Below are 132,656 nucleotides of genomic sequence, written 5' to 3' on the forward strand. Positions count from 1 at the left end.
GTATGAACCCACCCACTGTATTCACCAGACCTTGCTCCTTCAGTTGACCACTTGTTCTGATCAATGGCACACGCACTTTCTGAGCAGCATTTCAAAACACACAAAGAAGTGGAAAATTGAGTCTCTGAATGGTTTGCCTCAAAACAAGAAATTGGGACAGTATCCACAAATTCTATTGGGACAGTATCCACAAATTACCTGAAAGATGGGGGAAATGTGTAGCTAGTGATGGACATTACTTTGAATAAAGCGCTTCTAATGTTTCTCTTGAAATTATCCTGTTTTTATTACAAAATCCGATATTACTAACTGGTACACCTAGTAAGCATATTCCTGACAGCTATTTATAACATGCATGTTTAAAGGGCCAAAGTCTAAGTGGAATAAATGTCTCTTTTTTTCTTCATAAATCTGACCTACAAGTAAAAAGAATGTACAAGAAAACTACTTCTGATTATATTATTCTCTCTACTTGTCAATTACTAATACTAAACAGTTCCTTTCTCATTTTTAATTCTAGAGGATATTATTTTCTTATGCATTTTCTTTACTTTAAAAAAAACACACACACACAAAAGAACTTTGTCCTTCAAGTCTCTTACTTGTCCTATGGCTCACCTCTGTATTTCCATGGCGTGCATTCTGGTAACTTCCTCTCATCTGTCTTCCAGTTCATGCACTCTGTCTGCAGCTGTATCAATCTGCTAGTGTACCAGATGGTAACTTCTACATTTCAATTATTATATTTTGTCACTTATAGATGCTCTACTTAGTGTTATTTTTAACCTATTATGTTATGCTCATAATTTTATATTTCCTATAGACACATGAAAGTTGTATTTTACTTATTCAAAAGTATTAACTACTTGTTTTATCATCTATTTATTAAGTTTATTAATGCTGCTTTTTATCTCTACTTGCTCATGATACCCTCTCCCCATGTGACTGATTGCTTATTTTTATTACCTTGTCCTACAGACAGACTCTCAAAACCATATCTACACTTCCCAACATCCTCAGTGTCACTGGTATAGTCAAGCCCCTTTGATCTCTTCCTTGATTTACACAGCAGCTCTAGCCTAACCTTCTCCATCCCAATTTATCTACCCACCCAGGAAAATTACTATTTTTTAAATATAAGACTGAACTATATACAGTAGAACAAAGATGCTTTATGACCTGAGCCCCACTTACTATTCCAGCTTTGTGTTTGCCTCTCTCCTTGACTAACTCATAGCCGAGCTCCACTCAGCTCCTGATGCTCCCGAACACACGGAGACATGGCCTATTGTCTCTTGACTTTACATGAGCTTTTCCCTCTCCTCGGTCATTTTTTGCCTTATATCCCTGGCAGGCCATTCCATATGCTTCGCAATTCATTTTGCAGCATTTCTGTTTATTTGTTTCTGATTCAAATCACAGGGCAAGTTGATTAATACTCTGTTCTATACCTCCTCTGTCCCTCCGAGGGACAGAGGAGGTATATATATACACACACACACACATGCAGGGATATCACTCTATTTTGCCACATTCTCCACTCTTTGAGCATCTTTCCTGACACACTGTGGGTGCAAAGACCATGCCCTTCATCTCTATGTCTCCAGCCCAGCCTGGGATCCTGAAGCATAACAGCTACTGGAAAAATGTTCAAAGAACATATTTCAAATAGGAATCATAAGAAAGATAATCTATGAGCTTATTATGCTAGCCTTGCAATGAATAAAGGACTTATTTGGAAAAGAGAAAAGAGGCTCTATTGTTGTTTCAGAATGAGGACTAGTGATAAAAGTTTCAAAATGATTTGATTCTAATGTAAGTGGGAGCATTTCACATAGTAAGTGCTGTCAAGGGACAGAACGGGCCGGCTCCCAGGCCTGTGCTGGGCCCAGGGTAAACACGGAGCTGCAGCTGCGGCATGACTGCTGATGACGAAGCTTCCTCCCCAGGAAGCTGCTCTAAGTGCCTTTGGGGGCCCCTCTACCTCTTAGGCGCATGCAATTTTGTGGTTGTAAAAAGCAATAAAAATGTTTTAAGGTGAAAACAAATGTTTTCATAAGCATGATGACTTTTATCACCTTCCCCACGAAGGCTTTGATTTTTTTTTTTTTTAAGGATAAAGAAAACCTCGAATATTACCCTGATATATCAAAAGACATTCTGTTCAAACCATCTTCTCTGAGCAGAGAAAATTCGCCTTTGCCCTAATTTTCTTTGGCTTTAAAATGCAATATCTACTAAAGGGCAAGACTTTTGTTACTAATATGCAGACACAGTAAATCTAAAATATCAAACAAAAGTTTAGGAGAGCAACTTCTTTTAAAAAACTCAGCGGTAGAAAAAGTATGATTTTCAGTGAGAAGCCACTAGAACGTGAACAGGCAGGTGCTAGGCAGAACGGAGCTTGGCAGTGACTGGGGAGGAGCCAGCAGAAAGGGGTCCGGTTTAGGGAGAGCGCCCTGAAGGGCAAGAATCACAGTTACAGAAGAAAGGAAAAAACTCATCCTTACAGCTCACTAACTCTGACTGGTGTATTTTGTATAGAAAACGCCGGTCTTTGAAATGTCATTCCATTAGCACAGAGACATACATCTTGACAGCTGTCATTTAATTTATGTATAAATGGGAAATGCATCCACTTCGGGACTTGGCTTCATGTTACCCTACACAGGGCCTCCTGCATTTCCTGGTAAGACGGCCTGGTCCTGTGGAGATGCCGTCGGTGGCCTCTGCCCGCCTCCCGCCCTCCTCCTGCCGGAAGGGGGTATCCTGGGGGAAGTGCCCTCTCTCCTCTGGCTGTCTCCGGTCACAGCGCCCTCACGTTTGCAGCCGGACGTGCAGAGTGGTGTTCTCACACCTCTGCCTGAGCTGCTGTCTCTCAGGGTCTCCTGGGACTCTCGCAGGCTCAGGCTCCTGCTGCTGGAAGCGGGGAAGAGAGGCGCTCAGAAAGAGGAGGAAACCCAGCACTCACAGGCTCTGTGCCCGGGTCCCCATGATGAGCTCGTGACCCAGATGCGCACACAGAATCAGGTGCAGGCAGAGAGGAGAGAAGGTGCTGCCTGGAGAAAGCTAGCACTGTGTGAGTTTCCTCCTCCACAGAGGGGGCAGCTAGTACACGCTCCGGGAGGCTGCACCTTTGCTTATCGTTCAGCTGCCCTGTGGCAGGCGCCCCGAGGAGCAGGAGGGGCAGCAGAAGCCAAGGTGGAGGCAGCCTGAAGGCCACGGGAACAGTGCCGGCTGGAATGAGATGGAGGCAGCAAGCCCGGGCACTGCACCCTGTGACGTGCTCACTGCGTCCTCGCGTGGAGGAAGGCTGAGGGCTCTGCGGGACCTTTTCTATAAAGACACTAATCCCATTTCTGAGGGCTCCATCCTCATGACCTAATACCTCCTCAAGGTCTCCGTTCTGTCAGACCCGGTGCTGGGGCCGCTGTCCTCCCCTGTGCCCTGTCACAGCGGTGGCATCAGCTCATGGCAATTATGAAAAATGTTGTTCAAGGCTTGACCTTATCGACCAAACATTAGTCAGACCGGACACTTAACTGTTTCAGAAACAGCGTATGTAACTTTGCTTCCCCGTTTCTATTAGTGAATGCATCCCCTGGACAACCATCTCATGTCCCCCCAGGAGAAATAAGCTCCCCCTGCCCCCATCAGTGTAACGAAGCCCGTGCTTTAGGTCCCTGGTTTAACACATTTACAGCAATATCCCAGGGTTCATAGGACTCAGAATGCAATGCTTTGGCAACGAACAATTGTTCATGAATAAAAATGCTTACCCACTAAATAGGATTTAAATCAAGGATAAAAGCAATAAGGCTGCTCTTGTTTCTGGAAATTGCAGCAGCTTTGTGGAGCGATCTTTAGCACAGTTCCCCGCAGCCGCCCCAATCAGTGGCATTACGTGTATCTGAAATTTTGAAAGTGTCCCATCATTATGCCAGATGCATTTCAATGGATGCCTTTGGACTTGCTAATCATACCTGCGGGGCTTGGCCACAATTGGAATCCTCAGGAGGCATCCATCGGCGTCCCATGCTCACGCTCACGCTCACACTCACAGCCCCCCACTAGCTCCGTCTGCCTTCTAACCTCCAACCTCACAGAGACGCCTGACAATGTCCTCTCAGGCGTTAAACCAGCTCCCTCTCACAGGACACAGGGCTCTGATTTCAAACCAAAGCTGCTGAATAAGATGCCAGCTCAACCAGGTCTCCAGGCCCTTCCGCAAATGGCACCTCAGCCCATGCTGGAATGCGGAGGTGCCTGTTCAGGCAGCCAGAGTGATGAGAACTTTTACTCAGTGAATGCAAAAACAAAACAAAACAAAGAAAAACAACAACCCACAATCCCCCACCTGGAAGCTAAATCATAGGTGAGATTTGACGAGTTTGCCTCCGCTCTCTAAATTAGACCTGTTTTCAGCAAGCCATGTGGGAAGCACTGCATATATACTCTGGGTAAGTTCCCAACACCCACCGCAGCTTGTTCTCCTATCAGCTACTTCTTTTCAGACATGATTTTCATTGGCTTTGTGTGATTTAGTCAATGGTTGGTATATGCAATAAATGATAACTCAGTGATGGCCCTTCTGTGAGGAAATCTGGGTTAGCATTTTTATTGTTCCTTTAGGAGAGAACCCCTATTAAGGGGATTACAGAGTAAAATGATGTGAAATATTTTTTTCTGAAATACACTGCAAAATTCCCACCTTCAAAGCCTTTACTGAATTCTTACCCCACATATCACAAATGAGCATATCCATTTCACTTATAAAAGCAACTGCCCTCTTACAAACCAGAATGAGAAAGTGACGCTTTCATGTGGTGAGTGATCCAGAGTATTTCACCTTGGAGGGCCTGCCCACAGGTCGGAGGGGTGCCCAGCCTGGCCTCCTCAGCAGCAGTGACGGGAAAGGGCATGGGCTTGGGATGCTGAAGAGTGTCAGGCCAGCTGCACAGTCTGAAGGCACAGGCTGAGCGTGGCCAAGGCACCAGCTGTAAGATTAGGGTCCCGAGGGTCACTCTCCCTTCAGACCAGCTGGCTAACTACTTGGGGAAATGTCCCACGATCACGTTCAACACTGACCTTTGCTAGAATACCAGTAACTCACAGATTTATTCAGGAAAGTGCTGCCCCTACAATTATAGCCAAAGGCGGTGAACTGGCTCACCAGAGGAAGGGGTGCCTGCGGGGAGGCCCGGGAGGGGTCAAACCCCAGCTCCCCGTCGCCCCTCCCAGGGTGGTGTCACCTCTGAGTGTGTACTGGGCACTGCCCTGCCCCAAAGCCAGTGTCCAGAGACTTCGCTGCGGGCCCTTCAGTGCCCAGCCCCTCCGGAGGGTCCCTCCAATGGCTTAGGCTCAGGTTCCCAGAAGCCTGAGCTGACGTGTCCCACAGCCACATCCCCACCACTGAGCCTGGCCAAAGCCCCTGGGGAACGAAGACCCTGGGACAGGAGGGACACCGGGGCCTGGACTTCAGATTCCTCTTTGGAAAGAGGCAGTTTTTGCTGCACAGGCTCAGCTTAATTACATCCTGTTTAGTGGATGTTTTTGTTGCTATATTTGTATGGCATGTTTTCTAAATGTTCATTTCTTCATCTTCTGAATAAGGATGATTTCGAGAGATAATCTACATGGCCCATCTGTCACAGAATTTGGCAAATGCTGGCTCTACATCCTCGAGTTTTCCTTCCTATCTGCTACAGAGAAGACAGGCAAACCTCAACTAAGGCCTAGGCCAGAGTTCACCTATTCATGGTAGTACACGCACAAATACAGAACGAGCAGTCTCCATGGCCAGGTATCCTATGGCCAGGCTCACTTACATGCCACTTACAGCATCACCCAATGCCTGACTGTGACAGAATCGCTATTACACATTTCATTAACCCTCTATTCATTCCCCTCCTCGGCCATTTACCCCCGACTAAGCTCTCCACAAGCTGACGCTGTCTCCCCAGAAGCAGTCAGAACCAGACTGCAGCTCCTGGTCTTAACCAAATCAATCAAACTACAGATTAAAAACCCCTGTTAACTCTCAGGCTACCTCCAGCCTCCTAACAATGGCTTCCTCTAGACCTCATGAAGGAAGGAAGTGGTCAGTTGGTCCCTGGCATTTGCCCTTGACCAGAATCAAACTCCGGACCCTCAGGCTGACACTGAGTCAAACCAGCCAGGGCAACACAAATTATTTTGACAGAAGAGTAATAAAGTAAAAACTGTCAAAGCAGCTTCATACAATGATGCTCTAATGCCCCTGAGATCCTAGAATTTAACTCCACATGACAACCTTCTACATGGCTCAGGCGCTGGAACATAAGCTGGTGTCCATTTCCAACTTAATGGCATCTGACTTTATAGAGGCTTTTGTTGTATTTGTTGATAAGAAGTGGCATTAAGAAAACAAAGTGAATTCCTAAGATTATTTCAATTAGTTAAGAGTTGCCTAAACTGGTTTGGCTCAGTGGACAGAGCGTCAGTCTGCGGACTGAAAGGGCATATACTTTTGTTGCGGGCACATCCCCAGTAGGGGGCGTGCAAGAGGCAACAGATCGATGATTCTCTTTCATCGATGTTTCTAACTCTATCCCTCTCTCTTCCTCTCTGTAAAAAAATCTATAAAATATATTTAAAAATAAACAAATGATTGTTCCTCTTCCTACTATTCTAATCCCATAATTCACTGTGACTAGAAAACCCATTACCCATGTGCCACAGAACTCGAATATCATACACAACATAGTCTGGAACACGTGTCGATGGCTGGCAGAGCCTTTACAAGCAGTGAGAATGTGGACTGATTTTCAGGGGCACACCACTGAGCTCCACCCAGAGGTCAGCCCGTGGGGCTGCCATTGTTGGCCACAGAGCCATGCCCACTGCCTACGCTTCTGACTCACATGAACGCAGCACTTCGAATGGACCTCGGTTCTTCCTGGATCGTTATTCACATGGGAACACGGGGTGGCCCCGGACCATCACTGACAGGAAGTCTGTGTGGATGAGGAGCAGGACTCCCATCGGGCAGGGGATGAACGGCTGTGACCGGCCTGTCCTCCTCATGGAGCCCGAGGGTGGCCATCCTCTCCTGTGGCGGCCAGCCCGCTTCCAGGAGGACAGGGCTCTGTGGCTACCTGTGCGGGTACAGACATGGACCCCAGCAACTCTGTCTGCTCTTCGCCTTTCCCCAGACCTGATGCTCAGGATTTTACATCAAGCATTGATGAAGATGGATTTCTAATTCCTTGCTCTCCTTCTTGTTTCTGAATGATGCTCCAAAGGCCAAGGTGGAGCAACCATTTTACTCAGCATTTCCCTGAGAGGGGCTGCATGGTGTTCAAAAAGCACTTCCGTGTGAATCATCACCTGTCCTATGTCATGTCTGTGTGGCCGGGACATTGTCTCCAAGAGCATAAATCACCAGCATCAATGAAGCCGCAATGGCAGCACCTTATTAGAACCAGGTTCTTCTGTTTCCCAAGGTTTCTCTGTGACATTTGAACACACTGTGACATTTGGAGAGAATGACTAAGCTACCCAAGCCCCGCTCTTTAGATGTCAAAAGAGGACTATCATGTCATTGTGAGGATCTGATGAAGCAATGTGTCAGGTATTGAGCCCATGACACATCGAGACAAATGCCCAATTAGGTCGCATGACAATGAACTGAACAAATGGAAGTCAGGAGACGGAACTTTACTGGCAAACGTGTGATTTCCAAATCGCTGTGCCAGCGGTAATCTCCAGTCAGACCACTAGGGTAGCACATCCCAGCGTGTGGGCGTGATGAGAACAGAGGGGAACTGCAGGGAGTGTGCCCAGCAGCGACAGGATCTCTACAGTCTGTGAGGGTGCTGAAGGCAGGGGTCACCTTTAGCCCACTACACCCGGTCCCAGCCACGCCCACCACTCCCAGCAAGGACACTGCTGGCTGAGAAAAGCCCGCTCTCTCTCTGAAAATGAAGGAGAGGGACAAACTCTAACTTACAGTCATTGTGAGTTGTAAGTAAGATCTGACATGAGCCGAAACCGGTTTGGCTCAATGGATAGAGCGTCGGCTTGGGGACTGAAAGGTCCCAGGTTCGATTCCGGTCAAGGGCATGTACCTTAGTTGCAAGCATATCCCCAGCAGGGGCTGTGCAAGAGGCAGCTGATCGATGACTCTCTCTCTCATCGATGTTTCTAGCTCTCTATCTCTCTCCCTTCCTCTCTGTACAAAAATCAATAAAATATATTAAAAATAAATAAATAAAAAACCTTTGACCCATCTTTAAAAAAAAAAAAAAGATCTGACATGAACTGTGTCACACCAGCCAAGGTCTCTCCTGGGAAGGTCCTCTATTACACTCCTGTGAGTCCACATGCACACCAGAGCCATTCAGCTTTCCAGACAGGAGAGGCGGCTCTGCCTGCTTAGCCCACTGAGCACCCCTGTCCCGACCAGGGGCACTCCCGCCCTCCTCTCAGAGACTGGCATCTGGGTTGTGGGCAGGCCCTGGGTTCTTGAAAGACCCTGAGCTTTGCCTGCATCTGGTCCGCTCAGGCCCTGAAGTCTGTAAACTGCTGAGACTGTGAGGCTGAGAACCGCATGCAGACAGGGGGAAGCTATAAACGGCTGGGCCCAGAGACAGCTGGCCTCCTCCGATGACACTTCCGCTCACAAAACCCAAAGGCTCACAAAGGATGTCACTCACTCTGGCTGCATGCTGTTTCTCCTCTGAGCTGCTGGGAGGACCCAGGTTCCTCCTCCACCTCAGCTCCTCCTACTGACCTCCACCTGCCCCTACTGACCCCCAGTTCCCTTAGTGACCCCAGCTCCTCCGACTTACTGAGCTGGACCACCCCTGATTACTCAGAGGAAGTGCTTTATAATTGCAAATCATTCCAAGAAGCCAAAGGAATTGGCATTTCTAAGCTATTTTTTTTCTGTTAAGGATGCTTATCAACTTAAATACTGAAGCAGATCCAAACTGTTACTCAGCTCCTGTCACAGAAACAGTGTAACATGAATTCCCCTTTCAGAAAAAGAGTTAAATCCGTTATCCCTTATGGCTTGTGTAAAACTAACAAAAATAGCCTTACAGACTCAGATGCCGAAGTCTGCGGGCTGACGACGCGTGCTGGAGGCTCACTGTACAACGCAGGCGCCTCCACAGGCGGAAGATGCTTGCCCTACGGCCCGGCTGCCACCACTGTCCCCGGGGCGGAGGATACGAGGCCCGTGCGTCCTTCTGAAGATGTCTCCATGGAAGCGAACAGCGGGTCAGAGGGCCCAGGCGGAAAGGGAGCCAAGAACAACAGCAAACAAAGGAGGGGAGTGTGCCACTGCTTCAAGGCGCGCGCCTCAGAGCCTCCGCCGCCCACGGCCTCCCTCAGCAGAGCTGAGCCTGAAACGTGAGAAAACCCCTCAAACACTGGACATGAAAGCACATTGTTGTTAGGATCTGAGTGTCATTTCCAAGTCACCATGACCACACGGACCTTTGTCACTCCCCAGCTTCCCGCTGGCCTACACAGGCACCCGGCACATTTCACACGCAGGGATGCTTGTCATTACGAGAGCATCGTCCCTTGTCCTCGATGGGAAAACTTCTGATCTCGCCTTTGAACAAAGCCTTCCTGCTGTCTCTCCACCCTGACCTCCAACTCAGGTCTGAAGGTTCTGGATGATCACGTTTCTGGATCCACATCCCGTCACCCACTGGAAACCAGCACCAGTCCTGGCCGGTTCCCTGTGAGATGCCCAAATTACCTGTTTGCCCAAGAGCTCTGAGGAATCTCACCCCCACAAAGAGCAGCAGGATGGATGAAGGACTAGAGTTGGGAGGGTGTGGGGAGGGTGTGAGGACATGAACTGCGGTCTCCCGCGGCCCCTTCACACCTATTCTCAAGGCCGGCAATTTTCACCAAGGAGCCCTTACCAGTGCCCTGGAAACCCTGTCTGCTCAGACTGAAGACTGCTCCCCAGGGAGTCCTCTGGTAGCAGCAGAGGAAGGATGGACTTTAGAGATCCCTCTTCCTCCACATATAAACCATCCCTCAGACTCCTGTGGCAGTCCCTCTGCAGAGGGACTGGAACGGCCATCCTCCTGCCTGTTTCAGTCAGTAACAACTTAACCGAGGGTCATTCATTTCCGTACCCCTTAAGCCTCCATCCCACACACTGGCGGAGGGAGTGTTGCAACAGGGACCATGAGGCCCCCAAACCTAAAGTGTGTGCTCTCTGACCCTTTTATAAAGCACCTGCTGGTTAACACTGAAGACCAGGAACTGGCCGGTTCTTGAGAATGTTGGCATTCATTTTATCCTGTGTGCTGTTCTCTGTTATCACCGCCCTCTGTTATCAGTGGTTCGGTATTAGAGGACTTTTCTCTGAAACTGACTAGACAGGCAATGGTGAACCTTCCCAGTTAGTTTCTCCAGAATGGGAGAAGGCCATTTTTCATAACACATTTTACTGTTCAATTACAAAGTTACCCATAAACCGTCACAACCCGTTTGCCCACATCACATCATGCGTTCAAATCAATTTCACCCAGTTCTTCTGGAGTGTCAGAGGAAATTAGCAACAGAAAGGCTGCCATTGCCTGCTCCCTGCCCATGAAGCCACAGTTATGCGTAGGGGAGCCACCACATGAGTTGAGCAAATGTCAAACATGTGTCCTTACTTCATATTGGCACACAAGTCATATGTCTTCTCTTTCAACATTACAATTTAGCAAAGCATACTTGAAGGTTCGCAGCGGGATTCAAAGATAACGCTGTCCTATCCGCCACATGGAACGTCAGACTGAGACGAACATTTTATTGCCTCAGCCTGCCACGCAGTGGAGTATGAGCAGAAAGGGAAGGCTCTGGATGGATCACAGAGGCCTCCTCACCACCTCCCAGACGCCCTTCTCCCAGAGGGGTGGCACCCATCTGCACTGGGGTCACCCACTACAGGCCCAGGAGACGCACTGGGTTCTAAGCCTCTGAGGTCAACCACGTCTTATCCCTACATGCTTTTCCCCAGATTCACGTAACTTCTTCCTCAGAATACCAAGATCCAACAGACCATACTAAAGAATAGATTCAGGATCAAAGAGGCCCCAATAGTCTCCTGATTGGTGACTTTTGAGATCAAACCGGTTCTCCATGCCATTCAGGACAAAGCACTGGAATCTGGGGCAAACCACATGCCATCCACGTTAAAGACTCGGTCCTCTAGTCACGTGTTCTCAGGCACCACACAGGTGGCTGGTGAAGACAGTCACGTGCTTGAGGTTTCGGGGACTGGACAGGTGCCGTTTCCCCAATAATAGTCGTCTGAGATGATGGCTTTTCATGAGAACTCTGTCCCCATATCCTTTTCAACAGCTTTGCTTAGCATTTTCCCTAACATTCTACCTCTAGGAGTCTCCTGATTTATCCTTTGAGGTTTCCGATCTATCCCATTGGCTCCAAGCTCCATAAAGGACACACTTTCCATTGGGCTTACCCTAAGTGACATATTTTTTCACACAAGCAAGCTTGCTGTGGAACCCCTATGGATATGAGCTACAGGATATTGGATTCACTCTATTAAAGGGAATTAAAGTTGATGAATGGGCCATAAAAACTGCTGTATTTGTTACCAGGAATGACAACATGAAGACAATCTTTCTCACACTCTGAGTAGAGATATTCAGCCCAGAGGTTGTGGGAAGCTGGCTGTTTCTCCCACACTGCTAACACTATGGTTATAAATCTATGCACTGCTGACACTCAGGTTATAAAGATGGGGAAATAAGCATATGCATGAACAAAACATGCTAATGAGTCCTTAACACTAGTACAGTGGTTCTCAACCTTTCTAATGCCTCGACCCTTTAATACAGTTCCTCATGTTGTGGTGACCCCCAACCATAAAACTATTTTTGTTGCTACTTCATAACTGTAATTTTGCTACTGTTATGAATCATAATGTAAATATCTGTGTTTTCTGGTGGTCTTAGGAGACCCTGCTATCGATTCTCAACCTGTGGGCCGAGACCCACAGGTTGTGAACCACTGATGTAGAGCCTAAGACCATAGGAAAACACACATATTTACATTATGATTCATAACAGTAGAAAAATTACAGTTATGAAGTAGCAACAAAAATAGTTTTATGGTTGGGGGTCACCACAACATGAGGAACTGTATTAAAGGGTCGAGGCATTAGAAAGGTTAAGAACCACGCACTAGTGTGTGGAAGCTTTTCTTCCGTTAACAGGGCAGTTCTCTACTTAGCTACACAATAGAACTCCCCAAGGAGTTGTGAAGTCCTGAGACTGGGGCTGCACCCTATCATTAAGCAGGCTTTCCATAGTGGATTTACACACCAATATTTTCTAAACCTCTCCCAGACTCTCCAGTGGTTCTGACTGAACACATCTTCCCTATGTCTGCAAGTCAAAATTAACCGAAATTAAATAATGCACGTGTCATGGCACAATGAATAGCAAAGCTTATGTTTTATAGAACAGGAAATGTGATTTTAAGTGGGATATCTCCATTCTATGTTATCTGATTTAAAATTAAATATACTATTCAATATTAACCACCTTATAAGAGTTATTCAATTAAGGCAAGATTATCTTTTCACAGCTTCAACCCTAGTGTCTGAAAAAAATATAATGATGTTTATACCTTCAGAAACTCAACCCATTCTGAACTTTAAAGTGTATCGGGTCTAGTAATAATTAATGTCGTTTTAAAACAGTTTAAAATCTTGCTTGGCGTTGACTTGTATTGACGTAACCTTCAAACACGTCGTATCTACAGAACGTGTGAAGTGCAATTAACAAGTTTTGCTTGAAAAGGTTTGTGTTTGGTTTGGTTTTTGTTGCAAAACTAGGGCTAAGAAGATGGCAGATGAAGAGCATATTCAGCACTGCATGCTTTATGAGTTCCAATTAGGAAGAAAAACAAGTGAGGCTGCAAAAAACATCTGTAGTGCTCTTGGTCAAGATGCAGTTAGCGCCAGAAAATGCCAGCGTTGGTTTGAGAAATTTCGCGAGGGAAATTTTTCGTTAGATGACAAGAGTGGTCGAGGCTGTGTGTCCAATTTTGATCAAGAAGCTCTTCAAGCTCTTTTGGTGCAAAATCCTCAAATTACCCAACAAGAGCCTGCGACAACTTTAAATTGTTCACAAAAAACAATTTCCAATCAATTGCATGCACTTGGCAAAGTCCAAAAGTTTGGAAAATGGGTTCCTCATGAGTTGACCGACAACAACCGTAATCAAAGAGTCACAATTTGCAGTTCGCTCCTCTCTTGTCAAAACCGTTTGCCGTTTTTAGAGCAAATTGTGACCGGAGATGAAGAATGGGTGCTGTATGTTAATTTGAAAAGGTGGCCTCAATGGTTGGACAAAAATGAGGCTCCGCAGCCCACGCCAAAACCTGACTTGCATGCGAAAAAAAGTGATGTTGTGTGTTTGGTGGAATTTTAAAGGAATTCTTCATTATGAACTTTTACCATCTACCCAAACCATTACAAGTGCAGTGTATAGTGCCCAATTGGAAAGGTTAGCCCAAGCTTTAAGAGAAAAAGAACCCACGCTGATTAATCGGAAGGGCGTAATTCTTCACCACAATAACGCACGACCGCATACTGCAAGAATCACTGCTGAAAAACTGTGCCAGTTGGAATGGGAAGTTCTCCCTCAACCTGCATATTCTCCTGATATTGCCCCTTCCGATTACCATTTGTTTCGTTCTTTGCAAAACTTTCTTCTTGGAAAAAAATTTAATAATGAAGAATGCCTCAAAAATGCATTGACCGAATTTTTTGCATCAAAATCACAAGAATTTTACAACAGAGGGATTAAAATGCTTCCTGAGTGTTGGGCACAAGTAGTAGAAAACAACAGCAACTATTGATATATTGTTGATTAAATTTTGTTGTATTGTTTAAATAAATTCGATTTTGAAAAGTATTAGAAAACGACATTAATTATTACTAGACCTAATATATACATGCATATATACATGCATATATGTAATTTCCTTATCTACTTTTCACTTTCACACCAGCCCAAGTGCAAATCACATATCACAAACCACCCTTGTACCTTTAATATGTAGGCAGAGAAATGATATTTTCCCTATGTTTAAGGATATTAAATACATTTACACATTATATTCATTTACGAAGAGTCTACTCTGCTGAGCCATTGTGGCTCAGTGGAATGAGCACCGTCCTATGCACCAAGAGGTCCTTGGTTTGATTCCAGGTCAGGGCACATATCTAGGTTGCAGGCTCGATCCCCAGTAGGGGGTATGCAGGAGGCAGCCGAACCATGTCTCTATCTCTCTCTCCCTCCCTCTCTCTCTAAAGAACCAATGAAAACATATTTAAAAAAAAAATAATGTGCTCCAACTAATATTCCACTTAAGAGGACATTATTAATTTCTTAAGCTTTCACTATAATTGTTCCTGCATCCCTCCACTTGCACAGCTGAGGTAGGCATCACGTTTCTGATAATGACTGTGTCCTGGATGAGTTAGATGACTTAGCTTCCCTTCCTGCCGGCTCTGGGACATGATTGCTCTTAAATACCTTAGAGATATTATGACTCATTCTGTATACGGTTGGTGTTTATGGTAACATCTTCCCAAAATCAGAGCCTATATTCATTTAAACTACAGTGGTTGAATTAGCTGATTTTCAGTGGAATCATTCGGAGTAGATTACAACATAAAAATAACCTATGCTTCTCAAATGTTAAGCGTTTTGGACGGGTTAATTAGGGAAAAGGATACATAATTATATTGTTCAATAGTGTGAGTACTGAGGGCTAAATCAGTTGACTTTGCTCATTTCCAAAAGTGGTTTTCAAGCACCCCGTGAGACGAAGTGGCTTATTATTGACATCCCAGTGTTAAGTATGCAGTACGGTTCCTTTCTTGGGTACATAGTTGTACTGCCTGCGGTTAGGAAATAATTTAATATACCCATAGGCTCAAGGCTTCTTCTGAGCTCCTGTAATGGGTTATAAGTTGTGCTCGGTGAGCAGACAACATTTAGTACACATTTCCGCCCACACCTGAGAGGAAATTACAGTCCCACCCGGAAGTGAGAAGGAAGTGAGGGGTGAAAATGCGCGGGGCTGTGTTAGAGAACTCTCAGGGGCGGTGAGCTTTAAAAAGGAGCCCAGCGGACTCACTCAGGACCCATCGCAGATTTCCGGGAAGAGATCTCGTAGTGAGACGTCAGGCTCAGGCACACACTCACCCGCTGGAAGGGTTTGCTTGGCGGGGAGGGAAATGCGGACGCAGGTCTCAGACCCAGAGCTACACCGGCGCCATCAGCCCAGGCCCCAGCGAGAACCGAACCGGGCGCGTGCTTGTGCCGCGGTGAGACACTCCGATGAGCAGCGCAACACGCAACGTTAAAAGGAACCAGCGGACTTTCTCCCAAAATGAAGCAAGAGGCAGGATTTAGCTCACTCCTGAGGCAAGACCAACCTGGGCAAACACACGCAGCGATGGCTTCAGGGCCCCTCACTGAGGCCACCAGGGCAGCGACCCGACCCCTGAGAGGTGTTCAGCCATTGAGGTCCCTCCTGGGGGCAGCGGGGCGGCTCCCCGCCATGGCACCCAGCACTCCGGAGGTGGGCCTGGCCGCCCCTGGAAGACAACCTCACCGCCACACCGCTTCCCGCTGGCCGCGGCCTCCCGCCTCTGCCCCGCGGGCTGGCCCGGGCGCAGCCGCTCCCGGTGGGTGCCCCCAACGAAGTCCACCGTGTGACAGCCTGGCCCTTCATTCCACTTCACATCGGGCCGCTCCCCGAACGTGCGCGCCATCGCTAGGCCTCCACCTCCTGTGTTCCCGCCAGGAGCGCCCACCTTCCTCTTAGGGAGTGTAACTGAGGGGCACTGTCTGGGGGGCACTGTCTGAGGGGCAGTGTCTGAGGGACTCTGAGGGGCACTGTCTGAGGGACACTGTCTGAGGGGCACTGTCTGAGGGACTCTGAGGGACACTGTCAGAGGGGCACTGTCTGAGGGGCACTGTCAGAGGGGCACTGTCTGAGGGGCACTGTCTGAGGGGCACTGTCTGAGGGACACTGTCTGAGGGACACTGTCTGAGGGGCACTGTCAGAGGGACACTGTCAGAGGGGCACTGTCTGAGGGGCACTGTCAGAGGGACACTGTCAGAGGGGCACTGTCTGAGGGGCACTGTCTGAGGGACACTGTCTGAGGGACACTGTCTGAGGGACTCTGAGGGACACTGTCAGAGGGGCACTGTCTGAGGGGCACTGTCTGAGGGGCACTGTCTGAGGGGCACTGTCTGAGGGGCACTGTCTGAGGGACTCTGAGGGGCACTGTCTGAGGGACACTGTCTGAGGGGCACTGTCTGAGGGACTCTGAGGGCCACTGTCAGAGGGGCACTGTCTGAGGGGCACTGTCTGAGGGGCACTGTCTGAGGGGCACTGTCTGAGGGACTCTGAGGGACACTGTCTGAGGGGCACTGTCTGAGGGACACTGTCAGAGGGGCACTGTCTGAGGGGCACTGTCTGAGGGACACTGTCTGAGGGACTCTGAGGGACACTGTCAGAGGGGCACTGTCTGAGGGGCACTGTCAGAGGGACACTGTCAGAGGGGCACTGTCTGAGGGGCACTGTCTGAGGGGCACTGTCTGAGGGACTCTGAGGGGCACTGTCTGAGGGACACTGTCTGAGGGGCACTGTCTGAGGGGCACTGTCTGAGGGACTCTGAGGGGCACTGTCTGAGGGACACTGTCTGAGGGGCACTGTCTGAGGGACTCTGAGGGACACTGTCAGAGGGGCACTGTCTGAGGGGCACTGTCAGAGGGGCACTGTCTGAGGGGCACTGTCAGAGGGGCACTGTCTGAGGGGCACTGTCTGAGAGGCACTGTCTGAGGGGCACTGTCAGAGGGGCACTGTCAGAGGGGCACTGTCTGAGGGGCACTGTCAGAGGGGCACTGTCTGAGGGACGCTGTCTGAGGGACACTGTCTGAGGGACTCTGAGGGACACTGTCAGAGGGGCACTGTCTGAGGGGCACTGTCAGAGGGGCACTGTCTGAGGGGCACTGTCTGAGGGGCACTGTCTGAGGGACTCTGAGGGGCACTGTCTGAGGGACACTGTCTGAGGGACTCTGAGGGACACTGTCAGAGGGGCACTGTCAGAGGGACACTGTCTGAGGGGCACTGTCTGAGGGACTCTGAGGGACACTGTCAGAGGGGCACTGTCAGAGGGACACTGTCTGAGGGGCACTGTCTGAGGGACACTGTCTGAGGGACACTGTCTGAGGGACTCTGAGGGACACTGTCAGAGGGGCACTGTCTGAGGGGCACTGTCAGAGGGGCACTGTCTGAGGGGCACTGTCTGAGGGACTCTGAGGGGCACTGTCTGAGGGACACTGTCTGAGGGGCACTGTCTGAGGGACACTGTCTGAGGGACTCTGAGGGACACTGTCAGAGGGGCACTGTCTGAGGGGCACTGTCAGAGGGACACTGTCAGAGGGGCACTGTCTGAGGGGCACTGTCTGAGGGGCACTGTCTGAGGGACTCTGAGGGGCACTGTCTGAGGGACACTGTCTGAGGGGCACTGTCTGAGGGGCACTGTCTGAGGGACTCTGAGGGGCACTGTCTGAGGGACACTGTCTGAGGGACTCTGAGGGGCACTGTCTGAGGGGCACTGTCAGAGGGACACTGTCTGAGGGGCACTGTCAGAGGGACACTGTCTGAGGGGCACTGTCAGAGGGACACTGTCTGAGGGGCACTGTCTGAGGGGCACTGTCTGAGGGGCACTGTCTGAGGGGCACTGTCAGAGGGACACTGTCTGAGGGACACTGTCAGAGGGACACTGTCTGAGGGACACTGTCAGAGGGACACTGTGAGGGGCACTGTCTGAGGGGCACTGTCTGAGGGGCACTGTCTGAGGGGCAGTGTCAGAGGGGCACTGTCTGAGGGGCACTGTCTGAGGGGCAGTGTCTGAGGGGCACTGTCTGAGGGACACTGTCTGAGGGGCACTGTCTGAGGGGCACTGTCTGAGGGGCAGTGTCAGAGGGGCAGTGTCTGAGGGGCACTGTCTGAGGGACACTGTCTGAGGGGCACTGTCTGAGGGGCACTGTCTGAGGGGCAGTGTCAGAGGGACACTGTCTGAGGGGCACTGTCTGAGGGGCACTGTCTGAGGGGCAGTGTCAGAGGGACACTGTCAGAGGGGCACTGTCTGAGGGGCACTGTCTGAGGGGCAGTGTCAGAGGGACACTGTCAGAGGGGCACTGTCAGAGGGACTCTGAGGGGCACTGTCTGAGGGGCACTGTCTGAGGGACTCTGAGGGGCACTGTCTGAGAGGCAGTGTCAGAGGGACACTGTCAGAGGGGCACTGTCTGAGAGGCAGTGTCAGAGGGACACTGTCAGAGGGGCACTGTCAGAGGGACACTGTCTGAGGGGCAGTGTCTGAGGGGCACTGTCTGAGGGGCACTGTCTGAGGGGCAGTGTCTGAGGGACACTGTCTGAGGGGCAGTGTCTGAGGGGCAGTGTCTGAGGGGCACTGTCAGAGGGGCACTGTCTGAGGGGCACTGTCAGAGGGGCACTGTCTGAGGGGCACTGTCTGAGGGGCACTGTCTGAGGGACACTGTCTGAGGGACACTGTCTGAGGGGCACTGTCAGAGGGACACTGTCAGAGGGGCACTGTCTGAGGGGCACTGTCAGAGGGACACTGTCAGAGGGGCACTGTCTGAGGGGCACTGTCTGAGGGACACTGTCTGAGGGACACTGTCTGAGGGACTCTGAGGGACACTGTCAGAGGGGCACTGTCTGAGGGGCACTGTCAGAGGGGCACTGTCTGAGGGGCACTGTCTGAGGGGCACTGTCTGAGGGACTCTGAGGGGCACTGTCTGAGGGACACTGTCTGAGGGGCACTGTCTGAGGGACTCTGAGGGACACTGTCAGAGGGGCACTGTCTGAGGGGCACTGTCAGAGGGGCACTGTCTGAGGGGCACTGTCTGAGGGACTCTGAGGGGCACTGTCTGAGGGACACTGTCTGAGGGGCACTGTCTGAGGGACACTGTCAGAGGGGCACTGTCTGAGGGGCACTGTCTGAGGGACACTGTCTGAGGGACTCTGAGGGACACTGTCAGAGGGGCACTGTCTGAGGGGCACTGTCAGAGGGACACTGTCAGAGGGGCACTGTCTGAGGGGCACTGTCTGAGGGGCACTGTCTGAGGGGCAGTGTCTGAGGGGCACTGTCTGAGGGGCACTGTCTGAGGGGCACTGTCTGAGGGGCACTGTCTGAGGGACTCTGAGGGGCACTGTCTGAGGGACACTGTCTGAGGGGCACTGTCTGAGGGACTCTGAGGGACACTGTCAGAGGGGCACTGTCTGAGGGGCACTGTCAGAGGGGCACTGTCTGAGGGGCACTGTCAGAGGGGCACTGTCTGAGGGGCACTGTCTGAGAGGCACTGTCTGAGGGGCACTGTCAGAGGGGCACTGTCAGAGGGGCACTGTCTGAGGGGCACTGTCAGAGGGGCACTGTCTGAGGGACACTGTCAGAGGGACACTGTCTGAGGGACTCTGAGGGACACTGTCAGAGGGGCACTGTCTGAGGGGCACTGTCAGAGGGGCACTGTCTGAGGGGCACTGTCTGAGGGGCACTGTCTGAGGGACTCTGAGGGGCACTGTCTGAGGGACACTGTCTGAGGGACTCTGAGGGACACTGTCAGAGGGGCACTGTCAGAGGGACACTGTCTGAGGGGCACTGTCTGAGGGACTCTGAGGGACACTGTCAGAGGGGCACTGTCAGAGGGACACTGTCTGAGGGGCACTGTCTGAGGGACACTGTCTGAGGGACACTGTCTGAGGGACTCTGAGGGACACTGTCAGAGGGGCACTGTCTGAGGGGCACTGTCAGAGGGGCACTGTCTGAGGGGCACTGTCTGAGGGACTCTGAGGGGCACTGTCTGAGGGACACTGTCTGAGGGGCACTGTCTGAGGGACACTGTCTGAGGGACTCTGAGGGACACTGTCAGAGGGGCACTGTCTGAGGGGCACTGTCAGAGGGACACTGTCAGAGGGGCACTGTCTGAGGGGCACTGTCTGAGGGGCACTGTCTGAGGGACTCTGAGGGGCACTGTCTGAGGGACACTGTCTGAGGGGCACTGTCTGAGGGGCACTGTCTGAGGGACTCTGAGGGGCACTGTCTGAGGGACACTGTCTGAGGGACTCTGAGGGGCACTGTCTGAGGGGCACTGTCAGAGGGACACTGTCTGAGGGGCACTGTCAGAGGGACACTGTCTGAGGGGCACTGTCAGAGGGACACTGTCTGAGGGGCACTGTCTGAGGGACACTGTCTGAGGGACACTGTCTGAGGGGCACTGTCAGAGGGACACTGTCTGAGGGACACTGTCAGAGGGACACTGTCTGAGGGACACTGTCAGAGGGACACTGTGAGGGGCACTGTCTGAGGGGCACTGTCTGAGGGGCACTGTCTGAGGGGCAGTGTCAGAGGGGCACTGTCTGAGGGGCACTGTCTGAGGGGCAGTGTCTGAGGGGCACTGTCTGAGGGACACTGTCTGAGGGGCACTGTCTGAGGGGCACTGTCTGAGGGGCAGTGTCAGAGGGACACTGTCTGAGGGACACTGTCTGAGGGGCACTGTCTGAGGGGCACTGTCTGAGGGGCAGTGTCAGAGGGACACTGTCTGAGGGGCACTGTCTGAGGGGCACTGTCTGAGGGGCAGTGTCAGAGGGACACTGTCAGAGGGACACTGTCTGAGGGGCACTGTCTGAGGGGCAGTGTCAGAGGGACACTGTCAGAGGGGCACTGTCAGAGGGACTCTGAGGGGCACTGTCTGAGGGGCACTGTCTGAGGGACTCTGAGGGGCACTGTCTGAGAGGCAGTGTCAGAGGGACACTGTCAGAGGGGCACTGTCTGAGAGGCAGTGTCAGAGGGACACTGTCAGAGGGGCACTGTCAGAGGGACACTGTCTGAGGGGCAGTGTCTGAGGGGCACTGTCTGAGGGGCACTGTCTGAGGGGCAGTGTCTGAGGGACACTGTCTGAGGGGCAGTGTCAGAGGGACACTGTCTGAGGGACACTGTCTGAGGGGCACTGTCTGAGGGCAGAGGGTGGCGGCGGAGCTGCCGAAGTCCCCCCTCTGCCCGCAAAGCGGAGGCCACACCGAGGCCAGGACGGCCCCAGGGAGACCACGGGCGCCTGCAGCTCCAACGGCGCCTGCCAGAACCAGACCGAGACGCTGGTCTCCAGCCGGAGGAGCCGGAGCGCGTGTCGCCCTCCACTCCGCCTCGAAGGGTGCGGAGCCCGCGGAACCGCAAGTACCTGGGCAGCCGCCTCCTCCGGCCCGGAAGTGCCGTCCCGCCCAGGCGTCGAAGGTCAGCGTCGCCTCAGTTCAGGAGCCCGCAGTCCCTGCTCGGACAAGGCACCGGAAGTTCCTGCCTGGCACGGGCACAGGCACCGGAAGTTCCTGCCTGGCATGGGCACAGGCACCGGAAGTTCCTGCCTGGCACGGGCACAGGCACCGGAAGTTCCTGCCTGGCACGGGCACAGGCACCGGAAGTTCCTGCCTGGCACGGGCACAGGCACCGGAAGTTCCTGCCTGGCACGGGCACAGGCACCGGAAGTTCCTGCCTGGCACGGGCACAGGCACCGGAAGTTCCTGCCTGGCAAGGGCACAGGCACCGGAAGTTCCTGCCTGGCACAGGCGCGAAAAGTCCAATGTGGCTCACGCACCCGAAGTGCATGCGAAGGCCCAGGCGCTGGAAGTTTCCCTCAGTCCAGGAGCCGGAAACACCTGCTTGGCCTAGGCACCGGAAGTGTAGGCTGTGGCCGGAGCCCGGAAGTTGAAGCTCGGGCCCAGGTGCCGGTCATGCCTGCGGGCCCGGTGGTGTAAGTTCCTCGTGGCCCAGAGGGAAGAACCGCCTGCATGGCTCCTCCAACTGCCAGGCCGTGAAGCCCGGACGGAAGTAGCTTCCACTCGGGATACCCTCCAGTGCCAGCAAGAGGGAGGTCATGTGGGGAAAGATGCGGGACTTCCGGGCCGGAGGGGTAAGGAGCACAGGCCACGTCCCTCCCTCCTCTGTGGGCTGGGTGGGGCTGCCCACGTGCGGGGCCTCCTGCAGGGTCCACGGTGTGTGCACAGCTCTCGCTGGAGCCTTTTTCAGCCTGAACAGGAGGTTACTGTGCACCTCGCTTTCCCACCTGGAGCTGCTCCTGGGCCAGGGCCCCGATGCCTTAGCCTCACGCTTGGTTCCTATCAGCCTGCCCCAAACACCACACACAATTAATACCTCCCTTCCTTAAACTATTTCAAAACAGTGAAGTGGAAGAAAAACCGTTTGATAAAACCATTCTTACCCTGATAGCAAAACCAGACAAAAATTATGACAGGACAATATCCTTGATGAGCAGAGATGCAAAACTTCTCAATAAAACATTAGCAGGTGTGTTTCAATGATACATAAAAAGGATACATATGTCTCTGATATCAGACTGTACTACAAAGCTTCAATAATCAAAATAGTATTGTAATGATACAAAACCAGACATAGGTCAATTAAATATAATACGATCCAGAAATAAGCCCTCATTTATAGGGTCAATTAATTTATGACAGATGAAGCAAGGATATACAGTAGGGAAAAAGACAATCTCTTCAATAAATGGTGTTGGAAAAACTGGTCAGATACTTGGATTAAAAAAAAAAAAAGATGAACCACTTTCTTATACCATATATAAAAGTAAACTAAAAATGGATTAAACACCTAAACGTTGGACATGAAACTAGAAAACTCCTGGAAGAAAATGTAAGCAGTAAATTGTGACTGCTGTTAGCAATATATTTTTAGGTATATCTGATAAAGCAAGGGAAACAAAGGGGAAAAAATAGCAAATGAGACTATATCAAATTAAAAAACCCTTTCATAGCAAAGGAAACCATCAACAAAACAAAAGGACAGCTTACTGAATGGAAAAATATATTTGCAAATGATACATGTAGTAAGGAGTCATATCCAAAATACATAAAGAACTTATATCATTTAGCACTGGAAGAACTAAATGGATAGAGGACCTGGATAGACAGTTCTGCCTAAAGGACAGACAGATGGCCAACAGGCATTTATGTGAAAAGATGCTCAACATCGCCAATCATGAAAATGCAAATTAAAACTATCGCGAGATATCACCTCACACCTGTCAGAACGGCTATCATCAATACATCAATGTTACAAGTTGCTGGTGAGAATGTGGAAAGGAGGGAACCCTCGTGTACTGTGGATGGGAATGTAAATTGGTGCAGCCACTATAGAAAACAGAATGGAGAATCCTTAAAAAAAAAAAAAAAAAAAAAAAAGCGTAATAGAACTGCCATATGATCAAGAAATTTGGACTGAAGAAAAGGGAAGATGTCTAAAATCAAAACATAGTTTGAGTATTGTACTGGGTGTCCTAGCCTGTGTGATGATAAGGTAAGAAACAGTAGTAAAAGAATAAAGGTTCAAAATAAAGTAATGCTGTAAGTATTCACAGATGGCGCATCTTGTACATAGAAAATCCAAAGTAATTCACCACAAATTGTTAGATTAATAACTGAACTTAGTAAAATCATTAAGTTCAGTAACTGACCCCTACTTTATAATCTGTAGCTGATTAAAATGTGTTAATTGATAGCACTAGAAAACAACATATGCTGAGGAATACATTCGGTGAAAAGAGAAACAAGAACCCCATACAAAATTCAATTCTCTAAATAAACAAAAAAAAATGTACAATAATTTCCTTACTTTGTTTATGATGTAATTTCTCAAGAAATATATTTTAAGCACACAATACGAGTAACAAAAAACAAACAAACAAAAAAACACCTTTTTTAATTTTCTGAATCTTTGGATTTTCCTCTCTCCCAATATTTGGAGAGTGGGAGTTTGCCCTGTGACTTTAGTTCTTGTATGGATCCAAGAAAAATACTTAATGTTCAGTTTGTTTAGCTTTTTTCATTATAAGAACAAGAATGACTATTTTCAAGGTTATTGCAAATTGGATCTAAAACTAAAAACCTTCTGAACTATTCCCCAAGTGAATCCATCTGCTTTCCCTCCTGTCCATCTCTGCAGTCCCAGGGGTGCTGCTGTGGTCCCTTAACTGATCTCCACACTTCCATGCTTGCACTCCAGCTCCAATCAATTCTCTCCACCAGCCAGGGGAATATTTTAAAATGCAAATTGAATCGGTTTTCTCCTCTGCTTAAAGCTCGACAGAGGTGGTCATGGGAATTGAAGGAGGGCTCTTCTTTGTAAACCTGTAAGAGTTTAAACATACAAAACACAAAGAAATAATAACTGAGGAATAGAAGAACCAAGAGATTTGGAGATGAAACTAGACAACAAATGGGTCCGGGCTGCCTGTCACTTCTTGAGCCAATTGCGCAGAGACGGGTGAATCCTATATGAGTGTTTATCCCAATACTGCCAGCAGTAGGGAGAACAGCAGGCCACCACGAAAATCTGCACTGCAACCCCCATAAGCCATTTGCCTATATGGGGTAGAAGGACAAAGAGTACGTGGGGAAGTAGGCAAAAGGAATAAGAATGGATTTGCAGGATAAAATACATATAATGGTTACAGTTTACAGGCAATTTGGGCTGGCAGTTTGCAAAGGTCTGGGGCTCTGGTTTCCTCATCAAGGTTGTTAATCTTCCCGGGATAACAGGCAGCTCTCAGCTGAGGAGGATGGGCTGCACTTCCAGGGCAGCTGCTAGGTCCCTTGTACAAGTCCCAGCAGGTTAGAATGTGCTTTCTTCCATCAGCACAAAAAATCATGGTTCACAGGGCACGATTACTATTTCTTATAATGAATAGCTTATCCCCCATATTCTATTTCTGCCTCTATCAGGGGACCAAGATAGAGCTGTCTCAATAGAAAACAGGTGGGTGCATGTCAACAGAGGAACTTACATTGTTGAGCCTAATGGGCTGGGGAGCATGAGCCTGTTTGCTTCACCGGGAAGCGATGGCATTGTCCTTCCAAGGGTACTGACACCCTTCCCTCCCTCCACGTAGGGACCAGCTGGCCCTCCCACACTGAATTGTCTGGGGAACAGGGGGAGATACACACGTGCACAATACAAGTCAAAATGGCACAGGGGCGGTGCTTGACCATAGAGGCCTGTCCGTTTTACCTTGGGAAGGGATCATTGACCAGCGAGTGGGCCCATCAGAAGCCTGCCAAAGCTTGGGGAGTTGATTGGCTATTTTGAAAGCGCTCCTGGTTATGATCCCAAGTGAACCAAGATCTCTCTCAGTGGCTCACACTTACCACATTTATTCCCACTTTCTCTCACCCAGGACCATGAAACCACGAGGGTCTTGCAGGCATGGGGCCCACAGCAAACGTGCAGTCTCCAAAGGACTAGTCTTCCATGGGAAGCAGAGGCTCTGGGCACCAAAGACACGGCTGAATTCGTTCATGGCAGGACAGAGGAACATGGGAAACCTAGGGACAGCCTCCCCAAATAAAGCTTGTCACACATCGGTCTCTCCTGCATGGGTCCGTGAAATGTTTTTCTTACAGTCTCGTGGAAAAGCTTGGTTTCCACCGACCACACTCAGCTGGACTGCACCATGACAGGCGCCAGCATAGCTCCCTGACCCCTGACCTGGAGAACAAAACCAAACCTGGAATAAACTTGACTCACGAAGGAGACCAAGCCAGAGCAACTTAGGATGCAGACACTGGTTGGAGCCAGGCAAAAATGAGGCACTGCAGTGGAAAAGGAGGGAGGGGTGAATGGAAATGTGCATAGCCAGTTGTCCGAAGACCACGGTACCTTAAAGGCTCAATGAACACGGGATACATAACTGAGCCAGTGAGAGAGAGAATGAATAAATAAATGAAATATTTAACAGCTGATGTTTAAATATTTATAGCTTTATGATTTTGTGATTTACCATTTTTCCAAATCTCCCTGAAAGAAAATTTAATCTAAACAATTAAGTGTTTAGAAAAACGTCAGCACCAAACAGTCTAGCAGGCGGGTGATAAAGGGCGATCCCCAACGCCCCCCTCGCGGGCGGGAGCTGCTCTCATCAGCGCTTCACCTGTCCCGAGGGTCTCCCTGTGGTGCATTCACAATAGAGACTGTGGCTTAGCTAACCCAGCCCGACCGGGACCGAGATCCACACAGAGCTTCTCCCAGAGCAGCAGGAATCAATGACGATTTTAATGAGAGTACAGCCATTTTCTTCAGGCTTTTCCAAGGCCCGGAAGTCATCATTCAAATTACATTCACTGGCTCAGAAAGTGTGCTCGCACTCATGCCAGCATCGCCCCTGCACGTTTTACTGCAGCTCTTACGACTGAAACAGCCCTCACACGCTGTCCTATCTCTCAAATCGACAAAGGCCGAGAGCATGTCTCCAGTCGGTGACACGTACCCGCAGTGGATGGATTTTATGGCGCACGAGTGCACATCGGGGCCTATAATGAGAAGAACAAGGCACAGTCTGGGAATGGCCAATCCCACTTGTGAATGTGGATGCCGAGTGCCACACCTGACACTAACAACCCAGGCAGAACAACGTGTGAAAAGGATGGCGCCTCATGATCAGGTCAGGGCTATTCCCACCCTGCGCTATGGATTTAACATTTAAAAACTCAATTAATGTTATCAACATTAACAGAGTAAGGTCTCACATCATCTCAATAACTTGAAATCTATATGATCCTATTAAGCAATGTCACCCCAAGAAATTTAATTTAAAACAAAGATTGGTAAGACAGCCATAGGCATCAACATAGACAAATCTTAGAATTCTTGAGCAAAATAAGCAAGTCACAAGAACACATGTGGTCTGAACACATTTCCATGAATGTCAAAACCGCTCTTGGATGCTCACCTTATTGTACTTTAAAATCAACATGTATGATGTCCACACTTTTGGGTTTCATGTTGCACTTCTGATGAATATGACTTTTATCAGACAAAATAGCAATGAGCAATACTGCATGAGTGATAGATTATTAAGGCATAAACAGTATAGTGTGCTGACAAAGCCATGCAGTGAGTAGGATAGTTAGAGGGTGAGTTGAAAAAGTGGGGGAAAGGGCTGGCGTTGATTCTGGAAAGTACTTTGTAAACAGTGTGGAAGGTTTTAGCTGATATCCAAGAAAGTTGGAATCAATTGGGAAACAGCAAAAAAAACTTTTTTTTTTGAAATAGCAAAAATTTTTAAAAAGAGGTGTGACGTGAGAATATATATCACCACCATATACTAGATCTACCTGACAAAAGAGTAACATGCTACTTGACCATACATTCATGATGCCCACCAGCCAATCAGGAATGAGTATGCAAATTAACAAAAATGGCAGGTTAATTTGCATACACAGGTGAACTTGGGGATGAACCACAGCCCTCACCAGAGTATCACCTGCACCCTTGCTTGAACATTTATTGTTCCACCATTTCTGGGCATCAGGTGTCCTAATAGGATTTAGCTGCATCCTTTTCCATCACCTTCCATTTGAATTCCTGGCTCTCAGAACAGTTAGGAAATTAATTTCTGTTATTGGAGCCAACTAGTCTGTGGTAGTTTGTTATGGCAGCTCCTTGCAAACCAAGAGAATGAGAGAGGGAGAGAGAGGGGGGGGGGGACGTCAGTTCCTCTGGACTATAATTTTGCTGTTTCAATTATTTTTTGAACAATAATATAAGGGAGGTACTCACAGGAGGGTATATTTTTAGAAGTTATTTTTGCATTCTGCTCCCAACTGCACAAATAATCCTCTTCTATGCATTGCCAAGATGATTTCTGTCAGCGGCCAATTTGTCTGGAAATGACCTGGCTTGCGGACAGTTTTTACATATTGTGGTATCATTGTGCTTGGAGTCTCATCTTCTGAAGATAAAAGGTTCCGTTTGTTGCTGGAGGAATAACAAGTGTTACTGTTGGAGCGCTGTCCTGGGGACCACAGAGCTTCCCCCTGGGCAGCATTACCAGCGAGGGACACGGCTCAGCTGCGCGGAATCACAGGGCCTGGGTGACCAGCTAGCTGCGCACTCACATTTATGAACGCGTTCCTGACAGACAAGGACCAGGCGGCGCCTCCCAGTGGTCCCTCCTCCTCTGGGCACTGGGTGGGGGTGGAAAGGAAACGCCCCTCCAGGCACTGTTTGTGCCCAGTGGATGACTGCTCTTTATTCCTCCAGTCGGCTCTAGCCTCTAATCCCATCCCTGTTAATGGGAACGGCCGCTCCAAATTCCCTGGAAGCCAATTAAACTGCCCTGCAGCCCCCCAGATGCGACTTGGCTGCATTTCCTGGGGTTAAGCTCACCCCAGAGGGTTTCACATTGCTGCACAGACACGGAGGAGGCAACGAGGAGGGCGACGTGTGGGTGGTTCATTTAGGAGCTGTGCGGAGAGCCAGCCCGGAGAATTCTGGAAGGGAACTCACAGAGAGCTGAGAGAGACTCGGGGCCTTTGGGAGTGCCCTGCCTTCTGCCCTCGATTTGGGGACGTGTCCTCCTGCACCTGCGCGACTGCCCCTCCCGGTGCCTCGCAGCACTGGCCACTTCAGGCTGCGGTCGGAGGGACCCCGCCAGAGCCCCCTCGGTGTTCTTCAGTTTCCAGGTTTCCAACCTGGCGCTCACCCCAGAGCCGGGCTCTGTGCAGGCCAGACCCTGCCTCTCAGCGCGCGTGTCTGCGTCTGCGCCGGAGCCCGGGGCAGAGGTGGAGGAAGACCACGGCGCCTCCAGCAGGCCCACCGGAGCCCAGCTCGGCTCCCACAGGGGAGCGCTCGCCCCCCGCAGCCCCAGCCCCAGCCCCTGGGTCCTGCCCGCGGGGCGGGGGCTGCTCTGCGGCACCGTCCAGCCTTCCTTTTCTGCCACTTCCCTTCCTGTCCGGTCTTCTCCTCTCCCCCCGCCCGCCCTTCGTCTCATGTGTTCACTGGGGGAGAGGAGAGACCGGGCGAGGCCCCGCTGACGGCCACAGCTGTGCCGGTCCCCGCCGAGTGCGCCGGCCTGGCCTCGGCGGACGCAGGAGGGAGGCTCCCATTCCTCTCCTGACAAGATGGGGAGCTGAGGAGGACAGGTCTGCGGCTGTGGGCTCGCCTCCATGCACACAGGCCTACCCCACGGGGCGCTCGGGGTCCCTTCCCTTACGACCTCACTTCCCCTGTGTGAGCACAAACACGTCATCTTTTCTGTCAAGAGCCGTGTAGACAGCCGCCATTGTGGACCGCGTGACCTGGCAGCCGCCATGTTGGCCGCGAGTCTTGCAGCGCCCCTGGGGGCCGCCATCTTGACACAGCAAAGGCCAACCCCTCCCTTGGAATTAGCCAATCGCGAAACACTGTGTGCCTGAGCTCCAATCAGGAGCAAAGGACAGGTCACATGCTCAGGGACTGTGAAGCTGAGCAGACAGTCCGCTCAGTGTGCACCTTCCAGCCCTGTGTGTGCACCTTCCACGTAGAAGTACACACGTTTGCCTGCGCCTGGCTCCCCCGTGCTTTGTGTTCCACCAGAACCCCTGGCTGGGGGGCTCGCCTTATTTCTAACACCTGCAGGGCCAGACCTCCACCACAGCCACAGGGGGTGAGGGCCTGAGCACGTGGGTTTGTGGGGTCACAGTTCCACCCTCAATGAGTTTCTAGTTTTGTTTTGTCCCCAAACAGGAGCTGAGCAGGTCTCAGAGCTCCCGGGCCTCCCTCACCCCCCGTTGGAGATGAGAGGGGCCCACACCTGTGCTGCTGGCTTCGGCGAGACCTCGGCTGCCGAGAGGCTGCGGTGCCCTCGGCAGGGGACAGGAGTGAGGCCATTTCAGGGGGATAACACATGCCCCGCCGCCCTGAGCGGGAGGAGAACCCCCAGACACGGTGGCTGGGATACACACAGCCCGGAGCCCCCACACTGCGGGGACAGCACGGGGTCAGGGAAGGTGGACAGGCGGCCCAGGGAGACCGCGTCAGGGTGCCCCTCTCGCTCCCTCCAAATGCAAATGCCAGCTTCACTTACCGGGACGCGCCTGGCAGCTGCTCCCAACCGCCTGAGGTTGGAGAAAAGAACCATTTATGCACATGGCGTGCTTGCTCCCTCGACAGAATTTAAAAAGGAAGAAAAGAAAGGAAAGCTTGAGCTGGCCCGAGCTGAATTGCAGGCCTGTCCGAGGTCACAGGGGTGGGGTGAGCTGGGGGGGGAGTGTGTGTGTATATGTGTGTGTGTGTGTGTGTGTGTGTGTAGGAAAACCATCCAGGGGCTGGAGGCGGGGGAGAGGGAGCAGCAGGCTGGAGACCGATGCTGGGGACAGGCGGACAGACACAGGGGCGGCCAAGTCTCCTGAAAGGTCAATATCAGAAGAGGGGGACCAAGGCTTAGGGGATGACTGGGGGTGGGGCTGAGAGCACCAGCGCCTCCCAGTGGGAGGGAGAGAGAAAGACAGCCAGACAGACAGAGAGACAGAGAGAGAGAAAGAGGGAGGTGCAGACAGGTTACTCTCCTCCCCTGGTCTCAGCAAGCACTTTCCTGGGAGTCATGAGGCTTCAGAACCCACCAAACCATGTCCTGGGAGTGTCAGGCAGGTGGTTTGAGGCCCCTCCGAGAGGCAGGGAGAGGGGTATGTGGTAATATATATTTGTGTATGTATAGATCCACATGTCCACCCTGCCCGGCCTGCGCCTGAATGGCCCTTCCTCAGTCCTGCCCCCAAAGCCGTGGGCTGAGCCCGAGCCCTCTGCCCCCCAGGGGGCGCTTCGGCCTTACATGCTGCAGCCCGGGCCCCTGGGCGCATCTTGGAAACCCTGGGTGCTCCGGCCTGCAGGCAGCCCGCCAGGCCTCCCGTCACAGACACCACTGCAGGCTGACGGGGTGCGTCTGTCCGAACCACCTGGACTCCCGCGACCTGGACAGTCTTCAGGCACCGAGCCCGGGCTCCGGAGGGCACAGGGACGAGCGCAGCTGGAGGTTCAGCCTCCTGAGCGGATGCTGCACCAGAGCCACCCTCTGCCTCCGGCCAGGAGGCCAATGGGAACGCAGGGCCAGGGGCGTGGCCTGGAGGACATGTTAGTTGTGACAGGCCACCATGCTTGTTTCAGCCAGATTCCCCGCAGTTAGAGCTTGACCCGCCCTCCCAACACAGAATTCAATGGGGCTCGGCTGTACTTGGGAAGCCTCTGGTCATCTCACCATCCTACATATACATATACACATACACACGTGTATACACACACGTACATACACATGCATGCACATATATACTCACACACAAATACATATGGATAGCGTATGCACATATACACAATGCAACATATACACATGTATATTGTGTACATGCATGTATACATATACACATGTTACACATACATATATACATATACACACATGTGCATATATACTCTTATACAACACAAATTAACATACATACACAAATACATATACCCTCATACGCACACACAACCCCTTACACACAGGTCCTTGTATGCAGACTTCCTCATATGTCACAGAGAGCAGTGAGATCCCCCCGCTGTGCTTGGCCTCAGCCCCATCCCTGCCCCCGCGCCCAGGAAGATGGTTGCTGGTGCCAAGTGTCTCGAGTCTCAAAGAGCTGACGTAGTTTAATAAAATCTGTAACTGAGCTCCGTCTTCTGCTGAAAACACGTAATGAGTGCCATCCATCGGTAAGGAACGTCTCTGGAGCAGAGAGCAGGGCTTCCTGTGTTCACAGCCCACCGAGCCCACCATCAGCAGCGCTCCACAGCCATGTGTCTGAGCTGAGATCTCTGACATCACAGGACCTGGCCTTACGTCCTGGACAGATACAGATAGCAAGGAGCCGCCGGACACCACAGCCCGCCCGCAGGCCTGCCTCCTCCACCACGGCTGTGGGCTTTGTGCACGGTGTTCTCAGCTGGAGACTGGAAATGGCCCCCTCTGGGAAGCAGGGAGGGGGGTGTGAGGGTATATATATTTGTGTATGTATATGTCCGCACGTCCGCCCTGCCCAGCCTGCGCCTGAAGGCCCTCCCTCACGAAGGCCGTGGCCCGATCGGAGGTCCTTCGTGTGAAATCACCCCCACGGTTCTGTGTCCGGGAAGACAGACAGTGAACTGAAATTCCCTCTCTCCTTCTGGGGAGGGGGCGGGGGACACAGGGCTGAACAATGGGGTTCACACCCCCTCCTCAAACACGCCGCTCTCACTGTCAGCTCTCACGTAGGATCTCTCGTAACGAACGGAAGACCAGACCAACAAGTCATTTTCTCTTCTGAGAATGAGTGCAGTCCAATTTCCAAGGCAACACATGGGACTGGACCACAGCAGGGATCCCCATTGTTTAGAGAAGCGGCTTTCCTGGCTCCTGGCTAGTGAGAGCAGGTTCGCTACAATCAACATAAACACGGAATCCAAGCAGAGAAAGCAATTTGCAAATTAGAGGGAGCCGGAGCCTGGCCCAGCATCTTCCCGTCCAGGGCTGTCTTCCCCACCGCGCACCCGCTCCTCAGCGGCCCGCCCTCCCCCTCCAGGGCCAGCATCCGGGCTGCTATGCGGATGGAGCCGAGTGCGGGTGTGTGGGCCGTGGAGGCGCATGGCAGTGGCGGGTCTGACCGCCCAGCCCTTCCCACAGGGCACCTGCTACATCCCCGGTGACCTCGCCCCCAGTGAGGAGGGGAAGGAGGCCGGGAGGGTCTGGGAAGGCAGGAGAGGAGGGGTCGGAGGAATGTAAAGCTTTCCCAGGTTCTCCCAGGAGGAATCCCCAGCACAGAGCCCCCTGCGGTGACCTTAGTTACCTCATCCCAATCCCTGCAGCGACCGGACCGCACTGCGTGGCCCACACCCCACTATCCATTCCCCTCTTAGCAGAAACTGCCCAGCAAACAGGCCCGGTCTCCACGGCTGAGGCCAGGCACACAGCTGAGGGGGGTGGCGGGAGGGGGGTCACAAAGCACACGTCTTGCTGTGGCGACATCCCCACACACCAGCCTGGATGCCGCCCGTGTGCTGGTCCCTGGCCCTGGATGCCTGAAGGAGGCAGGGAGGACGGGGGAGCCCATTTCGATGTCCCAGATCGTTCATGGCTTTGTCAGAACCTCCTGATTACTGATTATGTTCACCCTTGCACTTACTGCCAAGCCCTTGAGCTCCGTCTTCTGCTGAAAACACAGAAATGAGTGCAGTCAATGAGAAACATCTGATGGGAGCTCTGATGGGTGGGAACCGGACTTGACAGTTTCATGTTAACTGCCAACAGACTCCTCTAGAATAAAAGGCTAATATGCAAATCGACCAGACGGTGGAATGACCAGTTGCTATGATGCACACTGACCATCAGGGAGCAGACACTCCACTCAGGAGCAGGGAGCGGGCCTCAGCCACCAGGCGTACATCCCCTGAGGGTTCCCAGACTGTGAGGGAGCAGGTCAGCTGAGGGACCCCCCCCCAGGGCACAAATGGCATGCGTCAGGCCTCTCATTAATAATCATAGACATTCACACAGTGCAGAGCCCGGGACGGTGCCCTTTCTGTCTCGTGGCACTTCTGGGGGAGCTTTAACGCCATCCCTGCACACCTGTGACCACGTCTCTGTGAGGGAGAAGCAGTCGAGCTGCAGACGGAAACCACGGCCACGTAAACTGGCGTCTCTCCGTTCCTTTAACAACGCCCATATCTTTCCCTCAGGTGGTGACAGCACAGAGCATTTCGGATGAAGGCAGGATCCGTCACTTTTATCGGCGCCATTTCTGCCAGACAGAAGCCAGTGGCAGGAGGAAGAATGATGGAGCCCGAGCTTAGCCAGGGCCCGAGGAGGCCCCGTGGAGATGGACCGTGAGCTCAGAAGTCAGAAATGACACCGACTGGTGTTCGCAGGTTGATTCCCAAGCAACTGTGTTGTCCCAGCCCGGACTTGGCCCACCTTTTCTCAGCCTCTGTCGGGCTCATTGCTCTTCTCGCAGTTGGTGAGGCAGAGCGGGACCCTGGCCAGGCAAAAGGCGCGGTGGCATCCGGGAACTCACCCGCAGCTGGGAGGGCAGCCGAGGCTGGGCAGGGAGTCTTTGTAGACTTCTACAGGAGCAACTTTACGGGACAACTAGGTTTGTTTTGTTTTCATTGAGCTATTGTTTGAGAATAGGTTCCGCTGACTGAAAAATGTAGCAGAAAGCAGAGTTCCCATAAACCTGTCCCCCTCACCCCCCTCCACACACACACACACACACACACACAGACACACACACACACACACAGTTTCTCCTGTAATTAACATGTTGCATTTGGTGGTACATTTGTTATAAGGGATGAGTCAGCAGCGACAGTAATATGAATTAAAGTCCATAGTTTACACTGGGGCTCATTCTTTGTGCTGAAATCCTATGGGTTTGACAAATGAATAATACATGTGTCCACCATCTAGTCTCACACGTAACATGTATTTAGATGTTATGGCCCTAAAAGTTCTGTGTTCCTCCTGTCCACCCCCCTCCCCTCTGCCCCACCCTTGGCAACCACGGACCCTCTCACTGTCTCCATAGCGCTGCCCTCTCCAGATTCCCATGGTTGGAAAACGCCATGTGTGGCCTTCTCAGGCTGACTTCCTTCCCTTCAGCAGGCTCCTCAGTTCCTCCACGTCTCTCTGGGCCTCAACGGCTCCTTTGCTTCCATCACCAAACAGCACTCCATTTTCTGCACTCATCGCCGCTGGTGCACCTGCTCGCCCGCAGAGGAACGCCCGGGCTGCTTCTATGGACACAGAGCAGTTATGGGAAAAGCTGCCGTAAATACCGCTGTGCTCTTTGGTGTGGCTAAGTTTTCAACCCCTTTGGGTGAACACCAAGGACTGTGATGACTGGGCCACATGACCAGGCATCCTGTGGCCCAGTGATTCCAGGCAAAAATGTAGAAGCGAATTCCAGAAATCCAAGCCCAGATTCCCACTTTCCGCACCGTTTCCTGAAGAAGGGCAATCAGGTTATTAAATGTGGGGTCTCCAACACAGAAAACGGTCCCACCAAGCGGGGTCGACCCATAAAGTGCAATCACCAGGCCTAACGAGCGCTGTTTCTAAGGGAGTCATGGCACGGGACAGTTCCCAGTGGACGTAAGTGGGGAAAGCAGGAGAGAGAACTGACGCGCTCTCCATTTTGCGAGAACAGGTCTCTGGGACAAAGGATCTGGTTGGCTTTCTCCAAGTTCTGCAGCTTTAACTGTCGCACACAGGAAGACAATTCCTCCGCGGCCAGGGGAGTCCTCTGTTCCTGCTTAGCAGAGCCACACACTCAACAGCCCATTTTGTTCTCCGAGGTCACGCCGGGTCACCGCGTCCCAGAGGCAGCAGGCTCCACGCCTCCCTCTTTATCCCAAGTGCCAGTTTGGCACAGACCTCTGCCCCGTGCGTCTGGGCCGGCGTGCTTGCTGTGAAATCCATCTCAGGCTGACACCGCTTCCACTCTGTGCAGAGAAGAAGGGGCAGGGAGGGAGGGAGGGGGGGAGAGAGAGAGAGAGAGAGAGAGAGAGACATCCACGATGAGAGAGAATCATGGATCGACTGCCTCCTGCATGCCCCCCACTAAGAATGGAGCCCACAACCCGGGCCTGTGGCCTGACCGGGAACTGAACCCTGACCTCCTGGTTCTTAGGTCGACGCTCAGCCACTGAGCCACGCTGGCGGGCACATTTACCTGTTATTGATGAAGTACACTGATGTCAGAATGGCCCGCAGAGCTGCATGAGCGCTGTGTATTTCCCACCTAGCAAAGCGGCGAGACAGTTATGCTCAGGCAGCGAAGGGCAAAAAGCCGGTGTCCTCAGCCTCAAAGTCAAGGTTATGTCTGCGGCCGAGTGCTGCCTGGTTCAGGTGCCCTTGCTTCTACCCCGGGAACCTCTGTCTGGTGAAAAAATGAGGACATTGATCTCAAAGGGGGACAGGCTTTCCCGAGATTGTAGTTATCAGTGTGGAGGGGAGCAGCCCTGAGCCCCCTGGGTGGTGCACAGGGCTGCTAGTTCACATATAAACGCAGAAAAGTGAAGACATTCTCTGATAAATGTTCCTATTTCTCAAGCATCCTCTTCAACATCTTCTCATTGTTATTTTTTGCTGGTCTTGTAGATTTTAGTATATTTCTATTTTTGACAAAATTTAAGTTATAAACCTTATGACTGTGTCCCCGTTTCATTTGTTTTAATTACATGTGTTCCAAATTCATTACAGAAGTCACGCTAAGCTGCTTGGCTGAGTGCCTACTCTGTGTTACTGTGGTGATGCTCTTCCTGTTAACACATTCTGATTGATTGTGGCTGGTACACGTGAGAGCCGCTGATTTATTTATGGTGAGTGTGTGCCGGGGACGTTAACGACTTCTCCAGTCTCTGCTTTTGTTTTCCAGCTCCTGCTCAGGCATTCCCATAAGTTCCAAGCAGTGCTCCTGCTAACTTCTTTGCAATTTTTCTAATTCTGTTTGCTTTCTCTTCGCTAAAAGTCTCTGCTGGCATATTCAAAGCAGCATGAAATCATAGACGTAGAGAGTACGTGTCACTGTGGTGCCGGCCCTTATAGGGATGATGCCAGAGGCTGAGTTTGGGCTGAAACAGGTTAGAGAGGGAGAGGGAGAGGGAGCGGGAGAGGGAGAGCCTGAGAAAGGGAGAGGGAGAGGGAGAGGGAGAGGGAGAGGGAGAGGGAGAGGGAGAGGGAGAGGGAGAGGGAGAGGGAGAGGGAGAGGGAGAGGGAGAGGGAGAGGGAGAGGGAGAGGGAGAGGGAGAGGGAGAGGGAGAGGGAGAGGGAGAGCCGGAGAAAGGGAGAGGGAGAGAGAGAAGGAGAAGGAGCGGGAGAGGGAGAGGGAGAGGAAGAGAGAGAGGGAGAGGGAGAGGGAGAAGGATGAGGAGGGGGAGGGGAGGGGGAGGGGTGTGGGAGGGGAGGGGGAGAGGGAGAGAGAGTGGGAAAGCCGGGCAGAGGGGGAGGGAGAGGGGGAGGGGGAGGGAGAGCCTGCGGGAGACCAGCTTCTGGGGGGAAGGGGTGAGGCGCCTCTTCAAAGTAAAGGCAACATGGAGACATCTATTGAAAAAACAGTGATAAAGGCAACGAAAATATTTGATTCATGAAATTACAACAGAGATTCAAATCAAAGGTTAGGAAAAAAGGGGAAATGTCCTCTGTAGAATTAATCTACGTGAGATTCTTATTTGTGCTGGCTCGTTAGGCTGTGAGGAATTCTCAGTGGAGCATATTAAGTAGCATAAAATTAGAATAAACTATCCCAGCCGCCAGCCCGGGCACCCCGGCCACCCACACCACACGCTCTGCCTCCAAAGCTGCCTGCACCGCGCAAGCCTCAGTCAGGTCCCGGGACTCCGGGCGGACAAGCCGGACTTAGACACGGGCCCCCTGGGGCACAGGACCAGTCATGCAGGGGCTGTTTCTATTGTAAAAACAAACAGGAGCCGGTGTCGGTGGTGGGCATGGCGACAGCCTTCCGCCGAGAGGCGGTGCCCAGTGCCTGGCTGGCACCTTCTGCCCGGCGTGTCCTGGGAGGTTCTGGGAGGTTCTGGAAGGTTCTAGAAGGTTCTGGGGGTCTGGGCTCCGTCTCTACTGCACGGCTGCCCGTCTCAGGGCCGCTCGCCGAGCGCAGGGTCGGTACCTGCCGCCGGGTCCTCAGGGACAGAGGCATAAGCCATGTGTGTCCTCAGGGAGTGCAGGGCAGGGCACAATAGGATTGCAGTTGTTTGTATGGAAAATAATAGGACAATGAATAAATCATAATTCAAGAGTAACTGTGCTTTGAGTACTGAAAACTGTGACCCTAACGGCCCACCCCTGTATTTATCTGCCTTGTCCTTGAGAGTCAGCTCTCAGCCATGGCTGCATCCCCAGGAGCTGCTCCCAGTCTCACAACTCAGAGGCCAGTGAGACGTACACACACACACACACACACACACACACACATACACACACATTTCTCCCGGGCTCTCTCTCTCTCACACACACACACACACACACACACACACACGTCTCCCAGGCTCACACACACATACACACACACACACACACACACAGTGTCTCCCAGGCTCACACACACACACATCTCCCAGGCTCACACACACACACACACACACACACAGTCTCCCAGGCTCACACACACACACACACACACACACACACACACACGTCTCCCAGGCTCACACACACACACACACACACACACACAGTGTCTCCCAGGCTCACACACACACACACACAGTGTCTCCCGGGCTCACACACACACACACACACACACACACACACACAGTGTCTCCCAGGCTCACACACACACACACACACACACACGTGTGTCTCCCGGGCTCACACACACACACACACACACACACACACACACAGTGTCTCCCAGGCTCACACACACACACACACACACACAGTGTCTCCCGGGCTCACACACACACACACACACACACACACACACAGTGTCTCCCGGGCTCACACACACACACACACACACAGTCTCCCAGGCTCACACACACACACACACACACACACACACACACACATGTCTCCCAGGCTCACACACACACACACACACACACACACAGTGTCTCCCGGGCTCACACACACACACGTGTCTCCCGGGCTCACACACACACACACACACGTGTCTCCCGGGCTCACACACACACACACACACACACACACACGTGTCTCCCGGGCTCACACACACACACACACACACACACACACAGTGTCTCCCGGGCTCACACACACACACACACACACACACACACAGTGTCTCCCAGGCTCACACACACACACACACACACACACACAGTGTCTCCCAGGCTCACACACACACACACACACACACACACAGTGTCTCCCAGGCTCACACACACACACACACACACACACACACACGTGTCTCCCGGGCTCACACACGCACACGCTCTCTGGGCCCTGGAACGGATGAAGGGCACAGGCCGCCCAGTGGGGGACCGTCCGTACAGACTTCCCCACGGAGCAGCCCGAGGGTCAGTGCCATCACCACATCCGGGGCTCTCTAGGAAGCGAACGCACTCCACACACATGAAGTCACGTGGGACACAGGCTCCGGATGTTGCCACCGGAAAAGGCGGGCCGTGTCCCCATGGTCCCAACGCCATCAGAGAGCTCGGCACACGTTCTGCGTCAGCCACTGCTCAGCGAGTGACCACGCATTTTCCTCCGAGAGACAGCTATTCCCTGCGTGAACGACCAGAGTGCACCGCAGACAGCGGTGAATGAGAGGTGTGCACGGCCTGGCTGGTGTGGCTCAGGGGATAGAGCGTCGGGTTGTGGACTGAAAGGTCCTGGGTTCGATTCCCAGTTGGGGCACAGGCCCGGGCTGTGGGCTCCAAACCCAGTGGGGGGAGAGCAGGAAGCAGCTGACCCATGATTCCCTCTCCTCACGGATGTTTCTCTCCCTCTCCCTCTCCCTCCCCCTCGGAGATCGGTTTTAAAAGGGGCAGTCACTGCGCAGCCCCAGCGGCGGGCAGACGCGCTGGACCTGTCTGTCCTGCTGCAGTGGCTCCAGCCCGTGAGCTGGCCCATGAGTCCCTCAGACCTGGCTGTCCCGGCCAGCAGACAGGGTGGGCATTTATGCTGTAATTACCTGATTTGCATAGCTAATTACCCGCACTGCGTGTGCTGGGACCGAGCCAGCGGCCCAGCCGGGCTGACAGCCAGCGGGCGCGGCTCCGGCTCTGCTCTGCCCGCGGTGCGTTCACTGAGCGCCGACCACTGCCCACACCCCCTCCTGCCCGCGCGCTGCGCAGGAGCGACGGTTTATAGTTGTTTTCCAATTACCCGGCCGAGCTAATGCACGTAGATTGCTCTGCAGGCAGGTGTTAGGAGCGCAGGGAGCGTTGGTTACTGAGATCGGTGACCACGCCTCAGGAAGCGGGGCCGCCGGAGCCGTGAGAGAAGCACATGCCACGTGGGGGCTGTGTCAGCGAGGGCGCGGGTCCACGTGAGGGAGAGAGGAAGGGCGAGAAGCTCGTGGGGGGAAACCGGCCTCCGGGGTATCAGATGGAGCCAGGGAGGGGGTCTGCCAGAGGCGGGGACCATCGGCCCTTGGGGAAGGCAAGTGGCAACCTAAACAGTTGGCCCTGGGGCCTGGCTAGTGTGGCTCAGTGGTTGAGTGTTGACCCATGAACCAAGAGGTCACACGTCAATTCCCTGTCAAGGGCACAAGCCCAGGTTGCAGACTCGATTCCCAGAAGGGGGCGTGCAGGAAGCAGCTGATGGATGTTTCTCCTCTCCGATGTTTCTGTTTCTCTCCCTTCCTCTCTCTCTCAAACCAATGAAAACATTTGAAAATAAATAAGCAGCTGGCTCTGGGAAAACAAAGGTGCCATGGTCCCCACGGCCCTTCCCAGTCTTCGGGAGCGCCTGGGGTCAGGGGCCTGAAGGATGAGGGGTCACACGCTTTTGGCTGATTGGCAGGGGCCATAGGTACTATGAGTGATGCTCAGCCTCGGGCTGTGCGCCTGGGGCTGGGAGACAGTGGGCAGGAGTGGGGAGGGATGGGTAATAGGGACAAGCATCAGGGGGCTCATGCTCAGACTTCGGGATGGTTTCTGAGTGAGAGACTTGAAGCGAGAGCATTTGGTGGCATGTGGATTATGTATCTCAATAAGCCTGCGCCCCCTCCCCACAGACAGATGCTAGTGAGTCAGCTGACAGCCCACCCCCTGAAGTATCTTCCTGTCGGCTCCACAGTGAGTCCAGCAGTCGCTCCTCCCCACTGACCGACCGAGGCGTCCGAGGGCAGGCGCTGCTCAGAGTGACACCAGGGGACGGTGGATGCGGATGAGGCAGCGACAGCTGTGCCTCCTGTGACAGAGGTGGGTGCTGTCCGGTTCCTGCCGACCAGCACTGCGCCGGAGGCTGTCGCCGAGCCAGGCCGCCGTGAGTGGGCCTGCCGTCCCCATCCCCAGGCCGGCCGCCCGGCCGCCGGGAGAGCGCACTGAGGCCCAGGAACAAGGGGCACGTTTCTTGGACTTCGAAGCTGTGATGTTTCCTTCCTCCGACGTTCGATTCTTCCTCCTCAATTATTCGCTTTGGAGCGCTCAGCGAGCTGTGGAGAGGGCGCCATTCCTCACAGCGTCTGCCCGGAAGGGAGGGCTGCGGGCCCCTGAGGGACAGTGAGAGGGCTCCTCCCTCTGTCCGTGGTCCTGAAGACATGAGAGAGAGAGGGACTCAGAGCCGACGTGTGATTGGTTTTCTTTAACGCAGGGACACATGCATCCCGTTCCTCTTTAGGAAAGCAGGTCATTAGCGCTCCGCGGGCGGAAGGGAGTGGCCCCGGGGTAACAGGTGCTGAACGAGCCACAGGAGCGCCCTCCGGCGAGTCCCCAGCGTCACTCGATTGCGTTACAGGGGACGCGACGTTAAAATTGGAACCCTTCTTAAACGCCTCGTCTTCAGGCTGAATTAGCGGCTCTCAGGTTTACTGGCCCCAGAGGACTCGGGCCGCGTCGTCTCCTCCTCCGTGTGAACAATCATGTCCGTCCCGGCCTCTGGAGTGAGAGGCAGGAAGGACGCTCCCGGTCCTGGCTGTAAGATGAGAACAGGCGCCGTCAGAGGGGGGAGGCCGGGCCGGCGTGGATGCTGGTCCTGGGCTGGGCCCTGGGAAGCTGGGCTTGGGCGGGGCAGCAGGCCACTGGGCAGACCGGCCCCTGCTCCATCCCAGCCGGCGCTGGGACAGTGTCCCCAGAGGCTTAAGGTCTCCCCGTCACAGGGCAGCACAGTGAGTCTCATTCTGGAAACAGGGAGCCAGAAGACAGGAGGCAGGAATAGCAGATTCTCAAGATAAAGTGACTTTTATTTATTTATTTTTATTATTAAATTATTATCTGTGTACATATGTTAACATTGCCCCCCCTCCCATACATACCCTCCCTCCCCAGAGTTTTGTGTCCATTGGTTGTACTTATATGCATGTATACAAGTCCTTCAGTTGATCTCTTTTATCTCCCCCAGATCTCCCTACCCTCCCCGCTGTAATTTGACAGTCTGCTTGTTGCTTTATTAAGACAAAGTGACTTTTATGTAAATGCGGGGGGCCAGACATGGCAGGGATCTCCCTTTTCCTTGTCCAGTAGGGAAAGAGATGAACAAACTGGTTCTAAGTGGAGGCAACCAGGTATTGAGAAATAATAGAAAGAAACACGCAGAAATAGAAAGCAAGCTGGGAGCCAGGTGGGCCGCCATTCTCTCTGATGGAGGGCAGGACAAGACCCTGAGCCACGCAGCACGTTTATTTCATACCCCCAATACCAGGAAGTACCACCAAAACTTAGGGTCAAAGGAGCTGATTTGCATTCCTGAGTAGGCTAGAGCATTCCTGGTGCTTGCCTGGATTTACATATCAAAGCCCACTAGACTGACACCTGGGCTGATATGAAGGCCAAGCTAACATGTCCAGCCTCATTGGGGAAGCATGTTCCCAGGGTGTTGCTCTGCCTATCGCCCTGAGTTCAGTGAGGGTAATTAAAGAAATGCCCATGTGTCTTTCCAGGGGGCCCTCTACACGTGAATCTTACATGAAAAGAATACTTAATGTCAGCAAATCTTCCTGAGCAGGTTGAACTATGTGGCATGTGATTTGTGTGGCATGTGATTTATGTGGCATGTGATTTGTGTGGCATGTGACTTATATGACATGTGACTTATGTGGAATGTGATTTGTGTGGCATGAGATTTGTGTGGCATGTGATTTATGTGATGGTCAGGAAGCCCACAGAGACAGGGCTGCACACATTTCCCAGGTGAGGATGCAAAGAACAAGGATGTGCACCCACACGTCAGCACCAGGGCCGTGTCCCCGGAGAAGGCAGTCTGGCTCCCAATTCCTGTGGTGAGCACCTTCTCTCGGAGCGTTAGGTGGGTGAAAGGCAGACGAAAGGCCCTGCAGGTGTCCCGGCAGCAGGAACACCAGCACCTACATGCTGGCTCAGGAACCTGCCACCCTCCGGAGGCCACTCAGGGGAGACGACCAGGGACCAGTGGTGGGGAGTGAAGCCAAAGGATCCGGAGGGCCCAGCTTCTGGGAGGTGCTGGCAGAGATTGTCACTGTCAGCTCTTGCTGCGTAACAAACAACCCCAGAGGCTCTATCCCAGCACTGACTTCTTGCTCACATATTATGGATCTGTGGGGTGACTCGCCTCCACCCCTCCCCCCTCTCGAAGAATTAGCCGGCCACGGAGCGTGTTTTTCCCAGACAGTAGCAGCACACGGAAAGCCCTGCCTGTGCCCCGCAGCTGTTACCAGCTGTGTACGAGGCACAAGGCACAGCTCAACGCTGAGGGTGAGGAAGGCATGCCGCCTTCGTGGTGTGAATACCAAAGCGAAGAGCAGAGGGTGACAAGGGAGGGGTGACAAGCTGAGGCCAATGACGGTGGAAACTCCCCTTCAGAGACAAACACTCCTGTGAGGGGAGACAGCACGGGCATCCACATCGCTCTCTTCCACCCGCACCTCTGGGACCTGTGCTCACAGTTAGCGCTCCGCACCCGCCATGGAGAACAAAGCATGAATCTCTCCGTTTCACTCGTTATCCGACTCCCGAGATGTCTCCCCTGCCCCTCCCCGCCTCCTCACTCTACCGCCCACGGGTCCCGTGTAACCTTCCTTACGCCTTTTATTCTCCTGTAAAATGAACCACAAAACTGCTCCTCTTCAGAGCACTTTCTCCATCCTTTGAGATTTATTTCCCAGGCTGGCCCTCGGTCTCGGATCAAATAAACTCTGTACTCCCTCCTGTTGGTAGAGAACCGCTTTGGATGAAAAGCGTAAGAATCTTTAATTTTTCCCAAGATCTCCCATTAAATGTTAAACCTAGCTGTACTTGCTTTTACCCAATGTGAAGAGACTATTTGTGGTGTTTTTTGTTTTTGTTTTTTTTAACTATATTGGGAATAAGACTTTATCTTCTGTCCTAAGTTGTCAGAAAATTGTGCCATGGATGGGATACTTTCGGGCAGTGCAGTCATCATTTTTGAAGTGGTCAGAAGCCAGGGTGATCAGTAAGTTTGTTGGAAGGCGCATCCCAAATGGCCTTACCAGACCGAGGCAGAGCCGAGACAATGGAAATGAACAAGGCTGGAACTCCCTCCGCTGGTTTGGGGAAAGGGGAGGGCATGGGTTCCATTTGCTTTTCTCAGACCTGCGTGAACAACCACAACATTCCTTACAGCTGCCCCTGCAAGACAGGGACCCAGAGAGGGCTGAGGAGGGCAATGCCAGGCTGAGCCCACTGAGGCTGCCCGGGAGGCAGGCCCAGGCGGCGTGAGGGAGACAAGCAGGAGGCTCATCTCCAGGAGTCCGTCCACGACGAGCTGAGCCAGTCAGGAGGCAGCCAGGTGCCATCGGGTGAAGCAGTCAGTGCCAGTCTCTGGAACACCAATACCCGGCGGTGCCAATGCCAAGATGGGGAAACGCAAGCCAGAGCCCGGGGCAGGTGACGGGAGGCCTCTGGCGATCAAACATCCCAGGTCAGAGAAGGCCCCGAGATGCTCTGCTCTGCTGAAGGGTTGTAGGCAGGCTATAAGTTCGAAGAACAGCATAGAACCTTCTAGAAGGACTCACTTGCAATCTTACCAAATAGAACACGAAAGCAGCATTATCTTTGCCATATTCTTTCTGGAGAAGAGCAAGCCACAGGCCTGCCCACACACACTGGGAGAAGACCAGCGGCGGTGAGAGCCAGGAGGCAGAGCACGGAGCTCTCCACACGGGCCTTCTGTTTTATGTCTTAAATAAATGTTTACTGATTTCTAAGAGGAAGGGAGAGAGAGAGAAACATCAGTGATGAGAGAGAATCATTGATCGGCTGCCTCCTGCACCCCGCCAGTGAGGATAGAGCCTGCAACCTGGGCGTGTGCTCTGACTAGAATCGAACCCGGGACCTTTCAATCTGCAGGCCGACTGAACCACACCAGCCAGGGCCACAAGGGCCTTCTTTTCCTGGGGCGGTGGCAGGGAAGAGGGGGTAGGGTGGCTGGTGGAAAAAAGTCAAACAAAACCCAAAACTGCACCCACCCCTGCCCATGACGCTCTCTCCATCTCATTCTAAGAAAGGCCTTCCTACTTTGAGGCTTAGAATAGAGGCACGGAGGGTAGTGAGGCTACTGGAGGTGTCCAGCAGAGACATAGCCCTTGGTCGGTGAGGATTCCGGGAAAAGATTAAGTACTTGCATTCCACACCTTTGGACATCCCTTTTATAAAACCCGGGGAAGGTCGCAAACAGCGCTGACCACCTCTTACTCATCAGACGCGGTTATAGATGCTTTACACCGGCTGCTAAAGTACCGGCCCAACTCCACAGAGCCTGCGGCGTCTGGTGGAAAAGGGAAATGCAATGCGGAGAGAAAGAGAACCTTCCAGGATTCCACACCCAGAGAACGTCGGAGCTGGGGCTCACCAGAGCTGCCCTCCTTTTTTTATTATTTCTCGGGAAGCTGTGCTGGCTCCCCCGCAGCCCTCGCCCGAGGACCTGGCACCTGAGGGATGAGTGTGCGTGATCACGAGGTGAATTTGATTTCGTTCGGCCTTTTTCATTAGCGACTAATCACATTACCCTGCGCATCGGGGAGGAAAACAAATAGGGCGGCAGCGTCTGCGGAGCCCGCTGCTCCCGCGGGCTGGCAGGAAGGGAGTGAGGAGGCAGAAGCTGTAACACACCTCTGAAGACAGAAATGAAATATGACGCTCCAAGCGACACGGGACCTTCCTCTGCCTGCCGGCTCTCCTGAAGTCAAGAAAATGTCATCTGGCTGGAGCCGGGAGGAACGTGAAAAATAAAAGCTTTGCCCTTTAGCAGGGGTGGGAACAAAAAGATTTATCGAAAATCCAGTCTCAATTCAACTCTCCAAATCCCAGGGCTCCCCTGGAGACAGAATGTAAAGTGCCCGGAGAAGTCCAGCCCTGCTATTGGCTGGAAATGCTTCCATGTCCCCTAACCCTTCCTGTGGAGCTCCCATCTCTGAAAAAGTTGCCAAGTATAGAAGAAGGAGAAATATCCTCTGTGATAAAAGCCCAATATGCTAAGTGCCCAGTCATCCATTCAACCAATCAAGGGTAATATGCTAATGATATGCTAAGGCTGCTCAATTGCTTGCTATGACATATACTGACCACCAGAGAGCAGATGCTCCAACTGGTCAGTTAGCTTGCTGCTGGGATCTGGCTGATTGGGACTGAGTGAGATGGGCTGGACACACCCTGGAGCCCTCCCTTGGTCCCTCCTGGCTGGCCAACCTCCCATGTCCCTTTCCAGCCCCGATTATGCACCAGTGGGGCCCCTTGACCTGACCTGCACCCTCCTGCAATCCAGGACCCCTTGGGGGATGTCGGAGAGCCGGTTTCAGCCCGATCCTGCAGGCCAGGCTGAGGGACCCCAGGGGTGCACAAATTCGTGCACCGGCCCTCTAGTAAAGCAAGAAGAGAGTATTCCTTTAGCCATGTTCATAAAAACCAAAAATAGGCAACTGTTTGGAGAAGGGAGAGTTGTAAGAAGGGGACTCTCGCAGTAATTAAGAGCAGAGCGAGGGTAAGATGGATGAAGTCCAGTTTCAGAGGAGGAGGGGGTGCAACAGGCCTGCTCCTCTCTGCAGATGTCCTAAACTCCAGTCCAGGAATATCCATCATATTTCACCCACCTCTACAGGTGATAATTGTTAGGTGATTTCAGGTGTTAGATATTAGGGTTTGGCCCGTGACATAGAATGTGAAAGAATTCACAACTGAAGGAAGAGATGCACCGAGGAGGTTTCCTGTACTTTCCTCGAAGGAAAAGGGCCGGTGCATTGCTAACCAATGTAAGGGCAAGAACACACAGATCCTTCACCTCTCAAGTCCTGGCTGTTGCTAAGTGATGAGGAAGGGAGGAAGGTTTGGGGCTGAAGCTGTGTTCGTTTTTTAAGAGACAGTCCCGCAGAGTCCTAGGGAAGTAGGTGTCTTATCAGTATTCTTCCCAAGGCTGCACAACGTTCTTAGAGCAAAAGTTATGAAGAGTTCAAAAGAGGCTTGTTTGAAGAATAGGGTGGAATGGAGCGTTCTACTAACTAGAGACTTTGTTGGTGCAAATTATCCCTGAATTGTGAAAACAGCAGGGGGGCAGGGGGGGAGGTGGTTGCAAGAATGCAGCCTTGAGAGTTTGAAGCGAGGGGCTGTTTGAACCAGGGGAGCTTGCAATCTTGGGGTTTAATTACCAGAGGCTTCTCATAAGTCGTGGAAGGCCACAGCAAAGAAAAAGAAAGACCTTTTCTTCTGCCCTTACATTAGGTGCCATTCCTTATTCTAAATGTTGGTACTGGAACCACAGAACAAAATGGCCCTGTCCTGTTTAATAGGATACTGAGTTGCTTCTCAGGGACAACTGACCACATTGCAAGTCACGCAGCTGAAGCACATGCAGAGGAGAGAACTTTGTCCTCCAACTGCTCCCAGAACCAAAGTCTCGCCCTGACACACAGACACAGGGGCCCTAAGGACAGGGACACATCAGGAACTGGAACAGGAAAGCCAGAGTCAAAGGGTCCGCTGTCCAGGAAGATCTGGGCAGATACTGCTTCACCACAAATGGTCAAGAGTGAAGCTGTCCCAATTAAAGCTCGCCCTGTAAGTGACCCCACATCCCTGTTCCCCCTCATCCCTTAGAACCTGCCCTGTACCCTGGATTGGGAATTCAAGTATTGGCTCCCCCCCCACCCCCCCCCTTATCATCTGGCTGCCTTTCAGAATAAACCCTTTCCTTGTTGCACACTCGGTGCTTCAGTGATTAGGCATAAGGACATGGGTTTGATTCCAATATCAGAAATATACATAATTTCTCTCAAGAGCCCCAGAAAAACTGGTGTGACAGTGGGGTGTTTCTTAGGGCCGTGGTTGGCAAACTGCAGCTCTTGAGCCACATGCGGCTCTTTGGCACCTTGAGTGTGGCTCTTCCTCAAAATACCATGGCCTGAGTGAGTCTATTTTGAAGAAGTGGTGTTAGAAGAAGTTTAATTTAAAAAAATTTGGCTCTCAAAAGAAATTTCACTTGTTGTGCTGTTGGTATTCGACTCTGTGGACTAATGAGTTTGTAGACCACTGCCCTCGGGTGACAGGGACCCAGAGCAGAGGCCCTTTGACCCACATCTGGTAGGTCAGGGACTAAAAAGAAGAGTTGATATGCAATACCTCGAACAATCATTTTAAAAGAAAAATGAAAAAAATTACCCTTAAACAAACAAACAAAAAAACTACAGCAAAACAAACAAACAAAAACATACAAAGGAGAGTTGGCCAAACAATTAACATTATAATAGCACTTTAGCTACATTCATATAAATAAATATGCTAATGGAGCCAGAATGGTTTTCTATTGAGAGAGGAAGCCAGGGGCTAATCTCCACAGGCAGACTGCCTCCTGGGAGCCTGGGCTCCAATGTTCCCGTCTCTGGAACCTTGAACAAATTATGTGAACTCTCCGAGCACAATGAGCACACCCACGCACCCGTGTCATGGTGGTTTTAAAATGGGGATAACCAGAGATCCGTGTGGTTAACAGGCTACCTGACGTGTATTTTTATCTTATGCAAATGCTGGCAATTATTTTCACGATAAATTAGGTGCAAAGACCTGGATGTGTTCCCTTCATGGAGTGTTTATAATCCCGTAATCTTCGATAGAACCTCCTCGGGAGCCAAAGGGCCACGGGGAGGGAGAGTGTGCTCAGGGGTCAGAATGTGTTGCTTCTGGCGAGGGCCGCCGAGCTGGACTTGTCCTGGCAATTCCTGGCTCGTTACCGAGGCTGAATTATTTCTTTAATAAAACGGTGTTGGCACCGGAAGAAACACTCATTCAGAACGTCGGGGCAGCTGGGCTAGGAGACGAAGACTCTGGCCATGTTTCCAAGATGACCCTGTAGCAAGTGCGGTTATGAGAGGACACCAGGTCTTCATGCGACAGCGGAGAAAGGAGAGCCTCGGGCGCACTCCTTCCGGCATCAGGCACCACAGCACGGGACTCCGGGACCTCAGCCAGGAAGAGCCAGTTCGCCCAACTTGGGACCCTGCCAGCCCCGATCTCAACTGTGATCTTACCGCCCTGGCTCCCTCCCTCGGCCGCATGGCACTGCCCTTTGCAGCAGCGTCAGATGGCACGAGCAGAGCAGGACGTGGGCCAGGGGTCACGGGTGCCTGGCAACGGGCAAAGCTACAAGCCCGTGCACACCACGCCCTTAAGCACCGCACCGCCCCCTGGAGAGGGCATCTGGGCTTCAGTGAAGCAGCCAGACCAGGCTGAGTGAGGGCACCATGGCGGACTGACACCAGGAGGAATTTCCATGACCCATGACCCCTGCCCTGGCGCCGACCAATCAGAAGAGACCATGACCTCAGAAGACACACAGGGAAAGCTGATGAATATCCTTTTGAGATCCTCCCCTGAGACCTCAGACAAAGCCCTCTGGTTGAGTCAGTCTCTCTCTCCTTCCCCTTCCCACCACCCACCTCTCTCCTCCAAGGACCCTTCTTTCGCTGCAATGTGTTTCCTGAGCCATTTCTTCTATGGCTCTCTGATTCTACCTCTGTGACTTGCTAAATAAATTTAGGGTCTGAGTCTTGGTCTGCTAACACCCTAAGTGCGGCCGACACTGCTCACATGCACGAGGGGGAAGAAATCATTGCATCCGCAGGAACGTCTACAGCGCTCAGCCTTCTTCTCGGTAACTGGTCAAGAGGCCGCAGTTAATATTGCTGTGTCCCTCGTCCACATCTGTGTCTTGACAATCTTGCCTCCATCAGCTCCTTAGCTGACTGGTGTTGTGTAGCTCGTAAAACCCCAAATGGCCCCACTTATCTCCTTCTGGTCACACGGCACCTAGAGGATTCCCCGGTGTCCAGACAGGTAACTCCCCTCTCACAGTGAGGACCCAGCTGCCGTCTGGAGTGGACGCCGAGTGCCGTGGAATCTGAGGCCAACGCCAGGCAGGTGTATCGGAATTGAAGTCAGTGGTTGGACCCCGACCGGTGTCTGGAGAATCGGTTGTTTGTGTTGGAAACAAGCCCTTTGCTCAATTCCAAACCCGTGGCTGCGTGGCCAAACGCTACGTACTTTCCCACGAATAGGTGATGTCTCCGCCTCCCGCCATCTCCCCTTCCATCCAGAGTGACAGCGGTGCTCCCGGGAGGCTGTCCACTGGGAAGGGCTGCCCGTGACCACGAATGGCCGGCCACTCCTCAGGGGCTGATCAGGGCAGCACCCGGTTGGCTGAGGCCAGCACGTGGCACGGAACCTCGGAAAGCCGGGGCCACATCCCTTCCTTCTCACTCAAAGTCCAGGGAGGAAGCAAAGTAAAACCCACGGACCACTGAGCAGCAGCCTCAGTGCCCACACAGAAACACAGTGTGCGGACGGGGAGCCCTCGGGCCAGGAAGGGGCTCTGGGGGGTCACAGGAAGGCCCAGAAAGCGAAAGCGATGCCCACGCCGGGTCCAGGCGGTGGGGTGGGTGGGGTGTGAGCAGAGGGCTCCCCCCCACACCGAGGACGATGACTTCGGTTCCGTGGCCATCAGGGGCGCTCACAGAAACAGCCGCTGGGCTCTGCTCCCGTGGATGACACAGGCTGGACGCAGCTTTCTGATGTGGCTTCCAGGGTTTTGTCAGCTCAGGAAACTCTCAGGTCCAGTCTCTGTTTTGTGTTTAGTTTTAACATCGCTGACCGACCGCAGGGAGGTTCCCGTGAGGCTACAGGCGTGGGCGAGGACCTGTCAGGAAAGAATAGGTCTGTCTGTCACCTCCTTACGCAGGTGCAGCCTGGCGAGCCTCAAGGTCAGCCTGGTACTGTGTGGACACCGCTTCCACTTAAAAACACGGTGGGGTTAGTGATGTGAGGAAGGTGGCGTGGCCCCGGGCAGGGAGGTGGCCACCACGTCCTCCCCAGTCTTCACAGCCCTACTGCCTGTCCGCGGGTTATGCCGATATGCAATGAGTTCTTTGGTCAGTCTCTTCCCACTACCCCTTTCCCTTCGAAATATGTCAGTCTGTCCATGTCTCTGGTTCTGTTTTGTTGGTGAGTTCATTTAGGTCATTAGGTTCCACACGTGAGTGAGACCACGTGACACTTGTCTGTCTCTGGCCGGCCTGTTTCCCACTACGAATCGGTTGATCTCGGTTCACCAAACCAACCGAGAGGGACAGGCAGTAGGGCTGTGAAGACTGGGGAGGACGTGGTGGCCACCTCCCTGCCCGGGGCCACGCCACCTTCCTCACATCACTAACCCCACCGGTCATTCCGTTTCCAAAACCGAAACCAGGAGAGTCAGAGGCGAAAGGGGACCCGAGGCCGGTCCCTCTCGGGGAAGGGAATTCCCAGGTCTTTGCCAAGGCCACAATCTCTGTCTTTCCCCTCTGAGGCTGAGCAGCCCACCCCACACCGGGCCTGGGTGTCCGAGGAGGGCCCTGGACGGGCACACGTGGCACAGACGTGACGGCCCAGGAGGCGCTTGGACGGCACACGCAGAGCGACCGTGGAGGGGGCGGTGCCTGCACACACACGTAGCAGCCGAGGCCGGAATGCGGGAGAGACCCTGTGACCCACACAGGATGGAGCCTCAGTGCTGGAGGAGGAGGCATTTCCGAACCGCCGCCGTGGGAGCAGCAGACGCCGGACCCGGTGCCCGTGACCGCGGCGGCCCGACCCTCCACCCCGCGCTCCAGCCTGGCTCCGCACACGGTGTCCGGCCGGCTTCCGGGGGCTGCCGTCCGGTGATGGATGCGGCGCGGCGGCGCTTCTGGCAGAAATAACAAACCAGGAAGGTGACAAATGGCTCGGCAGTGAGGGGCCCGCCGGCCTGGACAGAACGCACAAGGCTCCTGTCCGCCTCTCGAGGGAGGTGTGAGAGGCACGGGGGCTGGGCTCAGTCTGAGCCCGGAGTGTTCTTATCTGGGTCTCCCGCAGGGCACTGTGGAAGCAGCAGCCACTGAGGCCTGGCTCAGCGCTGGTCTGACCGGGAGGCCTGGGGACAGGCGGCCTGCTGGGTGACACAGGTTCCTCTAAACATGTCCTGCTCCCCTGAGTGTTTCTGAGAACACTGACAAAGCTCACAACGTGTGCTAGGTTCTGCTTCTTTACTTGTGAATAATTATGAGATAGCAGTCAATATCTTATCAAATATTAAGGATGTCAGCAACATTCTGATTCCATCGTGCTGAGTTTCTCCTAAGAGGAGAGAGCCTTCCTAACCCAGCCACACAAGGAAAACGAGGAAATGGAGGCCAGCTCTTCCCTGGGGGAGGGGGGGTATGGAGGGGCAAAGGGAGGCGAGGGGGAGGGCGTAACCTTCCCGAGTCAGACCCCGGAGCAGTGGCCACCTCCTCAGCCACTCTTCGATGGAGCGATAACCCCAGTTTTCCAGTGGAGTCTGACACAGGACCAGCTGGACACCAGGGGCTAGTGACCACAATGGGCCGGGAAGGTCTGCAGGACGGAGCAGGAGTGGCTGCACACACAGGACAAGCCCGGCTCCCAGTGATGAAGCCAAGCTCCTCACCCCGAAACCCAAAGCCCGGGTGGAGGGGAGGGGCCCTTCAGCAGGAAGTGCCGGGTGAGGCCTCAGGGGCCGCGGCCCGAGCCCCTTCCTGCACCTCAGACATGGATCTGGGTCAGCTGACGCGGTGAGCTCCGCATGCTCAGCGTTAGCCCTCGGAGGTCAGATCTGTCACCAGCCGCCAGGAAATCCACGCTACGTCCTCATCCCCATCAGTGCCCTCAGCCACGCCTCGATGAAGAGGAATAACCACTGAGAGCGCTTAAACACACCTGAATCCTGGGCGGGTGACCCTCCCAGGCCACATGAGCGTGCCTCTGGGGCTGTGGCTCCGGTGGCTTTGTTTTTGTTTTTATCTGGAGCGCCGTTATTGCCTATCAGCGCTTCTTGTGAATGGGAAAATCAATGTCCTCTCCCGCAGTCAATGGGCAGGGAGTGCCAAGTGTGCCACCAGCGTGTCTTCCCTGGCAGGGCGCCTGGACAGAGGTGAGGCTGCGGACAGCGGGCGGGGCACCCCGGCCAGGCCACCCCAGTGGGCTGTCTCAGGAGAGACTGGGCTCCAGGGTGTCCATCTGTCCGGGCGTCAGAAGAACCCGGGGAGGTGCGTCACTCCGGAGGGCCGGGAGCCGGCCGAGGTGAAGGGCCAGGCCAGCTGCCCCTGGCAGGCGCGCGAACAGGACCCAGGGCCGCCCCTCTGCTCGCGGGAGCCCTGGGGATGGTGACGGGAGGAGCACCACGGGGCCCCAGCTTCCCGGCTCAGCACTTTTAGTCGAAATTTCATCCTCTGTCCTGACGATGACGAACACACGGGAGTCACTCTCCAAAATCGGGAAAAACAGAGAGTGTGACTCAGCGGCAGAGCCCCTCGGAGAACACTGAATCCTTCTCCATGTACCACACCGGCACTTTCGCCAAATTTTTGTATAAAATGGAACTGCTTCAATATGAGTGATTCTGAGTGCTGCCTTTTCACTGGAAATTACCTGTAAAATCCTCATAAGTACTTGGATCACTCCCTATTTTGCTATAGAGATATGCCAACAGATAAAGAGAGATGAACTCTATACATTTGAAACAATGTTAAATCGTATCAAACAACTCGCAGGTCAAGAAAATAATGACTCATCTGCTTTGCCCTCCTCCGGTCAATCAGGTTGACGTGACAGTAACTAGCCTTCCGGCTCAGAAAGCTGGGAGCGGCTGCTTCCTCCGTCCCGCCCCAGCCCAACAACTAACCACGTCACAAACACCAAAGCCACTGCGACACGTCCAGCCAGCCAAGGGGCCAAAGGAAGGAAACACAGAGCATCACTGCGAACACAGAGGCGTGCCACCCGAATGCATGCTCACCAACAGAAAGCGGCGATACGCAGAGCCACCCTCAGCCATGGCCACGGGTTTTATCCCCAGAATGCAAGTTGGCTCAACATTGGAGAAGTCAATGTCCCATGTGCCGCCCGCTGTTATACCTGCACATGGAAGGCACTCAGACATATTTTTGAGTGCAAAACAAAGAATGGTATTGCTACATTAATGACTCAAATCTCTAGGCTAACTAAGAATAATTAGCCAGGCCTGTGGGCCTCAGGGGTTGAGCAATGACCTAAGAACCAGGAGGTCACAGTTGGAGGTCAGGGCACAGGCCCCGATTGTGGGCTGGATCCCCAGTGGGGGGTGTGCAGGAGGCAGCTGATTAGTGATTCTCTCTTATCATGGATGTCTTTATCGCACGCTCTCTCTCCCTTTTTCTCTGAAATCAATCAATATATATATATACACACACACACACACACACACACACACACACATTAAAAAATAATAATTACAGAAGCTGAGAGATGAGAGGAGCGAGGTGAGCGTTTATCTCCACATGTAGCGCACAGCCAGCAGCGAGGTGCGCTCCTGTGTGAGGGCGCTGGGTCTCCGGCCGCCTTCTTCCCCAGGAAGGCCAAGGCGCCCGAGCACAGACCCGGTGTCCGCTAATGAGGATCCCACGCCTCCCCTCACATCTGGGGAGCAGGAGCCCAGCGGCCCGCTGCGGCCTCTACGCAAAGCCAAGCACTGCTCCGTGACTGCCAGCAGGCACTGCCCGGTCACAGGCACAGACCGCGCTGTGGCCACGCTCTGGTCTGTGAGCTGCAGAGCCAATGGCTAAGGCTGAGGTGGTGGATAAGGGGTCCCCCCTGCACCTGCCCCCTGCTCCCCCAGCGACTTCGGGCCGGCGGAGATGGCACAGGCTGGGAGAGCTCTGGGCACAGCCTTCGGAGAAGCGAACTTTCAGCGTCCTGGGGCCTTGTCAGAGAGAAAGCAGCTACTGCGCCTGGGCCGGCTGGGGTTCCTATTGAAAAGCACTTTAGGCTCATAAACCGTGGCTTCCAGAGCTTTCTAAGCCAGCCTCCTGCTCCGCCAGACCGGGCCTGCGGGCTCCAGCCTCCCTGCAGAGCCTGCTCAGCAGAAACAAGTCCTCCAGCCGGGCCGGACCTGCTGGAGGGGAGCTTTGCAAACCCAGGTGCCTCCTGCAGGGCCCGGCCGCCCTCCTCCCAGTGCCTCTGGCCTCAGCGCCCTCCACCCGGGACGGGATGTCCCCGTGAGGACACGCCTATCTGTTGTTTGCTTAGCTGTGGCGTGTCCTTTCTTCCCTTAAAAACTAACAGCCACAAGGAATCCAGTCATCGCAGGAAGCTCAAGTAAACAAACATGAGGAATGCCACACGGCTTCCCTGTGTCTAGAAAGAGCCATCACTCACGTCCTGGGTCCTGTTCTCCCGGGCTTACAGACACCACGCAGACACATTAGCCGCCTTTGCTAATCTACATCTTCTCTTAGAACGCAAGGCTTTCCTCATAATAAATAAAAAGCATTACCATTTTAAACAACTTCTGCTCTTAGTACGCCATCATTTATTTAAAATTCTCCAGCCAGAGGCGAGGGGAGCAGCTTTATCAATAATAATGGGCTTTTAAGGGCAGGAATGGCAGGGATCTGGGCGGCGGTGTGGGTGCGCAGTTTATGTTCTAATAAATGAGTCCATTTGCTAAAACCCATCTGCAGGCGGCCTCCTGTGAGCACGCAGCCTTCCAGGATGCGGGAGGGAAGGACATGACGCGGGTTAGGCACTGCTCGCGCCGGGTTTGTAAATGGGAGGGAGAGCTCCTCACATAACCATCCATCCCACCGCCCAGCACACAGCGCCGGGACCGGCACAGGGGCCAGGACCCAGCGGAGGTGGTGAGCTCCACCGAGCGGGGGGCCGGGCGTGAAAAGGTGGCGCTTACTTGGGTGCTACAAAGTGACGCGTCTCAGGTCCAAACCGGCTGGAAAAGTTCCGGGTAAGAACAGCCATACCGAGCCCCTGCAAGGGAGCTCCCAGAGTGCACTGGAGGGGAGATGGCCTGGACCCTGGGAGCTCCCAGAGTGCACTGCAGGGGAGATGGCCTTGACCCTGGGAGCTCCCAGAGTGCACTGCAGGGGAGATGGCCTGGAGCCTGGGAGCCTGGGAGCTCCCAGAGTGCACTGCAGGAGAGAGGGCCTGGAGCCTGGGAGCTCCCAGAGTGCATTGCAGGGGAGATGGCCTTGACCCTGGGAGCTCCCAGAGTGCACTGCAGGGGAGATGGCCTGGAGCCTGGGAGCCTGGGAGCTCCCAGAGTGCACTGCAGGAGAGAGGGCCTGGAGCCTGGGAGCTCCCAGAGTGCATTGCAGGGGAGATGGCCTGGAGCCTGGGAGCCTGGGAGCTCCCAGAGTGCACTGCAGGAGAGAGGGCCTGGAGCCTGGGAGCTCCCAGAGTGCACTGCAGGAGAGAGGGCCTGGAGCCTGGGAGCTCCCGGAGTGCACTGTCGGAATGCCAACTGTTCCCTGGGCCCAGAGCTGCCACCAGGCACATGAATGCTGCTGCTACTGGACCAGCTGGGAACCCGCATTCAGAGACGTAAGGAGGCGAGAGCAGTTACTCAGACGAAGAGCACATGTGATCATAGCAGGTACATTGTCAGCCTTTCACCGCCCCACAGGCCGTCACCGAGAGCCGTCGCTGCAGGCACCTCCACAGCCGTGGCTAAGGCTGGCTGTGGAGTGTAAGACATAACCTGCAAATACTATCCCCACATACACGCGTGCACACACACACACACACATACACACGTGCGCGCACACATATTATAGCTACACAAGGAGGGAAAGGAATACATGAAAATGTGAGCTTCCCTTGGATGATCAGATTATTGCTGATTATTTTCTTACACAATGTCATAATTTTCCCAATGTCCCCTTAGATGAATGCTTATGAAGTGCCCTTAATGTACAATATATTTTTAACATCCGTGGAAAGAGTGTGTCTCTCTCCTCAAGGAAATGGCAATACAATGAAGGGATTTCAGTTGCATAAAACATTTGCCTGGGTCCTTTCCTCAGAACCAGGATTCAGAATGATTTCACTGAGTGTCCAAGCCTTCCTCTGCCAAGCCCTGCTGACACAGAAGGGCAGAATATTCACACCTCGATTTGACCTTTCGATTTCGTAAGAAGGGAGAGCGGCCATTATAACGTGTTCTGTGGAATGTCCTAACGTGAGCGGTCCGCATTGCGTGATACTATGCCGTGGAGGAGGCCTGTCGGGCTTTGCAAACAGAAATGTGGGGTTCTCCGTTAAATTTGAATTTCCGATAAACAACATGTAATATTTTTAGTATAAGGATGTTTCCTGCAGTATTTTATGCATTTACCTACCAGTCTCAAGTGGAAAGAGTCCAGGGTAAGAAAAGCCTTGATGCTTTTATTGAATCTTTTAGAGAGCCAGGAAGGGAGAGGGAGCGATGGAAACATAAATGAGAGAGAAACTCTGACTGGCTGCTTCCCGCAGGCCCCCACCAGGCATCTGACTGCAACCTGGGCATGTGCCCTGACCAGGAACCGAACTAAATATTCTAGGGCATAAGCTTTGAGGTTGTTAGATTTGTTTCATTGATTTAAGTCTTTAAACTTCATTTTTCCAATAATTTTAAAAATCACCTAGGCTGATTCCATGTCCACTTAACATTTATAAGGATGTGAAAAAAAATCCCTTCCATGACATTGACAACAAAATGTCAAAAAGCAATTTTTTTTCAAACTTCATTGAGGAGCTGTGGCTGCAAAGCCACCTGAGAGAGCTGAGCTCCAGCAGGACAGGCCCATCCTGGCGGTGGGGGCGTGGGCACTCTGTCATCGCCGATGGCGGCAGGCGGGGTGGAGGCAGGGGCAGCCGGAGGGGACAGGGTGCTGGTAAGGGGAACTGTGCAGCCGCTGAGAGGCCTATGGCTGGCGTGTCACTCCGAGTCCCCAGGGGTTGCAAAAGCAAAGAGAGTCTTGTCCGCCAGTCATTCACTGAACCGTGACTTTTGCGGAAGGTGAGGACTGACTGCCATAGGATGTATGCACACCATGGAACAGAACAGGGATCCAAACAGACACACTCAATCATCGGTCCAACACTGAAAAATTCTGAAAGGGCTCGGCTGGTGCGGCTCCATGGTTGAACACTGACCTACGAATCAAGTTCGATTCCCCGTCAGGGCACATGCCCGGGTTCACGCCAGATCCCCTGTAAGGTGTCTGTAGGAGGCACCCAATCAAGATGTTTCTCTCTCGTCAATGTTTCTATCTCTCTCACTCTCCCTTCCTCTCTTTAAAAATAAAAAATTAAAAAGAACATATTTTTTAAAAAGAATAAAAAAGGGGGGGAAATCTGGAAGGAAAATCATTTCAATAAACAATGCTGAAAAAGCTAGGTATCCATCTGGAATGAAATAAATCTTGACTTCTAACTTTGAGTAAACCATCAAATGACCTTGAACTAGCTCCTAGAGCTAAGCACAAAAGCTAACCTTATAACGCCCAAGGAGGAAAGCACACACACACACACACATATATGCTCGCGCTCTCTCTCTCTCTCTCTCTCTCTCTCTCTCTCTCTCTCTCTCTCTCTCACACACACACACACACACACACATATGCTCTCTCTCTCTCTCTCTCTCTCACACACACACACACACACGCATGTACTAATAAATAAAACCTTTGATAAACTGGAATTCATGACAAAATTGCTGTTTTTCAAGAGGCTTTAACAGAGACGTGGACTGCGGAGTCCCTGCTTTCATCTCAACAGGCAGCAGCGTGAGTGTTGGCAGACAACGCTGTGGCTGTGGTGAGAGCCAGCGGGCCGTGTGGGAGCCACGCTGGGCACGCATCCCAGGCGCTGGGCGGAGAGCAATGCCGAGAATCCAGGGGCCCCGGGACAGGATGTGGAGCGCCCATGCCCGGCCTCTGACCCGCAGGCTCAGCTCAGTCCACTGGGTTGGGGATTATCTGGAGTCTGATCTGTAAGTGTCTTCTCATAAAAGGTGAGAAGCCTGTGCCTCCGGGGTGATGTCTGCTCCTGACTGCTGGCCTGGGAGGGCTTCCTCCTTTGAAAGGGACATCCAGCGGGGCTGGGAGAGCTGAGTGTTTCCAATGGCGCTGGGGCTGGAAGAGGCCCAGCATCTGGACCGGACGCCGAGCTGGCAGCGGCTCTGCTCGGTGCACGATTCCCAGACAGTTGTGCCTCTGAGCGCAGAGCAGACTGGCGGGATCGTGAGGGGAATCCTGTGAGGAGAGAGCAGCGGCTCCAATCGCACAGCGGGGAGTGGGGAGTGGTGGAGGTTGGGGGGGGACCTTTGTGAGCAGTGACTTTGGGACAGAAGCCGCTCAGCTTCGCATCCTGGTGGCCATGGGGCTGCGTGGACGTGGGCCACTGCCGAACGCTGCGGTGTCTGAGCTCCCTCGGGGAGCTGCCATGTGCCTGGACTTGTGGATTTGCTAGCGATAGAGAACGCCGGCTCCAACCAGCTGGGCAGAGCCCGCTCTGCGGGGCGACGGCAGCCCCCTCCCCCATTCACGCCGAGGACCTCGCCCGGCGTATCGGCTGTTTGTCATCTTGTCTTACTTCCGATTCCTGCTGTGCTGTCGCCACTGCAGGGGGCTCCCACTCGGAGGCCCTGGCAGGCCCGCCTTCATGTGTCGTGAGATCCACGTCCCAGGAAAAACATGGTCGCTCAGATGGTTCGAGCAGAAGCCGGGTCTGGCGCTCACGGTGTACAAGAGACCGCGAGAGAGGCCCTGAGCTGTCCACCGTGGCCACACGATGGCCATTCTGCAGGACCTGCCCGGCCCGGCCAGCCAAGAGCAGGCTGCTGAGCACGGGGGACTGGCTCCCTGGGGGAAGGTCCAGTGAGCATGTGTGGCACAGGAAGAGGAGATTGGGTGGCAAACAGTTAAGCACAGCCAGAGCGAGCCGGCTGGGTGCAGCCTCCCTGGGTACAGCCTCCCTTACAAGTAGGCCGGGCTCCCTCCGCACCCGGGGGGTTGGTTCCAGGACCCACCTCCCGCAGTCACCAACACCCCTGGGTGCCCAAGGCCCTCCTATAAAAGGGTGTCCTATGTGCACTAACCTACACGCGTCCCCCGACTCCTTACAATCCCTAATGCACTGTGCACGCCGCGTAAGCAGCTGTCCGATCACGTTGCTTAGGAAACAATGGCCAGCGATGCAAACACCTAGGCCAGTGGTCGGCAAATTGCAGCTCCAGGGCCACAGGTGGCTCTTTGGCCCCTTGAGTGAGGCTCTTCCACAAAATGCCACGGCCTGGGTGAGTCTATTTTGAAGAAGTTTAAGTTTAAAAAACGTGGCTCTCCAAAGAAATTTCAATCGTTGTCCTGTTGGTATTTGGCTCTGTGGACAGATGAGTTTGCCGACCGCTGCCCCAGAGGCCTAACTAGTTGCAGCACCGATGTGAATGGTTCCCGATATTTTCCCTCCGGGTTGGTGGGCTCCACGCTAAGGCAGACGCCATGGGTTGGGAGGGTTGACTGGGTGCACATGAAGAAGTAAACTTCTGGTGAGCGAACAGAAACAGCGTCTTCGTGGCACAGGGAAGGAATAGGCTCTGAATGTAGCCTGGAAGGCGGCCTCGGTATCTTTGAAAACACATTCTCCACGAATACGCATTAGTGACCGGGCTTCCACCTGGAGCCGGGGCGGGAGGTGCTGAGGGCCCAGCTGAGGGGCCCAGGCTGGCAGCAGTGCCCCCAGGCTCAGGCCGTAAATCTCCGGTGGGACGAATGTTGGCTGGCAAGTTAGTTTCCTGAAGGAAGAATGAGAACCACCCCAGGATGGACCACAGCGAATACCTTGCTGTAAAGAATGAAACAGAGGCTGGTTTCGGGGGACCTGAGATCACCCACCGCCACGAGTGCGATGGGGAAGCTTGTCCCAGAGTCACATTCTGGTGGCCCGAGCCACCCGTTCTCTGGCCAGTGATGGGGACTAGGTGTGTATCCCTCCGCCCTCAGGGGAACCTGCAGAAGAGGGGGTGACTCAGACACAGAAGCCAGAGCAGAGCAATAGAACAAGAATTACTCATCGTCCAGAACAACCGGCACCTCCAGGCTGCCTTAGGCCCCTGATGGAAGAATGGAGTCCCTCTCTTTCCCTGGAGACAAAACCTAATTTGCATAGTCCCAGGGGAGGGGGAGAAGGGGAGGCGCCTGGGAGGAGGGGCAGAGGGCAGAGGGAGGGGAGCTGCAGGATTTCCCAGGATTATTCTGAGGCTGAGCCAGGAGGGGAGGGACAGGGATGGAGACAAAGGCAAGACCAGAAAAGCACTCGGTGTCCTGTTGTCCGTGATTCTCCTCTAATTCGTCTGATAAGCCTTCGTCATGGCCCAGTGATGCCAGGGACGGGCGGGAGCCAGACACTGGGCACAGAGTGACTCCCAGTGCGGCCTGGGCTGGGGAGAGAGAGGATTCTGAGTGTGCAATGCTGCCCTGCACATGCTCAGGACTGTACATGAGGGGGGGGAGGGCTGTTGAAGGCTCCCTGGGCAGTTTGATGGGGGCACTTGGGCGGAATGGAGCTGCCTCTGCCCCTGGGAGCCTAGCACGGCAGAATCAGGTCCCTCAGCAGCCGGCCTGCTTTGTGCACCCACAGCAGCCCACAGAGAGCACCTGGTCTTCCTTCCCTCCGGAGGAAGCTGCCCTCCTCCTTCTCCCAGGGAGGACCCGCCCCCTCCAGGCATGTGTGCCTGTGCCTGCTCCGGTGAACACACGTCCAGTCCCTGTGGCAGGCTGGCGGGTCTAAGAGCCTGGCCTCCGGGCCCAGTGCCTGCTGGTCCAGGCCTGGGACACCACTGGGGCCTGCCTCCATGGAGTCTGCTGAGCGGGGGTGCAGGGCTGTGGTGAGGAGGGCAGCAGCCTGGCCTGCTCTAGCCTTGGGGCGGCAGAAAGGCAGTGAGGGGCAAAGGCAGAGTATGCACGCCCCTGGAAGCCATCATCACATCTGGCTCCCGCGCTCTGCTCATCATCACACCTAACCCCCCTTTTATTTGGTGCCAGAGCAGGGCTCCCTGCCAAGCCTCCAGGCCCCCCTGTCCTTCTAGCACCTAAGATTGGTTGCTCCATTATGGGGGTGCAGGGAGGGGGAGGAATTGTGGGAGAGATTCCCCTTGATGTATCTGAGCATGCTCAGTGACTCCAAGACACAGGAGTGGGAACCAGTGCCCTGGACACAGATATCCCCCCAAAGCTCCGTTTTAGAGGTGAATTCGGACAGCTGCCTATTTCCCCCCATTCACCCCAAAAGGTAGCACATTTCTTGACCAAGATCCAAGGTTCCAAACACCTCTGAGCCACACAGGCTTCTGCCTGGGGGTCCCGTTCCAACCAAGTTCATCACCCACGTTCCTGTGGGCAGGAGGGGGGGGGGCTGTGGAGTGGGGTGCGCAGAGACCTGGAGGACCTGGGGAGGACCTGGGGGGACCTGGGAGGACCTGGGGGGACCTGGGAGGACCTGGGAGGATCTGAGGGGGTGTTGATGAGTTTCCTCCTAGCACATTTCGGGAGGCAAAGGGGAGCTCCTAGCTGCCCATTGAGCAAACCCGGCCTCCTGGTGCCCCAGGGGAGGCAGCCCGGGTCTCTGAGGAGCACACGGAGTGTCCGCAGATGGAGCCCAGGGACCAGCCGGGAAGGAGGAAGGAAAGGAGGAAGAAGAGAGAATCCCATGGCCGGTCCGGTGGGAAGCGGGTGAGCGCCAGGGGAAGGGGAATGGCCCCGCTGCAGCGGAGGGGGGACCGGCCGGTGGCCTCCGGGAGGGGGCGGAGGCGGGGTCCCCACACCGGGCGGCGCGGGCCAGCGGAGGCAGCGGGAGCGCGCGGGGCGGGAGGCGGCGGCGGGGAGCGCGGCCGGAGGCGGCCGGAGGCGGCCTGGGAGCCCGGCCGCGCGCTGCTCCTCCGGGTCCCCCCGCGTCTCCGCCGCCTGACCCGCGGCGGCAGCCCGGCTGCGGGGGGAGCCCCGCCGGGGGCGGAGCCAGGTCCCCGGGCCCGGGATGCGCCGCGCAGGGCGACGGGGGCTCCGGTGCGGGTCAGGCCCCGCGGACCGGCCCCCGGAGGCGCCCTAGGCGGAGCCCGCGGGGCAGGCGGGGCGCAGGTGGGGCCGCCCTCCTCCCTAGCGCCCCGCGCCCGCCCCGCAGCCAGGAGCCCGGAGCCCGCAGCCCGCAGCCCGCAGCCCGGAGCCCGCAGCCCGCAGCCCGGAGCCCGGAGCCCGGAGCCCGCGGTCATGTAGGTGACTGGGCGCCGCCTGGGGACGGGGACGGGGGTGGGATGGAGACAGGGACGGGATGGAGAAGGTGGGACCGGGTGGGACAGGGATGGAGACGGGGACGGGGATGGAGACGGTGGGATGGGGGTGGGAGGGGAAGGGGACTGGGGTGGAGACGGTGGGATGGGGTGGGGGGGGATGGGGACGGAGGGGGGTGGAGATGGGCCGGGGGCGCAGTGGAGTCCACCCGGCACCAGGCCTCCCGCAGCGCTGAGTTTGTAAACACGGACCGGCGCCGCGGAGGAGCCGGCGCGGGGAGCGGGTGGCGCTGGGCCGGAGCCCGGGCCCGGAGCCCGGAGCCGGGAAGGGTGGGAGCCCGGAGCTCGGGGCGCCCAGAGGGTGGGTGGGTGGAGGGGGGGGTGCCCGCGCCTTGCGGCGTCTGGGTTCTCCCGGGCCCTCGGGCGGCGGAAACTTTGGGGTCCGGAAGGCTCCGGGGACCGGGGTGGAGAGAGGCTCCCCGCCTGCTCCCCCACCCCCCGCTCCGCTGCCCCCGCTTTAGGGGCCCGGCACCGGGCTCCTCCGCCAGGACCGCTGGGCGCAGAGCGCACGGCCCCCCGGGTCCCTCCCTGCGCCCCAGTACTGAGCAGCCGCTGGGTGCTGGGGCCGGTGGGGGAGCTTAGGAACCCCCATCCTGGGGGGTGGGGGGTCGGACAGCCTCCTGGGCCGGGGCCGGGAGGAGGCGGGAAGGGGGGACCCCCCCAGGACGCATTTTAAAAGTTGTTGGAAACGCGCCTCTGTCCCGGGGGAATCAGGGGGAGTGGGGGTCCCCGCTTTGCTTCCAGAGCGGTCTGCGCCCCCAACTCCGCCAGGGGGTTCCCCACGGGAGCCCGTGAGGATGCGGCCAGGGCCCGGGAGGATGATGTGGGTCCATCCAGGTTTGGGGGGGGGGTGGTTGGCGGTGCCCTGGGCCCGGACTCCCTGCCCGTCAGACTCCGCGGGAGACGCGGCGGGTTTGTGGGAACTTGGCTTCCAGGTTGGTCCCCGGGGCGAGGGCCCGGCAGCGGGATGCGCCCCCCTTTCCTCCCTCCCCGCCGCTCCGCGCTGCCCGCGCCCCGGCGCTGCGGGAGCTGCGGGCCGGCGGGCGGCGGGCGGCGGGGACGGGCCGCTCAGGCTGCTCTTCTCTCCGCAGGGACCGCGGGGCTCCCCGGGCGGTGACCGCGCCTGGCCCCTCGCCGCCCGCCGGGAGGCCGTAGGGCGGCTGCGCCATGGCCGGCGGCGCGCTGCCCCGCTCGCTGCTGCTCACCTGCTGCCTGGCGGCCGCCCTGGGCGGCCCGGCGCGCCCGCTGGAGGGCCCGGCCCCGGCGCCCGCCCCGCCCGGCCCGCCCGGCCCCGGGAGCCCGGCGCCCGAGGGCTGCGAGCCCGGCCCGCGGGGCGGCCCGGCGCGGGACGAGGGCGGCCGGGAGGCGGGGGCCGGGCCGGGGCAGGCCTGGGCCCGGGGCGCGGGGGACCTGCAGGCGCGGCCCCGCGGGGACCCCCCGCCCGCGGAGCCGCCCTCCGCCGCCCCGGACGCCGCCGCCACGGACGCCGCCACGGAGCCGCCGGACGAGTACGCGTACCCCGACTACCGCGGCAAGGGCTGCGTGGACGAGAGCGGCTTCGTGTTCGCCATCGGCGAGCGGTTCGCGCCCGGGCCGGCCGCCTGCCCCTGCCTGTGCACCGAGGAGGGCCCGCTGTGCGCGCCGCCCGCCTGCCCGCGCCTGCCGCCCCGCTGCGCGCGCGTGGACGCCAGCCGCTGCTGCCCGCGCTGCCGCGAGCGCCGCGCCCGCTGCCAGTTCCGCGGCCGCACCTACCGGCTCCTGGAGGAGTTCGCGGTAAGAGCCGCCCCGCCGAGGGGAGGCCTGAGGGGAGGCCCGCCGAGGGAGGGGAGCCCCGCGGGGGAGCGGCGCCCTCCGCTCTGCTCCGGAGGCGGGCATCGCCGCCCCAACCCTCTCCAAAGCGGCGGCTGGGCATCACCCCGCGGCCTTCCCGGGGCGGGGACGGGCCCCCTGGGCGGGAGGCCGCTCTGAAGGCGAGGCCCGGCCTCCCCAGGCTGACCCTCCAGGGATCCAGGCCTCTGCTGCCCCTTTAACGCCCGGCCTTGGGCACCTCCACCGGCCTCCAAACACGGGACCTGCGTGCCCGTGCGGGCCTTTGGGGTCTGCTCTTGAGCTAACAGCACAGCGAGGCCAGGATCCCATACACAAGCCACTCCCTAGACTGGCGGTCCTGGCGGTCCTGGGAACACAGACAGCGCTGCTCCTCGCTGCCCGGACACAGCGGTCAGCCAGCAGAAGCCAGTTTGAGGTAGAAACCTTCTCCTTTAGGCGAGAGCGTGAGAGTCTGAGCGTCCGCCCTCCGGGGCCTGTGGGCGCCAGGCTCCAGGCTGGCGTTCACCTTCCGCCACGTCCATTCCGGCTGCCACCTCCCTCCGTGCCTGGGGAAGAGGAAGCCGAGGCTCAGGGCTGTTAGAGGCCGTGCTGTCCGCAGCACAGCTTTCTGCTCCCAGAGGCCAGCAGCCCAGGAGCTGTAACCTTAGGAGGGTGGTGCTGCCCGACATGCATGCCCAGCCCCGAGGGAACAGGGAAGCCCTGGCTCCTGCCAGGGCCGGGAGACACCTGCCGGCGGCCCAGCCATTCCAACCCCGGGAGGCGCGAGCCAGGGCTGCCTGGCCTCGGCCCGCGGACGTGGGAGGCCAGGATTTCCTGGGCAGCGGAAGGGTCCTGGGGCCTAGAGTCCCCAGAGCTATGGGGGAGGGGCTGGGGGGCAAATCCTGCTGGTCCCCAGGCCACAACACCGAGAAATACAGACGCGGGGTGCACCCAGGGTGGCCCGCTTGTGACTGAACCCCCAAAGCTGTGCAAACAGGCAGCGGGAGGTATAGGTCTGTACAAAGCAGGAGGTGTGGAAAGAACCCTGGGATGGGGAACCAAGAAGTTCCATTCTGGCTTTGCAGCAACCAGTCTGCCCCCCCTCCCCCCTCCCCCGCCCCAGTCTTTACTCTTACCTGCGAGATAAGGGGCCAGGCTCCCCACACCTGGGAGCCGATGCCGAGCCTGTCTGTCCTCACAGTCCGGGGGCAGCCCTTGGAGAAACAGAAAACGTTGGTGAGAAACTCCTGTGGACGGGCCCCGGCCACACCCAGGAGCGAGCAGGAGTCCGGGCACAGGCAGACCTCGGGCTGGGGTGCAGCACCAGCGCAGGGCAGAGGCGGCCATGGTGCTGGCGAGGCCCAGAGCAGGGACTGCCCGCTGGCCTGGGACAGGGCTGTGCACAGGGAGGGACCCCACAAAACGGTTCTCTTGAGATCTCAGTTCATAAGAAAACCTAAGTGTTACCAGATCAAAGCCACGTGGTTAGTTTTGAATCACTAACATCTGTTATTGATTGCCCTGCGTGGCGTTCCACAGTCATTTCCTAAGAGTGTCCCATGCGGTGGGCTGTGTGTCCGTCAGCTGGTGTCTGTGTTTGGTTTCCCGTCACGCTGAGGGAGAGGTGTCGGGGGGTGGCTGTGGGAAAGTCGGGTGAGCCAGGAGCCCGCGGGGTCCCTGGGGTGCACAGTGGAGACTGGTCATGGCGCCCGGTGCCAGGCACAGCCACCGCCCACACGCCTGAGCCGGGGCTGGGGCAGAGCGAGAACGCAGGCCTGCAGGCTGTGTGGCCTGGGCTTGTGGGAAAGGGAGAGGAGCCGTGTCCCGCCTGAACCCTGTTGGGGTACATTGTGGTCAGGCTGTGAGCACCGCTCCTTCCCGCAGAGGGAGGTGCCCTGTTCGGGAGAAAGGGGGGGCACACAGGCGCTGGGGCCCTGATCTCTGCTCCCCCGGAGGAGGAGATGGTGGTGGGGCTGGGCTGGGTCTGCAGGGAGGAGGACAGCCCGGTCCTGCCCTGTGCCCGGAAGCGCGATGGCCCTGCCTTCAGTGCTCCTCCCTCCGGGCACAGGTCCCTCTGTCCCTCTCTGCCCCAGGTTCCCTGTACTCAGACCGCCCTTCCCGCCTCTCCCTGCCCCTCACAGCCTGGCTGGCCTCAGTCCTGCTCCCACCAGGTCCCTCAGCCCCTGCTGGCAGCGAGGGCATCCTCACCCGTCCAGGGTGTGTGTGTGCGGCTTCCCTTGTTTGTCCAAGTCAGAGCCCAGCTGCCGAGGTCCCTGCTGCCTCCCAGGAGGCCAGGTTCCCGCTACCCCTGCACCTGCAGGCGCCCGGCTCTGAACGGGTTGAAGGGGACACCTGCCTGTGGGCTGTGTTGTTCAGGGGTGGGTGGTATCCCACGTGCCTCCCAGGCCTGTTCCTGGGGACAGCTGTCCTAACAGCGCCAGCCAGTGGCCGGACTCGGAAAGGCCGGCACAGGCCTGCAGGGGGAGGCTGAGCGCAGCGGTGGGCGGGCTGACCCTCCCGAGGCCTCTCCTTCCCTCTGGGCGCTCAGGGTCACCCCTTCGTGCACGCCGGGTCCTCATCTCCTCTGCTATAGGGACACCTCCATGCCGGGTTGGAGCCAGTCCCTATGACCTCATTCTAACCCCCTTCCCGTAGAGGCCCGTGTCCATACAGAGGGGGGGCGGAGGAGGGGGCGGTAGGACTGCAGCCTCTGGATTGGGGGGTGGGCCCCTCGGCCTGTAGGTGGCGTCACTGAGCCCGTTGACCTCCGAGGCGCCGGCCAGTGGATGAGAGGAACGCGCTCGGGGCTGGCGAACCGAGAGCCTGACTGGAAGTGCTCTGAAGGAGGCACAGGAGTGGGGGGATGGAGATGGGGGAGTAAATGCCTGCATGGAGCCGTGTGCAGAGCCCCCCGATTCTGTCCCACCACCCCGAGCAGCACGGCAGGGATGCACGGCCTGGCTCGGTGTTTGCGTCCTTGTACCTCAGGGGCAGCTCTGACCGGCTCCACGATCAGTTTCTGATTCACCCCATGACTACAAGCAGGCCAGCGGGCATCAAACGGGAAATGCATCGATAAGACACAACTCCACAACTCCGTTTCCAGCAACAAAAGGATCTTTCCCCTCCTGGGCATCGGCCCTGGGAGGGGGACAATAGCCTGGGTCTGGGAGCCGGGCTGTGTCTCACGGGGCCTGGTGGGACGTGGCTCTGAGATAAGGCCGCGCAGGAGCCAGACGGTACTGTGCGGTGTGTCCACACCGGGTATCTATCCCAGCTGATCAGGAGCTCCGATCGGCGAGTGGACACATCTTTGGAGAAAAGGAGCAAATGAATTATTAATAAGCGCTGCTCGCAGGCTTTCACGGCCTGAGGGCTGGTGACGGGGAGATAACTCGGAGTGGCCGCCGGGGACCACGGAGCCACACGCCATCCGCTCTGGCGTCAGCGTCGGACGGCCACGAACCCTGCTGCCACGTCGCATCTCGAAGCTTATCCGTGAAAAGATATCTCACGTGACATTTGGAATCCAAAGCTCTGAGTAGATGGCTCTTGCGGTTGTGATTGTGTGCCCGCAAAGAGGAAGGTGCAATTCTTCGTATTTTTAAACGAATGGAGCGGACCCTCTCTGGCCGATATTAACACAGAACCATGCTGGCGTCATTGACCTTTGCCACGTCACGTGATCACGCTGCGTGACGGGCGCACTCTTCTCGTCCCAGTGGTCTGAAGTCTGTGCCTCCGCCGCCTCTGAGCTGGCTTGGGTTCTTAATAAGGTTTTGTAAACTCCGGACTCCGCTCCTGCCTCCTGTCTGAAGCCACGTCCACAAGGACAAGTACACAAACACGGGGTGTCCACACGCCTGCGCCCCTCACTCGAAGGGAACCACAACTCCACACGCCGCCCCTGATGGCAGTGCGGCGGGATACACAGTCCCATCTGTCACAGCGGGAGGAAGGAGCCGTATTCACTCCGCACCTGCGTGCTTGACACACTTTGGCGGTGATTACAGGACAGACTGATGAGCTGTTATTTTCTTTATTTTAAAGAGAGAAAATGCAGGCTCATAGCCATAAGTTATTGGATCAATGTCAACCAGCTAGGCGGTGGGGAGCCGGCGGTGCGTCCCGCCTGCTGGACGCTGAAATCCTGCCCTCCCCACGCCACCGCCTCAGTTCCATGACCACACGACCACATGACAATGTGTGACCAGGTGCATCCTGGGTGGGCCAAGGGGATTTCTGGTCCCCGGAGAGGGAAGGCACATGCGGGCAGGGGGCACGTGCCTGCAGTTGTGTCTAGCAGATGCCAGGTCGGTTTTGTTTGGTGAAGTGTTTACTTATGGGGGTTTGTGTCATATTTGACTCAAGCCACCCCGGACTCAAGAAATATCTGTGCCCTCAAAGAACGGAATCTGGACTTGGAATGCGGACAGAGCAGGGGGTCGGGAGTGGCCTTCGGGCGAGGGAAGGGCTCAGTGGGCAGTGGATGGAACACAGTTCACTAGAGGCGGCCAAGAGCTTGGCGAGGGGCAGGCCCACGGAGGGGGGTGGGGGGGCAGACTGGTGGCTGAGGGCACCTCCAGCTCAAAACCGTGCTCTCGTGGCTCCTGGCACATAGACGTTTGTTTGACGAGGGCAGATATTGAACAAACGAGGGTCCACGTTCACACCCAGACTACCCAGTGTGCAGGTGGCACGGTGCCCGCTGGCAGCCGTCTGCCCCATGCTGCCCCTTTCGAATGGTGTTTGCTGACCACACCTGTGGGAGCCCCTTTCCCATCCCCTGTGGTTCCGGGTTCCGGTACAGGGTTCGGGTTCTGGAGAAGGCTGCACACAAATGAAAGAGACTAGAAAAGTATTAATTTGGAGAAATGGAGGGCCAGGCGGGAGCCCACCTCTGTGGGAGGACTACCACGGCTCTGGCCCTGCCATCCCTTTTACTGAGGCAATAAACGGAGCAGAACGCCTGTGCACAGCCTTGCCATCCTTTTTATTGAGGCTTTGGGATACACCCATCGCCCAATCAGCAAGGATTTACATGACTAACAGGTGGAGGCTGCTTTAACTACCAATGTCTCAACTAAGTGAGTGATTAGCTCCGATCATTCAGAGCAGTTAAGGTTAACCAGCCTTCCGGATTCCCTTTTCACATTTCTCTAGTAGTGACAACTAATAGAGATGGGTTTCCAGCACACACCTCCACAGGGCGTGGCTTCCTGGGGTCCTTCAGCCACGTGGTTTCAGTTAGGAAGCCAATGCCTCAGTCAGCTGGCTGGGGAGGCTCCGGGAGACTGGGCGCCGGGGCCCAGCTGCCATGTCGGCCTGCAGTCGGGGTGGAGCGCCTGCTTCTAGAATCTAGAGCTTCAAGAACAGGGCAGGAGCCCCGGAAAGACAGGGTGGGTGGGGCCTGGGGCTGGGTCGGCCCTGGGCCCTGGGCAGGTGTCAGAGCTCCGTGTTTTCCTGGTTAAAGGACAGTGTCCTGCTCACCTTCCCAGGATGAGGAGCTGAGAGGCACGAAAGCAGTTCCATCTCCAGCTCTGGCCACGCAGGGGGACACGCCTGCCGCCGGTTTCCGTGCCTACGGGAGGCGACTGCCCCCTCCGCCCCCCGCCGAGAGTCTGGGCTCTGACAGCTGCCCGCAGGCAGGCTGCCGTCACCCGGAGTGGGGCAGGGGCTGTGCTTCCTGTAGTATTTACCTCCAGAGAACATCTCCAAACGTCATAATCCCAATTAAAAAACGTCACTCTGGCATTTACGTATTAAAAATAGCTTTGGACTATGTATTTGCCAGGCACTGGTCTGGAGACGGAGGTGCAGTGACCTGGGGGTGGGGTGTGAGGGACACCACGGGGCAGGGGAGCCACGGTGCAGGCTGTCGTTGCCGTGGGTCCTTGTCAGTGACAGAGGCTTCCTGGCAGCTGCTGGGCAGAGGCAGGCGTCCCTCCAACGGCGGCTGAGGGGGAGGAGGGCCGGCCGGCCGTGGCCGCCCTCTGGCCGGGCTGGCCAGGCTGCTGGCACCCTGCTCGCCGCTCCTCTGCTCCGAGCTGACCAGCTGCCAGCGGGCGCGTGGCATTCTATTTCTGTCGGGCACTGGGGTGCAGCCAGCACACGGCGTGCCTCCACGCCGCGGGAGGAGGATGCCAGGCGGCGGGCCAGGCCGTGGCTCCTGTGGAGGCCCAGCCGTGGCCGGCCGGGCGGGCTGGCTGCCACTCCCCCCGCACAGGGGCCCTCAGGCTGGGAGGACAGGATGTGACTGCCTGGGACACGGAGGACGGACAGCCCGCAGAGCCACGGGCACTAACTCTCCTGGACAACCATTCCTCTGAAAGCCCAGCTCAGTGCAGGGGGAGAGTTCGCCCCGGAGGCGGAGGAGCGTCCGGGAGCCAGGCAGCCTCGGAGCGGGAGCTGCCTGTGGGCCTCCACCGGCCTGGGCGCCTGACCTCACAGCGGGAGCAGCCGACAGTCAGCCCCCAATCCCTCACCCCATCCCCAGAATCAGCAGACCAGGGGTCTCACCCAGCCGCAGAAAGGGGCGGGGCCTGCACAGGGGGCGGGGCCGGCTCCGAGAGGGGTTGATGCCTGGAGGGGGCGGGGCTAAAGCGGGGGCGGGCGCTGGGGGCGGGGCTGATGCAGGGGGCGGGGCCGGTGATGGGGCGGGGCTGGTGCCTTGAGGGGGCGGGGCCGGCGTAGGGGCGGCGGGCGCGCGCCCTGTGCGGGCTGAGCCACCTGCAGAGCCAAATTCCTGCCGCTCCCAGCGGCCCCCAAACCAAGGAGTCACTTCTGTCTAACGGCCCAGGCTGGAGTCTGACGGACAAAGGCCTCCCGGCACTGCCCGTCCACCAGGCCGGGGACCCCCACGGCGTTCGGGGGCGAGTGACGCTAAGAAGACGGGCCCAGGCAGGGTCCGCCGAGGGAGCGGCCCATGACCCGCTGCGGGCGTGACCCGGGCCATTAACACGGAGAAACCGGAGCGAAACGCCTGTGCACAGCACGAGCATGCAAGCCGAGTCCGCTGGAGAAAGCCGGAGGAAGCAGGCTGTGTGGGCCAGCGTCGGGGCACTGAGAGGAAGGACTGCATCCCGCGGTGAGCCCGGCGCGGGTGGCCCCGGTGAGACGGGCACAGACGGGCCTGGGAGGCGGTGCAGCTGGAGGACAGAGCGAGAAGACCATGGCGCACCAGCCCTGTGGCTCCGGGGACAGCGCCGCCCGCCGCCCGCCGGGCCGGGGGAGCAGGGCGCCCTGCGGGGACGGGACCGCCGGGCCGCGGGGCCTCCTGCTGTGGGTTCAGGTGCTCGGGAAGGGGCTCAGCGCCGGTGCGAGCCAGGATGCCGTGCCGCCCCCGGCCCTGGCCCAGCACCTGCCGGGCGGGGGCGCCCAGGGCCCTGAGGGGTGAGCCCGGCTCCGGCCTCACAGGGCCCCAGGGAGCCGCTGTACCCGCCCTTCAGGCCGACCCCAAAGGAAATGGACGCTGCCTTTGTCATCGCCCCCACCGCTGAGGGACCAGGGGTGCCCAGGGAAGGAGCGGCTGCTTCTCCTGGGGTGTGTGTGAGTGTGTGTGTGCGTGAGTGTGCGTGTGCGTGTGTCTGTGAGTACGTGTGTGCATGTGTGTGTGTTCGCGCGAGTGTGTGTGAGTGTGTATCTGTCTCTGTGTGTGAGTACGTGTGTGTGCATGTGTGTGTTCGCATGAGTGTGTGTGAGAGTGTGTGTGCGTGTGTCTCTGTGTGAGTACGTGTGTGCATGTGTGTGTTCGCACGAGTGTGTATGTGTGTGTTAAAGTGTGTGTGTGATAGAGTGTGTGTGTGAGTACGTGTGTGTGTGTGTGTGTGTGTGTGTGTGTTTAGGAAGAGGTGTGCATACCAGGTCCAATGCCTTCTTTCTGGTTTGCCGCAGTCCCCACCGCTCCCTATTACTGCACCAAGTTCACGGCCATCTCATTTGTTGAAAGAACTTGACTTTGTGATCCCCCGAGAGACCCAAGCCTCACAGCGCCCCTTCCACCCCTGTTTAAAAGCCGCTCTTTGGAACACATTTAATTCTGGTTATTTACCATCTCGGAGAAAATCAAGCCTCTTTTCTTTCTGCCAAGTATTGCTGATCTCTAATGACCCTTTATTCTAATTCTGGAACAAATGGGTTTAGATCTTCCCATTTTTTTAATTTGAGGAGCCCCCACCCCCCCTTCTCCAGATAAGCATGCCCTGTTCACGTCACGCCCTCTGTGGAGGAGTTATTTAGGGATCTATGAATGAGATTAAAGCAACTCCACCAAAATCTCCACCCGGTCCGGTTTCCCAGGATGAGGGGAGGGGAGGGCAGGGGAGGGGAGGGGAGGGGAGGGGAGGGGACCCCCCCCCCCAGTGTCCAGGGTGGAGCTGAGCTGGTGAGGACCGCCTGTGGCCCCCGGGCTGGAGCAAACTCCTCCGCTGTCCTGCTCCCTGTCCTCAGGTGGGGTGGGGGCAGGGCGCACACCTGATTCTACAACTGAAATACGGGTGCAGCCGCTGCCCTCACCGACGCCAGGAGGAGAGGCCCAAACTGCGGACACTTACCTTCGCTGTGGGGATCCAGGTGCCGCACGGTGGGGTCTGAGAGCACCCCTCCCTGTTCTCAGGGTCCTCCTCGGTGGGTCTCCCCTCGGTGGGGGGAAAGCAGAGCGATCGCAGCTGCTTCCTCTCCCAGCAGAGGGCCCACCGCTCACCTGCCTCCAGTCCTCTCTGATGAGCGCCCTGAGCCGCACCTGCACAGCCGCGCCCAGGGAACTGGCTCTGACCCTGACCGGGACGGCAGCAGCCGGCGAGCACGTGCTGCTGTGGTCTGACTGCTCCCTCGGCCCCTGTCCCAGGAGCCCCACCCCCAGGGGAGCCCCTCACGCCCCTCACACCCCTCACAGCTGTCTGCCACCAGCACGCTGGCCTCACCCTCCTCCGGGCCCCTGCCTGAGACGGTCCCAGGAGGACTGGGAGGGCCAGAGGGAGTCTCCTCTCGCAGAGAGAGCGGCCTGGCTGCTGCTGTGCCTCTGGGGCTGGGGGCCTTCTCTTCTTCCTGGGCCTGGGAGCCACAGCTTCTGGGACATTCTTAACCAAGTCCCCCTGTGTGCAAACCCGCCCCCCTGTGTGCAGACCCGTCCCCCTGTGTGCAGACCCGTCCCCCTGTGTGCAGACCCGTCCGCCTGTGTGCAAACCCGCCCCCCCTGTGTGCAAACCCGACCCCCTGTGTGCAGACCCGTCCCCCTGTGTGCAGACCCGTCCCTCTGTGTGCAGACCCGTCCGCCTGTGTGCAAACCCGCCCCCCCTGTGTGCAAACCCGACCCCCTGTGTGCAGACCCGTCCCCCTGTGTGCAGACCCGTCCCCCTGTGTGCAGACCCATCCCTCTGTATGCAGACCCGTCCCCCTGTGTGCAAACCCGTCCCCCTGTGTGCAGACCCGTCCCCCTGTGTGCAGACCCGTCCCCCTGTGTGCAGACCCGTCCCCCTGTGTGCAGACCCCCCTGTATGTAGACCCGTCCCCCTGTGTGCAGACCCGTCCGCCTGTGTGCAGACCCTCCCCCTGTGTGCAGACCCGTCCGCCTGTGTGCAGACCCTCCCCCTGTGTGCAGACCCGTCCCCCTGTGTGCAGACCCGTCCGCCTGTGTGCAGACCCTCCCCCTGTGTGCAGACCCGTCCCCCTGTGTGCAGACCCGTCCGCCTGTGTGCAGACCCGTCCCCCTGTGTGCAGACCCGTCCGCCTGTGTGCAGACCCGTCCCCCTGTGTGCAGACCCGTCCCTCTGTGTGCAGACCCATCCCCCTGTGTGCAGACCCTCCCCTCTGTGTGTAAACCCGTCCCTCTGTGTGCAGACCTGTCCCTCTGTGTGCAAACTCGTCCTCCAGGAATGAGCGACAGAGAACCAGAGTCTCTCCCCAGCACACAGGCTCTGTGGGCTCGGCTGCAGCTGGTGCCAGGCCGGGAGGCAGCTGCTTGGGAGTCGCTCTCTCCGTGGAGGAGGGGATGGAGGGGTGCAGGGTCCGGCACCGATGCTGGCCCGGGTGAGGGAGGGGAACCACACAGCAGTGGGAACCGGGTCACAGGCTGTGGGTGGGAGCAGGCCGCGGGGTGGTGTCTCTGGTCCGCAGAGACTGCTCTGGTGTGGAGCTGGATGTGGAGACGCCTGGAGCTGCTGTGATGAGACAGTTTGAGGTCAGGAGCCTGAGCGGCGGGAGATGCAGTCTGAGGAGACGCAGTCTGAGGCGGCTGCTGAGGAGGAAGCGTGACCTGCATTCTCCCTGCAGCTCCCGGGCGGGCGGGAGGGGCGGGGGAGCGGGCAGTGGGGCCGGGCAGGCCCTGAGACGGCACCCAGTGGCCGGATGACTGTGCAGACCCGGGTGGACCCTGGCAGGCCCAGCCTGCGGGGGCCTTTCGCTCCGTGGGGAGCAGAGCTGACCCCCAGGCCACACATCCGGGCCGTGAGAAGCCGGGTTTGAGGGGGAGCCTGGGACTCCCTGCACCTGCTCGGTGCCCGCGCTTCGGAGACAGGCTCCGCGCTGCAAAGGGCACGCTCGCCCTCTGGTGGCCAAACGGTGACATGACGCCGGCGGCCTTGGTGCGGGGCCAGGCGCGGGGCTGGGGTGAAGGCTGTGGCTTGCGCCTCTGGAAGCTCATTTCTAAGCGGGGCCACCCGCTCCCCTCGCGTGGGGATGGGACGTGTCACCCACCCTCAGAGGCAGCAGCCGGGTCCTCCGAGGTTCCGGGCGCAGCTCTGAGGCCTCAGGAGTCTCCGGTTTGTACCGAGCCCGATGTCAGAACGCCCCTCGGGAGGCCGGGGCCGGGTCTTGGGGACTGCCTGGAAGCACGTTTAATATCCATGTTGCACCCCTTAAGCCTGCGGGCGTCTGAGACCAGCCTGGAGGGCTCCCCCGGAACCCGCCTTCGGCAGCTGCAGCCTCCGCTCCAGAGCCAGGCCCCTCGGGGAGGCCGGCTCCCTGTCCGCGTGGCAGGGACAGCGGGGAGGCCCGCCTGCTGTGAGGTCTCCCCACGGGTGCGGGGTGTCGGGGCCCAGCACCCCAGTCAGCCAGGCCCCCGCCAAACAGCTTACCCAGGCCCCGTCTCCACGGTCGTCCCCACCCACAGCCCTGTCGCAGCTTCGCTCCAGGGGCTGGTCCCCCTGCCCTCCTCTTCCCTCCTGGTGCACGTGACAGACCGCGTGCGTGGCTCCTAAGACCGCCCTCACCTCGCTGTGCGGCCCTCGGCCCTTCAGGAACAGGTGCTGGTGGGAGGGACCCACACACCCAGGAGGAGCAGCCGGAGTCTGGAAGGGCAGGGTCCCTCGGGGTGACAGGGCAGGGCCCTGCCTCGGAGCCAGGAGCGGCCTCTCAGCCTCTCAGAAAGTGCTGCGGGGGCGGGGGGGGAGTAGCCGGCACCTGCGGCATTTGGGGGCCCTGAGAGCTTCAGGGGGTCCTGTCCGACAGCTCCTGACTCGGTTTCCCTCCTCCTGGGGCCCTCTTCGTTGTCTTCCTCAGGGAACTCGGGGTGCTGGGCTGGTTGGTAGCACTGGGCGGACTGGGAGGAGGCGGGCCCCATGCTGAGTGGCGGCAGGGACTCCCTGGGCTGAAGCGTTCCTGTAATGTTTGCCCAAACCCGACTTTCCCCAAAGCTCCGGGCGGTGTGGCTCCACTAGGAGCTGAGGGGGGAGAGACCCGGGGCCCTCCCTGTGCCCCCCTGAAAACCAAGTGGCAGGAGAACAATTTCACATGCCTAGGACATGGGATGCCTTCCTAGTGCCTGGGGGAGAGAAAGGGTGTGCCGGGGAGACACACGCGTGTGCGGGGAGGCAGGCGTGTGCGGGGAGGGGCAGGCGTGTGCGGGGAGACACGCGTGTGCAGGGAGGGGCAGGCGTGTGCAGGGAGACACGCGCGTGTGCGGGGAGACACGCGTGTGCGGGGGGAGGCAGGCGTGTGCGGGGGGCCGATGTGTGCAGGGAGGGGCAGGCGTGTGCAGGGAGATACACGTGTGTGCGGGGAGGGGCAGGCGTGTGCGGGGAGACACACGTGTGTGCGGGGGGAGGCAGACGTGTGCGGGGAGGGATAGGCGTGTGCGGGGAGACACACGTGTGCGGGGGGAGGCAGACGTGTGCGGGGAGACACGCGTGTGCGGGGAGGACGGACGCCCTGACTGGCTGCGTTGCAGGTGTCCCCGTGCGAGCGCTGCCGCTGCGAGGCCAGCGGGGAGGTGCTGTGCTCCGTGTCCGAGTGCCCGCAGACCGAGTGCGTGGACCCCGTGTACGAGCCTGACCAGTGCTGCCCCATCTGCAAGAACGGTAGGTGGACGCGTGTCCACAGCGCGCACGTCCGCGCGGGCTCTCATTCCCGCGTGAGGGCGGGCGGCGCGAGGGCCCGTGTCCGCACCGGCGCACAGCTCCGTGCCACCAGCCCGCGCCGGGACCGGCTCGGCCGGAGGGAGGGGTTCTGTGTTTTGTTGTTGGGAGCGAGGTCGTGGCTGCTGCCCTGACAGCGAACCCAGAGGCTCTGCCTGGCCTGAGAGGAGAGCCTGCGCGGAGTGAAGCCGGTGTGGGTGCCCGTCAGACCCGCAGGAGGAGGACTGTGCTGTTTAAAGCTAGATCCAGGAAGGATGACAGCCCTGGCCGGTGTGGCTCAGTGGTTGGGCATCGCCCTGTGCACCCAAAGGCCTGTTTCATTCCATCAGGACATAGGCCTGGGTTGCAGGCCCGATCCCTGCCCAGCAGGAGGCATGCAGGAGGCAGCTGATGGATGTTTCTCTCTCTCCCAGCCTCTCTCTAAAATCAATAAAACACATTTTTAAAAAGGAGGATTACAGGTTACAGAAGGACTGGAATTGAAAGGTTTGAGCCAATGATATCAAAACAACAGCAGCTCCACCTTCAGGACCACAGTCGGAGCCAGGCCTCGTGTGTCCAATCCCATACCTACCACCACATTTGTCGGGGGATATTCCCAGCTCTGCCATGCTTCCCGCTCTCTCTGGCTTCCTTCTGACCTGGAAAGGGAATCGGTGTTTGGAATTCGTGGTAAAATTTCTGCTTGAAACGTGAAAGCAGTTCCTGTGAGAACTGAGCGCTTTGCAGGAATTGAGTGGGATTGGTCACTAATCCACGCCAGCTGTCCACGCCGCTCCCACGTGGGATGCTTCCACCAAAGCACAGTGACACGTCTGACAGCTCACAGGCCACTGGGTATCAACAGCGGCGGTTCTGTGCTAGCAGCTCAGCGGCCTGGGCTCAGGGGGAGGGAGGCTGGGCCGGTGACCGCCGTGGTGACCTGGCCGGGGACCGCCGTGGTGACCTGGCCGGTGGCCGCCGTGGTGACCTGGCCGGTGACCGCCGTGGTGACCTCGCCGGTGGCCGTTGTGGTGACCTGGCCGGTGACCGCCGTGGTGACCTGGCCGGTGACCGCCGTGGTGACCTGGCCGGTGACCGCCGTGGTGACCTGGCCGGTGACCGCCGTGGTGACCTCGCCGGTGGCCGTTGTGGTGACCTGGCCGGTGACCGCCGTGGTGACCTGGCCGGTGACCGCCGTGGTGACCTGGCCGGTGACCGCCGTGGTGACCTGGCCGGTGACCGTTGTGGTGGCCTGGCCGGTGGCCGTTGGGGTGGCCTGGCCGGTGACCACCGTGGTGACCTGGCCGGTGACCACCGTGGTGACCTGGCCGGTGACCGCCGTGGTGACCTGGCCGGTGACCGTTGTGGTGGCCTGGCCGGTGACCGTTGTGGTGACCTGGCCGGTGACCGCCGTGGTGACCTGGCCTGGCCCTCACGCCGACGGACCTGCAGGTTAAACGCTTCCTCCAGACGCGGGAGCTGCCGCTCACCGCAAGCTGCCGGAGTCGCTCACATCGCAGCACCAACGCTCGGGCCAGAAAGCCTGGGACGGACATAAATGGCCACAAGCGTACGCGACGTGGGCGTCCCTCGTGGCGTGCGGCTCCCTCTCGTGGCTCTCCTGGTGACGTGGACTGGAGCGCAGCCTGTCCCCCCGCTGGGCGTCCGCCTCTCAGGCAGTGGGCTCCCAGGGACCGGGGCCCAGAGAGCGTTACCACGGGTTCTTCCGAGCTGCCAGTGCCCACAGCAATTCAACTAACGCTGGAGGGAAAGGGGATCTGGAGGGCCTGAGCCTGCTCCCAGGAGGCAGACACCTGTGTGTCTCCTCCCAGCCCCGCAGCAGGAGGAGCCTGTGCAGTCAGCACTTTCCAGAGCACAGCAGGGTGTGTGTGCGTGTGCACGCGTGTGTGTGTGTGTGTGTGTGTGTGCATGTGTGTGTGGGGGGGTCCTTGACGTCCAGATAAAACTCACACTGTCGTGTCCCCTCAATTTGTCTTAGCTTCTTGACAACAAGCTTCCCGGTGCCCGTGAAGCTTCCCTCAGCCCCGTGGCCAGCCCCGGGCGCTCCATGAGCAGCAGGACTGAAGGTGGCAGGACACCTGGCCCAGCCCAGGGCGAGCCCTCTCTCCCAGTGTCACTCGGAAGGACGTTTCCATAATTGCCACATCCTGTGATCAGGGCTGTCCCGTGAGCAGGGCCGTCCTGTGAGCAGGGCCGTCCTGTGAGCAGGGCTGTCCCGTGAGCAGGGCTGTTCTGTGAGCAGGGCTATTCCGTGAGCAGGCTGCCCCGTGACCTGAAATTCCAATTTGATGTTGGGTTTTGTTGGCCTGGGGCGGACATCCCGGCTGACTTGGTGCAGTGATTGGGAGGTTCCGGTGTCCTCTATTCTTTCTTCCCAGCGGCTAATGCATTCCAGGAGGGATGCAGTGGGAATACAATCGCCCAATTACATGGAGAATGAACCCGGCAGAGAGTCCATCACACAGGAAGAACCCCATGCCAGAAGCAGACCAGAGCTGAGCGGGGGACCCAATTTTGTCCGTGTGCCCAGCACAGTCAGGGAGCAGGCTGAGATCCCACCGCTTTGCTGGTCCTACTAAGTGTGGAGTCTGCACTGTGTGCTGAAGCAGCGACAGAAAATACGCCGGGTCTCTGGTCTCCGGGCCGATGGAGCTGAGGCCCACGAATGCCTCCTGTTGCAAATGCCGTGACTGGGACATGTGTGCGTGGACGGACGGTCGGCTTTGCTTTGGAAATGTGGCCTCGTTTGAAAGAAACACAAAGTGAAGGCCCTTAGGTTCCAGGGATGGACCCGGGTAACGCTGGGCCGTTGGCCGCAGACCCGCCCCGGCGAGGGCCCAGGGGCTGTACGACGGTCCCTCGTGGGGACCAGGGACAGGAAGTCACTGTCCACGTCGCTGAGCCTGAAGGTCAGCAGAGTCCCGGCGCCAGGACAGCCGGTTAGGAAGTGTAAGAAGCCAGCGACGGAGTGCTTATTGCCACGGAAGGACAGGTGCAAACTGCCTGCATATTCTTACTCCCTTTTCCACGCTCAGTTTGTTATAATGAGCATTCATATTTCAATCGAAGAAACACCAAGTGGAAGCTTTTACCACGGCGTGACGGCCGAACTCCTTCCCTAAGAGATCAAAGGTCAGCTCAGCGCTTCGGAGGGAAACACAGCTCCTGGTTGCCCCTCCCTGGGGCGGGGAGGGAACTCGGCCCTGGCCGCGGGCTCCGTTGGTTGGAGCGCTGTCCCAGGAACCAAAAGCTGTGGGTTCCGCCCCGGGCAGAGCCCTGCAGGAGGCACCCAATGGATGTTTCTCTCTCTCTCTCTCCTTCCCTCTCCCATTGCAATAAGAACATTAACTGGGGGCTTGTAGGCGACAAGGACTAGAAGGCAGAGAACGGGACTTGGTTTTCATTCTGATTTTATCCAAAGTCTGGAAGGCTGTGCCCCGACTAATCCAATACGGCACCAAGCCATCAGACTTAATGTGGCTGGGAGATTTTATCCGGATAACTCAGGAATTGTATTCACGCCTATAAAACCAAACTGTTAACAAAAGATTGAAGAAGAATACATCAAGAGATAAATGTGTGGGTTGAGGGTTTTCATTAATGTTTTTACCCTTCAAGTAATGCTTTTGTCTACAGCTTTTATTCAAACCCTGTTTAAAAACTATGATTACATGTGCACAGAATTTAAGCAAATATTTTTGGGCCTGGCAAAATCTTCCCGGATTTTGATATGCAAAAGATATATGTATATATACACTCTGAGAAAGAAACCACTCTTTATATATGTAGTTTATTCTTCCAGAGAGTATGTAGGTCACAGGTTCATACTCCCCGTGTTCTGCCCTTGAACAACGCTTGGAATCCATGAGAACTTGTGCACAAGATATTGCTAAAGAATACAGCCGACAATGACTGGAATTCTCAGCCTGTGAAGTCCGGGCACCTGCTTTGTGTGACCTGAGAAAGTGGCTTTTCAGAGGATGACATGAGGCAGCTACTGAAGTGAGCTGACAACCTTAACAGCAATGACCCAGTTCTTTTCAGACGTTTTGGCTAAACGTGTTCCGTGGAGACGGGGCCTCCAGGCGGGAATCGCTCTGCGGTCCTCGCTGAGGGCCCGTGAGCTCCGGGCGGTGACGGTGTCTGACCGCCTGGCGTAATGGGACCTGATGACTGGAGACATTCTCGGGTTCCTTGCTGGAAATGTGTCCTTCTTTTCCAAAAACTATGACGACGTGCAGGGATGCTGGGCTGTTCCCCTCACGGCGTGGACCCTGTGCCGGCTCCTGCCTCCTCCTGCCGCGGCCGCCCGGGCGGCTGGTGAACAGGCGGCGGCTCTGTGGTCTGTTCTCACGTGGCTCGTGGTGGACAGACGTTTCTCTGAACACTGAGTGCGAACTGTCAGAACCGCCATCGTGTTCTAGAACAGCGGTCACCGGCGGTGGCTGGAGCCTGGCTCGCGGGCCGCGGCCGGAGGAAATTCGCGAGGAAAGCCTCCAGCGCAGGGCTCCCAGAGCAGGGCACCCAGAGCAGGGCACCCAGAGCAGGACTCCCCAGCATGGGGCACCCAGAGCGGGGCACCCAGAGCGGGTCACCCAGAGCGGGTCACCCAGAGTGGGGCTCCCAGCGTGGGGCACCCAGAGCGGGTCACCCAGAGCGGGTCACCCAGAGTGGGGCTCCCAGCGCGGGGCACCCAGAGCGGGGCACCCAGAGCGGGGCTCCCAGAGCGAGGCTCCCCAGCGCGGGGCACCCAGAGCGGGGCACCCAGAGCGGGGCTCCCAGAGCGAGGCTCCCAGAACAGGGCACCCAGAGCAGGGCTCCCCAGCGCGGGGCACCCAGAGCGGGGCTCCCAGAGCGGGGCACCCAGAGCGGGGCACCCAGAGCGGGGCTCCCAGAGCGGGGCTCCCAGAGCAGGGCTCCCCAGAGCGGGGCACCCAGAGCGGGGCACCCAGAGTGGGGCACCCAGAGCGGGGCACCCAGGGCGGGGCTCCCAGCGCGGGGCTCCCAGAGTGGGGCTCCCCAGTGCGGGGCACCCAGAGCGGGGCACCCAGAGTGGGGCACCCAGAGCGGGGCACCCAGGGCGGGGCTCCCAGAGCTGGGCACCCAGGGTGGGGCTCCCCAGCGCGGGACACCCAGGGCGGGGCTCCCAGAGCAGGAAGGAGCCCTGTTATTTCATGAGTCTTGACGCTTTGTCCTATTTAAGAGCCTCTTCCTCCTCACGATTGTTTTTTCTAAGATTATTTGGAATTAATTAACTCACATGCTGCAGGCTCGGCTGATGGGTAAGGCCTGGAGGGTGATCTGTGAGTGAGCACAGAGCTGCCCGTCACCTGGACGGGTTCTAAGTCACGTTTGAGGCCGGTCAGGAGGAGAGTGGTGTTCCCTTTGCTCAGGATTCCCTGTCCCTCGTAAAAGAGCGAACGGACGTGGCCTGGGGTGAACCCACCGCGTGTTCCCGTGTGCGCACGCTACACACGTGTCTCTGTGTTTCAGGCCCCAACTGCTTCGCAGAGACCGCCGTGATCCCCGCGGGGCGCGAGGTGAAGACGGACGAGTGCACCGTCTGCCACTGCACGTACGAGGAGGGCACGTGGCGGGTGGAGCGCCAGGCCATGTGCACGCGGCATGAGTGCCGGCAGCGGTAGGCCGGCCGGACGCCGCCCCTCCGGACGCCTCCCCGACGGAACATTCCGGAGGACTCCGGAAGTGCCGCCCACAAGGAGACTTCCAACGAGGAGCAATGGGGAACTGTCGGTACTTTTTGCTTTTCTTGGTAACAGTGACTGCAAGAGAAGGAAGTGGATATATTTCAAAACATCACTGAGAACTTTGGGCGTGAAGCCCTCTCTCAATAAACGTGCTATTTTCAGAGCAAGTACAGGACAGCTCAGTATTCTCTGTGCGATGTATTTCTCTCCCCTGTCAGAGCTCACCGGTGTTTTCTATAGAAACAGATTAAAGAGCTGTGTTGTCCACCGGCCACACTGTGCACCTTTTCCTTTCACGTGACATTGCTGGGGGCTGGTCCTCCTTCACACCTCGGAACGCTGTCCCCGCGAACAGGTCCTGACATGATGGGGCTGGTTCCTCCTGGGGCCCTGCCCACATTGTTTCACTGCAGAGGCACATCTAGTGTCCTTAGGAGATCCAGTGTGAGTCACAGAATACAATGATCCCATTCTGTGCCTTATTGCTGCTGTCACCTCCAGGCTCTGTCGCTGGCAAATGCAGGTGTCAGGTAACTAACGGGCACTGTTTCTGTTCATCTGAAGCACCCCTGCTAGGTGGACACATAACATACATGCTTCATGTTCACTGACATCACTTTGTCTCCTCGTCATGAATTTAAATTGTGCCCTAGACCAAGGAGCAGGCTGAGCTGGACAACTTGCTTCATGGTTCCATCCAGCTGAAGCAAGCAGTAAAAGAGGGACTCCCTTGACTGACTGGAGGGGAGGTAAGGCAAATGGCTTGATTGAGTCTTTGCCTGAAGTCTGAATGGACACAGGAACCCTACCACTCCATTCAGTGGACTCACGCTTCTCCTCAGAATGACCACAGCTTTGGCCCTAAATTATGACCACTCAAAATTTCAAAGATAAAGCATATTATCAAAGCTGAGAAGGCACCCAGGCCTATGATGCAAGCTGAACACAAAGGGCAGAAACCAAGAACAACAGGGACAGAGTTATAGGGTCTCCAAAGAGTGGCATGATCAGACTCCATGCAAGATAACAATGCTGTGCTCAAGAAGGTACAGGATAAAAATGCAAATCTCTTCAGTGTCTTAGAAACCCAACATGCCAATCAAATGAAAAATATATATATATGAGAATTTGTAACTGAACAATAGAATAACTAAGATTAAAGATTCAGTTGAATGAGTTTAACAACATATTAGTCAGAGTTTAAGAGGAAATGGTGAACTTGAAGACAGAGCACCAACAAAAAGCATATGCATAAAATGCATGAGGAAACACAAGAGAGTAAAGCTTTTAAAGCTACAGAAGGTGAGACGGGAGAGAATGGAGCAGAAGTAACACTCAACAGGTAATGGCTGGTAGTTCCCTGAAGGCGATGACCCCTGTGCAGTGAAGGGTTCCAGAGCAGCAGCACTACAGTGAAACAAGGGAAATCAAAACCCTACAAGCAGCAGAAGACAAGCACAGATTCCATTTACAAACAAACAATTGTAATGGCATGGTATCCAAAGGAACCATGAAATTCTGAAGACAGTTGGATATTTTCAATGTAAAGAAGAAAAATAACTGCTAATTTAGAATTCTGGAAACAGAAATAGCAACTGTAGATCACTACAGTACCCCCAGGTGTCCCATCAAGTCTAATGTGGAGGCTTCCATCGTTTTTACAGTGTGGAAGTCATAGTACAGTTTTTCTCTCCTGGCCTCTTTCTTACACATCTGTTGTTTAGATGTATTTTAATTCTGTGTATTTTAAATCTGACAAGTTCTTCACTATTATTTTTCTAATAGCTACTATTGATTTAGCTATATCCCCATTTTTGTGATTTAATTGATTCCTTCTTTCACGATTTATTGCAGATTAGTTTCTTCTGCCTACAGAATAGTTTTTGGTATATTTTGAAATGAATTTCTAGTAGTGGTAGTATTTTTCAGTTATTACTCAATTGAAAATATCTTTATGTCGACTGCATTCTTTAAAGGGTGAGCTTATAAAATAGTGAAGAACCAATAATTAGATATTGATAAGGCTGTATGCTACAATTTATAGGGTAATATTTTTTACATTTAACTGGTGGAATGAAAAGGAGACAAAATAATAAAAGCTATAGAAGACCTAAATATTATATATTATAATTAACAAAGTTGACCTAGTGGACACATACATAATTCTTCTTGAAAAAAATATGGAATATATATTTTTTTAAAGTATACATGGAAAATTTATAAATACTTTATGCCGAGCCATATACATTATGAAGAACTGACATCATACAGAATGTAAATCCTGACACCAGTTCAGTTAGACTATTCGTCATGAGAAAAGCCAAACAAAAACTCTTCCTGTGTTGCAAATTAAGAAATAGAATTCTAAATGTCCCCTAGGGACAAAGGAGATGCTGCAATAAAAAACCATCACCCTGATGCACTCGACTGGGAACAGAACGAGAGAGAAGGCAGGAGCAGCCGTGTCCGGATGGGAGAGGAGGCGTCACTGCGGAAGCGTCATGTCCTGCTCGCGGTGGCAGCTGGAGGGCAGCGGGGGCCACCAGCCCCTCTGTCCTCGCAGAGGAAGACAGGCCTCATCAGAGCTGTGACACCTTCACTCTCTGCCATCACAGCGCCTCCTGCAGTGAGCGCTGCAGCCTCCCATCCGCTTTACCCCAGGACAGGCGCAAGGAACAGTGTACTCCTCCGTCCCCGTGTCCTGGCATGCAGGTTCCCCGGAAGGCTGGGCCCAGCCTTGTACCAGCACAGCCCCCTCCTTGGATGCTCTTGGTTAGTTTCACAGAAGCGCTCCTCCCTCACACAGTGCCCTGGGCTCGCCTTGTCCCAACTGCAGACACAGACATGCTTTGCTGCTCAGCATGGCGTCATTGGGAGAAGCCGCTCCTCCCGCCCTCCGCGCACCCCGCCCTGTCTGGGCCCATGAGTAGCTGCAGAGGCAGAACCGCCGCCCCAGCTGGGAAGTTCTGGGGCTTCACCAGGACCTCTTACACCCATCACCGCCGCCCACAGATACTGCCAATGAGGGCACGTGGCCGCGGCTGTTACTTGGCGATGGAGAGCATCGTGCCCAGGACAGCATCTCCCTTCTCAGCGATGCCACTCTGCGGTGCCCTCAGCATCTGACGGGCCCCCAGCCCCTGGGCCCAGGTGCTCCAGGACACGGGGTCTGTGTGTTACCGGTCCATTACCTAAGCGGAAGCCCACTGCCATGCCCATTTCCTGTCACAGGAGCTCCGGGCAGCAGCGATGTGGTGACAGACACAGCGACAGCGATAAAAAGCACTTGTGCTTCCCCAGACAGAACCTGGAGAGCGAACCACCTCCAGCTCCGGCGGAAAGGGTGCCGGCCACTCCCGGGGAGCCTGGATGGGCTGAGCGCCTGCTGCCCGCTCCCTGCCGGCTCCCTGGTGGGAACCGGGCACCCAGGAGGCCTGGTCAGAGCCCAGATGCCCATCCCCGTCCGCAGGACAAGGACGAGGAGCTGCCACGGCTGTCTCGTCCGCTGGCTGGCCAGGCCCTGCGCTGCTCGGCAGCTGCCCTGGCAGGCCTCCAGGTCTCATCACCGACTTGTTTACAAATGTCTGCGGCTCCAGGTGGGCCAGGCAGCCCGCATTCCCCGAGAGGCCTGCAAACTGCCAGGCCTCAGGCCAGGTTCAGGCTCAGACGCAAAGGTAAGATGAGTGTTGGCGGGAGACCCTCGTCCTCCTGGGCAGGAAGGCTGTCGGTTTCTATAGTCTGGGATAGGGGTGTCGAACTCAATCAGAGAAGGGGCCAAAATCTAAAATCCAGCCTAAATCGCGGGCCGAATCGTTTACTGAATAGTCATAAACTGTCATTGTGATGGAAACGCAGCGGAGTGCAGTGATGACAGCGCGGTGCGGGCCACATTGCAAGGCCTGGTGGGACGGATTTGGCCCGCGGGCCTTGTGTTTGACACATGTGGTCTGGGAGGTCCTAGTCTCTTCCCCAAGTAACGCCTCACCTCACCGCGAGCCATGCCTGCGATGGTGCAGGCAGGTGCTTCCGCCTGGCCCAGAAGTCTGCGCGGCCGGCCGGCATGGCGGGAGAAAGGCCTGCTTCCCTGGAAGCCGGAGGAAGCTTCCGGGTCTCAGGCCCCGACTTCATATTCCTCACCACGTGCAGTGAGAAGCAGCCGGCCCGGGCGCCCACACTCCCTCTCGGTGACCCCACCGCCTGCTGCGGGCACCAGCACCCGCCTGCCCGCCCGCCTGGAGCACGGGGTCTGGGCCACGGCGGCCGCTCAGCTAGGAAGCTGAGCACAGGGTTCTGCCGGCTCTCCTGTGTTTTCCTGGTGCCTGATCTTTACTCTTCTGTATTCTGCCATAGCTGCAGCTCTGCAGTGTGAGGGGAGGGCAGGTGGTGGTGCCTGCACCTTTCACAGCATCAGTCATGCAGTGAGAGTGGCAGCACGTTTGTGTTGCTTAAACTTTATTTTTATTGTCCATCCTCTTCCCCAGAGGCATTCTGGGGGAAAGAAATTGCTTGTTTCTCTTTGTCACCTCGCTGTGGAAGTTCACACCTTCATTTAGGCCACACAATGATTACTCCACTCTAAAATGTCAAGAAGGCAATTTAAAGGACTTTAAAATAAAAACATAAAGACTGCCACCCATTGTGCTGTTGGCACTAGACCTTATAAAGAGGCTAAACACTGCAATAATAAGACTAAGCCTTTTAAAAGAGGGACTTTGAACTGCGGAAGGTCAAACTAACAGCAATCAAATCCCATCTCTGCAGGAAGGGAATGAGGTGTGGGGGGAGGGGGGGTCTGGGCCCGAGGCGGTCGGCGGGTGCTCTGCCAGCCTGATGCGGTTTGTGGGGAGCGGTGACCCGGGGGTGTCCTGCACTCACAGGAGTGAGCACGGGTCCGGGATGCTCCGCTCACAAACACGGGACACGGCTGCTGCAAGTGAGACGAGGACACGGTTCTCTGGTAAAACCTGATACATTTAATTTGGCATAATATGATTTATTATGGGTTAATATTTCAAAACTACACGTCCGCGTGACATCCCGCGGCGCGGGGAGGCCTACAGGCAGGTCGTGGCCCCGAAGAGCAGGCTGCTGTTGCAGTGCAGGCAGTGCGTGCCGTCGCTGGGGTTGTAGTAGCCGGGGCTGCAGACCACTGCGGAGAGAACAGGGTGAGCGCGTGTCCCTCACACACAGCCCACCGCTCCCTAAGGAGCTTCCTGTACGTAAATTTTTCCTTCTAATGGTGGTAAAGGCACCAACATCAGAGGTGCGTCTAGCCACACTCAGTGTGAGGCCAGCAGGGGTAAGCACCTCCCTGCTGCACAGCCATCGCCAGGACGTTTCCACGGGGACAAGCTGCAGCCCAGGCCCGTCACACAGCCCTCCTCGCCTCCTCAGTCCGCAGCCCCCTCTGCTGTTGTTCCCGTAAAGCTGGCCACACGTGGAAAGCCTTAGCCTTTTACCCTGGTCTTGGCTGAGAATAGGACTGGGAGCCTCAATCGTTTTTCTGATCACATGATGCTGAGCTTAAAGGCTGACTGGGCTGTCCTGTCAGTTACAGCAGAAGCTACGGGGGTTCAGACGGTGGGTGGACCACTGTGATTGGCGTTGCCCACAACAGCCATGACTTAGCGGTTCAAGACAGCCAATATGGAAGGACATGGACCGTATTCCTAACAGTATCTCAATTCAAGTCTATTTCTATCAATTGCTCAATGTGTAATTTTGAAAAAAAATTACTTTAAGCCTAACTTAACTGAGTTTGGTCATCCCCAACGTAAGAACAACATATATCACACAGTGAAGGTGTTACCACAGTTACTCTGCATAAGAGAAAGTAAAGAAGGTAGAAAAACCAAGGACTTAGACCGAAAAGCATCCGGTGTCACCAAACACTCAGGCCCACCCCGCGCACTGGGCAGAGGCCCCAGCCGGACTGGCGGGTCGGGCCTCGCCGTCCCCCTGCCCCTGCACCTCAGTCACCGGGGCTTGCAAGGCCCAGTGCACCGAGGCCGGGGTCCTGGCCTCAGAGAGGACCTGTCCCGCACCATGAGGCGAAAACGCAGGCCATCGTTTGGATCTGGGCCAGATTCTATTACGTAACCTCACAGCTTTCTTTTTCATACATTTTTTTCAAACTGCAAAATATTTAAACTGTTATTCAGAAAAAGAATTTTCCATTCTGGGTTCCAGAGTTCTTCACATATTAACAGACACTTTATTTGGGGAATAATACTTCAGATGGAAAAAAAATACTAGTTAAACAGTTAGCTGGAATGTATCTGCTGCAGTAATCAGGGTGTTTAAGGTGGCCACACGTGGAAAAACTCTAATGCTGCAAAGTCATGTTTCCAAAGGCCTGTGCCAGGGCCGCTTCCTCTCTCTCCCTCCCCCCCTCCCCCCCCCCCCCCCCCTCCCCCCCTCTCTCTCTCTCTCTCTCTCTCTCACACACACACACACACACACACACGCGCGCGCGCGCGCGCGCGCGGAAATGCTGGCCGAGGCCCTGCGTGGGATCAGTGTCTCCTGAGGGCCTGGGAACCTCACCCAGCCATCAGCTGTCCATACTGACTGCTTTCCTAGCTGACAAAGCCACCGAGACGGCTCCTGTGATGGCACCACGCAATGTGGAGGCCGCAGACACCAATGTGGCTCTCTCTCCAAGTGAACAGCCTGACGTGTTGTGTTTTCTTGTGAGTGGGATTGAGGAAGATACTAAAACTGTTATTTAAGGAAGGAAATTAGTGGAAAAAGCCCATCTTGAGAGGCTACGCACTGTGTGGCCCAGTGATTGGATATTCTGTGAGAGCAGAGCCATGAGGCCCTCAGTTGTCAGTGGAGAAGGGACAGGAGGGAGAAAATGGGAGGAGCTACTCTGGGTGCCACTATGATGGTGGGAGTACGTCACCGGCCATTCGTCCCAAACCCAAAAACACACAGCGCCAGGTGGCGCTCAGAGCCTCCGGTGCCAGGATTCAAAGCCGGAAAACACTGGCAATGAAGCAGCCATACACTCTTCCGGAAGGAGAAGAGGCAGGCGGTGCCTGATCCAGACCACACACAGGGCGCCGTCAGCAGCGGGCTCTAAAGGGAAGGTGCCGGGACTCCTTTGGGTGAAGAACTCTGGCTGTAATACTATCCCCCGACCCCCGACCCCCGACCACTGCCTGGCACGCCTCCCCCTCTGCTGCACTAACCCTCACTGGAACCCGCCGCTTTCCTCTCTGCACCCTCAGACTCCAGTCTGTTCAGACACTGTTCCCCATACGCCAAGACCAACCACACAGGTAAGCACGCGAGGCGGTCACTTAGGCATAAAGGCAAAGCGGGGAGCGCAGTCCGTGACCTACCGCAGCACTCAGGGCATTTTGGATGCTTCACGGGATTTATTCCGTACCCGGGAAAGCAGCGGTTAATCCACACCATTTGCAGGGTGTCTTCAATGTAGTATATTTCAGGCAGCGGACTTGCCCGTCGGCCTAGAACTTCTACTTGTTGACTAAAAAATCTCTCTATGAGATTTTTAGCCTAAAATAGAAATACAACGTGAAGAAATTGTTTTCATAAGTAAGTGTAATTTAGAATACATAAGGCTGCCCATGTATTATGAGCAGGGAAACCCACATTCTTGAGGTTCTTTTCTTTCCTTTTTTTGCATTCATAGGATGTAGATAACACGTGGAAATTGGAGAATGGCAACTGCAGACTCAACGACTTGCAGTGCCCGGCTGCACACCACGCAGGGCCCCGGGGCGCAGCCCCGCACATCTGGCCGCTGCGGTGTGAATGCCATGTGGCTGGCCCGTGAGCGAAGCCGACTGCTCGGTGAGATCACTGTCCTCTGGGAAATGCCCTCTAGCAACCCAAGGCACTGAGAGAAAGTCTTTAAGGGGGGTATGTCTGAGGCAGCCCCTCGCTGTCCACCAACAAAAATCAGTTTTGAACAGGTCACAACTTCCATCTCTGTGATCCAAAAAAATTAAATTTAAAGATCATCACAGCATCACTGTGACCTATCACTGATTACATTTTTTTCTATAATTATTCTGGACTGGCTGATAAAATTAACAAGAGGCATGTGCTTCTCGATGACTGACAATTCCACCTGCTGAAGCATGAGGTGTGGCCATGGGTCAAACCCTCTACAAGCCAGTGGTTCTGCTCGGTTCGCACAGCTGGCTTCCCTCACCTAGTCAGGGGCATGGATGGGCGGCCTCTTGCTGCCCTGTAACCACCAATGGTCCCCTCAGACACCCTTCCACAAAAATGCCTGTAAGTAATCATTAACATCTTTTCCATGCACTTCTTTCAATACATACATACAACTCTAATTCAATTATTCAATTATTATCTTTTTATAGTTTAAGTGGTTTTCTTAAGCTTTTAATAAATTCAGGTGAATTTGTTGATACTTATTTGGTCAAACATAAATTTTATTTAAGAAAGTGCTTAAGAATTAATTAGAGATAGAAATATGGTACCTAATTAACTATGTTTAATTGCCAAACTCGAATTGAAAGTTTCAGAAAACACTGAGCTTCCTAACACTGCATCCAATGATAAATAAATACATATCAATGAAACAGGATCTCACAAAACCTGATGGGAATTAAAATGACCATATAAATCAGATTCCTATTTCTTCTGTTCCCTCTAAGAAAAGAATAAGGACAGAACATAGATTGAAAGGGGTTGGGAGAGGAGGTAAATGGTGGTGAGGGAGATTCACCTTGGGGTGAGCAGACAATAATATATAGATGACGTATTACAGAACCGTACACCTGAGGCCAATGTCTCCCCAATATACCCAATAAAAACATATACTTTAAAAAATAAACAAATTACTAAAGAGAAATATTCTCACCTTTTCAAGTGCAATGCCTACACCTTAAATTGGAAAGTTTTCGTACTATTAAATAATCGTACTATTAAATAATTTAACATTCCAAATATTTAAAAATAATTTTATAAAGTATATATGGTCATTTAGGATACTTAGATAGGAAAATATCGCCATAAGTTTGTTGATCATGACAATATATTAAGTATAATTTAAAAGAAACAAGTAAATTAAATTGCTGCTGGGAGTTAAAGCATAATTTTCATCCTAAGCCAAATAAATGGGAATCATCTTAATTTATTCAAAATGTTAAATTTCAAAGTGTTCCATCAAAATGTTGCCTCTTTAACTCTTAGCATTTCTTATTTTATGAAGTTGCGTTGTCACTGTTGAATTCCCTGTGTGGGGGGAGAGACTGATTTGTTTAACGAGCGGCTAAGATGCTTACTTACACCTCACACACTGGGCATGCTCATTTATTTTATTTCCAGCCTCACATACATACCTTAGATAGCCTTTTGGAATAGTCACAAGTATGGTCGTCACATGGTTTGGATTCTTTTTCAGTATCTATACATGAAACTGAGAAAACACATTACATTTGATCATGGACCTAATATATCATAATATTTCCACCTTGTAGCTAAATATCGTAATAGACCTTCTTTATACTAAATCCCATTTTAAAGTAAAATACCATAGCAGGGTTTCAGTTATGTGAGTACAACTTTCACTAAGCACATAAATTAAAGGAATATTATTTGGGGGCTCTCAGAACTAAGAGCAGAGAACATGAACACAGTCAGGTTAAAACTTTGACATTTGAAAACCACTCCGGTAATTCACAGGTCTTAACATGGGCTTCCTGCCTTCAAGTTGTATTCTTTAGAGAACTGTATGTTCTTACCTGCAAATTTAAAAAACAATTCATTTTGAAAACCAGCTTTTTGCATTTTAACATGATGGCATTCAGACTTCTGTAAGGAAACTTCACACTTAATTTCATGAACCAGTTTGCTTAAAATCTGTAGAAGTTTATTCTCAAAAGAGATGTTATAGATACTATTGCAAGGAGCTGAATGGTATCGAGCTGTGAACTGGTAATAAAAGTGAGGCTCACGATATGCTGTGAAAAATGAACAGAGCAACACACAACAGTTACTTATGCAATCCCAACACATTGCAACCACTCAAGAGAAATCATTGCATAGAATAAAGCTATTATATATATATCAACTAAATAAACAATTTATCTAAACATTACTGACAAATGCTATTGTAGGCATTCACAAACAGTAACTCATTTAAGACTAACATCATTTAAGACTGGAACTATTTTTACTTTCATCTTAGAAATTTAAGGCTGAATAGATTGTCTGCACAGACAGCCCCGAAGAGAGCAGATCTGCCTCCCGTGACCGCCTCACAAAGGATCTGTGAAGCAGAGGCATCCAACAGGTCCTCTGGAACTGAAAGAGCAGAGGAGCACAGTCCCCTTAGAACGAACATGCTACAGCGGCTAACGCCGGAGAGCACAGGAACGCTGACGCGCGGGAGGTGCACGCGTACCGTACACAATGAACTTGAGCTGCACGTTCTTCACCGCCTCCTCCACGGAGGGCTTGTACTCCAGGAAGCACGTGTACGCCCCCGTCATGCCCTCCTCAAAGTCCTGGAACACGAGGCTCCCCGTGGTGGTGATGTGTGTGCTGCTGTTCTCTGCGGGAGACAGAGCAGTCGTTTCTTAATCACATGAATTCAGATAAAACAACACATGCTTTCCGGACAAAGTGAAGCGCCACCATTTACCCGCAGGACCATCCGAAGGAGTTGGGGGCATAACCGTGGTGCATCAGGTGTTCACTGACGGCAGGTGCCAGGGTGACCCTGGTGTCAGAATGTCACCAACCTCAGTGTGTCAGCCGTGTGGCCGCCCAAGTGGCAAGAGACAAATTCTACAAGGATCAGTTTCTAAAGGGGCCAGATGGGCATTCTCAGACACCTGTTCAGATCCACACACATGCAGCTGTGTCCATGTGAGAAGTGAAGACAGTGCCGGGCTTACTGCAAGGGCTGCTGCAAAGCTAAGGGTCAGCTCTGTGCAAACTGCAGAGAACTCAGCCAGCACCTGATAGACAGCATGTTTGTTATTTGTACAAATTCAAAATGAGAATGTGAAAACATACTCTTGCAAAACACACACACATATTTATACATGTGTGTATTTGAACATGTGCCTTTACTAGTATGCATATGGAAGAGGCAGAGAGAAAGCTAAGAAGCAATGCTGTACAAGCCCAGGACAGTGTTTCCTGATAGAGGGGCTGGGAAGACCAACGGCATCTCTAAAGCCACTTCCTAAGAGGCTCACGCTGTAAATCCTGACTTGCATAGCAGGCTCGTATGTGTTTGTCTTATCATGCTTCACAGTTTGCACATATCTCATGCACACATGTATATGTCAGATGCTTCATAGCAAGGTACGGCTGAGATCATTCAACCATATAAAATATTAAAACATGCTACAAAACAAACATTTCCCATGAATGTTTCTTAGCAAGTCTTTGTATGGACATATTTCCTCCTTCCTCCATCCAAGGGGACAAAGTAAACCTGTGCATTTCATCTGCGAGCACCATATCCACATACTAATGAGGTGAAGGAAGAAAGGAGAAAAGGGAAGGGGGGGAGGGAGGGAGGGAGGGAGGGAGGGAGGGAGGGAGGGAGGGAGGAAGGGAAGGGGAATAGAGCGATAAAGAAAAACTTCCTCGGAGATGTACAAAAATGATTAAGTGCTTCACTGAACAGACCTTCAAGATGAAAATTCATTCATCTGAATTTTCAAGGCTGAAAAGAACAGAGCTAAGCTCATCTGCAGGTTTGAATTGCACTGCAAAAATAAATTGGCTTTTAGCAAATGAAACATTAGAATAAAAATAAGATCTGCATTTCAAAATCACTAAATAAGAAGTTGAATGAAGAAAATGTGGATGAGTCAGTCATACCAACAGCCCCGGGGGAGAAGTACCTGCATGAGAATAAGATCTTGTTTCTCAAAAACTTGAAAAATGCAAGGCTACCATTCAGATGTATCTTGAGTTCGCCTTTTCCTCTGGATATATATGCCAAAGCTAAGTAACTCTCTTAAAAGCACAAGTAATATATTAATACCCAACAACTACCAAACCATGCAGTATACTTAAAAGCATGTTTTTTATATAATATATTCAATGTTAAATTTAGTCATTTAAAAAAATTACAATATTTAAGTTAAAATCAAATATCCATATTGTCAGGATTTTGGTCAGAAGGAAATATAAACTCAAAAGTATAAAACTGTAACTACTAATAAAGTCCTGAATTGCCATGTTGTGGGGCCGTATATAACAAGCAAAATCATATGTATAAGTATATGGCTCAAAGTGTTCATTTGTATTTTTAACAAAAACCCGAATCACATTTGCTTCTTCATATATATGCTACTAACATGAGTCTGGTTGAGGCAACCAAAATGATTTTATGAACTTTACAAAAAATATATACTAGTAGATGCTTAGAGAACTTCCCAAACTGGTGTGTCTGCATCTAAAACTCAGGAGACGGGCACTGTCCCCATTGCTGGGTTACACCTCCAAAGGGAAATGGCAGGAAAATAAGTGAGGAGACAGATACATGTCCACGAGATAGGACGTTCTTTGCTCTTAGAGCATCTCAGACACGGCTGCTCGGTGTCGGCGGGACAAGGCCTACCTGAGACGATCTTGCCCTTGGGCCCGTGCCACTGGAACAGGGGGTCTATCAGCTCGGAGTTCCGCAGCTTCTGGGTCACACATAACACGTGTGGACTCTTCTGATGGACCATAACATACACTTTCACTGAAATACAATGTTAAAACGCTCCAATAACGTCTGTGCTTTCATATTTGCAGTTTGGATTACATGTTTTCATAAGTTTTGTTTGGTTATTGCTATTACTAGTAAGGACTGAATTTCGTGGCATTCCAGGTAACATTAAAAATATACACATATATTGCCGAAACCGGTTTGGCTCAGTGGTAGAGCATCGACCTGCGGACTGAAAGGTCCCGGGTTCAATTCCCGTCAAGGGCATGTATCTTGGTTGCAGGCACATCCCCGGTGGGGGGGTTGCAGGAGGCGGCTGGTTGATGTTTCTCTCTCATTGACGTTTCTAGCTCTCTATCTCTCTCCTTTCCTCTCTGTAAAAAATCAATAAAAATATATATTATTTGAGTGTATTTATCTCAATCTGAGCATGATGCATTGGCCTTTTTATTAAGGGGTCATATATACTAGTTTATTTTATTCTCAGAATGTTATTTTAATTACACAGTATTAAGATAATTCTATGTCTGTACTTTATCTTTTGTTGTTAAGACACCCAGAAGAACCAACCCTGACTGCGTGATGGGACTTCCAGTCCCCACATCTGTGAGGCAACACCTCCCTGTGCTTCAATCCAACCCTAGAAAACCAACGCGCTTGCCAAGAGCTGAGCACTTGTAGCATTCTGACTGCCCCCTTCCCCTCTCCCCTCTCCAGCTGTGCAAGAGAGAAGCCACTCATCACATACATGTGATCCTCAATAAAATTACTAGCTCATTTCTCATCTGAATCCAAATGAAATAGAAAGTCTGAGGAGACCTAAATCAAAGTGTTTGCATTAGTAATAAAAAAAAATACCACAAAGTCCAACCCCAGATAAAAAAAAAAAAAAGTAGAGCAGAATTAATTAACAATAGCTCCCAAACTCTTCCAAAAAATAGAATAGAAAGGAACACATCCCACCTGATAAATCACTGTTACCCTAAGATCAACATCAGACTAATACTACACAAGAAAACTATACATTTCCCTCATGAATATAGACATAAAATCCTTAAAAAGTTAGCAACCAGATCCAGCAACATAAAAAGGAATTATACATCTTTATCAATTGCTTTTTATCCCAGGAATGCAAGTTTAGATCAAAATACAAAAATCATTCAATACCATATCACATCAAAGAATAAAGGACAAAACTCTATTATCATCTCAATATATGCAAAACAATTATTTGACTAAGTGCAGCACCCTTTAAGCAGTTAACGCAGGAGGAAGAGGGAACTTTGCCCAGTCTATCTGATAAAGGGCATCTCCAAAGAGCTCACTGCCAACACTGTAGGCAGCACTGAACGATTTCTGTCTGCTCTCCCCTAGGATTAGGGAGAAGATTAAGGCACCTGCTACCTTCAGTATTGAACTGGAGGAATTTTTAGCTGGAGCAACTGAAACAAAAACATCCAGATTGGGAAAGAAGAAATAAAACTACCTCTATTTGCAAATGATGTGGTGTTTATATATATAGAAAACTCTAAAGATTAATTCCACCCACACACCACCACCAAAAAAATAAAGCTAGTGACTCAGCAAGGTGACAGGATGCAACATCGGTTTGCAAAACTCAACTGTATATCTCTACAATCAGAATGACCAACCCAAAAACTAAATTAAGAAAATCATTCCATTTACAATAGCATCAAAAAATATTAGGAATATATTTAACAGAATAAGTATAAGACTTGTACATGGACAACAAAATATCACTGAGGGAAATTAAAGAAGACCTAAATAAATGGAAAAATGAACTGGAAGACTTACCACCTATTAAGGTGGTAATACTCCCAAAGTTGATCTACATATTTAATGAAACCCATATTAAAATCCAATGGTATTTTTTGCATAAACTGACAGGTTAATTCTAGAACTAATATCATATTGCAAGGGATCCAGAATAGCCAAAACAATCTTAAAAGTAACAAATTTGAAGGAACCAGCTTTAATGATTTTGAAACTTACTATAACGCAAGAGTAATGGAGATAGTGTAGTACTGGCCTAAAAGTAGACATAGATAAATGGGACAGAATTTAGAAAAAAACAACAAAGCAGACATCTGTGGTAAACTGCTTTTCGACAAAGCATTGAGACAATTCAATCAAGAATGAAAACCGTCTTCCACAACTGGCGTTAGAACAAGTGGATATCCACATGCAAAAAAAAAGAAGTTGACCACATCCTCACATCATATGCAAAATTAATTCAAAATGGTTAAAGACCTAATTATAATAGGAAAAACTATAAAATTCTTATAAAAGACTTTGTGACTGCTGATTATAAAGTTTTGGAGACATGACATCTAAAGCACCAACACCAAATTAAAAATAAAAATTAGATTTTATCAAAGTTTAAGATGTGTGCTTTAAAGGACACTATTACTATTTTAAAAATGAAAACACAATCCACAGAATGGAAGACAATATTTACAAGTCAAATATCTGATAAGAGTCTAATATCCAAAATGTATTAAAAAATTTTCCAACTCAATAATAAAAATACAACCCAATTAAAAATGGGCAAAGAACTTGCATAAGCATGTCTCCAAAGAAGGTATGCATATGGCCAGCCAGCACTGAGAAGTTCAATGGCATCAGCATGAAGGAAAGGCAGATCAAACCACCATGCCAGCCCCTTCCACACAGCCCTCACAGGGACTCTGGTCTGGGGTACCCATCACAGCCAGAGAGTGGGAACCGCCCACATACCCATCACTGGTGGGCACTGCCAGTGATGTATTCACAAGTGGGATCCCACTCAGCCACAGAAAGGAATGAAGGCCCGAGACATTCTACAGGACGAACAGCCCTGGAAATCACTACACTGTGAACAAAGCCGGAGACAAAATGTCATACGGTGCGCCAGTCCACTATATGCAACGCCCAGAACCGGCAAATCCATGGCGACAGAAAGCAGGCTGGTGGCTTAAAGGGGCTGGAATGTGGTCACGTGTGGGTCTGGCATTTCTTGTGGAACGATGACACGTAAGATTACACAGTGCTCATGGTCGCACAAACGTGGTAATACTCTAAATGACTGCACTGTGTGCTTTAAGGGAGGGGGGAGGGGTTAAGGCCTGTGACTTCACCTCAGTAAGAAAATATACAAAAAGTTTTTACTTGCTCTACCTTATGTGGCTACTGCAAAATATTATGAATCCAAAATCTTTATGATATATAGATCTCCTTTGTAAAAGCTTTCGTATATTTGAACTATATCCGTTTAATAATATGGGAATTACTATATAATAACAAGAAACCACTATAGAAAACTTTAATTACAAAACTGTTAGAAATAACTATTTTTTGCACATGTTAGCAGTTACACAATTAGACGTGGTGAATCTGACCCCTGGAAACAACTGTGATCCCCCGCCGTCCTAGAAGGAAGGGGCCGTAGGAGACTAGGATCATGGAAGAACATTAGCCTTCTGGACAAGAATGATAAAATTTAAACAAATGCTAATTACTTTCTAAAAATTACTGAATACTATCTATTAATACCTGGATAATTTGGTGATCCCACTATTTTCAGTGAATCTTGGGTCAAACTAAAACTTCTTGGTAATCGAATCAAATATCCAACTATCAAAAAAAAGGAAAAAAAAAAGAAATAAGCAACAATATGCCTCCTGAGAAATTCCAAGATATTCAAATAGCACATTATCACAGTCCTAGAGGCCGGGTGCACAGAGTGTGTGCACTGGGGGTCCCCCAGCCTGGCCTGTGCCCTTTCGCAGACCAGGAGCCCTCGGAGGATGTCCGACGTGGGGAGCGGGCCTAAGCTGCAGACTGGCCTCCCTCTGTGGGAGGGACAGCTGATGGGGGACAGCGCCGGCCTACTAGTGGGCGGCCCCTCCTCCCATCACTCCGCTGCACCACCCTGATCGCTGTCCCCTCCCTCTGCCCACTGGCACCTGCCTTGTCTGGCCTGGTGCCGCCCCCTCACCAGCCCTGCCTCCCGACTACTGGTTGTTCTGCTGTTTTGTCGATTTGCATATTAGGCTTCCACTATATAGGAGGATACTTGATCTTGGTTGAAGGGGCAAGCCATAAACCAATGTCCCCTGACACCTGGCATCCATGTTTCAACTCCTCTCCCCTTACATGCTGATAAAATGAATCGGTCCGCTGCTGCCCCTATTGTACCTTGCGCCCAGCTTTATTGAATCCACTTAGAAACTTTCCTCATTTGTAAAGTCCAACTCTGGCATCCTTGAGGGCCCAGATCACCTGTCCCCTCCTCCAAACCTTCTGTCTGTCCCTTCTAACCTTCCACAGTACATCATTGGCACCCTTCTGATAACACCCGCTCCACGTGTATTACCATTCTGTGTGCACCTGTAGCATTTTCCTTACTAGATCACAAGCTGCATGGCTAGTATGATCAGTATTTATGTCAACTTATCAAGAATCAGTATGAAGTACTGAACTTTGCACTTAGTAAATATTAAATAATGATTGTTAAATATAACATATCCTGATATCCTCTAGTCATTGTTGAATGAGCAAATGTGATGGACATAATTGTGTGCACAGAACTAGTGGGAGGGACAGTATAAAAATGCTATAAAGCATTTCCCAAGTTACCTTTAATAGAAAGGACGTAAGGGGAAAAAAGAGTATGGTTCTCAACGTCAGAGGACCCGAGTTTCAATCCTAACAGCCACTGTGTGGCCTTAGGAAAGTCACTTCACACTCTTGGAGTTTCAGACTTCTCTTCTGCAAAATGAGGCCCAATTCCGGACTTAGGGAGCTGTCACAGGACTTGAACGGCCTGTTGCGTCCGCCATAAAAAGCTGCATCAACATCTGTCTCTACTGTCCACAGTGTGGAGGGTGACATGGCCTGCTGACTGCACTCTGACCACTCTGGTCCGGCCTTAGTGGATTAAAAGGGGGCGCACCCCCAGTCACCCCTGGAGTAAGACATGGCCAGATCTGTGCAAGCCACAGCGGGAAGTGCCTGCTCCCCCGGGGAATGAACAGTGAGTGACTGGCTGGTCCCCACCTTCCTGGGGGGTGGCCCCCAGGGTCCTGGTGCCTGGCCTCCGGGGTGCCCATCATCCTCACTCCGTCCCCCCTTCCTCCTCTCATGCCGCCCCCGCCACTGCGCGTCCCTGTGCATGTCCTTGGGGGGCACTTCTCACCTTCTCCCTTATTGGGACAATCATTAGCATTTTGAACAAATCACTCTCATGCTTGGAGATACCTTTTACTTTTTTTTTTTTTTAAGCCTGAAACCTGAACACAAAAGAACGCAGCCAAAGCTTCCTAGTGAGATGGCAACAGTTCAGGCTGACTCCCCTGTCTGCTCCTCAGCATCTTGGACAGAATCTGAAACGGGATGGCAAGTGTCGGGGCCCAGTGTTCCCAGGAACCCTGAGTCCCCTGTGTTTATGGATCCCACCGACAGGTGGCGCTGCAGGACCGCGGACAGCCGCACCCGGGCTTTGGGGGAGCGAAGCCGGGCAGGTCCAGCCCAGCGGGCACACAGGGCCCTGAGGCGCAGCCCGGCCACGGACACGGACACGGCCATGGCGGACACGGACACGGCCATGGCGGACACGGACACGGCCATGGCGGACAGGGCGTGGGCGCTGGGTGGTCCTTCCTGCACACGCCCCGCAAGCCCTGCCCCTGGCCCTCGGCGGTCACGTGACACAAACGCCGGCCCGGAGCCACGCCCAGGCTCACCTGTGGGGGGCGCCCGCAGTAGGAAGGCCGAGAGCAGGAGGACGACGGCGGCCCTGGAGAGCGGGGCGCCCGAGGCCCGCCGCCGGCCCCGCCGCGCCAGGCCCGGGGCCCAGGCCTCCATCCACACGCCACCTGCCGACCGTGGACTCTGGCAGTCGTTGGCCAGCCCGCGCCCACTCGCCCGCCCACCTTCGAACTGGAATGGCGGCCCCAAGAACAATGGCCAATGGCGGGCCGGAAGTACTGGTTGCCACTTCCGGTAGGGTGGGGGCGGGGCCGGGCCAACATGGCAGCGTGGCCTCAGTCTGCTGGGCGCGCAGGGGCCTTGGGCACCAGGCCGCCGTGGCACCAGGAGCACCAGCGACCTTCGCCGGTTCGGAGCTGAGGAAACAGCCGCGGGCAGCTGCCCCGCCTTCCCTGCGTGCATTGCGGGCCGAGGGAAGGCCTTTGCCTGGGGCCGCACCGGAAGCACAGGCCCGGAGCCCCGGGACCGGAAGCACAGGCCCGGAGCCCCGGGAGTCAGTGCCGGGCCGGAGGATGGCGGGTCTTGGGGACGGGGCACTAGGGCTGCACTGATGTGTGCGGGTCACTGGGGGACTAATGCAATGGCGCTGGAGATGTGGCAACAAGGACTTCCCCGGAGGAGGCCGAGGGGGAAGGACAGAGGAGGAGCCTGACAGAAAATGGATGTCCGTGCCACACGCGGCCTGGAGGCAGGCCTTTACCGCCGAGTTCAGGAAACGGACACCAGGCCCCTGTGAGCCACTGCATGTGGGAGAGAAGGATGCTCTGCTTCCCTGCAGAAGGGTTACTCAGTCGGAACAGAGTCTACAGAAATGCATTCAGTTCAGCTGGTGCACATACATTCAAGAACGAAGCTTCCAGCAACGGAAGACAAAGCGCCTAATGACCATGTGTATTATCACCTTTCATGGGAAGACATGAGTGACCCGGGGGTCAGCGTTCTAGCTGTTGCTAAGCAACAAGGGCTATGTTCTATTTGTTTTTTCTGCCCTGGTTTGTTTCTGACCTATACTCCTTTGGTCAAGAAAAAATACTTACCTTAAAAAGAAAAAAAAAAAAAAGGAAAACCCACCTTGTCGACATTTAGAAAGTCAAGTCAATACTGTAATGATAAATTAACGAGTTCTCAACTATTGGACATACATGTTTTATTGTTAAAGAGAAAGGAGCCATCAGAAATACCTTATTTACAGTCATCCAATATTCTAAGAAAAGCCATGGATATACATTCACAGTACACACCTGGAAAGATAAGTATCTCTGAACGGTCTATTCTTTCAGGAACAAAGACTGTTGAGAGTGCAGATTACCCACACTACTATAATCTCTTAAGAAAAATGAACATGCCTTTTGTGAGAGGAATTGAGGACAGACATGACTTTGCTAGAATGGAAAAGAAAGGCAACCCTACTTTTCTTAAATTTCACCCTTATCCCCCTTCATCCTTACCAGACTATCACTTACACTGCCCTTACCCCCCGCCATTTGGGCCAGATTACCCATTATTTCCACTCCGTGATGATGTAGCCTTAGGTGATCCCTGTTCAGGGTTCATGAGTCCTGGTGGCGATGCTGAGTTAAAGCCTGGCGTTGGCAGAACCATCCCAAGTCTGGTGAGTTTTAGTGACGTGAAACCTCAGCATCGAGTTCCCAGGCCAAGTGCGGGATTTCAAACGACGCTAAAAAGGCAAAAAATTTTATTAGAAGAACTAAAACAAGACAGAAAATGGAATTCCAGGGCAACATCAGATACTTCCATCAGAGCAAGACTTGGAGGTAAAGTGACATTGGCTTTATAATTTTTAAACATTGAAACCAAGGAGAAAGAGCATGGATATAAGATTCATTATTCAGTAGATAGTTTAATATAAAGTTATAAAGAACTAAATAAGAAAATCTTATTTTTAAATTGAAAATTGCAAGGAAAAAGTAAAAATGATAAGCCTTTCATAAAACTATAAAATAATATTTGGTATTTAAAAGTGGATTCATTAGTATAAGTGACCAACACAAATTACATATCAGGTAATCTATAATAATAAAAAAATAATATGCTAATTAGACCGGACAGTTGAACAACCTCCCAGACATCATTCCAGATGACCTTCCGGACGAAGCCAGGGCTATGAGGACCGAGCCCTTTCCACGAATTTTGTACATCAGGCCTCTAGTTTATTATATAAATACTAGAGGCCCAGTGCACGGATTCTTGCACCAGTGGGGTCCCTCAAGCCTGGCCTGCAGGGATTGAGCTGAAACCAGCTCTCTGACATCCCCTGAGGGGTTCCAGATTGTGAGAGGGTGCAGGGCAAGCTGAAGAACCCCACCAGTGCGCGATTGAGGCTGAGGTGAGGTTCTGGGAGGGGTACAGGGCATCTCCAGCCTATTTTGCCCAGTTTCGGTCAATCAGACCCCAGCAGCAAGCTAACCTACTGGTCAGAGCATCTGCCCCCTTGTGGTTAGTGCGCATCATAGCAACTGGTTGAATAGTCAGACACTTAGCATATTGGCTTTTATCATATAGGATAGATAACCTAATTGTACCATGAGGCAAATTATATTTGACTTTGATAATTGAGCATGCCTCATTATCTTTCTGGAAAAAGTAAATCTGATGGTTATGTAAGAGTTAGGTTACAGGGACTGAAATGGAATGGGAAAGCAGTTGACGTTAAATTTGGCATCTGATAAGAATAGGAGCTGAGAAGCAACCCCTTCAGAAACAGCTTCACACAGCTCTGGGGACACAATTGGTGAACCTACTGACAGCCATGCCTTCTGTAAGTGCTCACAGGGAGTGAATGTCACCAGCCTGGCCAGCAGTGCTGACAGCTTCAAAGGAAAGCCCAGGAAATAGTCCTGTGTGGAAGTGTGTCTGGTAGAAGGAAGTGCAAAGAGACTAACATTTTTGAGCATGTGGAAAGGAAATGGCCAAACACTGCATTAAGAGATGCTCAGCTTCCTCTAGCACAAGAGGCTGCATCAGCCTCGCACTGCTTCTCCTCTCTACCAGCTTGGACCAGAGGCCTAAGCAGGCAGTGGGGAGGGACAGAGGCAGCAGCATATGATGGAGCAGTGGGGAGTCATGGTTCGTGACACTGCATGGAGAGAAGCCATAATTAATTGAGACCAGAAAAGAGGTAAGAAAAAAGGGAATAGAAATAAAGCCACAATATCACACTGCCGAGCCATACCCTCCAGGTCCCCGATTTTGAACCAAAAAGAGCAATTTGGGAATGTATGCTAATAGCACAGGATAAGAATTATGCTTTTAATATTACTCCAGTTGTTGACTTAGCAGGGGGCTTAGGGAAATGCCTGGGTTTGGGATTTTCATATTAAGAGTGTAAATAAGGTTCAACTACCAGTTTTTAAGGAATAATTATTTTACGATCCATTGGAAATACTACTTAGGGAAGAACAGTATTACTAAGAATCAAATACTATCTAAGGTGCAGAATTATCTTAAGTAAGACCATTGGTGAGTTCAGGCCCATCAGACAGCATGTTGCACTGATTCTGAAGGAGCAACTACCCTGGCCTGTCAGCAAGGCCTGGAGCGCAAGCTTTCGCTAACGTTTCAGTGTGTAATAGTTTTCGTTGTCGAGGAGTCTTCCTTAGTGGTCCCATGGAGGGCACGTGTGCCGCTTCTCTTGTGAGCCGAAGCCCCAGCCTCAGGATGGGCTGTTTCTGTAAGTTTTTCTAAGAACTCTTTTCCAACAAATGACAAGTTTAAGAAATAGTTTATTAAAGCTAATTTCCGACTAAAATAGGGTTAACAGAGGTTGTACAAGCATCTCAGAACCAAGCACAAAGTTCACCTAGCCTCCATATTGTGCTACTGGCAGCAGTGCAACAGAATTCAGAGGGCTAGACAGTCTGGGCTCATTGCCAGGCACAAAGCTCACTTTCACTATGACCTTGCGCTGGTTACTAATCTCTTTCTGTCCATGTATCCTTATTTGTAAAATAAGTTCACATGCTAGAAAAAATACTTCATTAGATTATAGTGAGGGTCATTTAGTGTAATTCATGTAAACATGTCTGACATTAAGGAAGGAACCAATAAATGTTAGATATTATAAAGTTAAGCAAAGTCTATAGAGTTTTCAGTCACTTTACACTTAAATTGGCAATAATACTTTTCTTATAAAGTGTAAGAAATAATAAGTTAACATGTAAAATATTTAGCATAATTTCTGAAATGTGGTAAAGCATTCAGTTAATAGCATTAATTATTATTAGCTATTAACATTTTCAAAGAATAATACAAGGAGTTCAGGGATTGGTTTCATTATAATTTGTCCTAGGCTTTCAATGACTTTGTAGATCCTGGAAATAGTCATTATTTATAAATAAGTACTCTCAGTTTTTAGCAAACCTAAATACATGTGATTCCTAATGCATTCTAATAAGGACATCTTCTCAGAATTAATTGTATCACAGCCCAGTATGCTTTCCAGTGGGTTTTCATAAATACCAAAGCCAAATCATAAAAGATTAGATGGCTGACTTCTTGCCCAATTCCAAATTTGTCTAGACATTTAACTGATGCAGTAGTTCCTTTTTGTTCAGAGTTGGCTTTCTTTCTTATGCACCAGTCAGGTATTCCAAACTTATACTAAGCATATTCAAACCTTTATTGGTTGGTCTCTTTGTTCTCATTACAACAGATGACATGTCACCCTTGTCACAGACAAAAAAGAGGTTGCCTATTGCAACCTCTGTGATTTTCCTACCTTCAGCATCCTAATATCTATACCTATATCTGTATCTCTCTAAAGCCAGCAACCAGAGTGCACTACCATAAGACCTGCACTATGATGCCCATCGCAGCTATCAGCCATTTCTAAATGCATATAGTTAATTGGTAATAAGTACAGCATTGTGTAACCATTACCACAATACATCTCCATGACTTTTTGTAAAACTGAAACTCTTACCCATTAAACCCTAGTTCTCCCCTCCTCCTAAACCTGGAACCCAGAATTTTGCTTTCTGTCTCAATGAATTTGACTCCTCTGAATACATCATATATGTAGAATCATAGAGTATTTGTCTTTCTGTGACTGGCATATTTCACTTAGCATAATGTCATCATGGACAACAATGTCCATGTATTAGCATGTGTCAGAATTTTCTTCCCTTTTAAAGCTGAGTACTTTTCCATTTTAGGCATATACTATTTTTTGTATCTATTCATTCATCAATGGACACTTGGGTTGCTTCACCTTTGGGCTATTGCAAACAATGCTGCTGTGAACACACGTGTAAAAATATCTCTTCAAGAACCTGCTTTCATTTTCAATAAGCACCCAGGAGTGGAATTGCTCAATCCCATGGTTTGTTTGTTTTTTGTTTTGTTTTTGTTTTTCAGGAACTACCACCCTGTTTATCATAGCAGCTGCCACATTTACAATCCCACCAATAGTGCAGAATTCCAATTTCTTGCATTCAAGGCATAAAACCCACTTGGTCATGGTGTGTAATCCTCTTGGTGTGCCCTTAAATTCTCTTCGTAGTATTTTGTAGAGGATTCTGCATCAGTGTTTAGTAGGGGGTAAGGCCTGGCTTTTGCATCCCTGTAATGTCGGCTTCATAGAATAAGTTTGGAAGTGTTCCCTCCTCATTCATTTTTCTTAGAAGAGCCTGGCGAGGACTAGCATTAATTCTTCTTCAAACATTTTGCAGAATTCACCAGTGGCACCGTCTGGTCCTGAGCTTTTCTTTGTGGGTAGGTATTTAATTACTGAGTCAGATTCCTTAAAAGTTACAGGTCTGCTCATATTTTCTGATTTTTCATGATTCAGTCTGGGTAGGTTGTGTGGTCCTAGTAATTTGTCGGTGTACAGTAATTCCATATAGTTATTTTGTTCATAGTAATCCTATACAACAAAAGCCTAATATGCAAATTGTGCCCTTGACCAGGAGTTCAATTGCTCACTGTGATGTGAGCTGACCACCAGGGGTGGTGTGGAACATGGCAGGTGTTGGCGATGCACTGTGACCCCTCTCCAGCTACCTGGGGGCTGGGATGATGGGGATGGAGGTGAGATGAGAATGTGGGGTATCCACTGAGCTCACTCTCACTCCCCTTGCTACCCTCTCCCAGGATGCCAGGCCTTGTGCTCCAGAGAAGCCCCATGCTCAGGTGCTGTGCACCCACAAGGAGCCTGCCCCGCACCGCACAGCCTCCTCCGGGTGAGCTGGGCCACAGCCGCTGGACCATAGGTGCTGGTTGGGCTCCCCATGTGTTTGCACAGGAGCCAGTCTGCGAGGCTGGCCTGGAGAGAGTGCACTGCCCGCCTGGCTTTTGTGCGGCGCCGCTGGGCAGCCTCCGCCTGCAGCATTCAGCCACACTCACCACATCTCTGAGTGGGGACTCAGGCGCCTGTGACTCAAGTGGAGGGGTGCATGGAGGCCTGGGGGACCTGCCCTTCCATGCCAGACACTCGTGCTTCGACCGCCAGCCAGGCATAGGGACCCTGCCCCTGCACAAGTTTCATGCACCAGGCCTCTAGTTTCTTATAATTATTTTTATTTCTGTAAAATCAGTTGTAATGTTTCCTTATTTGTGATTTTACTTGAGTCTTTTTTCTCTCTTATCAAGCTAGCTAATTGTCAATTTTTTATCTTTTCAAAGAACCAACTTTTGCTTTCATTAATTTTCTCTATTTTGTATCTATGCTCTAATCTTCATTATTTCCTTCCTTCTGCTCGCTTTGGGTTTAGTTTGTTGTTTTTCTAGCTCTATAAGGTGTAAATAAAGGTTGTTGGTTTGAGAGCTCTCTTCTATAATATCAGGGTTTATGCCTATGAATTTCTCTGTCAAGGCTACTTTTGCTAAGTCCCGTGACTTTTGTTAGGTTGTGTATTTTCATTTGTCTCAATTTCTAAGTTCCCAATAATGAGGAATAAATATCAAACAATTCTACACTATTATAACAATCCTAACATGTAAATTTCAGAGCTATTCTGTTCTCACTGATGAGAAAAATTGTTAGATAATCCACTGAAAAGTTGATTCACAGCACCCATTTGAGCGTCCTCACAGGAGTAGTTCTGGTGGAAGAAGAGGTGTTTGCTGCAGGTCACGGGAAAGCCTGTCATGTTTGCTTTCAGGCTGGACCAGCGCGGTGAGAGTCACTCCTTCGCAGCTGCGGCATGGACGGAGCTCAGTCACGCACAAGTACATGTTCGACAAGGAAGTAGCCTGTAAAGTAAGGTTTCTTACCGGGGAGTGCAGTACAGTGTTCCTAACTCATTTAATTCATTGTCTGTGTTGTTTGTAATTCGAGCCTAAATAGCTACCACTTGTAAAATACACTTACGTACCAGGCACTGTGCAGACGTTCATAATCGCTGTGCGTCTGGCATTATCTGTGCCATCCCCACAGCCATACTTTAGGGGAGGACTGGGTTCTCGAGGCTGATAGTGCCCAAGCCAGACCCCCGTCGCTGGCAAGTGCACCTCCTCCAGTAGCAAGGAGTGATGGACGCCCATGGCTGACAGCCACCAGCTCGGAGGACATGATTCTCAGACTGAAGAAGCATAACAAGTCTGAGAACAAAAGAACAGAGCTCTAGCCTCTCCTAAACAAATTATCTTGAAACTGTAGAAAAACCAATACAGATATCCTAACTGAGTGCAGTCCAAAGTCAGTGAACAATACAGTCCAAAATCAATGAGGCGTATTGTTGTTAAACAATCACATCCATTAACTTAGACCTCTAAACCTGCCTAGCACATTATTCAAACATGAAGATGAGTTAAAAAATAGGGCTAGAGGAAGTTGATATCCTTGGAGGAATTACTGAACATTGGACTTTAGTGAAGAGAACAGAACCCAGACCCAGGTGGGCAAACCAAGGAGGACCCAGGAACAAGAGCAGGCAGCGGTGGTACACGTGGTGGTGAGTCTGAGTAACGGGAACCACCACAGACGGTAACAGCAATGGTTACAACAACAGTTAATTAATTTTTACAAAATAAGAAGGGTGATAGGAAGAGGGTGATGTTTCAGAACTAATGTGCTTGCATTGTTAGACAAGATGGAGAAGACTTGTAAATGTTGTAATTTTATGGAATTAAACACTATTTGCCAACATTAAAAATTCAGGAGCTTCCTCATAAAAATCTGACTTTATGTTAACTTTAATATCCATCTTTGTAAGTTTTAACTTAATCATTAGGAGAATATATACAAAGTGTGAATTTTCCAGGTCGTAGAGGAAAGCTGGGAGGCGTGTGCTTGTTGACCCTAAAGATGCTGTCAGATAAGAAAAGTGGAGAAAGGGAAAGGGAGCTGGTGGCTGAGGACATTTCCATCCCCATTACGTCTGGTCTGTTTTCTATCCATGCCTTCTAGGAGGACGGAGAGCCACCTTCACAACCAAGCAAGAAATGTGATGCAAAGGACATGTTTTATAAGTCCTCAACACAAAAGTAAGAACTTTTTCAAATAGAATTTTGATTTAAAACTTTATTTTATACTTAATAATATAGCCCCTTTGTGTCTACATTATCCTGAATCCTATGAGAAATTCAGAAAACATTAGACCCAGATATTTAGTTACTTGCCTTATTGTTAACTTAAACAGGTCAAGGAGGAATCTAAAGAACCCTATGTTTACTAAAAAAGGAAAACCAAAACAGAATGGAAATACTGAGAGAGAGAGAGAGAGAGAGAGAGAGAGAGAGAGAGAGAGAGAGAGAGAGAGGATGAGTGCAGCATCTTAGAAAGCAGCAGCAGGGAAAGCTTGACGCAGAATTCATTTACTCATTTAAAAAATGCATGGTGGACCTACTATGTGTCTATTCCCCAAACTGTGAGATTCCTCAGTGACTAAAGCAAATCTCTCCCATCTCAAAGAGCTGATTCTACACTATAAGCAACAAGCACGATAAGTAAATAGCTCCCACCATAGAGAGAAGTCTACGGAAAGATGAAAGGAGATGCTGTCACCCGGCACACAAACAGCAGGGGCTCCGGCAGGGTGCTGAGGGTGCAGGTGGCAGCTGGCCCTGGCTGTGTGGAGGGTAGAGCCAGCACTGCCCAGAGAGGAGATGGTGGGTCTGAAGGAAGAGGAGTCAGGGATGAGCCCTTGGGCTGAGCTGAGCAATTGGGCGTAGTGAACACACCATCACTTCACACGTGAACACAGATGCAGCAGGTGTGGCGGGAAGCCTCCTGTGCCTGGATGGACATGCCAAACTGAGATGCTCATTGGACATCCACGTGGCTGTCAGTTAGGCAACGGCGCACTGATTGGGGGTCTGGGAGAGGCCTGGCTGGGAAATATCTCTGAGTCATGGTGTGCAGATGGGTACGTAAGGCACATGCCTGGGTGAGGGCCCACAGGGAGGTGCCCTGAGACAGGTGGAGGGCTGGAGCCCGGCCTCTGCGTCATGGCTGCTTTCCCCAAACTGCTTGGCATGTGCAAGTGTGTGTGAGGTTCACTGCGGGGAACAGACGGCCACAGGTGGAGCACCTGGAAGCCTCCCATTTCTGCTGGCACCCTCTGTGCAGAGTCCAGGCACCCCTGGTTCCGGGCTCACATCCTCAGCCTGGGTCCAGTGTCAGCCACGGCTGTGTCCTCAGCCTCCCGGGTCGCTCAGGCTGGCAGCTCAGGACCCACACGATCTCAGCAGAATTCAGCTCCCCGCAGCCGAGGGACCGCAGGGTTGTCTCAGGACACTGGTGTGTCTGCGGCGGTTTTGTCTCTTGTTAGGACTCACCAGTTTGGATCAGACCCATCTGGAATCATCTCCCTTTGGATGAACTCAAACTCAACTGATTAGGGACCCTGATTTCATGTGCACAATCCCTTTTGCCATATGCAGCTGCCACCACACCCACTTGCTCCGCCCACACCTGAGGGTGATATTCCTTGGCATATATAGTGGGGGCAGGAATTTGGGGGGCACCTTAGAATTCTGCCTAGACAACGTATGATATCGTGGTGCACTCTACCAATGGAACACGTGTTTTTCATAAAATGCGATCATTCAATACTTTCATAGAGCTTATGAAAGCGTTCCCTGGGACGACATGCTGGCACCAAAACTCGATCCAGAGGCGACAACCGTGGAAAGAGCTGCCGACGTGGTCTCACAGTGCTTCACACAGAAAAGATACGAGCCGGCCCCAGCGTTAACTCAGGTCAGGGCCCGCGGGGGCAGTGTCTCATGACTCGGGGGAACTCCGAGACTGCGCGCAACAGTAACACTTACTTTATTGCTAAGCATTATGCGAAGGACAAATAAATCTATACACATATGGGTTGAAAGTGCCATAATCATAGAAGTTATCAATAAGCTCAAGTACTTTAATATCATCTGTGTTATATTTTAGATGTTTTGTTTTAGACTGCCCCTTTCTCAGAAGTCATTTGCATGGACAGTGTTCATTTTAGAAATGGGAAAAGGAGGCGTCAGTGGCGAGGACACAGAAGTGACCACTGTGCCTCAGAGGACCTGCTGAGGGGGCACTTACCCGGAACAGGGCGAAGGCAGCATGGGTGTCCTGAGCCCGGGACACAGAGCCCGCCTCGGTGTCCATGGAGACGGCCCATCTTTTCTCAGCTCTGGGTCCATCCCGGGGATGTGGTGGCCCCGCCACAGCCTGGGAGCCCCTCCCGCAGTGTGGCCCTCTTCCTGGTACTCCACCCATGGAGCCAGCACTTTGCACTAAGTGAGTCTGTCCCCCTGACCTGCAGGGGTCTCCCTCACTCGCCCCCAGCCTCCTCAGTCCATATCTCCTGCTCCTCCTGGCCTCCTCTGGCCTGGGCCTCCTCCAGCCCGGCCCACTCGCCCTCCATCATCCATCAGTGTAGCCTGTGCTGGCCCTCAGACCTCAGTCCACGCCCTTCCTCAGCCTGTCCACTGCACACGGTGTTCCACCGCCATCATGGCTGGCTCTTCCAGGCCAAATCCCACGGGCCCGCCAGGTTTACCACCTGAAGCCTCCCAGCAGCCCTCTTCCAGGCGCCCTCGCCTGTCCCGCCCTCATTTCTGTGCTCGCCATGGAGGTTTAACTTGTGCACATCAAGTCCATGGGACTGGAGGGGACCAGTGACACTGAAGTCCAATCCTCGCCGTGGATCCTCAGAGGTTCCCAGCCACAGGTTATGCAGCCCACATTGTCTTGTAAAACTCCTTCAGCTTTTACAGAGGAAAAGATAATAAGTGAGGAAAACAGCTTTAATACGGTCTCATCAGGGGATTTCCATATAGAAATTCAGTTCAATTAAAGGACAAAAGAAAGTGTCTAACATATCACTATTTTTTTAAGGATTTCTCAACTACATGGAAGTATTATATCTGGGTCATTTTATTACAGATAACAGTGTTAAATTATACTGCCATCCAAAGTCCTTCCTGCATGGTGCGGGTCCACGCTGAGGCCGGGGCTGGGTGGGACGGGGAGACCAGCTGGGCTGCAGAGCGGGCCCGGAGGTGGATCCAAGTCAGCCCAGTCTTTGGGGGACCACCTCAGCCAGACCTTCCCCAGGGCTTTGCCGGTCCCAGCGGTGAGAAAACAGCTGGCATATGGGGCTGAGACCACGAGTGGCTCTGGAGCCCGCCAAGCTGTGAGGGAGCTGGGGATGCTTTCCTGGGGAGCCTGGGCCTGCCTCTGGGGTGGCGGGCCAGTGCCGGCCGCTGGGCTAGCGTTTGAGGAGCTACAGCAGGTGAAATGGAGCTTATGTGCTGTGACTTACAGTGATTTGTGCTCTAAGTGTGTGTGTCCCGTTCTGATGGTTTTAGATGGTCGGTGGACTCTGGGACAGATTTCAAACAAGATCTTTCTCGGTGCCAGCGAGACCAATTAATTTGTAAGTTCTATCTTCTACTCTGCTCCCCCCAGGTCTCCCACCATCGCCTGTTTACCAAGAGTTGACACCTAGCCCCTGGGGAGGCCATCCCAGCAGCACGCACACTCTATCCCGAGCAGATGCTCAGGCCGCTGCCTCCTGGCGCTGCCTCTTACCCCTGCAGGCGGGACTGCTCAGGCAGCACCACCTAGCTCAGAGCGCCCCGAAAGCCACCGAGCATCCCATGTGGCCGCGCCTGTGAGCTCCGGGGGTCAGACATCATTTTATCAAACTGTCATCGTCTTCTTTAGGGTTCTAGTAATGCTAAAGACGATGGCTTATCACACATCCTCCCACACGGGCAATCTTTTAGTCTAAAAGGTGGCCCTCTGCCTTGGAAAGCCGCTTTATTTTGGTTCCCACTACAACCGCAGCCCCTGTGTGATCACGAGGGAGCCTAGAGCCAAAGGAAGACGCGTGGGGCGGTTCGCGTCGGCACTGGGTCATGGCGTCGGCACTGGGTCATGGCGTCGGCACTGGGTCATGGCGTTGGCATGGGGTCATGGTCGGCACTGGGTCATGGCCGGCACTGGGTCATGGCGTCGGCACAGACATGTCCCTGAGCAGGGAGCAGTGTTCAGTGTTTGATTCTCGCTGACAGCTACAACTTTAAGGGGTCCTATTTCACATTGCAGGCTTGTAGAGGCCAATTCCCAGAGGGCTCTGAAAACTTTGCTTTATTTGAGGAAGAAATACTGTAACAAGTGGAGGTTTTGTAAATTAATGTCAGGAACTCAGCTGCGGTATTTTCTCTTTTCCTAAGTGTGAGTCCCAGTTCTAGAAGCAAGTACATTCCTCACTACACGTAAGTAATGTTCCCTCGCGTTCGGGAATGACTAGCTGCACATCTCCATGGCGGTGCCTCTCTCTCTGGCAGCGTGTGCTCTGTCCCAGAATTCTAACGTTTTCCTGGCGCAGCGCCCGCTCAGGGTCAGGACTTTCCAGAGCCGTGCCGCAGATTTCAGTACAGAAAGCGCATTGCTGGTGGCCCAGTTCCCATCTCCCGGGGACCTGCTAGCTCTGCAGCTCCCACCCTGCCTTGCCCAGGCCGCCTCCCCGGATCCAAAGACGGGCCATCCCAGGGCCACAGATGGGCCGTCAGTTGTGCAGAAACAGCCTCTGGGCTCAGAAGCACAGGCAGCCTTCCCCTCTTTCTGGTCCAAACATACATTCACAAGAGCCAGGCAACTCCTACTCTGAAAAAGAGAAATCTCTCCCTATGTTTTAGGCAAATTGTTCCATCATCATGCCTTTTTTCTTTTTCTTTGTCAGTTTTTTGTTTTTTTTAATCTATTTTGGCAAATAACCTGGGGAAGCTAGGACACTGTTTATCTGTTCCTTCCGTGTTTCTCAGAAAGAAACCTCTGCCGTCTTTTCTTTCCATGCTCCCAGCGGCCACATGCAGTCCACCAACCCCGACGACATTGACAACCCCTACGGGGACATCACATCTCTGGCCCGGCCTCGGAACTCCAAAGTCCTTTACTCAAAGACAAGCCGGTGAGTCCCCGTCGCTGCCCATGCTTGATCATTCAGGATGGAGTGGGCAGTGGTTTTATTATAAATGAAGGAATCGCTCTGAACGTGGGTTGAGGAGGAAGGTGACTTTCCTGAGTGACTGAGTTCAAAGGAGGTTGCGTGTTGCTGAGGCTCCTCTCAGCCCTTGATGTGGGGCTGGGTCCAGAGGAGGGGCCAGCTGGTGATTCTCCCATCCTAGATAATAAAAGCCTAATATGTTAAGTGCCCAGGCTACTGGTTGCCATTCAGCCAATCAAAGTATAATATGCTAATGATATGCTAAGGCCCTCAACCACTTGCTTACATGTTGTTTCAGTGACAGCTTAGTGGCTAGACAACCGTACACTTCACAAAGGGCCCCCTCGCTGTCCCCATGCCCACCTGGCCAGGGTGTAGGGTCACAGTCTTACTGGCTGTTTCCTGTGCTGAACTTGCCTCCGGTGCCTGGGGTGGGACTTCCCAGGTGTGCTTCTTGGTCCCTTCACTCCTCAGCATGGCCTGACCCCTCTCACAGCCTGGAAGCCCCTGATGGATCCCCCTACAGAGGAGGCCTACCCACCCGCTGCAGCCTGCTGGTGTGCGGCCTGGGCCTCCCTCTGCCAGGCGATCGTGGGCCGGTGGTGGGACCCCCACCAATCACACAGCACCCACTTTGGCTGGGCTGGCACCAGTGGGTGTCATATCGTGATCATCCAGACGGGGGTTCCGCTGCTCGGCCGTTTGGCCGATTTGCACATTACGCTTTATTGTTGTAGACATCTGTCAGCATCTGTGTGTCCTCTTTGGAGAGGTGTCTGTTTGGTCCTCTGCCCACTTTTCAGTTTGGTGGTGTGGTGTGTGTTTTTGGCGTGGAGTTCTTTATACAGTTAGGCTCCTAAGCCTTGTCAGATGGCTCGTCGGGGAATATGTTCTCCCACGCAGTGTCTCTCTGGGTGCTGATGCTTTCCCTGTGTGCAAAGCCTGTGTGACTCAACGTTTGTTTGCTGTTTCCCTTGCCCTGGAAATTAATGAGGAGATCAGGCAAGAGCACCCAAGCTATGAACTGTAGTTACCCAATTCGGGCACTAGAGGGCCTGCGAGGTTGCAGAGTTTCTTCCTTCGTTTAGGTTTCAATTTTGAACATATTCTTCACCTTTTTAAACATTTATCTTCACTGTTGTCTTATGGATGGCCCTCATTTCACAAAGAACTGCTTTCCGACGTTGTTATGAAATACATACAGATACAAACGTGGTGTTCTGGTTCCACACGGAGTAATCAGTGAGTGCTGTGCCCGCCTCGCTGGAGGAATAGTGTCTCAGGAATACCTCCACCCACTGCGTGCCTGCCCGCCTGCCTGCCCTTCCCCACAGGCATCCCCTCCACAGACTGCCTGCTGAGCTTGCTCTGCGTGGGAACGAGCACACACGTGTGTGTCTCGAACCCGGTCTGCTGGTTCTGTAGGACACACCGAGCTGACGGCAGTGCCGTGCGGTGCCCCTTCATGAAGCCAAACCCGCGCAGGTCAGCGTGGAGCTGAGTGCAGGCTCCATCCTGCCAGAGCGGGCATGGCCCTTCCTCCCAGTCTCATCTAGGCTTTCTGAGGGGTGCAATGTGAGGGGCGCTGTGTGAGGGGGTGTGAGGGGCGCTGTGTGAGAGGCTCTGTGTGAGGGGGTGTGAGGGTGTGGGGGTGTGAGGGGCGCTGTGTGAGAGGCTCTGTGTGAGGGGGTGTGAGGGTGTGGGGGTGTGAGGGGCGCTGTGTGAGGGGCGCTGTGTGAGGGGGTGTGAGAGGCGCTGTGTGAGGGGGTGTGAGGGGTGCAATGTGAGGGGCGCTGTGTGAGGGGGTGTGAGGGGCGCTGTGTGAGAGGCTCTGTGTGAGGGGGTGTGAGGGTGTGGGGGTGTGAGGGGCGCTGTGTGAGGGGGTGTGAGGGGGTGTGAGGGGCGCTGTGTGAGGGGGTGTGAGAGGCTCTGTGTGAGGGGGTGTGAGGGGCGCTGTGTGAGGGGGTGTGAGGGGCGCTGTGTGAGGGGGTGTGAGGGGGTGTGAGAGGCTCTGTGTGAGGGGATGTGAGGGGCGCTGTGTGAGGGGCTGTGAGGGGCGCTGTGTGAGGGGGTGTGAGGGGCGCTGTGTGAGGGGCGTGAGAGGCTCTGTGTGAGGGGGTGTGAGGGGCGCTGTGTGAGGGAGTGTGAGGGGGTATGAGAGGCTCTGTGTGAGGGGTGTGAGGGGCGCTGTGTGAGGGAGTGTGAGGGGGTGTGAGAGGCTCTGTGTGAGGGGGTGTGAGAGGCTCTGTGTGAGGGGTGTGAGGGGCGCTGTGTGAGGGGGTGTGAGAGGCTCTGGTGGGTGTGAGGGCGCTGTGAGGGGAGGTGTGAGGGGGTGTGAGTGGCGCTGGTGAGGGTGTGAGGGGCTCTGTGGTGTTGGGGGTGTGAGGGGGCTGTGTGAGGGGGTGTGAGGGGCCGCTGTGTGAGGGGAGTGTGTGAGGGGCGCTGTGGGGGTAAGGGCTGTGAGGGGGCTGTGAGGGGCGCTGGTGTGAGGGGGTGTGAGGGGCTGTGTGAGGGGTGTGAGGGTGCTGCTGGGCTGTTGAGGGGTGTGAGGGTGTGGGGGTGTGAGGGGCGCTGTGTGAGGGGGTGCTGAGGGGGCGGGGGGGTGAGGTGCTGTGAGGGGGCGCTCGTGTGAGGGGCTGTGAGGGGGCGGCTGTTGAGGGGGATAGTGAGGGGCGCTGTGTGTGGGGGTGTGAGGGGCGCTGTGTGTGGGGGTGTGAGGGGCGCTGTGTGAGGGCTCTTGTGAGGGGGTGTGAGGGGCGTGTGGTGTGAGGGGTGTGAGGGGGTGTGAGGGGCGCTGTGTGAGGGGTGTGAGGGGCGCTGTGGTGAGGGGTGTGAGGGGCTGTGAGGGGCGCTGTGTGAGGGGGTGTGAGGGGCGCTGTGTGAGGGGGTGTGAGGGGCGCTGTGTGAGGGGGTGTGAGGGGCTGTGAGGGGCGCTGTGTGAGGGGGTGTGAGGGGCGCTGTGTGAGGGAGTGTGAGGGGGTGTGAGGGGCGTTGTGTGAGGGGGTGTGAGAGGCTCTGTGTGAGGGGGTGTGAGAGGCTCTGTGTGAGGGGTGTGAGGGGCGCTGTGTGAGGGGCTGTGAGGGGCGCTGTGTGAGGGGGTGTGAGGGGCGCTGTGTGAGGGGGTGTGAGAGGCTCTGTGTGAGGGGTATGAGAGGCTCTGTGTGAGGGGTGTGAGGGGCGCTGTGTGAGGGGCTGTGAGGGGCGCTGTGTGAGGGGGTGTGAGGGGCGCTGTGTGAGGGGGTGTGAGGGGCGCTGTGTGAGGGGGTGTGAGGGGCTGTGAGGGGCGCTGTGTGAGGGGGTGTGAGAGGCTCTGTGTGAGGGGGTGTGAGAGGCTCTGTGTGAGGGGGTGTGAGAGGCTCTGTGTGAGGGGTGTGAGGGGCGCTGTGTGAGGGGCTGTGAGGGGCGCTGTGTGAGGGGGTGTGAGGGGCGCTGTGTGAGGGGGTGTGAGGGGCGCTGTGTGAGGGGGTGTGAGGGGGTATGAGAGGCTCTGTGTGAGGGGTGTGAGGGGCGCTGTGTGAGGGGGTGTGAGGGGGTATGAGAGGCTCTGTGTGAGGGGTGTGAGGGGCGCTGTGTGAGGGAGTGTGAGGGGGTGTGAGAGGCTCTGTGTGAGGGGGTGTGAGGGGCGCTGTGTGAGGGGTGCTGTGTGAGGGGGTGTGAGGGGCGCTGTGTGAGGGGCGCTGTGTGAGGGGGTGTGAGAGGCGCTGTGTGAGGGGGTGTGAGGGGCTGTGAGGGGCGGTGTGTGAGGGGTGTGAGGGGCGCTGTGTGAGGGGGTGTGAGGGGCGCTGTGTGTCAGGGTGTGAGAGATGCCATGTGAGGGACGCTGTGTCAGGGGCGCTGTGTGAGGGGGTGTGAGGGGCGCTGTGTGAGGGGTGCTGTGTGAGGGGGTGTGAGGGGCGCTGTGTGTCAGGGTGTGAGAGATGCCATGTGAGGGACGCTGTGTCAGGGGTGCTGTGTGAGGGGGTGTGAGGGACAGTCCGTTCATGCTGATGCCCCGCAGGGCAGGCAGCGCGCGCAGGCCGCCGGCACGGGCGCTGCTGCTGGAGGAGCAGCCGGAGAGGCCCAGGCGGGAGAGAGGCTGAGCGGGGCTGGCGCTGCGGTGGAGGGCCGTTGCACAGGGAGGGGCTGCTGTGGGTTTGCCCAGCAGCGGCCCTCAGCCCGCAGCCTCTCTCCGGCTGTGGCGTCTGGAGAATCCCCGGGACGCTAGTGGGGGGTTCGGTCCGTGTGCAGATCACACCGCACGGCGCACACGTGCGACGTTCCAGGAAGGGGGCACAGGAGCCACTCGGGTCCGGAATAGAGAATTCACTTATGTCACTTCTATCAGGAAGAAACGATTCCGTTCCCCAGCAGCCTTCTGGGAGGGACTGGGTGGAGACACGGGGTTCCCTGCGGTGGGAACTGGACCTGAGGTCAGATTCTCGGCCCTGGGAGCCCCCGCACCTCCCGCTCAGCAGCTGCCGACCTCACCGACCGACCGCGCCAGAGACTGTGTGCTGGTGCCGCGGCTGCACCACAGCCCAGCTTCTTCTCTCTCCCCCCTCTTCACCTCCTGCAGCTCTGCCAACATCCCAGGGTACATGGGGAAGGGCCATTTCACAGCCACCCACCCGGCAAATTCCCACGTGCCCGCCGCCATCCCCTCGATGGACTCCGAGGTGCGCCGGTGAGTACGGCCCCCTTCAGTGTGCAGGACCCGGCCATTACAGAGCAGTTGGCTCAGACAGGCAACACCCTGGTGTGAAGAACGGGGTGTCGGCCCCTGGGCACGAAGCGTGTCCCCACTGCTGTGCCGTGAGCACCTGGAGCTCCCACTGCACCCGCCATCCGCGCCGTCAGGCCGCACAGCGCAGGGCGCGCTGCAGGGGACTCCGCCTCCGCGTGGGCAGCACGCGTTCCCGTCGGAGGCAGTGCGCCGTGGGAAGTCCCATCTTTTTAAACATTCTGCACGCTGAGAACACGAGGCGGGAGGTTAGAGCCACCGACGCTGTTGTTTACGCTGCGGAGGAAGCAGCCATGGCCGCCCGGGAAACCCGCCTCTGAGAGCGGGTGCCGCCCGGCTCCCACACCACATGACCGGCTTTGGAAACAGAGTGCTGCTCACCGGGCAGCTGCGGCCCGGTGCTGGGAGAGTCTGCCCACCGGACGGCAGGTCTCCGGAAAGGGGCCTCTCCTGTAGGCGGCTCAGTGCCTCCATCAGACGCTCACAGAGTGGCCTCTCTGGGCGCACATTCCCACACTGAACCAGGGGCTGAGCAGAGACAGTCATGCCTCCCAGAGCTGCCAGCTGCTGGGGAAGTCAGACGGCAGGGGGCAGTGCCTGGAGCATTCGGGCGGTGCTGGAGCCAGCGGTGTGTGGGGTGGGGAGAGTGGGATGTAGCCGAGACCTAGAGGGACTGCTAAGTTAGCAGGCCCTTCAGACGGAGTCCGAGCACCTGCCGGGGACTGCGGGTCACCCGGAAAAGCAGCGCTGGCAGGTGTGGGTCAGGTGCAGTCCGCGGCCCGCTCCCTCTCATCGGCTCAGGCGCTCCTTGGCTAATGCCCATGCTCTCCTGCGGGTCAGCCATGTGGGTGTGGCCTGGAGTTCACAGGAATCAGACCAGTTTGCAAGGACCTCACAGCCAACAGGGGCAAGAACTAGCGGCACCTCCCGGTGCTGTGAGAGAGGTGTGGTCACTAGGGGGCCACAGGAGGCCTCCAGGACATGACTCCTACAGGGACCCTCGGGCTGGCCGTGGTCTCACAGGAGCAGGGCCCGACTGCCCATGGGCAGGGCATCATGGCCCCGGGGAGCCCACCGCTGGGCCCTCGTGGCCAAACCCTGGGTCTCCAGAGGGCACTGCCAGCCCTGCAGCCCTGGTGCCACTGTGCGTGGGCACCCGCATCTCTGTCCCCGCCGTGAGTGGCCTCGGCCGAGGGCCTGGCTGCTGAGGAGGGTGCAGTGGGTGAAGGGAGTCAGCATGACACACAAGATGGACGCCAGGCCCAGAGATGCCCCCTCTGAGTCCCTCCTCCCTCAGCCCCCACAGAGACTGGGAAGCCTGGGGCTGTTCCGCTGCCTCTGGAGAGCCTGCCCTCCTTTTAGCCGGGTTTTCTGTATTCTTGGCACCTACTATAATTCTGGACACAGATTCTCAATCAATGCAACTGATTGCACCCCGGCCAGTGTGGCTCAGTGGTTGAGCATCGACCTGTGAACTAGCAGGTCACAGTTCGATTCCCAGTCAGAGCACATGCCGAGTTTCAGGCTCAATCCCCAGTGTAGGGCCTGCAGGATTCCCTCTCATCATTGATGTTTCTGTCTCTCTTCTCCCTTCCTCTCTAGAATCAATAGAAATATATTAGAAAAACAAAACTGATTGCAACATAACGCATGTAATGTGATAAGTGAAACAGTGCACACAATGACTAATAACTCCCCGTTTCTCTCTGACATTCTCTCTGGTATGTGGGCACCTTCAGTTGAGGGAGACGAGGGTGTGTCTTTTGTGCTTGTTTGATGTGTTCGTTTCTTTCTCCTCCGTCAGTGTCTTGAGGAAAGACATGGCAGTCACCGTCTTCCGTCACCAGGCACCGCTGTCTAAGATGGTCACAACGGTGAAGCCCTGCAACCCCTTCAATAATAGGAGGCAAACTGTAGGCTACTAAAGAGCTGCTGTCCAGCGAGCGAGCGAGCGAGCGAGACTGTACCCCTCAGCCGTGGGAGGGCTGTGCTGGGCCCGGCTGGGCCCGTGGAATAAAAGACCGCGTGCCCTCCGAAGGCGGCTGAGGTCCCATGCCCTTCTCTGACCAGGCAGAGGGTCGGGGCAGCGCCTGGGGCACGTGCTGGCCCAGCCCAGCACAGCCGAGGGTTCCCGAGGCCGTGGGCGGCCAGGCTCTGAGAGAAGAGTCCTTGTCGCGTGGGACTGCCCAGCCTCCCGGGCCCTTCCTGACCAGGGGAAAGTGGGCTGTAGACGGCAGAGGTCATGGGAGGTCATGAAGGCACAGTGTCCAGACTAGAATCCACCTGTTGTCACTGTTGACCGAGAGAGAAACGGCGCTCCTGCCACCGGGGTGCCGCATGCTGGGACAGGCCTTGAGGGAGGATGGGCCTCCCTGGCCAGACCCTCGGGCTCCAGGGACCAGCACCCCAGGCCCCATGGAGGCCATGGCAGAAATGACCACACACATCCACTGTGGCATCAGCCAGTGTCCTGGCTGAGACTTGATCCAGCAGCACCCATGCCTGCCTCCTGCCTTCGGCCCTCTCCCATGCAGGCTCCCCGTGGGTGAGCGTCCAGGGATGACACACAATCAGGCGTGTCGGGGTTCGGCACCTGGGAGAGACAAACGCACCCTAGCAGCGAAGAGTTTACAATGTCTCTTCGACAGCGTGGCGCAGGGCAGTAACACGCCAGCCGCTGCCCGTGACAAGAGGGGGACATGAGCAGATGGATCCTTTAACCCCCTCACACAGGATCAATGGCGAACACAGAGACAGCTGTTTGGACATAGGTGCTGGTCTCACCGGGACGCGAAGTGCTGCTGCAGCAGCTCTAAGTACAGCGTTTGCTCAGTTCCCTGGAGACTCGGGACTGGTTGGTGGTGGCAGTGGAAGGAACATCTTCCAAAGAAGCGAGAAATCGAGAAGAAAAAACGCATTGCTAACAAAAACACACCGCCCAAGCTTTAGGACAGCTGTGGGGGAAGTATGTCAGACAAAAGGTTGACATGTTTATTATAAAACGGTCCATGATTGAAACACCGCCCCAACAGGAACAAGGCAACAGGTACCCACAACCACACAAGTAACACGGACGGCGACCGCCGACTGCCCCTCAGGAGCCTTGGAGCCAAGCCTACCCCACAGACGCCACTCCTGCGCCAGGCACTGTGCCCTGGGCTCTGCCAGGAGCGCGTCAGACTTTGCAACTTGACGTTCAGGGTTTCGCCAGCGAGCAGCACGTGTTTGCAAGAAGCGGAGGCGCCAGAGGAACGAGCGAACGCTCACCAGGAGGAAGTGACCCTGCTGCCCTCGGGCACGGAGCACAGCGCCTGTGTCAGGAGGCTCCAGGTGGGAGGTCCGAGCCCCAGAGGCTGCGGGCTCCCGGCCGGCGCACCCCGAGGCTGTGCGCGGCTGCCGCTCGGGGGCTTGTCTATCTGCTGGCTTTGAGTGGGCGCGCGGCTGCTGTCCTCACAGCGCTCCCTGCCTGCCCCCGACAGACGCTGCCCGCTGCAGGCACCTGCCGCCGCTGCTCCTGTCCCCGGCCCAGGAAGGGGCTGTCGGGGGCTCCGCTTGTCACCTGCGCACGAAGCAGCCTGACTTCGTGGCACTCGCACTCTGGACAGGGAGCCTGGGGTGTGGAGCGGTCTGTGCGGAGGGGCAGGCAGAAGGGGCGGGTCCCTGGCTGGTGGAGAACTCAGCCTGGACAGTCTGGGAGGGTCTGTGAGGAGGGAGCCCCAAGGCTGAGCCTGGCCCCCACAGAGCGGAGAGCCGCAGGCCAGGTGTCCGTCGCCGGAGGAGCACGCACTGGCAGAGCCGACTAGAGGAGACAGTGGGGGCTGGGTTGGGGGTAGCCAGGGCTGTGGCCCGCTGAGCAACCTAGGGGCTCATTTCTGCAGATGGGGGAGGTGTTTCCAAACCCCGCTCGGCACGCTGGGTGAGCGCCCCTGCAGCTAGGGGTCAGGCCACCCTCTGTACTGGGTCACCTGAGCGGACAAAGCAGCAGTCTTCCCGCGGGTCCTCAGTCGCAGCTGTGAGTGGCCGCCCTGCGTGTCGGGAGGCCCCGTGCGGGGCAGGCCCAGCTCCAGCACAGGCCCACACCGAGCTCTCCAGGCACAGCGTCTCCCACGCGGGGCCCAGCCCGGCGTCAGGAACCCTGGCCCGGGCCCTCTGCTCCCCAGGCCCAGGGTCAGGCTGCGTGTCCACCTCCAACGACCTCCACAGGCAGGACCGGCAGGTGAGCGGGGCGGGTCACGTCTGCAAAGGGCAGGCTCTGAGGGGCGTGGCCCCCGGACCAGGAGACCAATGCGGGCGCCCTCTGCCAGGTGGTCAGCTACGCCAGCTGTGTCGTCGCCCTGGCGACCTGAGAGTGGCGCGGCAGACATGGGTCCGAACCGTCTGCGAGATCGGGAGCTGGGAGGACCGCTGTCTTAGACCGCCCCCACCGCCTCTTCCAATCGCTGCTGACCGCGGTGCAGCCTGAGGCCCAGGTTCCGGGCTTCATGGTTTGCTGTTTACAGGGCGTGTCAGCTGCCCTCTGGTAAAGGTTCAGAATGTTAATACGTGTTAGAGCGGGCAGAGCCTCAGCGGGGCAGTGTGGGAGGGGCGGGGTGTGTGTGTGTGTGTGTGTGCGGGGAGTGTGTGTGTGTGTGTGGGGGGGGGGGGGGGGCTACGGGATTTACCGGCCTAGTCCTGGAGCAGTGGCCTGCACACGGGCCCCTGAGAACCAGGGACAGGCCAGCGATGTCCCAGGCAGGCGTGGCCTGGCCGGCCTCACCCGGTGCTGGTGCTGGGACAGCCAGCGGCTCCTGCAGGAGCGTGAGAGGGGGCCTGGGGCCTCCCTCTGTCCGTCCCTAAGGGGTTGTCGGGGGGCACCTCCACGTGGGACCCCCCTGCTGCACACGACGACTCAGTGTCCCGAGGACACTGACCTGCCGGCTGCTCAGCTCTTGGCCCCAGAGCCATGGAGGTGCCCCTGCCCCTCGGATGGGATCCCACCAGAGTGCAGCCCCAGGACGAGGAGAGAGGACACAGCCTCGGCACATTGAAACGTTTCGCACAGAACCAGCGCCTGCTGAGGACCTGCCTCCGCAGACCCAGCTCCCTGGCCAGGGCGTGTGGACCCTGCGCAGCCACAGCCCTCCCCTCCGCCCTGCCCAGCGCCTGGCCGGCCTGCTCCCCTCGGCGCCCTGCGGCCAGGCCTCCGGGACTCACCCAGGCACCGGGCAGCAGCGGGAGGCCCTGCCTCGGAGGGGATTGTTCCAGAAGCTCCCGAGGGCGCCAGGGGGCCATTTGCCCAGCTGTGCACAGCCCAAGAGGGAGGCCAGAGGCCAAGGCCGGCCCGGAACCTGACCTGACAGCGTTTGTCCAACTTCCCCAAGTCCCTGCTCCCTGGGCCTCCGCAGAAAGGCGGTTTTGTGTCTAATAAATTGCTTCCACCGGGCGGAAAATCACTTTGCGTTATCTCCGCCATCGCTGGCTCCTGCGCCTGTAATGGACTCGCTGGTTATCCGGGAGTCATTAGAGCTCAGTCCTCACAAAGCCCTCCCGCCGGTGATCCATGGGCTTTGAGGGGGCTCGCCGGCCGCGGCGTAATTTTCCTCATTCGTCTTAATTTTTTGTAATCGTTTTTGTGAAGAGGGCATAATGTCAGGCGTGCTTCCCGGCTGACAGATCCAATCTGCAGGTAATTACCATACGGAACTGGTTCTGCGGCGCGGAGAGAATTTAATTTACCAGACATCCCCGAACAATGCGCTCCAGGAGATAGGGGGGTTTAAGTTTTTGAGAAATTAAATTTTACCATTTAACATGATTACTTATGTTGAACATCATTAACTCGCTTTTTTAAGTGTTTGAAGTAATTACCGGTGCACCGGCTGCGTCTGAACCCAGAGCCGCCTGTGGCACGGGTTAAGGACCCATGAAATGGGAAGGGAATCCCACAGCCTCCCTCCTCCCATCTTCCCAAACCGTGCTCAACGCCCACAGAGCAGCCAAGATCCCTGCAGGAGGCTCCCTCCCGGATGCTGTGACGGGCGTGATGCTGTGACGGGCGTGATGCTGTGACGGGTGCTTTACCACCATGCCGGGCGCTGGCCTGTGGGTCTTCCTGCTGGTGGCGGTGGGGAGCCCTGGGGACCAGCGGCGGGAGTCTGCCCGCACTGCCGCACCCCGGACATGCCCACTAGGCATGGCTGCAGCGTTTCCTGTTTTTCCCTTTCTCTTTCTGAGCCGGAGAGAAAAGTGCCAAGTGCCGCTCCCAGCCAGCCCCGGGCTCCGGGAACGTGTGGGCGATGGAACCCTCCGGGAGGGAACTGCGCCAGAGGCCAGCACGGTGCTCTCCAGAGCAAACCCTGAGCTAGATTCCCGAGAGTTCCTCAATCCTCCTAAAGGCGAAGTGAAACTCCCACAGGAAATTTCTGGACTCGGCGGGCGGGGCAGTTCCCCATGCGGCACCTCTGCGCCCGCCCCCCACCCCTCAGCCCCCGACTTTCAGAGCCGCCCCCCGCGTGTCCCGTGTCCTGTGACCATTTGCTAACAGCCAGGGGATTGCCCAAGGGTCCCAACCGAAAATCCCCTGCCCCTCGCCGGGGAAGCGGAGCCACGACCTCCGTGGTGGTCCTGCCCAGGGGGCTTCTGGGATGCACCGGGCAGCTGCCTCCCGCCTCCCCATCTGCGGGCGGACACTCGTGTTCCAGAGGCACTGAGTCCTGGGGAAGGTGATGTTTCATCAGAGACTGCAGGTCCCACAGGGCCATTCCCTAAACAGAGAGTGTGCCAACGCCCCACCACTGGTCACGGGATGGGAGACCGGGCACTGTGCAAGATGGCGCACGCGTCTCCCAGGAAATGACTGCACACTCTCCCCCCGTGCACACGCACACACATGCACGCAGTCACACACACACGTTCACACACGTTCACACACACACTATCCCACACATTCACACACACCACACATTCACACACACTCTCCCACACATTCACACACACTTGCACAACACCTGGAGACACACTGCACACCCATGCACCCTCGCCCATGCTCCCGTGTGCACAGCGTGCTGCCATGGCACCATTACTGCTCCGTCGTGTAACTGCAGAGCTGTGGCGGCCAACGAGAGACTAGCTCGCTCTCGCGGAGCCGGGCACTGGGAGTCCGTGACCCTCAGGGTCTCCCTCAACCGGCGGCCGGGCTGGATCTGCACCCAGGAGGCTGGTGTCTGTGCCCAGGTCTGAGCTACAGGTTTGTGCCGGGGAGACTGGGCTGCCACCACCTGCCCGTGGCTTAGAGCATGGGGCTTGGCTGCGTCTCGCTGTGTCCTGGTCAGAGTTCTGACGATGTCATGGTCCCACTCGGCCAGGCCTGACGCGGGGCATCCGGCCCACCAGCTGCGCGCCCGGCGCCACGCCGGCCTGGATGCAGTGGGCCCGCCCTGGAGGGTCAGCTCCGTGCTCTGGCCACGCCCGGCCCTCCGAGCGCTCTTTTGCTCTTTTGGTTGAAGATGGGACTGGATCCCACGAGCCCACTCCTTCCCCATCCCCGCCCGGCCGGCCACAGGCACAGCCAGCGCTTCCTCTTTCCGAGGGGCTCTTCCCGGCCTGCGGCTCCTGACTTCTGCCCTGGAAGAGCTCGGCGGGCGGTTAACCGTGTCGCTGCCGGCTCCTCGGGCCCACCTGGCTGCCGTCCAGGCCGAGGACCGAGGGAGGCTCATCCCCGCAGGGGGCTCGCCCTCGGCTCCGTCCACAGCAGAAGGGCGCGGGAAGGGCAGCCACGGCCCCAGCGCCCGCACGGCCGCCCCACGTCCAGGACGACGCGGCCACGCCAGGTCCCCGCAGCTGGAGTGGCAGACAGCACCGCCAACCCCAGAACCACCAACAGGGGCTGAGGGATTCGGGAGCTGAGGAGAGTTTGGAAGCTCCCAGCCGGACAACCAGGGCCACCCCTGGAGACATAGCAGCATTTTCTTTCTTTTTACTTTTTTTATTATTACTGTATTATTATTTTTTATTGACTTCAGAGAGGGAGAGAGAGAGAGAGAGAGAGAGAGGTCAAGGATGAGAGAGAATCAGGGATCAGCGGCCTCCTGCACGCCCACACTGGGGATGGAGCCCACAACCCAGGCCTGGGCCTTGACCGGGAATCGCACTGTGACCTCCTGGTTCCTACTTCGATGCTCAACCACCGAGCCACGCTGGCGGTTTTTTGCTAAAATGTCTGAGGAAAAGGAGATTCGTGGACTTAAGCACTTTTGCCCAAAAGTACACAGCAGGTCACGGTCGGAGCTGGTCTGAAGCCAGGCCCCGCCCATCACACACCGGCCTGCCTGCATCCCCTCAGTGCTCACACCCTCCTCCCCCGTACAGGGCACGGGCACGCAGGGGGCGCTGACCGCAGAGAGCTGGCCCGGAGCCGGTGCCACACACATTGGCCACACTGAGCACTTCCCGAGACAGGCCCTGCTCCGCGGGGTCATTCCCGAAGGTGGTCCGCTTTCCAGTCGGAGACAGACCTTAACCATTTCACTTGTTCAGACACAGACTGCTTATCCTCCTTGTTGTTAATCCTCAACCAGGGCTACTCCCACTGATGTTTAGAGAGTGGAGGGCGGGGGGACAGACAGAACATCGATGTGAGAGGCACAGCATTGCTGCCCCCCGCATGCACCCTGGCCAGGGCCCCGGCTGGGACTGCACCTGTGACCAAGGTCCCTGCCCTGGACCAGAATCGAACCCGAGGCCGCTCCCTGTTTCTGGAGGAGCCGGAGCTGCTGTCTCGGGGACGCCTGGACCCCACGGGTCCTCGCACTCAGTGGACACGTGGCGTGTCTGCCGCACCCACAGAGCGAGGCCCGCAGCGTTTGCTCCACGTGGAGTCAGAGCAGAGACGGAGCCCCAGGCGGGCGCGTGGCCCCCAGGACCGGCGGTCACCTCGGCTGCTGGGCCCGCGGCTGCTCGGACCACCCCGGGGCCAGCTCCCTCTCCCCTGCCCGGGAGCCGCTCCACTCCTTAGACAAAGCCCTGCTGGGCTGCAGTTAGTCCGTGTCTGTGGTGGTCTCGAGGGCGGGACACCGTGGTGACCCCCTCCCCCACGTCACCTACTCAGGTGCTGGTCTCTCGGCCAAGCTAGGCCTTGAGCGCCCCTCCAGGGCCCGGCCACACAGCCCTCGTCACACCACCTGCACGTCTCAGTGCTCAGATGCTGCAGCGCCCCTCTCTCCTCTGCAGCCCACCCTGTGCAGCCACCCCGGGCAGCCACCCCGGGCAGCCCTGCAGCCAGCCACAGGGAGTTCCCACCCACTCCAGCGCCCTCTTAGGGCTCCCACCGCAGGATCCAATTCCAGCTCTGCATCGCCAGCCGCAGGCCCCCACGACCTGCCGGCTCCCACTTCCCCTTGCCCCCTGCCTCCGCCCCACCCTCCCCTCCCCAGGAAGTTCGCTTTCGAAACACGCAGGAGGTTCCCAAAACACGCCTGACCTTGACCCGGCCTGGGCACAGAGTTTCTTCAGCTGGGAATTTTCATTCTTCTGGTTCCCCTGGGCAGTTCTTTCTCAAGCATCTGATTCCAGCCCCCCTGCTGCCTCCTCCATGCAGCCTCCCGAGTGTGCACTGTGCGCTGCCTGTCTGTCCTCCTGCGCCCAGAGCCCCCAGGGTGGCGGCGGCAAGCCCACGCTCCGCAGGGAGACTGACTGGCCGGGCACTCTGACCGGCCACCGATGGCCACCCGTCTCCAGGAAGCGTTACCTCTCTGCCTCCGTGTCCCCACAGGGAAGGGCACAGTGACAGCACCTACCTCCACGGGGCTCACGGTGTGGACTGACAGGGGCCATGCCTGCCAACACCCCCCACGGGGCCCAGTCAACACGAAACACTGTGACCCCAGCAGTGACCTTGAGCTGCTGTGCTGTGCACACTGCGCCTGCATCAGCCATAGACAGCGCACTCACACAGAGCGGGCCCCGGCCTCACACCTGCACCGGACCCGCAGCAGACCGGACCCGCGGCCTGCCCCCGGAGCAGGCTGAGCACATGGCGTGGCTGTGGCCACAGAACGGGGACCCAGGAGAGCAGGTCTCCGCTCACCATGCCCCTGCCCTCCCTGAGCCTTAGAAAGCCTCTCCAGGAAGGAATGTTCCTGCCAGGGATGCGGGTCCGTCCGTCCGTCCGTCCGTGCGTGGGCGGACAGCAGCCGGGCCCCATGCCCGCGGCGACCTGAGGAACCGCAGCCAGTTCGGGAAATGGTCCCAGCGGGGCCCTGGCTCCTCGAGAAAGGGAAGTGGGAAGGGGAGCCGGAGAGGATCCGATCCCCGGGCGCCAGGCGGTTCCTCACCCGGGAGGAAGGGGTCTTGGTGGTTGGGGTCTGCGAAGCCCAAAGCTCTGGCCGCAAGGCAGAGGGTCCCACCCCGGCCACCTGGCGCCAGGCCGTCCCAGTCCCTCCTGGCCCGGCCTGCCCCGCGCTTCCCCAGGGGGACACGTGTCTGCCCACCGCCTGCCCTGAAGCCTGGTCCTGCCGCCTCTCTCCCTCTCCCTGGCAAGCCGGGTCCCGAGGTGCATCCTGTTCCAGGAAGCGCCGTCTGTCAGACAGCGGCGGCTCAGAGCCGTCCCAGGCCTGCGTGGACATGGCTGCCTCTTAAGGAGACGCAGAGGAGGACGGCTACTCCACTCCACAGCAGCTCGGTGACCTCCACCTCTGCCCTCCGACCCACCTGGGCAGAGGCCCCCTGGGCAGAGGCCCTTTCCTGTGCCGCTGGCTTTGACCGCTGGAAAAGGCAATAAAACCCGGGTTCCTGTCATTATCTCAGTTGTCCGCCCTCCCCTCTGAGCAGCCCACGGCGCCCGCCCAGCCTGCCTGCGGGGCCTCGCTGCCAGGGTGTGTGGGTCTCCGTCCGCTTCATGGAGATGCCTCCAAGCTTATCTCGCTCGGCCGCAAGCCCTGCATCTCCTGCTGTCCCCCCTCACGGGGGCCGTCCCCCCTCACGGCCGTCCCCCTCACGCTGTCCGGCGAGGCCCACGTGGAGGGTGGCCTTCAGGCGGATGTCCTGCTCCTGCTCAGGCGTCGGCCCCTCCCCACCTGCCGCTCTCCTTGGTCCCAGTGGGGCCCCCACATGCGGGGCCCACTCCTCCTCCTCGGACGCCCCAGCTCCGTGCCACCTTGGCCTCCACAGCGCAGACGGGCCCCTTCCCTCCTGGCCCCACGCAGAGGCGTCCTCCCCGAGCCTCAGCGCCCCTGGCCCAGGGCTGACTCCGTGGGAGCGGCCGAGCCCCGAAAGCTCACCCCACTCTTTTGTCCCCAAGGAAGCGCCTCCCCGAGGACTGCTAGAGACCCCGAACTGACCCCCATCCGGCCCGGCCGGCGAGGCTCGGCGGTGGAGCGTCGACCTATGACCAGGAGGTCACGGTTGGATTCCCAGCCAGGGCACATGCTGGGTGCAGGCTTGGTCCCCAGCGGGGGTGTGCAGGAGGCAGCCGGTCCATGGTTCTCTCCCTCTCCCCTTCCTCTCTTTCTCAAATCCAGTAAAAACATTCTTAAAAAGCAGTAACAGAAAAGGGATATAGAAATGGACGCCTTCCTTTACAAGGAAAAATAAAACAAGTGAGAAGGCGGCTCGGCTGTCCCGGGCTGGGAGGTGGCAGGCTGTGGGTCCCGTTTCTCGAGGGGCAGCGAGGCGGCCCTGCTGGCAGGAAGCCCCGTCCCGGGGCCAGCGCCCCCAGGGGAGGGCTGGTGAGTCACCCGCCCCGCAGACCCAGGTGGGCCGGACCGGGTGCTCTGAGTCACCGCGGCCCCGTGGTCCCGGGCGCCGGGCAGGGGTATGGAGATGACTCACGGAGGGGCCTGCTCTCCCAGAGAAAGTGATGGTTCGATGCGAACTTACTTTTTTTAGCTCAAAATGCTACTGGGGATGCAAACCATGTGTGCAGAGCGTGCGTGAAAGGTCCAGATGGCTGCAGAAGAGCCGGGCGGGCCTGGACCTTCCTGACCACAGGTGTCCCGGAGGGATTAACGGTTTCTCTCTTTGTCCACTGGGATAGACCCAAGGTTGGCAAACCGCGGCTCGAGAGCCACAGGCGGCTCTTTGGCCCCTTGAGAGTAGCTCTTCCACAAAATACCATGGCCTGGGCGAGACTATGCTGAAGAAGTGGCATTAGAAGAAGTTTAAGTTTAAAAAATGTGGCTCTCCAAAGAAATTTCCATCGTTGTCCTGTTGGTATTTGGCTCTGTTGACTGATGAGTTTGCCGACCACTGAGCTAGACGGGTTTGTCAGCCTGCGGAAGCTCAGGTCTTAGTTATTAACATTGATTTAAGGAGGAAAATGCAAGCTGGGGTCTCCCTCTCCATCGCCGGCTCTTGGCGAGCACCATGGGCGAGTGGGTCGGAGTCCTGGTCGGCAGGGCGCCGTCTTCAGGGTGAGGTGGTCTCTCCTGCTGCTCCGGCCGCCGCCAGGCCTCCTCCCACCACCAACGTGAGGGGAAGACCTTTGACCCCTCCTTGCTCCGCTGTCACCCCTGGAGGCCAGGACCCCTGACCGCCCAATGCCGGCGACACTCGAACATTCACTACAGGGGGCGGCTGACGCGAGGCCCCGTGCAGGATGCCGCAGACGGTCCCCGAAGACGGTGGTTCCATGTCATGTTTTGACATTGTGTCGTGGGAAATCAGTCCCAGAACATGCTGCCCCGGCCCCGTCCTCCACTGCTGCTCCCGAGCCTCCTGGGAAGACAGAGGATGGAGGACCATCACGGCCCCACCCGGCACCCCCGGTGAATGCCAGCTCTGTGCTCAAGCGTTCCTCAGGGCAGTAAGCACTGAGCCGTGTGCATGGGGTGAGCCGTGTGCATTGATGGGCCACATGTATGCGGGGGTGAGCCGTGTGCATGTGCTGAGCCGTGTGCACAGCACAGCAGTCAGTAGGCTGCCTGAGACAGTCAACCCTTCATTATGAAACAGGCTTCGCATTGGATGATTGGTCCAGTTGTGGGCGCATGTCAGTGCT

General features: G+C 55.0%; 3 protein-coding genes across 3 annotated transcripts; 2 read left to right on the forward strand and 1 right to left on the reverse strand.

Moving 5' to 3' along the window:
* The first annotated feature begins 64,400 nt into the window (after nt 1-64,400).
* VWC2 (von Willebrand factor C domain containing 2) lies at nt 64,401-83,270 on the forward strand. The gene is made up of 5 exons (XM_045587163.1): nt 64,401-64,561; nt 64,620-64,657; nt 64,708-65,006; nt 77,206-77,335; nt 82,889-83,270. The coding sequence occupies exons 1-5, from the start codon at nt 64,401-64,403 to the stop codon at nt 83,038-83,040; spliced, it is 780 nt and encodes a 259-aa protein (XP_045443119.1). The 3' UTR covers nt 83,041-83,270.
* A 4,796-nt stretch (nt 83,271-88,066) lies between these two features.
* Nucleotides 88,067-101,689, reverse strand: LOC118727767 (zona pellucida binding protein). The gene is made up of 8 exons (XM_036453703.2): nt 101,530-101,689; nt 99,338-99,418; nt 95,693-95,818; nt 93,512-93,661; nt 92,850-93,068; nt 92,448-92,524; nt 90,453-90,630; nt 88,067-88,252 (listed from the first exon to the last, which is right to left on the reverse strand). The coding sequence occupies exons 1-8, from the start codon at nt 101,648-101,650 to the stop codon at nt 88,158-88,160; spliced, it is 1,047 nt and encodes a 348-aa protein (XP_036309596.1). The 5' UTR covers nt 101,651-101,689; the 3' UTR covers nt 88,067-88,157.
* Nucleotides 101,690-102,596: 907 nt separating this feature from the next.
* On the forward strand, nt 102,597-121,608 carry SPATA48 (spermatogenesis associated 48). Its single transcript, XM_036453701.2, has 9 exons — nt 102,597-103,329; nt 108,676-108,773; nt 109,923-109,999; nt 111,578-111,716; nt 113,321-113,388; nt 114,191-114,232; nt 114,820-114,927; nt 119,519-119,626; nt 121,488-121,608. Exons 1-9 carry the CDS (start codon nt 102,771-102,773, stop codon nt 121,606-121,608), a joined length of 1,320 nt encoding a protein of 439 aa, XP_036309594.1. The 5' UTR covers nt 102,597-102,770.
* Nucleotides 121,609-132,656: the final 11,048 nt, after the last annotated feature.

The sequence above is a fragment of the Pipistrellus kuhlii genome, unplaced genomic scaffold, assembly GCF_014108245.1.
Source record: "Pipistrellus kuhlii isolate mPipKuh1 unplaced genomic scaffold, mPipKuh1.p scaffold_m20_p_26, whole genome shotgun sequence".
NCBI classification, from domain to species: domain Eukaryota; kingdom Metazoa; phylum Chordata; class Mammalia; order Chiroptera; family Vespertilionidae; genus Pipistrellus; species Pipistrellus kuhlii.

Excerpts from the sequence above, each read along its gene's own strand:
- VWC2 (XM_045587163.1), top strand. The coding sequence starts at position 64,401 with ATGGCCGGCGGCGCGCTGCCCCGCTCGCTGCTGCTCACCTGCTGCCTG. Across the intron at positions 64,562-64,619 it reads GAGGGCTGCGAGCCCGGCCC|GCCTGGGCCCGGGGCGCGGG; the intron begins GCGGGGCGGCCC and ends GGGCCGGGGCAG. Across the intron at positions 65,007-77,205 it reads GGCTCCTGGAGGAGTTCGCG|GTGTCCCCGTGCGAGCGCTG; the intron begins GTAAGAGCCGCC and ends GCTGCGTTGCAG.
- LOC118727767 (XM_036453703.2), bottom strand. The coding sequence starts at position 101,650 with ATGGAGGCCTGGGCCCCGGGCCTGGCGCGGCGGGGCCGGCGGCGGGCC. Across the intron at positions 99,419-101,529 it reads ACTGCGGGCGCCCCCCACAG|TTGGATATTTGATTCGATTA; the intron begins GTGAGCCTGGGC and ends TTTTTTTGATAG. Across the intron at positions 88,253-90,452 it reads AAAATGCCCTGAGTGCTGCG|TGGTCTGCAGCCCCGGCTAC; the intron begins GTAGGTCACGGA and ends TTCTCTCCGCAG.
- SPATA48 (XM_036453701.2), top strand. The coding sequence starts at position 102,771 with ATGGATATACATTCACAGTACACACCTGGAAAGATAAGTATCTCTGAA. Across the intron at positions 103,330-108,675 it reads CATCAGAGCAAGACTTGGAG|GCTGGACCAGCGCGGTGAGA; the intron begins GTAAAGTGACAT and ends GTTTGCTTTCAG. Across the intron at positions 119,627-121,487 it reads ATGGACTCCGAGGTGCGCCG|TGTCTTGAGGAAAGACATGG; the intron begins GTGAGTACGGCC and ends CTCCTCCGTCAG.